The sequence below is a fragment of the Hypanus sabinus genome, chromosome 13, assembly GCF_030144855.1.
Source record: "Hypanus sabinus isolate sHypSab1 chromosome 13, sHypSab1.hap1, whole genome shotgun sequence".
In the NCBI taxonomy this organism is placed as follows: Eukaryota; Metazoa; Chordata; class Chondrichthyes; order Myliobatiformes; family Dasyatidae; genus Hypanus; species Hypanus sabinus.
In genome coordinates this window covers 27,439,057-27,583,235 of record NC_082718.1, presented here as the reverse complement: position 1 = coordinate 27,583,235, position 144,179 = coordinate 27,439,057, and the positions used below count along the sequence as shown (strand labels likewise).

Here is a 144,179-nt window from a genome sequence, read left to right as displayed (position 1 = left end):
TTTGTAAGGAGTTCATACGTCTCCCCGTTACGGCTTGGGTTTCCTTCAGGTTTTCTGGTTTCCCTGATTCTTCCACAGATATATGGTTGGGGTTAGGGTTAGTGAGTGTGGGTAAGCTATGAGACATGATGAGCTACCCCCAGCACATCTAGGACTTTGTTGGTCATTGTTCAAAAATGATGCATTTCACTGTACCTGTGAAAAATAAAGCTAATCCTTTTTTTTCTCTCTTTTGAAAATACAGCCTCCAGCCCACCTCCATTGTGTAGAAGTGCCTGCTGTAAATAATCCATAATTCAGATGCATACAAAAGGGCAGAGATCCATGATGTTGGGTAGGCCACGTACTCTGGGTCAGGTTTCAGGACTTAATCTTCAAACATTCCTTTCCTTCTGGGCTGTGTTGATGCAACAAACCCTGATGAGAATTTGATGTTTGATACCTGCTTTTGAGAGATGAATCCTATGGGTAGTGATCTAAATTTTCCCAAGATCTCATCATTGACCATCTTTGTCACAGAGCAGTGTTGTATACCAGGGGCAGCTTTCTGGAGAACCTTTGCCTTTGCAGATGCCAAGAGTAAGTCTCATTTTCACATGTGCTTTCGAGATGGAATCAACGCTTGTGGCTCTACCGCCAAAGGTATCCATATACAAATGCTGTTTGCACACTGCAGCTTAAAGAAGGAAGTCGGAGTGACTTTCATTTGGGAGTGGAGGCAATGCAAAGTCAAAGTACAACTTACTATCAAAGTATATATGTATATGTTACCATGTACTACCCTGAAATTCTTTTTCTTGCAGGCATTTACAGGAACATAAAGAAATACATTAGAATTTATGAAAAAGCTATATTTCAACAAAGACTGACAAACAACTGTAAGGCCCTGGGAAAGGTTTCACTAAAAACATAAAGGTTTTTCTGTAGAAGCAGTGTTTGGGTTATGGTTAGAGATAACGGGTGAGCTGGGTCCTTTGTTCAGCAGGAGATGAAGGGGGAAGATGCTGGAGAGAACCGGTCATAGGTGGGGGACTGGGATTCGATGGAGAAAGATGCCGCAGTCACCTGAGGATCGGTGAATAAGACTTTTGGAAGAGTTGAGCTCCAACTTGTGCACATTTGACTGTTTATTTATAATGGGCCCTTTTTGTTTTTTCTTTTTCTTTACTAACCCTTTAGTTAAGATTCATAAACATAATTCCTTTAATCGTATGCAGTGTGCTGCCTGTTATTTCTGGGCACTGAGTTGTAACAGGGTAGCAAATTACACGGCATCCAGACAAACCGGGGTTTGGGGTGGCAGAGCTGTCTCAGTCCCATGGGTTTCGCAGGACCGGAGTGTGCATTCCCTAGGCTTGCGCAGCTAAGGAAACCAGCGGGGTTTCACAACCAGCATGCAAAAGAAGACAAAAATAAATTCTGAGACATGGGTTATAACGAGACCTTGAGAGTGTGCCTGTAAAACCATTCAGAGATGTGGTCAGTGAAGTTATCCACACCAGTCCAGGACTGGTGGTTGAAGGGTAATATCTACTCCTGAACTTGGTGGTGTGGGACCCAAGGCTTCTAGTTCCTCCAGCCTGATGGTAGAAATGAGAAGAGAGCATGGCCTGAATGGTCATGGTACTTGATGATGGATGCTGCTTTCTTGGGGCAGCGCTCCATGTAAATGTGCTCAATGGTGGGAAGGCTTTTCCTGTGATGAACTGGGCTTTGTCCACCATGCTCTGTACATTTTTCTGTTCCAAAGCAGGTTGTGATGCCATCAGCCACGATAACCTCCAGTGTGCATCTGTGGAAGTTTGCTGAAGTTGTCAATGCAGGCTTAACAGTTTCCCACTTGTCCTATAGAATAGCTTCACTTCTGCAGAAATCACATGATAGATTTTCTATTCTTAATTTTCTTATCTATTATGAACTTATTGAGTATGCTCACAACAAAATGAATCTCAGGGTTGTATATGCTGACATGTATGTACTTTGATAATAAATTTACTTTGAACTTTGAACATTGGAAGCAAACTGCAGCACTTCAGTAAGGAGGGTTGAGAAATGCATTGGGATGGTAACGGCATTTTACTCAGCCCCTGTCAGCACCAAGACTGGATCTGTCATGTACTGGCTGGCTGGTTAGAATCACAGGCTGCATACCATTGTGAAGCAGACACAAGACTGAGACAAATTTCCAATGGTGACCAATTATGAGCAGGATGCTACACAATCTCTCAATTGACGTTAAGTCAATAAAGGCCATGGGTTGTGGTTGATGAGTCTATGCACAATGTTGATCCTTGTTGATTCAAGATGACACTGGTGAAATATGGCAATGGTTAGCAGGCAGCTTACAAAACTTCTAAATATATTTCTTCTGGACTATTCTCACTGCAATCTGCTACCCCTTTAAGTTATGCACTTTTTTATGTCCTAATGAACTAGCACGCATACCATCTTATAAGTGGATTTGGCGGACTTAACCCTCAAGAATGCATGTGCACCACCTTTAAACAAATGAAGATACATCGCCAAGGCAAGAAGAGAGTGAAAAGGGGAGAACTCCAAGACAGACTAAAACGTTGATGTATGAAACTTCCTCTACTCAGTATCTTGCTAACAAATGTACAGTTGCTGGAGAACAAGACTGAGGACCTAATGGCAAGATTACTGTATGGGAGGTGAAATGATGGATTGCTGTGTTCTGTGTATCACAGAAATGTGGCTGACCTCAGATATGGCAGATACAGTACTTCAGTAAGACTTACAGGTTTCTCGATATATCGGATGGACCGGCTGTTTCAGAGATGGCAAAAGGTGGGGGGTGGGGGGGAGTCTGTGTTTCATGATAAATTGCTTATGGTGCTTGAACATTGCGGTTTTGTTGTGCTCTTGTTTCCCCAACTGTAACTGATTAAGTGCCGACCATTCTACTTACCAAGAGCATTCCCCTCAGTGATCCTGACCGCAGTTTACACACTACCAAAGACCAACGTTAAGCAGACACTTGAGGTACTGAGTGTCAGGATTAGCAAACAAGAAAACAGCCTATCCCAACACCTTTGAAATCGTTGTCAGAGACTCCAATTAGGCTTGTTTGAAGAAATCTCTGCCCAATTATCTTCAACGTGTCATCTGCAGCACAAGGTGTGCCCTAACACTGTTGACCACCATTATACTACGATTAGGAATGTCTACTGTTCGATCCGTAGACCGCATTTCAGGAAATCTGAAAGCTGTCCTTCTTCGACCTACATACAGGCAGAGACCAAAGAATAAGACTCCAGAAGTAAGGACAAGAAAGAGAGGCAGAGTAGCAGCTATGGAGTTGCTTTGAGTCAATAGACTGGACTGTGTTCAAGGGCTCATCAGAGGATCTGAGCGAATATGCTACAGTTGTCATGGACTTCATAAAAAAGTTGCAGACAAGTGCGTCCCCATAAAATAATTCAGTCTTCCCCGAACAGAAGCCCTGGATGAACCATGAGATTCACAATGTACTGAGGCCAGATCAGTGACATTCAGGTCTAGTGTACAAAAAGTCCATGTATGACCACCTCACATGCAAAGTGGCAACTTCGGACTCAACTTGAATCACTCAAGGATGCTCAAAAGCTGTGCCGAAGCTTGAATGTTATCACCTCCTGGGAAGTGAAACCAAGCGGCATAGCTGACAACAAGTTGCGCTCCCAAATGAGCTCAATGCCTTTTATACTTGCTTTGACCATCAAAACATGGAGGCATCTTCAGAACTCCTGCATCTCCTGATGACACGGTGATTTCAGTCCCTGAGAGCATCCTTCAGGAGGGTAAACCCATGGAAAGCATCTGGCCTAGATGGGGTACCTAGCTGAGTACTAAAGAGCTGAGCTGATCAACTGGCTGGTGTGTTCACTGATATCTTTAACGTCTCACTTTGGTAGTCTGACGTACCCATCTGCATCAAGCAGGCTTCAATTGTACTGGTGGCTAAGAATGAAATAACCCGCCTCTATGACTATCGTCCAGTAGCACTTACTTCCACTGTGATGAAGTGTTCTGAGAGGTTGGTGATGAAATGTATCAACTCCTGCCTGAGAAGCAACTTGGATCCACTTCAGTTTGCCCACTGTCACACAGTAGATGCCATTTTCACTGGGACTTCTCTCAACCTTGGAACACCCGGAGAGTGAAGCTGCATCCATCAGGATGCTCTTTATCGACTACAGCTCAGCATTCAACACCATCATCCCCTCAAAACTAATCAATCAGCTTCAAGACCTTGGACTCAATACCTCCTTGTGTGATTGTACCCTCAATTTCCTCACTTGCAGACCACAGTCAATTCAGATTGGCAACAATATCTCCTCCACAATCACTATCTTCACAGGTGCACCACAAGGCTGTGTGCTTAGTCTCCAACTCTACTCACTTTATACTTATGACTGTGAGGCTAAGTACAGCTCTATTGCCAATTTTAAGTTTGCTGATGGCACCACTGTCATTGGCCAAATCAAAGGTGGTGACAAATATATAGGAGGGAGATTAAAAATATAGCTGAGTAGTGCCATAACAACCACCTTTCACTCAATGTCAGCAAGACCAAGGAGCAGGTTATAGACTACAGGAGGAAGAATCGGAAGGTCCATAAGTCGATCCTTATTGGGGATCAAAGGTGGAGAGGGTCAGAAACATCAAATTCCTCAGTGTTATTGTTTCAGAGGATCACTTCTGGGTTCTGCACATAGATGCATTACAAGGAAAGGGTAACTATGCCACTACTTTCTTAGAAGTTTGTGAAGATTCAGCATGTCATCTAAAACTCTGAGAAGCTTCTATAGGTGAGCTGTGCAGAGTATATTGATTGGTTGCATCACAGCCTGGTATGGAAACACTAATGCCCTTGAAAGGAAATTCCTCCAAAAAGTAATGGATACAGCCCAGTCCGTCACAGGTAAACACTCCTCACCATTGAGCACATCTACATGGAGCACTGTTGCAGGAAAATTGCATCTATCAAGGACCCCCACCATTCAGGCTATGCTCTCTTCTCACTGCTGCTATCAAGGAGCTGGTACAGGAGCCTCAGGCCCCACACCACCAGGTTCGGGAACAGTTATTAACCCTCAACCATCAGGACGGAAGTACAGGAGCCTCAGGCCCCACATCACCAGGTTCAGGAACAGTTATTACCCCTCAACCATCAGGATCTTGAACCAGAGAGGATAACTTCACTCATCCCCTTACTGAAGTATTCCCACAACCTTTTAATAAATCATCTCATGTTCTTGATATTTATTCATTTACTTATTATTACTTTTTTCTTTTGTATTTGTAGTTCGTTGTCTCTTGCACATTGATGTTTGTCCTTGTTTGGTGCTCTTTCAACAATATTATTTGTTTCTCTGTATTTACTGTGAATGCTTGCAAGAATCTCAAGGTTGTATTTTGTGATGTATACGTACTTTGATAATAAATTTACTTTGAACTATTTGTGAATTGTTATGAATCAGGGAGATCTTTTAGCATTGGGAGACCACTGGCAATTACTACCTCCCTTTAATGCAGCAGAGAAGGCCCTTTGTAGTTAGCACAGCAGGATCTATTTTTTTTAACTTGGAAAATGGCCCTGACTACAGGGTCTAAACTCTTCCTGCATGCTGTGCCTCGTGACTAATGAAACTGTTCATCTGGACTGGCAGACCTGTTTATTCATTTCCATAGACACTGTCCGACTTGGTGAGTTTCTCCAGCATTTTGTGTGTTGCTCAGGCTTTCCAGCATCCGCAGAATTGCTTGGGTTAGTAACTGGTGCACCTAGGCCTGTATTAATTGGTATATAGACTTTTTTGATTTGGCTTTAATTGGGTATGACAGAGCCACTAGACCAGATAGTTTGTGGGTACATGGAGGCTGAGCTCCAACAGGAAACCAGTGATATAATCATCAAATGAGGTTTTTTAAAAAAGCACAGGGAGGCCCAGCAGCTTACTAATAACTATGGAATGTGCAGATTCTTCTGAACTGTCAGGATCACTTAAGGCATCAATGGGGCAGGGATGAATTTTACAAATGCAGAGAGGCAGTCACTGCCCATCAGAAGGAACACAAGAAAAATTCTAACGATGATTCTGCACTTGATTCCATACCACAGCGAATTCTGGTCCAACCTTTCCCTCACAACCCTGATGGTAACTCATCAAATCTGCCTCCACCAACTTGATTACGGGATTGTATACAACTCAAGTACATAAAAATATTTAAATATTTAACATCAACACTACTGGCATAACTTCAACCCAAGTATCCTAACCAGATACTAGTCTCCAGTTAATACGATTTTATCAGATAAAGATCAAATAAGAATCCAAATACTGGAAAAGTACCCCGTACATAGACACTGAGAGGCTCAAACATACATACAAGAGATTCTGCAGATGCTGGAAATCTAGAGCCTCGCACAGAAAATGAAAGATAAACTCAGCATATCAGACAGCATCTAAAGAGTTGTCATTTCAGTCTGAGATGCTTCTGAAGTGTCTGCTGAGTTCCTCCAGCATTTTGTGTGGGGCTCATAAGTAGTATTTATATTCACATGATAGATAAACACAGTGATTAATTAGAAATACCCAGAATCTGTGTTCTCATAAAGTCATTGACCTGAAAATTTAACTTTCCCTCTCTGCACTTACTGTCTGCCTGAAAATTCCAATAGCAATTTCCATTTTACTTTGGAGTGCCAGAAGCTGTAGTATTTTACTTTTGTAGTGAGACTTACTAGGTGCTTACAATTAGGAGGGATATTGATGATAAATACACTGCTGTTTTATCTGGCAGGAGTTCCACAATCCACAGGGGAGAAATTTAAAGCAACTTATTTAAATGACCAGTATACCATCTAAAAGAAAAACTCAATGGCACCAACTTGAGGGAACTGGAGAAAAGGAAAATTTTGCAGGACATTGTTATTAGCTATGTCTTTCAAATACAAGGCAAATGGCCCGCAAAGTGTGATTTTATTCAAAAAATAGAGCCTTATCAAAGATGATTTTCAAAATAGAAAAGAACTAGGGGTTCAATCCAACTATAGTTTAAGATAAAATTCTCATTTCAATGTTGAAACTGGATATTATATCTCAATTATTCCACCTACAAAAGGACTGTAGATAGAGTGGATGTGGAGAGGATATCTCCTATGGTGGGAGTTTCCAAGAATAATGGACACAGCCTCAGAATAGAGGAGCATCCTTTTAGAATGGAGGTGAGGAGGAATTTCTTTAGCCACAGAGTGGTAAGTCTTTGGAATTCTTTGCCACAGGCAGCTGTGGGGGCCAAGTCTTTATGTATATTTAAGGAAGAAGTTGATAGATTCTTGACTGGTCAGGGCATGAAGGCATATAATGGGCCAAATGGTCTTATGGTAGGAATCATTGTTAAATACAAGAAACACACAGGTCAATTATAGATTATTATTTTCCAGTTTTATTATACATTTGACTCCAGTAATCTGTACATTAGAGAAATGCCCATCAGTCTATTACCTCCTTGTCAGGTGTACTCTATACACAGTCACATTCTAGACTCCTTCTCTGCACTCACCCACACAATAATACTTGTTCCATTAAATGCTGCTACTTCCCTCCCACCGTGTCATATTGCAACATTACTGACTGTTTAAATTTACAGCCATCTGTGAACTTTTAAAACTCATGACTAATTACTAATTATTTTCCATCAAGCAGCTTACTTCTAAGTCCATTAGATACACATTCTTCTAACCTCCTGCGACTTTCTATCACCTTTCAAAATTCCTTGGCATTTCCCTCAGTAGTCCAAAGCACAAAACACATTTTACATGCTTGCTCTGACAAAGATAATACAGCAGATGTATGGTCTTCAACATAATTACAGGAATGGCTCAATCGCATATAACCAGAAGGATTGACAAATTTTGAAATCTTAAAAAAACATGTAAATATAATAAATCAAAAGTACTTTATCTTTGAAGAAAGGTTTTTCTCTCTAAATGATATTACATGGGAACATCACTTAATTAAAAAATGTAACAAAAAATTTAATGATCTACAAAAAATATTGAATTTTAATATATCTGCAGGATATATGGATGGCCAAAGGGAATGTACAACACAAAAATATTAGCAAACGCCATTTACAAGACTGAAACAAAGCTTTTGAACCAAAATCTATTACAACAAATAACCCAGTAATTTAAAAATTACTATTGGGTTATTAAGAGATTTAGTCACTTTGGAGAAAACCAACAGTAGTTCAAAGATAACTGGATTTAATAGCTGCCAAATTTTATATGGAGAGAGAAGAGTAACAAGATTGGCGAATTAATCCTGGTGCTAAACCACAGTACAAACATTGTACACATATATAAATAGAGTCTGCTTCATAAGCCGAGAACAGGCGTGTCACACCAATGTTTCTGTTCTCTTTGTCATTTGTTCCTGCTGCTGGATCACTTCAGTGCTGCCTTTTGACATGGAGTCACACTGTTCTATTGAATCCTCGCTCTCTATGCTGTTTCTTAGGCTGCTTGATTCAGAATCACTCGTGTCCATATTGGAGCCAGTCTCTGAACCACTATCTGCCATTTCCACCCCTTCAGAGAGGCAAGGCGCCTGCCCTTCCTGCTGAAGTTCTGTTGAATGTTGAGAGTCTTTCTCACACTCTTCAGCTAAATCAGAGAGCTCTTGGTGGTCTGTCGGATGAGGTGCCGACTGGTAGAGTGATATGGCATTCCGTATGCAATTCATCCACTGCTGTTTGTTATAAATGTCATTGGCCTGTAGCGTATGCGATGACTGTCCCTGTGTTGCATGTTGGAAACGGACTTTGAAGATGTTTTTGGCTGTGGATAAAAGAACATAAAATAACGATTTCAGTGATAAAGAATAAAAAGTTTAAAAAGTTACTATTTTCCATTAACTAGCATTACAATTAAAACATATCTTGAGTATACAAATTGCAATAATATTATGTCTTTTAATATTATAAGACTTTAAAGTATTTATTTTCTAAGCTGGTCGTCAAACAATATGCAGCGAATATTCATTTTGAAGTAACTGGAGGAAATTATAGGTTGGATATGAGGTAGGTGTTTTTTCTTTACTTAGAGAGTTGTGGGTGTGTGGAACACCCTGCCAGGAGTGGTGGTAGAGGCAGATATATTAGGGGCATTTAGGAAACTCCGATAGGCACGTGGTTGATAGAAAAATGGAAGGTTATGTAGAAGGGAAAGGTTAGATTGATGATAGAGTAGGTTAAAATGTTGGCGCAACATTGTGGGCTGAAAGACCTGTACTGTGCTGTAGTGTTCTATATTCTACAATAAAAGCATAGCAAGGCACCTTGGAGTTACAAATCAGACATTTACTTAGCCTCTCCATTCAATAGTAAGCCTTAGCTTACCTTTGTCAGAATTGCTGAAAGCTCCTCTGAAGGAGCCACCCATTTTGGTATCGCCATCTTGTAGATCTTCCAGCAGAAGATCTTTAACAGGCATCGGCTGACGGTATACTTGGTAACACTGACGGTCATTGCGAGATACTGGGCGAGTCAGTACTAAGACTTCTTGGAATAGGAAGACGTATAGTTTCTGGAATGGTGAAAAGTTGTTAAATTATTTTTCATTTAATAACTCATAAATCAGTATCTACAAAATATATAATAACCTATGGGCAATGACATTTCAGTATTGTTTAAGCTATAGTTGGGCTTAAGTATAACAAAATTATGTAATGGTAAGATGAAACTAAACATACCGTCCCCCGATTGTTTCGCAACTCCCCATGGCAAAGAAGGGCTTTGCTGCCTTCAATTCGTGGATCCTTCTGCCTTTCATCCAGGTAATCCAGCTTGTCAATGTAGTACTGACAATCAGACTCTCCTTTCTTCACATTGATGTCTGATAGAACTGCTTGAATGATGGCAATCTGGAAAATCAAAACCTAACTATCAGCAAGCGCAATTAACTGTACACCAATACTTACAAAATAAAACTGGCAGTGTTCAATAAAAGATCGAAAAAGCACAATCTAAAGAAATCGTAATAATTAAAATACAAATTGGAAACAAAATAGACACCTCATTTACTTTGGTGAATACCACTAATATTGTTTCACTATCACATCAGGAACACGGAAAACATGCAGATACACCAGAAGAACAAAGAGGAGAGTGAGTGATGTTTCATAAGTGCAAGGCAAATCCTTGGCTCACATGACTATTGAATTAGGTGGCCAACGTATTCTTTAGGCATGGAGTCAAGTTGTATTTGAATCTGCTTCCTACATATCAGATATTCCTATTTGACAATAGATTGAACAAAGACAGATGTAGGAGCAATAGTCTAGATGATTTCCTTATTCTGTAATTCATATAGAAAATGTATGGTCAGACTTGTAGAAAAAACTAAACCCCACATAACTGAAACTTACCGCATGCTCCAAATTCTTCTGGTCTGAGTGTCCACCAGGTGTATGCCGCAGTATCTCCTTCAACAGCAGGGGGTACTTAACTAAACGGCTGCGAGGAATATCCAGGAAACTCCAAAGGTCCAGCTTCCTGCTGAAGGGCGACTCGAGGCAGCGTTGAAGGAAATCCTGCACTCTCTTGTCTTGCTTCTTTTGATCCAAGAGGGCCTTTGCTGCCAGCTGGTTACTGCAGTATTCTTTGTATTCATCAAGCCTGGGCAACTGGATACAAAGAACACATGCTTGAGAATAAAGAAAAGTGGTGGACCCTGAAGTCATTTTATATCAATTACTGTGTTACTTCATACTAACAGAACAGAACAAATTAAATACTTAGATGCCATCAGCTATTTAACAGAGTTGAAAAACCAGCCTTATTCCTCATGTGATAAGAGAATCTGCAGATGCTGGAAATCCAAGCAAAACAGACAAACAGCTATAGAAAAGAGCAAACAGTCGATATTTTGGGCTGAGAACCCTTCTTTTCCATAGATTCTGCCTGGCCTGCTGAGTTCATCCAGTATTTTGTGTGTTGCTATTGCTTCTCACGTAATGATTTTAAAACAACTTACCCAATTTACAAGGATGTGACCAATTTCTTCTACTGTCCCATCTTGCTTTGTAACTTTAGCCAGCTTGGTTAGCAACTCTGGATGAAAAGAAACACATTATAATTTAGTTGCCAGCAGCATGCAGTACAACCAACACTTCAGAAATAGAATATACTTTCAAAGATGATTTTGATAAACATCAAATGTTACCATAGCTCTGGACCATTAAATTGGATCAATTCATCACAAAACCTTCTGAATAATTTAGATTGTTAAGAAATTTTGTTTTTAGTTATGGGTAATAGCCTCACGTTGCTCATCAATATTGTTAATTTGACTTGAATTATCTTGCATTTGGAAACGAAAAGTGACACAATAATACAACCAACATTCCCTATTGATAAATCTTCAAAACATATTCACCTTCATGCAGGGGGATATAAGAATCAAGAGCTCCAAAGATCTGGGTTAGTTCTCCTTCTGTCATGATGGATAACTTCAACATAGGATCATGATACGCCTATGCAAAAGAGACAAGTACATTAAATATTTACTTAACTCAAGTTTTATATGGCAATAACATTTTTAATACTTAAATTAGCACCAAGCATCTGACCAGACCCTGTCATAATGTAAACTGTATTAATACACAGCTAAATTCTACTGTATATATATTGTATCATTCCTGCATCAAGAAGTTAAATGATTGATTTTTTATTTGCATTAAAAAAAATCAAAATGACCTACCATTATTTCATTTAGAGTATTTATACAACTGAAAGCTTTTCCTAAATCGATTTGTATCTAAACAAGGATTTTTATGCTTCAACTTTATACTGACCTTCCTTGCTAATTTTAGGTCTTCAATTAGATCTTGCTCGCCACGAAAAAGCTCAAATATAGCCTGAGAAACAAAAATAAAATGACATCAACGACATATACTTGACATAAAACAACTGTGCAAAGGCTAGTATGTTTTCGTGGCTGACTTCAACTAATTCCTTTTTGAGTGTTTTAAATCTGGCTAAAGTTGAACCAGATATAGGAGAAAAGAAAAGGTAAAGTATATAATGTTCTCCACGTAACTGAAGCAGCTTGTCAAAATTAACAAGCACTCTTTGCAGATTAATGCAGAATTAACATACCGAAACATTTCAATTTGGTGTTATGTCTAAACAGAATAAGTTAACTGCCCTGAGAAAAGCAAACATATTTGTGGACCTTGGATCAAAAAGCAGCAGAGGAAAGCCAAATTAAACAAAAGACTGACCCAAGAATGGCTGAATACAGTCTACAAAATTCTCAGAATAATTCCATCATTATGGAAATAACTTGAGAGGCTGAATGTAGCAGTTTCAACATTCTTGAAATGAAAACAATTTATCTACTTAAGCTACCTTCCTTCAAGACTTCCAGCTAATTAGAGGTATCCAAATTCTTATTTTCTTACAAGGGTAAAATTCAAACAATGTGCAAGGAACTTTATTTTATGTCCTCATACCTCTTGTCGTTTAATTTCCTTTGAAGAGAAATTCTGCTTTGTGTTCACGTCTAGAGTCTCCACCCACAACTTGCTGTTACGCCTCTTAGGTGGGGTCGGTGCTGAGGCTTTGCTACACACCCTTTGAGGGCAACCTGGAGATTTGTTATCACTACGGAAAGTGATGGATCTCTGCAGATGGAGAAACAGGACTCATTAGCAGTCTGAAATTGCATACAAGAGTAAAGCAACTAATCTAGTCATGTTTGAAGACAGCTTATATACTAGTCTGAACTCAAATCGCAATATCCTTAAAATAAGGAACTGCCTTTGTGGAATGATTGATTTCAAAATGGTCTGACTGGTTTCACCACTGCTGTAGGGCGAATCAGCATTAAAGGAGGGAAATTTAAAAATCCGGCTGAGTGGTGCCACAACAACCTCTTGCTCAATATCAGCACGACCACAGAGCTGATTATTGATCAGGAGGAAGAATCTGGAGGCCCATGAGCCAGAATTCCTTGGTGTTATCATTTCAGAGGACTTGTCCTGGACCCAGCACGCAAGTGCAATAATGAAGAAAGCATGACAGCGCCGCTAGTTTGTGAAGATTTGGCATAACATTTAAAAATTTGACAAAATCCAATAGATGTGTGGTGGGCAAAATACTAACTGGCTGTATTGCAGCCTGGTATGGAAACACCAAGCCCTTGAACAGAAAAATCCAACAAAAAATGGTGGATACAGCCCAGTCCATCACAGTTAAAGCCCTCCTCAACATCGAGCACGCCTACACAGAGCATTGTCACAGGAAAGTAACACTGATCATCAGGGACACCCACCACCTGGCTCAGATATAGTTATTACTCTTCATTCAGGCTCTTGAACCAGAGGGAATAATTTCACTCAATTTCACTTGCTCCATTGCTGAAATGTTCCCATAACGTCTGGATTCACTTTCATGGACTCTTTATCTCCTGTTTTCAATATTTATCACTAATTTATTTATTATTATTACCTCTTGTTTTTGCATTTGTAAAGTCAGTTTCTTTTGCACACTGGGTGTATGCCCAGATGGTGTGGACTTTCATTGATTATATTATGTTTATTGGATTTATTGAGCATACCCACAAGAAAACGAACCTCAGGGTTGTATATGGTGACACATATGTACTTTGATAACAAATTCACTTTGAACTTCGGTGTCAGCAACATCCTGGACAGCTGAATGCCCTGAAATCTGCTACTGATATTTGGGTGGATAAGTTTAGTTTTTGCATCAAAACTAAACAATTTACATCTGTGAATGTCTCAATTATAATGCAAATACTGATTTTTTTCAAAGTTGCATTGGATTTGAGATTCATTTGGATTTGCAACAAATTAGAGACTTCAGTGCTAATCACAGTAATACAATAAGCCTCTCTGGACTTGAAATCCAGTGACATGCAATTTAGTTTCAGCAGAAACTACCCACAATCTTGTGATGCATAGACATGCACAAAAGGCACAAAATGTTTGCTTTTATTCTAGAGTAAACAAGCTAAAAGACAGTGAAGTAAATTTCAGTCATGTATATCAAACAGAACAATGCAACAATTATTAATCCCCAAGTTCACTCTGACAAGTTCTCACTGTGGAGACTTTTCTCAATAGCTTGCCTCATATCTTTTCATTCATCTTGAGCAGGGTAGTGCCAAGATTGTCTGTGATAATTCCTCAAAGATTCACATCAAAGGTGCCTGTGCACAGGTGTCATCTGTGGTTAACTGACATAGATGGGATGATTAATGCAGACACTGGGCTAACCAAACATTTTGCTATCCTGCACAAAGAATTCTGAGTTACAGGAACTAATTATGCACAAAATTTAAAATGGTCTAAAAAGAAATATTACCTGTAATGTTTGTCCAAAACGTCTGACTGCTCCATTCTTGGAGGGAGATATTAAATTTGCTAGAGATGTGACTCGCGATAAAGGTCGGACCCGCTTGTTGCTTGGCTCCTGTAATTAGAAACAGATGTTTATGAACATTACTTTCTGTGGAGACAAGGAAATTTAGCAGTCAACAGCTCAAGCAATTATATCTGTTCACAAAAGACATATACAAATGATCTCAATTGTTCTAAAAACAGACTAAACCAGTAACTGGTTATTGGCCCAATTTTGCAAATTCTACTGTCCTGGGAAGAACTTACTTCCAAAACTGAATAAAATTTCTTAACCCAGGAACAATTTTCCAAAGGTCACATTTAGTATTAGCATAGACTTGATGTAATTTTTTTGTTGTAGCAGTAATATGAGGCCACTAAATTCTCACTACCCAGCAAAGCTATTTTGTAACTAATCTTGAACAGATTGATTAGATAGAGTACTAGCATTCATTTCTTGCAAATGACTTCATCTTCAGTATTTAAATGATTTATCTAAAATCAATGGTTTCTAAGGTGTTAATTATGTTGCATTAATAACTTAAATGGAGGTTAACTTGTAAACCAAATAAAAAGTTGTTTTAGTACATTTGTTTAAATATGCTGAACACTGTGGACAATCAAATGCTGAGAATCTCTTAGAATGCATGTCTCATTTAACACTGGACTAGTCACAAGAACAGCTGCTTGGACATAATATTATCAGCTGTGTTTTGTTGCAATGCCAAGGAAACTAGCTTGACTATCAGGAACAATACAGGCCTTTCTCCACTCTGCTCCTGCTTACTCTTGATACACAAGATTAAATCTTCGAAAAAGACAATTCTTTATTTAGCTTTGTTACCTTGTTTAATTTTGTTAGAACAAACTTAGCCCATGATTAACTGTCCCCCTTGGACTTGGGAGAGTTAAGTCAATGGTGTAAGCTTTTATAATTGGTTTTGTGTGATGATGGTGGCACTGCTTTTTCCAGTTTGGACATCAAGCAGTAAGAAACAATGTCAAAAATATATCTGAGGTCTGGCAACTCCGTATTTTATTTTATCACATCTTTATTTTACATGATGATTTTGAATAGAAATCAATCAAAAAATAAATACAAATGACATTCACTTTGTAGTGATTGGATTTCAATTTCAGACATGGAGGGGGCAGGAGCATGGGGTTGTGAGGGAAGATCAATCAGCCATGATTGAAAGGCAAAGCAGATTCGATGGTCCGAATGGCCTTATGGTCTAAATCAATTTATGGGATGGCCCAGGCTTTCAATGAAGTTAAAAATGCTCCTTCACTTGATTTTATGAGACAGCAGGAAAATTCATCAAGATCCTGCAGTTAACAAAGGCAAATCAGCTTTCTAGAGTCCAGTGACAATTATGGGTTTAGTTTCAACAGGGACTAAGCCGGTTGGTGGCATAAGCGCTGGACTTTGGGGCTGAAGGCCCAGAGTTTGAATCCAGCCAGCTTCCGTGCACGCTTTCCATCTGTGCTGGGTTGAGCATTGAGCTAGCAACTTGACCTTGTAAAAAAGAAATTGCCTGCTACAGAAACATCAACAGCAAAAAAGTTGTTGGCCTATGCTCTCTTGTGAGTTGAAAGGCAATTTCTCTTCTCTCTTCATCAGGGACCGTTAACCTTTCACCAAGCTACAGAAAACAGATCCAACTGCATTAACTATCAGGAATTAGTTCCTGGAATCCAAATTAAATGATCAGTCTTCATGCACGAATGGGAACAAGCTTCCTAGAAATAAGATTCAGCTAAATTGTATGTTACATGATACTCATTACATGCAAGGCCAAAATTATTTTCTTACACCTGCCTGAAGACATTCAGAAGCTAAGGTAGCTCCAATATTCAGCACAATGACAAAACAGCAACACCATGTATCAATGAGTGTTGGACACAAAAATAAATTTAGCCATGGCCAGCATTCAGCTTCCAAAGACAGAAAATTTGCTTTTGTTCTTAACTAGTTTTATATTTAATATGTAAGTAACCAGCCAGGTAAAACATGAAGAGGTAAAAGAAACTGATTGCAGATGGCAACAGAAGATCTCTCAAAGAACAGCTGACTGGTGTCAAATTAGATTGCAATATAAATCGCTTCCTATCATTTTGGCATATGGACATTTGAGAAGAGCTCTTTTCTCCAACCAGTTGCTTGAGTGTTATCCTAAAAATAAAACAAAGGCCATACAAGATACATGTAGCATTTCAGACGTCCATATTCAGCGACCCTGAGATACTGTTACAGCAATTACATTGCTTCAGAAGGTAAAGTCCTTTCATCCAGATTCTTATCCATTGTAAATTACAGTGGATTCCAGTTCATTGGCCATTGGCTATTTGGGGCAGCCATTTATTTGGGACAACTCTTAAAAGAACAAAAACTAATCAAGAAAATAACTGGGATTTCCTCTGTTTATATGGGACACTATTGTGCCTTAATTGGGACAGGAGACTGCTGCTGAAGTTTCTAACTAGCGTCAGTTATATGCACTTACATGGCTGTTAAGAGACTACAATGTGCTTAGAGAGATTGGTTTTTAAATAGTGCAGTTGAGTGTGTTTGAGTTCGAACAGCAATGATTTTTGTCATTGATAGCTGGTGAGAAATAAGCAGTAAGACAATGCTCACTGGTTTCAAGCATTCAGGCTTAGAGATGCCAGAAATGGCCAGGAGTGAAAATAGAATGATTTTACTATATCAACAAGTTAGGAGTTATAACTGTATCAGCAATCATCTTGAACGATTGGAGGATGTAAGCATCCAAAGCATTGTATGAAGGCAGTCTATTACCTGCACTACGAGTCTGCACTGATTTTGTTCATTTACAGTCAATGAAAAGAACATGGGAGAAGAATTCCTCCATTAATAACTCTAGAGCTATTGGTTCTAATTTGTTCAGTATTTTATTTAAATACAAAAATTGTTACTCAGTTAAATAGCAATTTGCCTTTTTTTATACTTTTTAACTATTTCTATGAAACTCTGGCTAATTACTACTGATTCTGATGTGTCCCAATTAACAGGAATCCACTGTATCTGTATTGCAAAGCAACACGGATATGGTGGATAAAGGGAAACAAACTGATCAGCTCAGACTATAATTTGAGGGGAGAGGAAATGGTTCATTCAGGGTGGGGGATCTGCATCAGAACGATAGGGCACCACGGTAGTGTAGTGATCATCAATGACACTATTACAGTTTTGGGCACTGAAGTTCAAAGTTCAATGCTGACATCATCGGTAAAGGAATCCATACATCCTCCCTGTGGAATGCATGGGTTTTCTCTGAGCGCTCCGGGTTTCCTCCCACAGTCCAAAGATAAACCGGTTAATAAGTTAATTGGTCATTCTAAACTTTCCCGTGATTTGAGTAGGGATAAACTGGGGGTTGCTGTGTGTCATAGCTCGAAGGGGTGGAAGGACCTATTCTGTGCTTCATCTCAATAATAAAACAGACTTCTCATTATTTTTTCAAAGGGCAAAAAATGCAAAATTATATCACAGAATATTTCATAATTTGTGTGTTCCGAGCTGAGTGCAAAGTATATATTTATTTGTGTAGTTAATGCATATTGTCTGTGGCATACTTGGTATAGTCTATGATACAAAGGAGGCACATGGCTAGAATGTATCTCATGATTTTAAATTCAAGTACATTGGTTGAAGACAATAGTTCCCTTGGGTCAGTGAAGTCCCCACCCATTAAGATAATAATGGAATCCTTACTGTTATCCTTTTATGTAGTTGGAGCCAAGGCTTCTGTGAAACAAAATGGGTCAGGAACTAATAATATCTCCCGCCCTCCCTTTTGAGGATTTTCAGGCACTGAGAGCTCATCTGCCTGCCAGAACAATAGAGTCAAGACAAAGAAATGCTCCTTCAGATGTTGTTGAGATAATGGTTTATGATCTTTTTCAGTTCCCTCTCAGTATCAGATCGCACAGTATTTTGCACAGTACTGTAGTACTGTAAATTTATGCAATGCACTGTACTGCTGAAGCTAAAATTTCATGATACACTATACGTGAGTGATGATAAACTTGATTCTGATATGGGTCCCTACTGTAGACTGAGGGTGGGAAGGGGGCAAGGAGAGGGGAATCATGGTTGGGAAAAGGGGAAGGGAGAGGGGAAAGAATGGGATGCACTCGAGAGACATTCTGTAATGATCAATAAACCAATTGTTTAGAATCAAATGATCTTGCATGCTGTTTCAGGGTTGGGTGTGTCTGCACCTGTACCACCCTCCACCCTTGGCACTGCTCTGTCAACTGTTCTACACCTCTCCTGTGGTGCTCCACCTCAGCATTCCCAACATTCTTTGCTCCCGCCACATTTACAAACTCGCTCTCCACTCCATGTTGACAAATACAGCACTGTGTGAAAGTCTGGCACCTTAGTTTTATACATGTGCCTATGAATTTTACACAGTACTGTAGTTCTGTTTATACTTCCAGTAAATAAGTGCTCACATCCATATTCTGTCCAGTAAATAGGATTCGCTTGCAGACAGACTGTTAGATTTGTTTATGTTTACTTGTCATTGTTTGTATGAAGCTTTTCATCAATTCTATTGTGTTTCTTTGTATTCACTGTGAATGTCCTAAAGAAAATGAATCTCAGGAGTTGTATATTGTGACATATGTACTTTGATAATGAAGTTACTTAGAAATTTGAGATTTGCCACAAATCATTTGACAATGATATCACCAATAGGGCAGCATAACCTAAGATAAACTTACATTGTCCAAAATTTCAACAATATTTAAAGGAAACTAACTTGCTGCCACAAGTAATCCAATTTCAACAAAATACTCCTTAGACAATGTCATCTTTGCACTTTTCCCCATGTTATTTATATAAAGCCACAGTAAGCATCCCGATCTAAACAACAGTTTGAAGATCCAATTTTGTATGGATATATGATTTTGTTTGCTGGAACAAGGAAGGTTATTTTTAAGGGTAAATGCAGAGAGCTGGTTATGGGCGTTGATGGCTCAGAATTCTTTCATTCATCGCTCATTGAAAAACTGATTGCTCATTCCTAAAACTGCAACCAATGCAGTTCTAGGAATGAGCAATGAATTTTTGGACGAAAGCACAAATTGGCATATGTAACAAACATTTAAATCCAATCAAGGGCTAATAGCTTCTGCTTACATATAACTAAATGCCGTACAGAAATCCCTTGACTTATGAAAAGTTGCATTTTGCAAAATGATTAAGTAAAATCTCATAAAGCACTTTGACTATCCTTTGACTTTGGAGGGCTTTGGTATTGTTCCTTAAAGCAAGTTAGAACTGCGAATTGAGGACATGCAACCTAAATATTCAGTGTTATCCGCGGCGGGGGGGGGGGGGGGGAGATCACAATAGACTGTTCATGAATCAAGAAATATCAGTACTCCACCTTTTACAAATGATCATTTCATTTATTCGTTGTAACACTTCCCAGTTCTTTACAGATTGATCAAGCGAAACAATTTTAGCAAGAGACTTCTTCCTCTCTGCTGGCTTTAGATTGTGCTTTACTCCTACATTCACTAAGAGTACATTCACGATGTGGATGTGGGTAGTTCCTTAAAAGTGATCACTTTTTATTTTAAAATGCTGATCACTCTAAGATTCAATCTGAATAAGTAATTGAGAAATAGACAGCAAACTAAGTCTGCAAAGAGATCTGCAAGTAAAGTTTACAACTTCAACTTCGGAAGTCCAGAAAATGAAGTCGCATCTCAAAAAATTCACGTGGGTAAATTGGAAATGTTAAGCAGCTACATTGTCAAAGTGTGGACACCCATTTTTTGATGAGCTGCATAGATTAAGGTCATTTTGTTTTTTGGAAGTGGCACAGGATAGAAGAATATTTCAAATCTATGATCTTATTTCTCTTTTCTCTTGTTATTCACTGCGACATTCTATCTTCTGTGGTTTCTGATCATCTTTCCATCCTCTCTATCATCTAACTTTGCAGCCTGCAGCCAATGGCTTACTGTTAATTTACCGATTGCCTGCTGCTGGCACACAGTATCACACAGCACCATCATCAATTTACTGGGTTTGGTGTTCAGAACATCCCTTTTATTGAATGGAGATGGACATTAATTCTGGAAACTATAAAGTGTTACAAGAGTGGCAGTAACTCTTACTGATAATTGTTTAATCCTGGCAATGGGGTGGGGGTGGGAATGCTAAATTGATATGAGGAAATTTAAAAAATAGTGAAATCATTATGTAAATGAATTTAAAATGCTTTCTTTTCATTCATGGTGGACAATCTCCCTTTGTAAATGTTAATTCCAATTTGCAACACCACCTACTGAAATTCAAATTAGCACCAATTTTAATTCAAACTGTTGACTAAAGACAAGTAACAGGAATAAGACTCACAATAGGACAGATAATTTCAAGTGTTCCCTCACCACCCACCCAAGAAGGGCTCTGCATCAAGACAAATCTGTTCCTTTGTTTCTAATGGTTTGTGAATTCTTTGCACTCACTGACATATACCATAGCATCCATTAAAATATTCTCAACTGTCAGTGGTAAAATGAAGATACCAGGCATCTCTTTGATAGTGATGTTCTAGTTTTACAAATGGCAGTTAAAGTAATGGACCAATTTTTAAAGCAAATGCACATGTACAAATAATTATGCATGTGCAATGCCAAAATTGCAACAAACATAATTCTGTAAGGGATAGAACTTTCCCCACTACTTGGGAAGACTAGAACAAGCAAAACTGCACTTGCAACAAGTGGATAAAAAATGAATTACCATTATTTGTCATATGTATACCGAAACATACAGTGGAATGCATTGTTTGAATCAAATTAATTCAGCCAGGATTGTGCAGAGCAGTCCACAAATTTCGCCATTCTTCCAGCACCAACATTACATGGGGGAAATTGAACTCCGTCCTTCCAGCTTGTACTGTAAAGTGCAGAGCTAACTGCTACGCTACACCCAAGCCACTCACCACTCTTCATCCTAATACACGGGTGCATTTCCAATTGCCTCTGCTACTGTCACTAACAGAATTTCAAAGTTCAATCTGAAGTTGAAGTATTGTTATCAATTATAAATGGATTATGAAAGTAGGTAAAATCATCTAGATAATCTGGAAAGGACAAAAAATAATATCTGCTATTCATAATTTATTGAAGAGATTAACAGCAGTTTTGTTTGTTACCTTAATCTACAAGAGAACAGGTTAAGAGGCGTGACACAAAAAAAATCAGATACCTTTTGACCTCCATGTAATTTACAAGGATAGAAGTGTTTAAACACATGAAGAACTGTAATAACACAGCTAGAATGGGTACATTCAGGAAAGAGCAAATTATTTTGCTGCACTAGTTATTAAACAAGTTATTTAGCTAATGACCTTGCAATGGTCATTATTTAGCAATGACCTTGCATTGGTCATTTTAGAGATGTTTATTGTGTACTCATACCATTTCTCCAAAATGACATCAGCAGTAACTATCACACATAAATGTAACTAAAGTGGCTGAACAGGAAGCTCCTAAAATTTAAACTGTAAACTTTGCAAAGGATATTATGGGAATTTCTAACATGTGCATCCTGTAGCAAGAAGAATCCCACCATATATTATCTTGAGTTTTTCAATAAGAATTGGAATCATCAAGTGAATTACTACTTTGCTAATTGCCAAGATGGTTAGACAAGGTCCATGGGAATAGTAGGGAAAATACCAAATCTCTCAACACTGCTTCCTAGAATAATTTATGGCTCTAGATAATACTTTGAAAATGTTTCTTCTGAACTCAAAACATCTGGGAAAATAAAAATTATTTGTTGCTGAAGCTGTAAATCAAGAACTTCAAGATACAGAACCAATGCTCTCCCATTCCATATTCTGGGAAGTGAGATTCCTAGGAGTTAAAGCCTAACTTTAGATGTTCTCACCTCAAGTCGTCACATTAACAAATTAACAAAAATTCACTCTTATTAATCTTGTCAGGTCTTGAATTCCTCATGCATTTGAAGACAATAAAAGGTATATTTAGATGCTGTCAGACTATTGATTGCCCTTTGTATAATAATCATGGGTTACTTTCTTGCAGTTCCTTCTCATTGTTTTGATAGCAAACTTGAGGGTACTGAGAAGCTGACCAAGTTTCTTTACAACACAAGAGACCACTTGGCCCATTGAGTCTATGCCAGCTCACCATTCTTGCACTATTTTTCCTTGTTACATATTCTCCCATCTCCCAACTGGCTCCACCAACCATAGGGGCAATTTACAGCGGCCAATTACCAATCTGCACAGCTTTGGACATGTGAGGAAACAGTCATAAGTATATGCAAGTTGGACACAAACAACATAAATTAGGATTTAACTCAGGATGCTGGAGCTGAGGTGCAACAGTTCTACTAGTTGTATTATTCCACTGCTTATACCTTATCTGTGCATGACCTGCATCACACATTGGAAAGACTGAATAAAGACAAGTTTCCTCCTCATAAGGTTGCAGAAGAAATTGGGTGCTATAACTGATTGAATTTCATTCAAACTTGATTATCACACTCATGACACATCAATTCTCAAACTGCCATGATGAGCTTTTCAACTCTCATACTGTCTATTTTTCTGGATTATCAGTTCATAATAATGATTGTGTTGCCAGACACACTTACAGGCTATTTTTATGTCTTGCACTTGCACAACTGCCATAAAATTTCACAACACATGTCAGTGATAATAAACCTGATTCTGATGTCACTGCATGGTTATGAAGCATGTTATTCTTCACCCACTTAAAGCAGAGATATTTTAATATCAGCTTATCACACTTCTTTCCTTGCTGAATTGCTTAAACATGGTACTATAAAATTTCCTCTGCCATTGCACCCTTTTGCCTAGTTTATACTTCTAACTGCAAGTTTGTGCAGTTAATGCCTCCATATTTAATCACTTTACACTGGAGTTTTATAGTCCACACAATTGGGGGTTCCAAAAGTCAATTACTGGCCTTTCTACTGCTGTAAATTGTTTCCAATCCTGAGCCAGTTTGTTATTCATTAACAATTACAAACAGCAGTGCTTTGTTTTAAAACAGGTTAAAGGAATGAGGGTGTTCTATGATCCATGAAGAATAGAAATAGCTTGAAATACATTGTTAACGATAATTTCTCAATTAAGGTGCAATCTTCTTTTGATGCAACTTTAGTTCATAGGTAATTTACAGGTTACTTCCAATTTCTTTAAATGGCTGCACTGATTAGAGGAGAGGCAAAGATTTCTGTTCCCATCCATAAGATAATGGACACCACTTCAGACCCCTGAAAGGCTGGAAGAGGCAGGAATATTAAGAGGTCCTTAATATTGTGCATGTGTACTGCAGAGCCACAGATAAACGACTAGTAGAGCAGTCCTTTTGGAGACAGGCGGACATAGTATAATTTATGGTACTACAGCAATAGAACAGTGCAAAACAGTGGGATTGGAAGAAAGTAAGAAAATAAGAAGAGTTCTAGTATCATTTCCCCCGTCTATTGAAACCTAATATTTTTGCTGTATGAGAATCCAGTAATGCATTAAAGAACTACGAGGACTCCCATCAAATCCTGGATGGATTAAAAAACTTTACAGCAAGACTCTTGTATGGCACTATAAATAGAACCAGCAACGTTTTTAGAGTTTAAAGTAAACATTGTCATTTAAAGTAAAATTGGATAGGTATATGGACAGGAAAGGAATGGAGGGTTATGGGCTGAGTGCGGGCCAGTGGGACTAGGTAAGTGCAAGCGTCGGCACGGACTAAAAGGGCCAATATGGCCTGTTTCCATGCTGTAATTGTTATATGGTTATAGAAAATGTCTGAGAACAAAAAAAAACACCTCAGTTTTTGTCTTATGATAACGGGAGTACCACCAAACTGAAGAATGGAACAGGAAAACAGAAGGGGCACAAAATACTGCTTCCGTGACTGTCTGTTAGCACTGAAAGAAACAATGGCTTCAATATAAACACTGAAGAGACGTTTGAACCTACACTAGCACGATCAATCTGACCAAGAGCGATCGGGTCATTTCGTAACAGTTTCTCAACAAAACACGGGAAGTTCACAGACTCCAGTGATCAAAAAGATAACGATAAAGTTTAAACGCGTATAAATTCAATTACATTTTTATACATTTAGATATCAACTGTAAAAACGCATACTTTGAACCACCAACGAACGTAATATGATTTTGTCAATTTAAAGTCGGTTACGTAAATGGCTTGACTTAAAATTAACTCCCACACCAGATTGTTACAGTCCTTTAACATCGCATTCTCCAAAGGGATGAAGGAATAAATAAAAAGGTGTAACAAATGTGTTGGTTCCTTTGAAATAAAAAGCTTTGGCTTCAAAAACGTTGGCTATTTGTTTCAGGGTAATTTGTGCGGCATAGAAGTCTTTGAACATTTTTCTTATTTGTTGGAAATCAGATGGGCACGGAATACTCTAAACTCAAAGTTACATCAGATAAACCAAAAACGCACACAAGCATTTTGCAAATCCAATTAAGATCTACACCACCTGGCAAAATAACAATGTTCCAATTGTACTGTAGTTTGAACCAACAAACCACGCCAGTTGCACCTTTATTTGGTTATGGTGTTGACCACGGTCTTTTCAAGGACTGGTAAAATACATCTGATCCTTTTGCGCAACTGCTCAAACTGTTAAGCCTCGTAACAATATCTGGTTACAGTGCGTGCAAGCAGGAACCCGGTTTCAGTCTACCTACTCTGTCTGTCCAAAATTTTAAAAGTTTTGTGAGTTTCTAAATCTTTCAGATCATTCTAGTACATAATCAATTCCACTCCACATTAAGACGAACAAATCAAACAATAATATTTCATTAAATTCCTAGAATTCTTACCTCCAATTCTTTGGCGTGGAAGACCTGTGATTGAACATCTACCACATTGATAGTCCTTTTAGTGGGCAAAAAGTTCGGAATCTCATCGTAAGCAACCATACTCAACGCCCTCTAAAACAGACTGATGTTGGAAGTGCAGAAAACGCACTCCAACCTCCTATCTGGGCTCCTTATTCTGACACTACTGACGAGTTCGCGCACAACTCCAGACAGCGGGAGGAACTAGGCTGGAGTGCAGATACGCCCACTAAAACGATCAATCATGTTCACTCTGCTGGGCGTCACACCTTCGTTACTCCACCTACCGATGTGGCACTTGGAAAGTTGGGTGATCTCTGCGGTTTGAAATCAAACTAAAAAGTAGTTCGATATGTTGCGGCAGCCTGGATTCTAGCTTTTCTTGTCCGACAATTTTTTTCCGAGAAAAATAATTAACGATCAGAACTAGCGATAAAACAATTCATTATTAGAACAAATATTAGCTCGGCTAATTAATACTAGCGAATCCTGGAAAGCGGTGTAGTCAGGAAACGTCGCCTGTTTATTTTTTTTCATAGATGCTGCCCGACTTGCTGAGTTTCTCCAACATTTAGAACCATAGAACATAACAGCACAGAAACAGGCCCTTCTTGAATGTGCCGAACCATTTTTCTGCCTAGTCCCACTGACCTGCACCTGGACCATTTCGTGTAAACTAGGCTGTGCTAGATGACATTGCAAAGCTTTCGCTAAAAGCACCTTTTTGTCCACAAGAGCTGCTTTAGATGTAGTCTACTGTCCCTGCAGGCTAAACTCAGTAGTGCGTTCCTCTAACATTCTTCAAATGAAAGCTGAACAGGAGAATTTGCACCTGAACGGTCATAAAAATCACCTATTTGTGAAACAAAGTTACTTTTGACTACTGAATTCCTTATTTGTATCTTTAGTACTACCATGATCAACAATGCTGCCTCTTCAAACTTAAAATGATTGAAAAAATTTATGGCTTTCTCTCTCTGACATTCAAATCGTCAAATCCAAGTTCTTCAAATTTCATCAACCATATAGTTTAACCAGATTACTGTAAAATGAACAATGCAAAGACTATCATGTGTAAATTTAAAAGGATGTAAACAGGAAAGAAAAAGAAAAATAACAAATCAAATAATATCTTTAATAAGATTGAGACAGGCAGGCTTAGGAAATCAAAAAGAGGGTTGTGTTTGGATTGATTCTGTTTATTTTCTGTAACAATCAACACCCCTTAACAGCGTTCCACTTTCAATAATTCTTTGTAATACTGTCAGATTCTGGTACTCCATCAATTCTAACATCTTGAGCAAGCATGAGCAATACTAATTTCTTCTTCTACTCTAACTGTACAGCAATTTCAGTCCCAAATTTTGATATTCCCATGTAAACATCCTCACTTGTATATCTTATTTAGCGCTTTGACCTGTCCGAATTGAAAATAATTTCATTCTATTACATTCATGAACCATCTCAGGACTTTTGTTGTTAATGTGAAGGTATTTTTCAGCCCAATCTTACAACACTTTCTGGACATCATAAATTTGAAGTTTTTGAAGATAAGAAATGTGGGACAAATTTAAGGTAATTTTAGTAGGAAACTCAAATTGCATCTTAAAATTTGTTTAGTTTATTCCCACTTACCCCCATCTACCCCCAACATTCACTGGGCTGTCTCCATCAATTGCCCTGAAACCCTATATTTAAATGTCCTTCTTTCATATGTGAACCTAGACAGCAAGTATTTATGTAAATTTATAGTTCAAAAAACTAGAACGTTTGTGGGACTGATATCAACTTGTGCTGGTGTCTTCAGCACACTTTAGGAGAGTTGAGAAAAGTCTGTACTGTCAACAAAAGAACATCATATTTTAGTACTTTGTAAGACTGACAGAACACTATATTGCAGTCACATAGTGAGTTCAACAACTATTCAATATGTTTCTTTTCCAGAATATTTTAAATCCAGAAAAAATTGCTGTGTTACTGTAAAATATCCTTCAAATTGGGTTATGTTAATGATGGAAAACATCCAGTGGAAAAAAAGCTACCTAGAATCTGCATTTGTTATCAAAGAGGCATGTGTGCAAAATATAAACAAAAATATTTCATTGCAAGGATCTTTGACAATGTTTGAGGGGCACTTGTTTGCAACAAATAATCGCAACTGCAGCAAGGAGAAAACTATACAGTAGTCAATGATCATACTTGACAATATTTGCAAATATGTTGCATTTGCAGCATTTTTGTATGGCTAATGGCAGATGGTCACAAATATTTTGGCAAATAGGCAACTGACAACAAACACTACTGAAATGGCATATGCCCAATAGTTAGATAATAGTGAGCACATGGTTACTACAGTAAATATCAGGAAGAATACAATTTTGATGTCTGGTCATTGTCACCCTGGATCATCTCATAAATGCTACAAATGAACTCCACATTCCCATAGTAAAGATAAAATTATCCAAGACATCCACAACCAGTGAGTCACAATCAATTAGTCACATCTGAAGAGGTGTGTGTGGAGATTGGAGTAAGGCTGATTTGGCTTAGTTGTACTGTTGTTAATATTCAGCTAATATAATGTACAATCAAAATGAGTTTTGGAGTAATCTTTCAATCTGACAAAGCTTTTGAAAATAAATGTGCTTTAAAATGTCACCTGGAGAAGTTATAGCCAGAATAAATGTAATTTAACTTAAACAAGTTTTTAAAAATGTATCAAGTAGGAAACATATTCCCTAGCTGTCATAAAAGTTCTTGTATTTGGCTACCAGAAACAGCAGCATCACAAATTGTTATATTTCTGTCCATCACAGGACAACTGCTAATTGATGATAATTTGCTTGTAGCCACAGCTTCAATATGGTGCTAAATTATATGTTTCACATTTTCTTTCTTTTAGGAGTAGAATGAACATCAGAATAAATCTAGTAAAATATTAATGCAAGAGGCAAGGCACTTCAGTAGAAGATTGCCCCTTAACTCCAATGGTAAACAGAAGGTACCTGGAGTTAGGACCAGAATTTGGGATTTTACTTTAGGCTGTGAAGTTGCATATACACTAATTGGTTCAAAAATCCTTGCATTAATATAAGGGCCAACACTGACAAGCTGAAAATTTACTTACATCTACTGCACATGGCAAGATTTTTTGCTCCTTTGAGGCTTTACAATTTTACTTACAACCACACCACCCAGTGTTAAGTTTCCGTGTTCCATAAACTGTAGAATTTTGACAGCAAGGAATCAGGTTATAATATGGAATGGCAACTATTCTGAAATATGAGTTAACATTTTAATCTTGTTGAAATAACTGTACAGAATTTGCACATTTATGATAAAAATGAAAAAAGGGCATATTTTGCTCGACTTTAAAGGGAAAATTGTCACATTTTCCAGGATGCCAGTCAATGGCCTCTGTAACTCGTCATCTTCTTTTGAAAATTGCCAGGATATAAGCAACTACAAAACTTCCTAAAGAATGGCCAAACAAGTAGTTCTCTCCTTGTCAGCACATAGCCTCTCCCCTGACGAGCCCTCTGTTGTGTCTCAACAGGCTAGTACATAGGAACTGAGACCCTGACAACCAGTGGGATTAATTCAGATGGACATCTTAATCAACATGGATGTTGGGCTGAATAGCCTGTTTCCATGCTAGTTAACTTTATGATAGCCCATTATGTAAATATTATAATACATTGAATACGTATCTTGAGGGATTTAATCATCTTTCTTTTGGAAGCACTAATGCTACTTCTAAAAATTTTAAATGTACATTTTAAAATCTTTTTGATATTGTGACACTGATGTTGCTTGCTTGTACACTGATTCAGTTACTAGTTGTCAAAAATGAAATTCAATGGAAGCCTTAGATAACCTAAAGTCTGGTGTATAAACCACTCTTACCCTCTTTTGAGATCTCTAATTTTAGCAGGGGGAAAAAAAAACGAGCTTAAAGTACATTCTCTACCAGAGGCATTGGGAAAATAATGGAAAACAGTGCAAGAGTTATTATAATAATTGCATGGAAATAAATATGAAAACACAAACATGACAGGTAACCGCATTTTTCTATGTACTTCTCAATGAGAAGGCAAACTAATGCCACCTTTAGTCAATGTTACTCCTGTGGCAGTAAACTGACAGCCACAGATACCAGCATTTTGTGTTTCTTTACCAGTGTCTGAATCTGCCCAAGGAATGGATTACAAAAAAGACACCTTCCAGTTGATTGAAAATGTGCACCCTCTTAGAAGAATCTAATAAGAAAAGACAGGTCAAGATTTCCCCAAGAGATCTCTATCCTAGAGACAGAAGATGTTCTGTCAGCACGAAGGTATGCTCACCTTCAGGCAGCCAAACTATCTTCTTCATAAGTTTGAAAAGGCTAGATCATCCCCACTGTAAAAAAAATCCTTTCAGAAATCCAAGAATAATGGTCATACCAGTGTTGCAACCCATCAGCTGTTTTTGCACAGAACCATTTAGTGCTGCCTAAAATGAATTTAAGACCAATGATGCAGATAGATGATGGGTCTGCAGGTAAATTATGTGTTGAACGTAGCATACAAACACTGGCCTTCATTAGTCCTGTAGTGAAAACAAGATCAGAGAGGTCCTGCACCAACTTTATAAAACATTGGTCAGATCTTAGTTGGTGCACTACAGCAGTTCTGTTCACCACATTATAAGAATGATATGATGCACTGGAATGTTGCCTAGAATGCAGCATTTTAATTTTGAGTGGAGACTGGAAAGGTTAGCGCTGTTTTCTTTGGAGCAGAGGAGACGAACAGGAGACATAACAAAGGAACCTAAACCAAAGAGTATTGATATGGTAGACTACATGAAAGTTTTCCTCTTGGCAGAGGTAGATAAACAGGAAGATATAATCATGTTAAGGGGGGGGGGGGGGGAGAGATAAAGAGGGAATTTGACAGGGACTTCTTTTGCCCAGGGAGTGAATGCAATAAAAGTGAACAATATTTAAAAGGTGCCCAGATGTGCACTTGAGTTACAAAGGTAATGAAGCTATGGGCTAAGTGCTGGAAGATTGGATTAGTACAGATTGTCATGGATCAACTGGGCTGTATGTTTTTTTTTGTGTGCTGCATGACTCTTAATGCCTGCTTTTTTTCATTAAGGCTCTGGCCTTATGTCCCATTCAGTTTTTGTTCACAATTCTATTTGTTATTCCTCTATCCATTCTTTGTTGTGTACCTGTAGCACAAAGCTGGCATCTTCACTTCTGGGCAAGCCTTCATTTTGAAAGTCATTTATTTTATTTTATTTAGAGATACAAAACAAAATAGGCTCTTAGAGCCGCGCTGCCCAACAAAGCCCCGTTTAATTAGAACCTAATCATGAGACAATTTAAAATGACCAATTAACTTACTAGGTCAGGGGTCAGCAACCTTTACCACTGAAAGAGCCACTTGGACCCGTTTCCCACAGAAAAGAAAACACTGGGAGCCGCAAAACCCGTTTGACATTTAAAATGAAATAACACTGCATACAACGTTTTGTTTTGCCTTTATGCTATGTATAAATAAACTATAATGTGTTGCATTTATGAAATTGATGAACTCCTGCAGAGAAAACGAAATTACATTTCTGCATGCAACAAAAACATTTTGAACTCCGAAAAAAAGACGTTGGGTTGAAGGTTACTTTTAAGTAAAATACTCAACGTCTATTTGAGTCCTTCTTGTATTTATGAAAAACGCCAAACTTAAATTTGCCGCCAGCAGCAAACCAAAAATAACGTCAGCCAGCTGTCAACCTGAAAAATAAAAGGACTATTTCACTGAACAATGAAAACATATGAATATACGTAAAATAATACGCAATTAAAATATTTATCATACTTCTTCAGGTTGACTCACACCTGACAATGCAGTCGTATTCAGTAGGGATGGATCGATGCTTAGGGGAGTGACCGGGAAGGATAATGTGTTTTTTTCCTCTCTGAACTCACAGAAGCGTTTCCCAAACGATGTTTGCATTGCGATGATTGCAGAATGTAAATACTCCGAATTTATCATGTCGTGACATTGTTTGAACTCTCTCAAATTGGGCAAGTGAGACAATGTGCCTTTCTGTAAATCTCTGGCAAGCAACGTCAACTTGCGCTCGAATGCAAAACATCCTCCAACATGTGCAGGGCTGTACGTCCTTTCCCCTGAAGAGCTGTGTTCAGCGTGTTCAGGTGCGCTGTCATGTCTACCATGAAGTGTAGCTTTTCCAGCCACTCTGGCTGTTCCAGCTCAGGAAAGTTGAGCCCTTTGCTGCCCAGGAAAGTTTTCACTTCTTCCAGACGCGCGACAAAGCGTTTCAGCACCTCCCCTCTGGACAGCCAGCGATAAAAACACGTTGTAGCGGTTGCTACACGCAGTCAGTAAACTGCAGTCAAAGATAGCTTTATTCGAACTAAACAGCCTTGCTTTTAAGCCTCCCTCAACCCGCCCCCCATGGGCGCGGATGCTGCAAAAGACACGTACTCACAAACCCCCGTAGGCTATCTCCCTTAGCCTGAACGCTGGCTAATTGTGAGCCGGTTCGGATGTGTCAGGAAGTGCGTCGCCACAACGTCTTATTTAGATTGTACAAGATCACCATAATCTTCAAATTTAGATTTACATTTCAAAAACTAACAAACTAACATAAAATACATATTAATTAAATACTGACCATGTAGCGGTGTGCTACACGCAGCGCTAAAATTACGACACGGAGTCGGTAACTGCAGTCGAAGGAAAAAAACTTTATTCGAAATCTTCAGCCTCACTTTTAAGCCTCCCTCAACCTGCCCCCCCCCCCCCCCCCATGGCGCAGAGGCTCCAAAGCTCTGTGCTCACAAACCCCCGTAGGCTATCTTATTGTGAGTCGGTTCGGATGTGCCAGGAAAAGGGTCGCCACAACCAATTATTTCCCAAAGCAACAGGGAGCCGCAGCACAGACGTAAAAGAGCCACATGTGGCTCCGGAGCCACGGGTTGCCGACCCCCGTACTAGGTGATGAGACAGGGCAGGTGACAAAAGCTTGTGTAAGGGAACACTTTGCATTCAGTAACCACAATGTCATTAGTTTCAAAGTAAATATGCAAATTGAGATTCTAAACTGGAGAAATGCAAATTTTGATTGTATCAGTAATGATCTGGCAAGTGTGGTTGGGACCAGCTGTTTTCTGGCAAATTTTAAAAAGTAAAGATAAGAAGTGTAGGGAAGCTTGATTTTCAAGAAATATTGAGGCTGTGGTTAAGAAAAAAAACGGATGTACATGGCAGGTATAGGTGAGCAGGAGGAAATGAAACTCCTCTGGAGTACAAGAAATGCAAGAGAACACTTAAACAAATGACAAACAGACATACTTTATTGATCCCGAGAGAAATTGGGTTTTGTTACAGTCACACCAACCAAGAATAGTGTAGAAATATAGCAATATAAAACCATAAATAATTAAATAATATTAAGTAAATCATTCCAAGTGGAAATAAGTCCAGGACCAGCCTATTGGCTCAGGGTGTCTGACACTCCAAGGGAGGAGTTGTAAAGTTTGATGGCCACAGGCAGGAATGACTTCCTATGATGCTCAGGATGGCATAAAAGAAGACATGAAGTTGCTCCAGCAGACAAGGTGAAGGAGAATCCCAAGAGATTCTACAGGTATGTTAAGAACAAAAAGATTGCTCGGGATAAAATTGGTCTGCTGGAAGACCAAAATGGTAATCCAGGTGCGGAGCCAAAATAGATGGCGGAGATCTTAAATGCATTCTGTATTGAGTACAGAAGATAAAATGTTACGTTGAAGTTGTATATGAAGTTAGTGAGGCCTAATTTAGAGTACTGTATGCTGTTTCAGTCACCTACGTACAGGGAAGATGTAAACAAGGTTGAAAGAGTGCAGAGAAAATTTACAAGGATATTGCCAGGTCTGAAGGACCTGAATTATTAGGCAAGATTGAATAGGTTAGGCCTTTATTCTTTAGAATGTAGATGACTGAGGGGTATAGACAGGGTGCAAACAGGCGTTTTCTACTGAGCAAACACAAGGAAATCTGCAGATGCTGGAAATTCAAACAACAACACACACAAAATGCTGGTGGAACACTGCAGGCCAGGCAGCATCTATAGGGAGAAGCGCTGTTGACGTTTCGGGCCGAGACCCTTCGTCAGCACGATGTGAGCACAATCTCAATGTTTAAGAGAAGATTAGTAGATATGTGGATAGTATAAATATGGAGGGCTATGGTCCAGGTGCAGACGGTTGAAAGCAGGCAGTTTATATCAATTTTGCGTGGACTAGATGGGTCGAGGGGCCTGTTTCTTTGCTATACCATGGCGCCCAGGAGAAAGAAAGGAAATGGGCAGCCAGTACATAGTATTGCTGTGGCCATTCCCCTCAATTATGTATACCGTTTTGGATACTGTTGAGGTGATGACCTACTGGGCACAGCCGTAGCGATTGGGTCTCTAGCACTGAGTCTGGTGCTCTGGCTCAGATGGAAAGGGGGGAAGAAAAGGAATGCTTTAGTGTTAGGGGATTCCATAGTTAAATGGGTAGACACGAGATTCTGTGTATGTGACAGAGATACCCAAATGGGATGTTGCCTCCCAGGTGCCAGAGTTAGGGACAACTCAGATCAGGTCCACAATATTCTAAAGACAAACGGTGGGCAGCCAGAAATCTTGGGTGCATATTGGTACCAAAGACACAGGTAGGAAAAGCAAGGAGGTCATGAAGAGAGAATTTAGGGAGTGAGGTAGAAAGCTGAAAAGCAGGACCTCCAGGGTAGAAATCTCTGGATTGCTACCTGTGCCATGCAGAGGTGCAGAGGGAACAGTTTCAGCTTTCTGAATAATTGAGATCTCTTATGAGGAAGGATTGACCTGTACAAAAGGGACAGTTTACACCTTAAGCCATTCAGCCAGAGACTCATTCCACCGAGATATTGTAGCGGTGTGCTACACGCAGCGCTAAAAATACGACACGGAGTCGGTAACTGCAGTCGAAGGAAAAAACTTTATTCGAAATCTTCAGCCCCACTTTTAAGCCTCCCTCAACCTGCCCCCCGTGGCGCAGAGGCTCCAAAACTCTGTGCTCGCAAACCCCCGTAGGCTATCTAATTGTGAGTCGGTTCGGATGTGCCAGGAAATGGGTCGCCACATAACCCCCCCCCCCCCCAGAACCGGCGATACACCCCCCAATGTCCACAGTCTGGCCCAGAACCTGCTTGGGAGGTCGGCCTATGCGCCGAGGTGCCGGAAACTCGGCCGGTTGCGCCAGGTCCACATGGGCCGGTTTGAGGCGGTCCACCGTGAAAACCTCCTCTTTCCTCCCAAAGTCCAGCACGAACGTGGACCCGTTGTTCCGGAGCACCATAAACGGCCCCTCGTATGGCCACTGCAGCGGTGGCCGATGCCCGCCCCTTTGTACAAACACAAACTTACAGTTCTGTAGGTCTTTGGGTACGCAGGTCGGGTGCCGCCCGTGCTGTGAAGTGGGTATGGGGGCCAGGTTACCGAGCTTCTCGCGTAGTCTGCCCAGGACTGCTGCGGGATCTTCCTCTTGCCCCCTTGGGGCTGGTAGGAACTCCCCGGGGACGACCAGGGGCGCGCCGTATACCAACTCGGCCGACGAGGCGTGCAGGTCGTCCTTGGGCGCTGTGCGGATGCCGAGTAGGACCCAGGGAAGCTTGTCTGCCCAGTTGGCTCCTCGCAGGCGGGCCATGAGGGCCGACTTCAGGTGACGGTGGAAACGCTCCACTAGCCCGTTCGACTGTGGGTGGTAGGCAGTGGTGTGGTGCAGCTGAGTCCCCAAAAGGCTGGCCATAGCTGACTACAGGCTGGAGGTGAACTGGGCGCCTCTGTCGGAGGTAATGTGGGCTGGTACACCAAAGCGAGATATCCAGGTGGTGATCAGGGCTCGGGCGCAAGATTCGGAGGTGGTGTCGGTGAGCGGGACCGCCTCTGGCCATCTTGTGAACCGGTCCACAATAGTCAGGAGGTGCCGCGCGAGACTGGCAGGGGGCCCACAATATCCACATGAATGTGGTCGAAACGCCGGTGGGCGGGATGGAACTGCTGCGGTGGGGCTTTGGTGTGCCGCTGCACCTTGGCCGTCTGGCAGTGTATGCACGTTTTGGCCCATTCACTGACCTGTTTGCGGAGTCCGTGCCAAACGAACCTGCTGGAAACCATCTGGACAACTGTGCCAAGTTATGAATGGGGTCGAAAACGCGGCGCCGCCAGGCTGTCGGGACGACGGGACGGGGCTGGCTGGTGGCGACGTCACAGAGTAGGGTCCTCTCACCTGGGCCCACGGGGAGGTCCTGGAACTGCAAACCGGAGACTGCGGTTCTGTAACTCGGAATCTCCTCATCCGCCTGCTGCGCCTCTGCCAGTGCCTCAAAGTCTACCCCTTGGGAAAGGGCATGAACGGTAGGGCGAGAGAGCGCATCCGCCACAACATTGTCCTTACCCGAGACGTGCCGGACATCCGTCGCGTATTCAGAGATGTAGGACAGGTGGCGTTGCTGGCGGGACGACCAGGGGTCGGACGCTTTCGTAAACGCAAAGGTAAGCGGTTTGTGGTCCGTGAACGTGGTGAAGGGCCGACCTTCTAGGAAGTACCTAAAATGCCGGATTGCCAGGTAGAGCGCCAACAGTTCCCGGTCGAAAGTACTGTATTTGAGCTCGGGTGGTCGCAGGTGTTTGCTGAAAAACGCCAGGGGTTGCCAGCGACCTGCGATGAGTTGCTCCAGCACCCCACCGACTGCCGTGTTTGATGCGTCCACTGTGAGGGCGGTAGGGGCGTCCATTCTGGGATGTACTAGCATTGCGGCGTTCACCAAAGCTTCCTTCGTTTGAACGAAAGCGGCGGCGGACTCCTTGTCCCAGGTAATGTCCTTGCTCGGACCCAACATCAGGGCGAACAGGGGGCGCATGATCCGGGCAGTTGAAGGGAGGAAGCGGCAGTAGAAATTGACCATACCTACGAATTCCTGAAGGCCTTTGATCGTGGTGGGTCGGGGAAAGAGGCGGACCGCATCTACCTTAGCGGGCAGAGGGGTTGCCCCGTCTTTAGTAATCCTATGGCCCAGGAAGTCAATGGTATCGAGTCTGAACTGGCATTTGGCGGGGTTGATTGTAAGACCGTAGTCACTCAGTCGGGCGCAGAGTTGACGGAGGTGGGACAGATGCTCCTGATGACTGCTGCTGGCTATGAGGATGTCATCCAAATAGATGAACGCGAAGTCCAGGTCCCGTCCCACCGCGTCCATTAACCGCTGGAACGTCTGTGCGGCATTCTTCAGGCCGAACGGCATGCGGAGGAACTCGAAAAGGCCAAACGGGGTGATGAGAGCCGTTTTGGGGACGTCGTCAGGATGCATCGGGATTTGATGGTACCCTCGGACGAGGTCTACCTTGGAGAAGATCCGTGCGCCATGCAGGTTTGCTGCAAAGTCCTGAATGTGCGGCACAGGGTAGCGGTCCGGTGTGGTAGCCTCGTTCAGCCTACGGTAGTCGCCGCACGGTCTCCAGCCCCCCGTCGCTTTGGGCACCATGTGCAGGGGGGAGGCCCATGGGCTGTCGGACCGCCGGATGATCCCCAATTCCTCCATCCTCTGGAACTCCTCCTTCGCCAGTCGGAGCTTGTCCGGGGGAAGCCGCCGAGCGCGGGCGTGGAGGGGTGGTCCCTGGGTCGGGATGTGGTGCTGTACGCCGTGCCTGGGCATGGCCGCTGTGAACTGTGGTGCCAGAACCGATGGGAAATCCGCCAGGACCCTGGTGAAGTCGTTGTCGGACAGCGTGATGGAGCCGAGGTGAGGGGCTGGCAACTGGGCTGCACCCAGGGAGAACGTCTGAAAGGTCTCGGAGTGTACCAGTCTCTTCCTGGGCAGGTCGACCAGTAGGCTGTGAGCTCGCAAAAAATCCGCACCCAGAAGCGGTTGGGCTTCGGCGGCCAGTGTGAAGTCCCACGTGAACTGGCTGGAGCCGAACTGTAGCTGCACCTGACGGGTGCCATAGGTCCTTACTGTGCTGCCATTCACGGCCCTCAGGGGGGGACCCGGTGCCCTGCTGCGGGTGTCGTAACTCATCGGAGGTAAAACGCTGATCTCAGCCCCAGTATCAACCAAAAACCGGCGTCCCGACCTTCTATCCCACACATACAGGAGGCTATCCCGATGGGCAGCTGCCATAGCCATCAGCGGCGGCTGGCCCTGGCGTTTCCCGGGAACTTGCAGGGCGGGCCACAACGGCAGGCTTCTGCGCCCCACCGCTGGTGGTAGAAGCACCAGTGTTCATTGGGCCGGGGGTTGGCGGGCTCTGCGGCCGGGCCTGGACTGGTTTGCTGCCGGGAGCGTGGCTGGGAGATCTGTGCGATGGACGCCCCGCTCACCTTTTTGGCGTTCCACAGCAAGTCCGCCCGGGCTGCCACCTTCCGGGGGTCACTGAAATCCGCGTCGGACAGCAGCAGGCTTATGTCCTCAAGCAGCTGCTCTAGGAATGCCTGCTCAAACATGAGGCAGGGTGTGTGTCCGTCGGCTAGAGACAACATCTCATTCATTAAAGCCGATGGAGGTCTGTCACCCAAGCCATCCAGGTGCAGTAAACGGGCAGCCCACTCGCGCCGTGAGAGTCCGAAAGTCCTGAGGAGCAGGGCTTTGAATTCCGTGTACTTGCCGTCTGCCGGGGGCGACTGTACGAACTCCGCGACCTGGGCCGCTGTGTCCTGGTCGAGGGAGCTCACCACGTAGTAGTAGCGGGTGTCTTCTGAGGTGATCTGGCGAACGTGGAATTGGGCTTCGGCTTGCTGGAACCATAGGTTCGGGCGCTGTGTCCAGAAACCCGGCAGTTTCAACGAAACCGCATGAACAGAGGCGGCGTCGGTCATTTCTGGTCCAAAAATCGTTTGGACTGTCGGGGTCACCAATTGTAGCGGTGTGCTACACGCAGCGCTAAAATTACGACACGGAGTCGGTAACTGCAGTCGAAGGAAAAAACTTTATTCGAAATCTTCAGCCCCACTTTTAAGCCTCCCTCAACCTGCCCCGCGTGGCGCAGAGGCTCCAAAGCTCTGTGCTCGCAAACCCCCGTAGGCTATCTAATTGTGAGTCGGTTCGGATGTGCCAGGAAATGGGTCGCCACAATATAACACTGAGCGTCATAGGAAGTCATTCCTACCTGTGGCCATCAAACTTTACAACTCCTCCCTCGGAGTGTCAGACACCCTGAGCCAATAGGCTGATCCTGGACTTACTTCCACCTGGCATAATTAACTTATTATTATTTAATTATTTGTAGTTTTATAATGCTATATTTCTTCACTATTCTTGGTTGGTGCAGCTGTAATGAAACCCAATTTCCCCTTGGGATCAATAAAGTATGTCTGTCTGTCTTAACCCCATGGGGACCAATATCCTTGCAGGCAGGTTTACTAGAGCTGTTGGAGAAGGTTTATACTAATTTGGCAGTGGTATGGAAACCAGAGTGATATGGCTGTTGGTTTACAAGCAAGGGCAGTGTGTAGTGAAATTGTCAGGATGGACAGGCATAGGATGGACAGGACAGGATAGGGCAAAAATTGCAGTCAGTGGGAAAAACTATAGTGTAAATTTTTGTAGTTCATCCATGCGATCTTTAAATGCTTGCTATTGCATATCCACCGTCAACCCTTTAAATATCATTTGCCTGTCTATCTTAGCTAATTCACGTCTCATACCTTCAAAGTTACCCTTCTTTAAGTTCAGAACCTTTGTTTCTGAATTAACTATGTCACTCTCCATCTTAATGAAGAATTCCACCATATTATGGTCCCTCTTACCCAAGGGGCCTCGCACGACAAGATTGCTAACTAACCCTTCCTCATTGCTCAATACCCAATCTAGAATGGCCTGTTCTCTAGTTGGTTCCTCGACATGTTGGTTCAGAAAACCATCCCGCATACATTGCAAGAAATCCCCTTCCTCAGCACCCTTACCAATTTGGTTCACCCAATCTATATGCAGATTGAAGTCACCCATTATAACTACTGTTCCTTTATTGCACACATTTCTAATTTCCTGTTTAATGCCATCCCCAACCTCACTACTACTGTTAGGTGGCCTGTACACAACTCCCACCAGCGTTTTCTGCCCCCTAGTGTTATGCAGCTCTATCCATATTGATTCCACATCCTCCAGGCTAATGTCCTTCCTTTCTATTGTGTTAATCTCCTCTCTAACCAGCAATGTACTCCACCTCCTTTGCTTTCTTGTCTATCCCACCCGAATATTGAATATCCCTGGATGTTGAGCTCCCATCCTTGGTCACCCTGGAGCCATGTCTCTGTGATCCCAACAATATCATATTCATTAATAACTATCTGCACATTCAATTCATCCACCTTGTTATGAATGCTCCTCGCACTGACACACAAAGCCTTCAGGCTTGTTTTTACAAAACTCTTAGCCCTTATACAATTATGTTGAAAAGTGGCTCTTTTTGCTTTTTGCCCTGGATTTGCCTGCCTGCCACTTTCACTTTTCACCTTACTACTTTTTGTTTCTACCCTCATTTTACACCCTTCTGTCTCTCTACACTTGTTCCCATCCCCCTGCCACATTAGTTTAAATCCTCCTGAACAGCAGCAGCAAACGCTCCCCCTAGGACATTGGTTCCAGTACAGCCCAGGTGCAGACCGTCCTGTTTATACCGGTCCCACCTCCCCCAGAACTGTTTCCAATGCCTCAGAAATTTGAATCCCTCCCCCTTGCACCATTTTTCAAGCCACGTATTCATCTGAAATATCCTCCTATTTCTACTCTGACTAGCACGCGGCACTGGTAGTAATCCAGAGATTATTACCTTTGTGGTCCTACTTTTTAGTTTATCTCCTAACCCTAAATTCACCTTGTAGGACCTCATTCCGTTTTTTACCTATATCGTTGGTACCTATGTGCACCACGACCACTGGCTGTTCACCCTCCCATTCCAGAATGTCCTGCAGCCGCTCAGAGACATCCTTGACCCTTGCACCAGGGAGTCAACATACCATCCTGGAGTCTCGTTTGCGGCCGCAGAAACGCCTACCTATTCCCTTTACAATTGAATCCCCTATCACTATAGCTCTCCCACTCCTTTTCCTTCCCTCCTGTGCTGTGGTGCCACCCATGGTGCAATGAACTCGGCTGCTGCTGCCTTCCCCTGATGAGACATTTCCCCCAACAGTATCATACCTGGGAGCTTAACATCCAAGGATACACATTGTATTGAAAGAGCAGGCAGGTAGGCAGAGGGAGTGGTGTGGCTCTGCTGGTAAAAAATGAAATCAAATTCTTAGAGGTGACATAGAATCCTTGTGGGTAGAGTTAAGAAACTGCAAGGGTAAAAAGACTCTGATGGGAGTTATATACAGGCCTCTGAACAATAAGGACATGGACTACAAATTACAATAAGAGATAGAAAACTCAAGCCGATGGGCAGTATTACGATAGCCATGGGATTTCAACGCAAGAGTGTTGTGTAATGAACCGGATTTGAGTAGAGAGCTCAAGGTAAAGGAACTCTTAGGAGGCAGTGATCATAACATGATTAAAATTCACCATGCAATTTGAGACGGAGAAGCTAAAGTTAGATGTATTGATATTAGAGTGGAGTAAAGGGAATTACAGAGGCATGAAAGAGAAGCTGACTAAAGGGGACACAAGCAGGGATGATGGCAAAGCAGCAATTTGGAAAGTGCAGGATAGATACATTCCAAAGAAGTATTCTAAAGGGAGACAAGACAACTGTGGCTGACAAAGGAAATCAAAACCAACCTAAAATTTTTAAAAGATTGGCAAGCTTTTAAAACAGCCATAAGGGGGAAAAAGATTAAATTTGAAGGTAAGCTAGCCGGAACATCAAAGAGGATATCAGAAGTTTTTTCAGATATATAAAGAGTAAAAGAGAGGTGAGAGTGGATATTAGACAGCTGGAAGATGACTCTGCATAGGTAGTAAATGAGTGGACAAAGAAATGGTGGACAAACTTAATAAGTATTTTGCATTATCCTTCAGCTTGAAAAACATGAGCAGTATGCCAGAAATTTGAGTGATAGGAGGCAGAAGTGAGTGCAGTTGCTTTTACTAGGGAGAAGGTGCTTGGTAAACTGAATGGTCTGAAGGTAGATAAGTCACCTGGAGCAGATGGACTGTATACACCCCAGGGTTCTGAAGGAGGTAGCTGAAGAGATTGTGGCAGCATTAGTAATGATCTTTCAAGAATCAACAGATTCTGGCATGGCTCTGGAGGATTGGAAAATTGCAAATGCCATTCCACTCTTCAAGAATGAGTGAGGCAGAAGAAGGAAAATTACAGTTCAGTTAGCCTGATCTCAGTGGTTGGGAAGCTGTTGGAGTTGATCGTTAAAGATGAAGGTTTTGTGGTATTTGGAAGCACTTGATAAAATAGGACAAAGTCAGCATGTTTTCCTTAAAGTGCATATCTTTTCTGACAAATCTGTTGGAATCCTTTGAGGAAATAACAAGCTGGAGAAACAGAGAATGTTGCGTTCTTGGATTTTCAGAAGGCCTTTGACAAGGTACCGCACATGAGGCTGCTTAATATGATAAGCACCCATGGTATTACAGGAAAGATACTAGCATGGATACAGCATTGGTTGGTTGGTGTTCCGCAGGGGTCAGTGTTAGGACTGCTTTTTTTTTGTGTTGCATGTCAATAATTTGGAAGATGGAACTGATGGCTTTGCCTCCAAGTTTGCGGACAATGGGAAGATAGGTGGAAGGCAGGTAGTGTTAAGGAAGAAGAGAGGCTGCAGAAGGACATAGATAGATTAGGAGAATGGGTAAAGAGCAGCAGATGAAATAGTGTTGGGAAGTATATGGTCATGCACTTTGGTAGAAGGATTAAAAGCATTGACAATTTTCTAAATGGGGGAAAAATTCAAAAAATCCGAGATGCAAAGGGACTTGAGAGTCTTTGTGCAAGGTTTCCTAAATGTTTATTTACAGGTTGACTTGGTGGTGAGGTAGGCAAATGTAATGTTAGCTTCCAATTTAAGAGGACTAGAATATAAAGGCAAGGATGTAATACTGAGGATTTATAAGGCACAAGTGAGGAGGCCTCACTTGGATTATTGTGCGCAGTTTTGGGCCCCTTTTAAGAAAGAATGTGGGACATTGGAGAAGATTCAGAGAAGTTTCACAAAAATTATTCCTTGAATGAAAGGGTTTTCATTTGAGCAGCGATTGATAGCTCTGGGCCTCTATGCACTGGAATTTAGAAGAATGCGTGGGGATCTCATTGCAACCCATCAAATGTTGCAAAGTCTAGATAAAGAGAGTGTGGAGAGGATGTTTCCTGTGGTAGGGGATGCTAGTACTATAGGGCACACCCTCAGAATAGAGGGACATCCATTTAGAATAGAGATGAGGAGGAATTTCTTTAGCCAGAGGATGGTGAATCTATGGAATTAGTTGCCACAGATGGCTATGGAAACCAGGTCATTGGATGTGTTTAAGGTGAAGATTGATAGATTCTTGATTAATCACAGTGTGAAAGGTTGCATGGATAAGGCAGGAGAACGTGCTCGAGAGGCAAATGGATCAGCTATGATGAAATGATGGAGAAGACTTGATGGGCCAAATGGCCTAATTCTTCTCCTGTGTCTTATGTGTTATGCCTATGTTGTGTTGCCCAGTGAGCTAGCCCCATCCGTTCACATTTGGACCTCTAAAGCCCTCCTATCTATGTACTTATGTAGATGGCTTTTAAATGTTGATGATGTGGCCACCCTAACCACTATTTCTGGTACTCATTCCAAATACACAGCCCTCTTTATGTGCAGAAGCTGCCTCTGTTGCCCCTTTTTAAACTCTCACTTCTGATCTTAAAACCGCTTGTTTTTACGATTCCCTCCCTAGGAAAGACTATTTGCTTTTACCCTGACTTTGCCCCACATACCTCTATCAGGTCAGCCCTCAATTTCCTACATTTCAGGGAATAAATTCCTCATCTTCACAACTTTTCCTTGTAACTTAAGCCCTGAGTTCAGACAACATCCTGGTAAATCTTTTATGTCCACATGGCGACGCTTGCAAGCTGCCCAGCACAATTCTCACTGATTTGATTTGACACAAACAATGCATTTCACTGTATGTTTCAATGTTTTGATGTATGAGAGAAATAAAACTAATCTTTAAATAACTTAAATTCCATTTTGGTCTCTAATAGTGTTTGCATTGCATCATTGTTACAGGAATTTCTAGTGCTATTCCTTCATTCAGGCATAAAAGTTTACAATTTCTGTTAATCAGGTAAAATATAAAATTTTAAAGATTGTCTATACTGTACTTTCACCAAACACCAGTTTATTATAGATTTCCTTTTCAATTACAGTACTGAATTCCTTTAAACAAAGAGGAAGGATGGAAGTCTGAGTCATAGAGCCCTTTGGATGTGGTAATTTACAGCGCTATGTAGTGGCGAATTATATATGGGCTTTAACTAAATGGGAAGTTGATATGAGTTAGTCACTGAAGATATACAGTGCCTTGTAAAAGTACTCAACCCTCTAGCCCTTTGTTCACTTAAATGAGTATTACAACCAGGGATTTTGATCTATATAACTCAATTTTTATTTGTGGATCACGTGCTCTTTTTTCACAGTAAGAGCCCAACAAACAGGGAAAATTGCAAAGCATGAAAAAGTAAAATTGAAAAACTGAAATGAGAGCAGTTCAAAAGTATTCATCCCTTTTGCTCAGTACTTAGTTGAACCACCCCTCACAGATATTACACAATGTGATGGAGCAAGATTTTCCCATTCCCCCTTGCAAAATTGCTCAAGTTGTGCAAGGTTAAGGTCAGGACTCTGACTAGGCCACTCAAAGGCATCAATTTTCTTTTATTTTAAGCCACTCCATGGTTGCTCTGGCAATGTGGTTTGTGTCGTTGTTCTGGTGTAAGATGAACTTCCTCCCAAGTTTAAGCTTTCTGGCAGAGGATAGCAAGTTTTTATCTAGGATCCCTCTGTATTTAGCAGCATTCATCTTCTCATCAATCCTGACCAGATTTCCAGACCCTGTTGCTGAAAAGCATCCCCACAACATGATGCTACCTCACAATACTCCAAGTGAGGCCTCAACATTATATCCTTGCTTTTATATTCTTGTCTTCTTAAAATTAATGCTAACATTTCATTTGCCTTCATCACCACAGACTCAACCTGTAAATTAACCTTTAGGGAATCCTGCATAAGGACTCCCGAGTTCTTTTGTGCCTCAGATTTTGTATTTTCTCTATAATTAGAAAACAGTTTACCCTTCCATTTCTTCCACCAAAGTGCATGAGCATACACTTCCCATCACTTTATTCCACCTGCCACTTCTTTGCCCACTCTTCTAATCTGTCTAAATCCTTCTGTAGCCTGTCTACTTCCTCAAAACTATCTACCCTTTCACGTATCTTCACATAATCTAAAACCTTTGCAACAAAGCCATCAATTTCATCAACCAAATCGTTGATATATAAAGTAAAAAGAGTTGGTCCACACTCAGACCATTGTGGAACACCACTAGTCACAGGTATCCAACCAGGAAAGGCTACCTTTATTCCCACACTTTGGCACCTGCCAACCAGCTACTTCTTTATTCAAGCTAAAATATTTCCTGTAATACCATAGGCTTGTAGCTGGTTAAAGTCTCATATGTGGCACCTTGTCAAAGGCCTTCTGAAAATCCAAGTACACAACATCAACCGATTCTCCTTTGTCTATCCTGCTTATTATTTCTTCAAAGAATTCCTAACGATTTGTCAGGCAAGATTTTCCCTTGAGGAAACCATGCTGTCTGTGGCCTATTTTATCATGTGCCCAGAGACCTCATCCTTTTTTTGTGTGACTTTCTCTGGAATTCCAGCATCTGCAATGTACACCAACCATTTCCAGCACGAATCACTGAGAATTTTTGATTTTTTTTCTTCCTTCAACGCAGTTGCTGATGCCAAATGTATCACATAAATTGAGCTATGTTATCAGTTATTTAGCTCTGCACAGATTAAGAATCAAACCTACATTTGCATTCTTGGTATGTAGGCAAAACATCTTTTGTTTCCATTTCCACTACTTGCCATATGGTGGTAGTCTATTTCCTCAAACTGCTGCTTTCAGTGTCACTATGGTATTCATTCGGCAATTCCAAGCTTCGCTCCAGGATAGTAAGCTAATTCAGGAAATTGTGTAACATGGTGGAGAAGTATGAGGCGGAGTTGCAGAGTTACTCTTAATAATGAGTGTCACAGACAAGGAGGTACTTTCCAAAGTAACACATAAAATGCTGGAGGAACTCAGCAGGCCAAGCAGCATTTATGGAAAGGAAAAACTAGCTGGCATTTTTGAGCTGAAGTGCTTCATCAGGACTTTGGTACTTTCCAAGTAACCTTGCAGTTTATTGCAATAAATTGTGCAAGATTGGTGTAAAATATCTGCAGCATATACAGTGGCAAGTGTACAGTGGTAAGAATAGAGACCATGGCAACAAACAAGCAAAATATATCCTGGAATATAGTTAGAAGGTTTTTGACCTCTTCAACCATGATGATCAGATAGCATTATCTGCAGCTACAAATCAGGAAAATCAAAACTAGAAAGAGCTTGATAAATCAGAATTTGGTTATAAAATGTGTTGCACACAAAATATAAAGAATTCAGATCTTGTAGCAAAATCTGTCACAATTATTTAAAAAAATACAACATTTAGAAATAAAATCATAGGTTTCCAGAGTACAGATTAAATTCTCAAATATAAAAGGTTTTGGGATGAAAGTTTCACTCCAAAGCCTTGAACATGAAATAAAGCACTGGGCATTCCTTTTCAGTATTAAAATTTGGGGGTATCAGTGCTGTCTTTGGTTGATACTGAAACCCCACCTTCTCTCTCAAGTGGTTATTAAAGGAACTAAGCACAATTTTGAGGAAGACATGTTTGCAGGTGAGACTATGGGGATAGCGGAGGAGGAATGATATGTCCCAGTCAATACCGGACTAAACCAAACAATGCTTAGACCATAAGGCATAGAAGCAGAATTAGACCATTCATCCCATCGAGTCTGCACCGCCATTCCATCATGGCTGATCCAGATCCCACTCAACCCCATACACCTGCCTTTTTGGCGTATTCCTTGATGCTCTGACTGATCAGGAAACAAACAACTTCTGCCTTAAATCTACCCATGGACTTGGTCTCAACTGCAATCTGTGTTAGAACATTCCACAGATTCATTACTCTCTGGCTAAAATATTCCTCCTTAACGCTGTTCTAAAAGTTCGCCCCTCAATTTTGAGGCTGTGTCCTCTAGTTTTGGATGCCCCCACCACAGAAAACATCCTTTCCACATCCACCCTATCTAGTACTTTCAACATCCGGTAGGTTTCAATGAGATCCCCATGCATTCTTCTAAATTCCAGAGAGTACAGGCCCAAAACTGCCAAATGCTCCTCATATGTTAATCCCTTCATTCCCAGAATCATCCTTGTGAAGCTCCTGTGGACTCTCTCCAATGACAACATATCCTTTCTGAGATATGGGTTTAAAACAGATTATCTGGTTACTATCACCTTGCAAAATGACAATTATTCTACAAAATGACTCCAAAAAGTGTTCCAGATATTCGAGTTTAAGGTCACAAAGGGAGTAAGTAAATGGCATAGTTTTTTCTAGCCAACTCCAGGAGACTTAGGGTTTAGTAATCCCAAAAAGAAATAACAAAAGGTAATAATAGTGATAAAAACTCACAAACCAAATTCTGTAAAACACTAATATAGGTGTTTACATGCATACATGTGTGAAATGAAACCAGGACATGATACAAGTAACTTCCTCTTTACGCTTTCCCATCCCCATCCAAATCCTTGGTGGACTGACCAAGTATGGATAATAGTTATTTGTGATACTTGTAATGCAATTCACCTAGACATGCCAGACAAACTCCTTCAACATATAATAATTGTCAAATGCATTACTAATCCAAACTCAAAAAAAAAGAGCCCTTTCAGAAAGTGAAAGACAATTTAATTGGTTATAATACTACTAAATTTTGAACTCTAAGATTATTTTAAATTATTTTTTAAGAAATTATAGTCTGAAAATGTGAATAAATCACATTTCTAAGCAAGAATAATGGATAAATGGAGGATTAAAGTAATCAACTGAAGAGGAATTCTTAAAATAACACTCTAAGGCAGAAAGAGACGAGTAGAGATTTTTGTCCTGCTGAAGGGTTTCAGTCCGAAACGTCGACTACTTTTTTCCATAGATGCTGCCCGGCCTGCTGAGTTCCTCCAGCATTTTGTAAATGTTGCTTGGATTTCCACCATCTGCAGATTTTCTCATTTGTGATTTAGTCTGTATATTAAGTTTCTGTAGTTGACTGATACAAATTTTGTAAAACAAAAATAATCAAAAATTGACATTTATAAAAACAAATTAAATTGCACTTGATTAATTTTAAATAAACCAATGAGAATATGAATAATTCATTTGGTACAAATGCAAAGTGAAAAAGAAAACAGAGGCTGAATTTATTGTGCATTTCATGCCTTTACAGGACACCTCACTGATGTTGACAAAGTATGATCATTTCAAGTTGGAAACATGGCAATTTACATAAACCAAAACTCCAACAACATGACAATGATCAGGTAATTTGTTTTCAGGTAATATGTTAATTAAATAATAAACATTGATCAAAACATCAGAGAGGATTCACATGTTCTTAACATAGAACAGTTCAGCACAGGAAGAGACTAACCCCAACCGCCCGCACATGGTTAATATCCCTCCATTCCCTTTCTGATGTATCTATTTGAATGCCTTTTAATCACCTCTAAATGTCTTTTTTTGCTTAAAATGGAGTCATGGAATATGTTACATCCATCTGAGAGCACATAGAGCTTCAATTTAACAGGCCACATGAAAGGAAGCTGCTTAGTTGCTCCAATGCTCATGCTAAATGCTGTCAATGTCTGTAAGTTACACTTGTCACAGCGCAGTAGCAGTGTTGGCTATCTGTGTTTATCATGAAGCAGCTCCTGCCCAATTTCAAGCATATCTTGGTAGTGAGGGCATCTGCATTTTCTTTTTTTTTCCTGTTTGCTATTTCCCTTATTTTGCAGCTGGCCGTAGCTCTTTGAATGTCTGGTGGTAGTATGCAGAAGACAAAGGCCCCTTAAGAACTTCTCAACTTACCACAGCAAAATTTACAATCAATATTCCTGAGAAAAAAATGTTAGTCAACATACATCACTTACAACATCCAGCAAGTTCCTTCTCAGAAAGCAAACATGGTTAATGAAAGTCATAACTGCCTCTCATGCATCAGAATAATGTTTGATCTCTTGTGGAAAAAGTGTTCATGATTACATTAGCATCTTTATGGACAAATACCACCAATTCTGTATCCATAACATCCTCTAAACTGCACTGGCAAACCACTAACAACACCCCTGCCTAGGCCAATGTCTAAATCAAAGGAATACAAATCAAAGGATCTAAATCAAGGGAATACACGTAATCAAAGCAGGATCAAGTAATTTGAGCAATTATACTTATTTTGTCATTGTGGGTGGCATTGTAGCATGTGGGCATCATGGTGGTATAGCAGTTAGCATAACACTTTACAGCACCAGCTGTAAGATTGGGACTTAATTCTTACCACTGTCTGTAAGGAGTTTGTAGATTAGATTAATTAGATTCAACTTTATTGTCATTGTGCCGAGTACAGATACAAAGCCAATGAAATGCAGTTAGCATCTAACTAGAAATGTAAAGAACAGTGTTATTTACAAAATAACTGTGAATAAAGGTAAGTGCTACAGCACACAAAAATTAAAGTACTGAGACAGTACAATATGGGTGCAATGCTGCTTAGCGCTGTGATGTGAGGTTCAGCAGGGTCACAACCTCAGAGAAGAAGCTCTTCCTGTGTCTGCTGGTGCGGGAGCAGAGGATGGGAGGAGAGTAAAAAGTCCATGGTTAGGGTGAGATGCATCCTTGATAATGTTTTTCGTCCTGCCCAGGCAGTGTTTATGGTAGATGTTCTCAATGGTGGGCAATTGGGTGCCAATAATCTGCTGGGCAGTTTTCACCACATGCTGGAGTGCTTTGCGGTCTGATACGGGACAATTGCCGTACCACACTGAGATGCAGTTGGTGAGTATGCTCTCAATGGTACAGCAGTAAAAGTCTGTACATTCTCTTCATAACAGTGTGGGTTTCCTCTGGGTGTTCTGGTTTCTTCTCACATTCCAAAGACATATGAGTTAAAGTTAGTAAATTGTGAGCACGTTTTGCTGGTGCTGGAAGCATGGCGACATTTGCAGGCTGCCGTAGCACATTATCAGACTGTGTTGGTTGTTGACGCAAACAATGTGCCATCAAAACACACATGTGACAAATAGAGCTAATCTCTTTGATCTCTTTAAAACTTAATAAGATCATGACTTATCTTTTACTCAGCTCAATCAGTTTTGACAGGCTGGTTTCAATGCTTTCATGCACAATACCAGACTCCAGAGGTCAGCACTCTATCCAGAGCTTTGCATGAGCAGACTTGCAAGATTACAAAACCTTCATAAAAGAAAAAGTAACATACTCATTTAACTTGTGGCCATACCCAGCATCTAAGCAGTACCATCAGGTAAGGCAAAAAGAATCATTACTACACAAAGTCATTCACCAAATGCAGAATTATGCAGCTTTGCTAACAATCATCTAGCTATCTTGGCAGAGTCTCAGGATCCCACTTAATATTTTTCAGCCACATCAGAGCTTGAGTGGAAACAAGACATTCTTTAATTCAATGAATTGTCATTGACAAGAGGATGAATGATCACGTAGTGGGTAACAGTGCCAAGACTACAATAAAATCAGAATCAGGTTTATTACCACTGGCATGTGATGTGAAATTTGTTAACTTAGCAGCAGCAGTGCAATATGTAATCTAGCAGAGAGAAATAAATAAAACAATATTTTATAAATAAACAAGTAAATCAATTACATATATTGAATAGATTTAAAAGAATGTGCAAAAACAGAAATACTATATATTAAAAAAGCGAGGTAGTGCCCAAAGCTTCAATGTCCATTTAGGAATTGGATGGCAGAGGGGAAGAAGTTGTTCCTAAATCGCTGAGTGTGTGTCTTCAGGCTTCTGTATCTCCTACCTGATGGTAACAGTGAGAAAAGGGCATGCCCTGGGTGCTGGAGGTTTTTAACAATGGACGCAGCCTTCCTCAGACACCGCTCCCTAAAGATGTCCTGGGTACTTTGTAGGCTAGTGCCCAAGATGGAGCTGACTAAATTTACAACTTTCTGCAGCTTCTTTCGGTCCTGTGCATTAGCACCCCACCCCCCAATATCAGACAGAGATGCATCCTGTCAGAATGTTCTCCACGTACAACTATAGAAGTTTTTGATTGTATTTGTTGACATGCCAAATCTCTTCAAACTCCAAGAGTACAATAGTTTTCATGGGTAACAGTGCCAAGAGTACAATGGTTTTCAAACATGAGTATCAAGATGTATCATCTTTACAAACATATTTAACAAGATAATTGAGTTTTTTCAGATGAACATTTAAAATGCTTGTTTTTAGTTTTATTGAGTTCTGCTAAATTGCAACATGAACTAAAAAAGCAAGCACAAAAAGACTGGATTAAACAAAAAAAAATCTGTGCAAAATGTTTCACACTCCTTTTGCTGTAACTGTGCCTTTCCTTTACTCTCCAGGATGCAAGTATGGTTATCAATGCAGACAGGATGTTTGATCCTGCTGTGTGTTGTACAGATGTCAGTGGTTGAGATTAGTGACATAGCAACTGGCAGCTGCACTACAGTTTGATACCACTAAAATTCATCCTCAAAAAAAACCCAATCAAAATCAGTTGTCTACAACAGAACAGGGAATGGTCCTGACCTAAATATAATGTTGATTTTCTTTCCCCTTTCAATTGAATGTCCTACAATTTCATTACTGATTTCAATAAAAAAACAAACCTGGGCTTATAGTGATTATAGTTTGCTACCTTGGATTTGTTATTAAAAGAGATGCCTCATGGAGTCCTCACAAAGAGACAAGCATCTTCCTGATTGGGTTGGTATACTAATGAGTTTTAAAGCAGTGTGCACTCTAATTCATAGAGATAATCTCTGCCTTCACACTGAGAACAAGATGACAGAATGGACTAAAGCAACACTACGACTGACCAGCCGATATTCATGTAAAATACAAGATTCTATAAGGACATAAAAAAGATTTTCAGTTGGGAGATTTCCCCTCATGTAGAAATAGAGGGCATAGTTGCAGACTGAGCCTGCAAGGAGAGAGGAAATGCGAGTTCTCCTTCAGAGGGCTATAAATCTTGCTAAGTGGCAGAGCAGGCTCAAAGGGTCATATGGCTTGCTGCAGCTCCTATTTACCATTATCTTTTGCAACTCAAGAACAAATGAAACAGAAGTAGGCCATCCAGATCCTTGAATCTGCTTTGACTTTCAGAAACATCATGGCAGATTCAGTCTTGGCCTCAATAACTTTCTTACTCTCTTACCATAGTTCTAAAGTCTGAATATATTTTAAAAATTGGGTTTATTGTCATATGCACAAATACATGAATGCACAGTTGCAATGACAAATGTACTTGCATCAGTATCACAGGCACAGTCATACAAGCAGTATTCATAAGAAAGACATAAGTTATACAGTTTTTTCAAGAAAGAATACAATTAGAATTTTAAAAATAGTCCATTTTAGTACAAAGTGACCACAGAGTTGTTAAACTATAGTGAGTAGGGTTGTGGAAGTTGGTTTAAGAACCAAATAGTTGAAGGAAAGCAGCTGTTCTGGAACTTGGTGGTGTGGGACTTCAGACATCCATATCTTCTGCTTGAAGGTAACTGTGAGAAGATGGCATGGCCCAGACGGTGGGGATCTTTGATAAATGATATTGTCTCCTTGAGGCCAGGCCTCCTCTAGATACTACTGATGGTAGAGATGGATGTGCTCGTGATGTATTGGGCAGAGTCTAATACTCTGCCTCCTCAGCTCTTTGGCATAGACAATTCTAAAGAGTCACAAGGCTCAAGGAAGTAATTCCTACTCATCCTATTCTGAAGTGAGTAACCTCACACTAAACTATGCCTTCCATGCCAAATAACCTAATCAGTATTTGCATCTGGTTGATTCAATAGGATCACGTGCCATTTTTCTAAACTTTAATGACTTTAAGCTGAGCTTCTCAAACTCTCCTCCATGACCTGGATCAACATGTTGATGACAGGTGGAGACTTGTATGCTCTAATGATCTATTTTTATATTATTTACAGAATCTAATGAAGAATTCTACCCACAGGATTGTGGAGGCTTGGCAATTGGGGGGGGGGGGAGGGGTGCGGTTAAGAGAAAACAGATATGTTTTTGAAAATTCACAGTATTAAGGACCATGGGAAATGAGGTCTGAATCACATTGCTCCCGTTTTGGAATTATAGAATCAGACTCATTTAGCACAGAAAAAGACCCTTTGGCCCATCAATTACATGCTAACTATAAGGTACTAGTTTATATTATTTATAAGTACTAGGTTTGTGACCTTCTATGTCTTGGTAATTCAAATGCAATTCTCCTTCAAAACTTAAATGTTCCATTCAAAGACAAGCATGGGTAAACCTTTTCAGCACTCTTTTTATGTCATTCCAGTTCCAATATTAAGAAAAAGGAGCTGGCCATTTAGCCCTTTCAGTCTCCTTTGCCATTCATCAAGATAATGGCTGATCTTCCCAAACACGATATTCCTTTACTATCCCTATATCCATTGATTCCCTAAATATACAGAAATCTGTTGATTTTTATTTTGGATGAAACTAATGACTGAGTCCTCTGTGATATAGAGTTCTAAAGAGTCATCATTCTGTGTGAAGAAATTTCTCCTTGTTGCAGTTTTAAATGGCCTACTCCTTATTCTAAGACTGACTCTGTTCCAAACATCATGATATTTAGCCCTGTAAGGATTTTGTAGTTTCAATTAGATCTCATGTTCTGACTTTGAGAGAATGAAGACCTGGTCTGGATGAAGAATCTGAACCCAAAACATTAACTGTTAAAGACCTTTAAAGAATAACTTTTTTTTGTCACATATACATACAGTGAAACACGTGATTTGTGTCAATGACCAACACTGTTTGAGGAACTTGTGGGGGCAGTCAGCAAGTGTTGTTATGCTTTTGGCACCAATATAGCATGTTCGTCTTTGGAATGTGGAAAGAAACTAGAGCACCCTGAAGGAAATCCACACTTCATGGGGAGAATGCACAAATTTCTTACGGATAGCGGTGAGAATTGAAACATGATCACTGACACTGTAAAATGTTAAGCTAACCGCTATGCTACCATGCGGCCAGCATAGATCCCTCCACAGATGATGCTTGCCCCACTGAGCTCCTCCAACAGTTTGAGGAAACTAGGAGGAAAAAAAAACAATCACTTTTTATACCTTTACCATGTTCCCTTTTTACAAGTATATCCCTTTCCAAGAAACAGTATCACAGGATTCCAGGTACAGTCTACCAAAGTCTATAGAAGTGCATTAAATCAATGCCATATATATTTTTTTACATACATGATATATTTCATGATATATGCTGTTTCCTTTTGCTCATCCAGTTTTCTATCAATGCTGCTGCAGTCCTTTTTAATTCCATGGTATTCTATCTATTATAGCTCATAACAACCCCTTTAGAGAAACCTCTTTCACAAAACACAAATAAAATGAGACTGGGTCATATTCAGATCAGAACATAAAGAATATACATGATTCCCATTTTAGAATCCTTGCCAACTTCATTCTTTCTAAAGCTAAATATTTGAAATAGAATACTTTCATGTAATAAGAATAAAAAATTCAGACTACTGTTGAGAGTTTGCTGCGTTAATGGTCCAGACAAATTTTCTTAGGGAGCCACAGAGCTTTTCTTACTTTTGGTTTTGGGAGGTTATTAAAGGATTATTGGTTTTGTGTAGTATATTTTTTGTTAGCCACTCTGTATTCAAAGTCACAAGCAACCTTCAAAGAATTACAGATTTCTTAATACTATGCAAGAAAATATATATAGAACAAAACACTGATGGTAGCAGTGCTGTTGACAAGGAACATTAGTAAGCCTTTAACAAGGTCTCACATGAAAGGCATAAAGGCAAATTGAATCCAAACTTGGCTCATAATGGTGGATAAAACATGTAGGTGGGGTATTTCTTCTGTGATTGAAAGCTTGAGATCAATGATGAGATACTTGATGTTTGTCATATACACTAATTATTTCAATATGAATGTTGGAGGAATGTTCGGGAAAATTTTCCAAGAACATGAACATTCATGGTGCTGATTACAAGTCATACAGCAGGCAGTTTGACTCCCACTTACCTACTGACAATCTAGTATTTAGCTACACTAATAGTAGCTGAGGGGCATGTGTATAGTTCATTGAAATGGCAAGCAGGTTGAGAAAGGGGACCTCAAGTTTTAAAAACAGTGCCAGAGAGCATATGAACAAGGAAATTACTTCTTAAAAGCAGAGGAAGTCATGAATGAGGGGGCATAGAATGAACATATTGAAACATAAAAGAATACCAGTTGAGACCTGATTCAGGCATAATTTTTTCTTCTGGCACCAAACACACTATATAGCTTCATTTGAGTATGATAACAAGCAACATTGTGTCTTCAGAATAATATGTGGTGAATTTTAGCATAATTGTTAATGTAAATACTTCACAGAATGCACTCCTATAAGTTTTTGTGTAAGTAATATTTAATAATGTATTAAGCTTGGAAACTGACCAAATGACAAAGCCTGGGATATACATTATATAGAATTACATGAAGAGTGGTGGATGAAAATCTTCAGAATTAAAATAGTTTACTATTTTGTTATATGGGAAGCAATAATATCAATTAAAGTTCAGATGTTGGTTATGAAATATATTACTTATCCAACTTTTTCCAAAGTATTGAATACAATCTCTTGGAATTGCATAAACTCTTAATAAAGCATCTCAACCCCAAACATCAACTGTTTCAGAGACACTGCAACCTTGAAACAAATGTTGAAACTAGTTCATTAATTACAAAGAACATATTTAGTGCTGCCTAGTGTCATGTGATGAAGGAGAAAAGAATTGTGATGTAAATCACAATAATAACATTGTAATAGCAGAAGAGGTGATCAATACCACTATCTGGTGGGCAATCTAATCAATCCCATCCTTGTTAGACTCAGTTACAAACGTTCAATTTCAAAAGCAGAAACTGTGTTTGATAAAGATATTTATTATGCAAGTTTTGTATTTTTGAATAGTTGGTAATATAACACAACCGTCCATCCATTAATTGATCAGTGAGATTAAAATCTATTGTTTTAACAATGGTCAAACGAGGCTCAGGCTCCATTTAACCAGAGACAAATTGGCAATTAAATCTTGTTTTGAATGTTAGAAATTCAGATTCCAAAAGCGTTTTTCAGATCTATTATTCGTGTGTGTGTGGGGGGGGAGGGGTGTTGAAATCAGTTGAATCAATTAAAACAAACAAGATAAACCAGTACAGACAATGAAGGGCAGAACATTGTTGGGTAAGCACTATGATAAGGCACTCAATAATTAGGTACATAGACTGTAAGAAATGCTGAAGTGGGGTGAAAAATGTTAAGACTCGTTTTGCTTTTCTAAATATAATTAAGTAGGAATGGCAAGTTTAAGTAGAGGTGATAAAAAAATTGATGTTAGTAGGGGGATGTGGGCTACTAGGGTGTTTATATGCTTGCAGTATTCAGGGATATAACAACCTCAATTCTCCATTGCAATGACTGATGTATTTCTGCTTCCTTGCCTGATCATCCATCTATACAATAGTCACAGTTACCAGTGAAGCAAATTTGAAAAATACACGCCCCCAAGAAAAATTATCTGCTGAGCCAAGGTAGAGCTGTGCCTCTTCTCTCCTGGATGGACACACTTATGCATGGAGTTGAGGCAAATCTGAAACTCACATCCAAAGAATTATGTTTCAGGTCCAGGCAATGACCTTCATTTGTTCTTCTGGAAGTAATCTGTGGACCAGCTATTCCCTCCTACATGAATAAAATTTTAAAAAACTTAAAGAAGTACCCAGCAAGGCCAAGTAAAGACAAACACAAAGTGCACTTCTTTAGTCCTGATGAAGCATTTCAAAGCAAAACGTTGACTGCTTCTTTCAACGGATGCTGCCCGACCTGCTGAGTTCATCCAGCTTTTTTGTAAGGCCAATTAAAGGCCCTCTTCCTCTCTTCTGGGCAGATATTGCAACCAGTTCATGGCATTGAGACAAACTTTTAACATCAGTGCTTTTGCTTTATTCATGAAAACATTTTCTTCATTACATATCAGATAGTTATTACAACACAGAATGGGCTCATTCAAACTATTAAGCCTACCCAGATCCAAGTAGAGTATTAACCTAGATAGTTACAATTCAGCTTTAGAATCATCCAGGACAACAGCACAGAAACATACCCCTCTGCCCATCAAGTCTGTAGTAAACTGTTATTCCGCCTAGTGACTAGTCCCATCGACCCACACCTGGAGCATAACCCTCCATACCCCTCTCGTCCATGTACTTATCAAAACTCTTGTATGTTGCAATCAAACCCACATCCACCTGTTCCACACTCCTTAGCGAAGTTGCCCCTCAGACTCCCAGATAACCAGACTTCAGCAGTTGGAAAGATGATGGAGACTATTATTAAGGATGAGGCTTCAGGGTATTTGGAGGCACATAATAAAATGGGTCAAAGTCAGCATGGTTTTCTAAAGGGAAAATCTTGCCTGACAAATCTGTTCTAATTATTTGAGGAAATAACAGGCAAGATGGACAAAGGAGAGTCAGTATATGTTATTTATTTGGATTTTTAGAAGGCTTTTGCCACACATGAGGCTGCTTAACAAGATAAGAGCCCTTGGTATTACAGTAAAGGAACTAGCATGGATAGAAAATTGGCTGATTGGCAAGAGGTAAAAGGTGGGAATAATGGGAGCCTTTTTTAGTTGGCTGCCAGTGACTGGTGGTGTGCCGCAGGAGTCAGTGTTGGGATCGCTTCTTTTCACGTTGACTTGGATTAAGGAAGTGATAGCTTTTTGGCCAGGATTGCAGACAATATAAATATAGGTGGAGGGGCAGGTAGTATTGAGGAAAGAGGGTGTCCGCAGAAGGACTTAGATAGATTGGGGTAATGGGCAAAGAAGTGGCAGATGGAATATACTGTAAGGAAGTGTATGGTCATGCACATTGGCAAAATGAATAAAGGTGTATACTATTTTCCAAATGGGGAGAAAGTTCAAAAATCAGAGGTGCAAGGGGACTTGGGAGTCCTTGTGAAGGATTCCCTAAAGGTTAACTTACAGGTTGAGTTGGTGGTAAGGAAGGCATATGCAATGTTAGTATAAAGTTTGCAGACAATATGAAGATGGGTGGAGAGACAAATGGAATACAGGGTTGGGAAGTGTATGGTCATGCACTGTGGTAAAAGAAATAAAAGGGTAGACTATTTTCTAAATGGAGAGAAAATTCAAAAATCTGAGACGCAAAGGGACTTGGGAGTCTTTGTGCAAGATTCCCTAAAGGTTAACTTGCAGGTTGAGTTGGTGGAGAGGGAGGCAAATGTGATGTTAGCATATGGGTCTGTATTCACTAGAATTCAGAAGAATGAGGGGTGACCTAATTGAAACCTATCGAATTTTGAAAGGCCTTGATATAGTGGATGTGGAGAGGATGTTTCCTATGGTGGGAGAGTCTAGGACCAGAAGACACAGCTTCAGAATAGAACAGAGATGAGGAGGAATTTCCTTAGCCAGAGAGTTGGGAGTCTGTGGAATTTCATGTCACAGGCAGTTGTGGCAGTGAAGTCTTTACGTATATTTAAGGCTGAGATTGATGGATTTTTGATTAGTAGGTCAAGGAGGGGTACAGAGAGAAGGCAGGAGACTGGGGCTGAGAGGAAAAATGGATCAGACACGATGAAATGGCAGAGCAGACTCGATGGGCCAAATGGCCGAATTCTATGCCTATAACCTTATGGTCTTATGGCCTGTCCATGCAGTCCAGCAAGCACATTTATAACTAGCAATCAAGGGATTTAGGGATGGTGCTGGAAAAAAGGTGCTGAGTTAGATCATACTCTACTATAATAAATGGAAGAACAGACATGAAGGGCTGTACATGATTGCTCCTATTTCTTAAGTTACATGGAATGTGATGGTAATATGTGCAAAACACGAGAACTTGAGATGATTTGTCACAAACGTGTGTAATTCATGTTCCAGGACAGTGTAGTCATTTGTCTGAAGTGTTAATGCTGCTGAATGTGTAGCAATTCTCTTCCTGCAAATGATCAATTACTTTAATGAGCAGAAATGAGTAGTTAATCAGCAGAAAATTGGAAGTTAGTTTGAATTTCTTCAGTGTTTGGGTTAGTGAGTTTCTTTGGAATTTGGAAAATCAAGGGTAGTTTGAATAAAGGACACAGTAGCTGATTCTTTACATAAACTTGATAAACTTTTTTGCTTTTCTTTAATTACAAATTACTTATGGCAACCAAAAGGATCTAAGGACACCTAACTCACAACTAATTTTCCTTTATTTGCAGTGGCTCAACAAGTACTCAAGAAGGACTGAAAAGTACAGCAGCATTTGCAAGCAATGCCCATAGATGGAGATAAGCTTCACCCATGTGAACATTTTTTATTATGCAATTGTAAAAATATCTGTTCTTCACAATGCAGCAAATCAAACATTTACATTATTTGCACCTTTATCGACAGGCTCCTTTCCTCCAACTTAAAAATTCTTATCCTCGTCTTTAACTGTTTTCAGAACCTTGTTGCCCTCCCCCAGCCTCTACTGTTGTAACTTTAGCTAACCATGCATCCTACTGCACCAGACATTACTTACAGCTCAGCCCTATTTCCTCTCTGCGATCCACCCAGCCTTTAGTAGCTGATAGCTCAATTGCTGACCCATCACATGCTGGAACCCTCAACGTTCTGTATTTTCATCTCTTTTAACAGCATCGCCAATTGTTTTTTGTGCATCATTAAAGATTAATGTCAATTTATCTCTATATAAAACACCAGAATGTTTAAACTTGCTGTTTAAAACATCAGTGTCTCCTCAGCGAGACATTGTTGACAGGTTTATTCATGAGGGAACAATCCTGTCACAATCTAAAATATAATAAAAGTACTATTCTATAATTCAGAGTGGAAAAATGTTTGGTTGGCATTTTGTAACACAGTGAGTTTAAAGCTGAGCTCAATATGGAGGATAAGCTCAGAAAGCTCAACATAAAGAGCTGCTCAACCCAATATGCTGTCAGACTGCTGAGTTCCTCCAGCACTTCATGTATTGCTCTAGATTCCAGCATCTCCTGTCTCTTACGGCCCCAAACTCTGAAAGGAGTTAAGTTTAAAAATAGTTTTGAATATTGGGGAATCATTTAAATATTGAAAATTCCAAGTTGTCTTTGTTCTGTTGCCCGAGGGAATACAAAACTGGTCTCAATGCTGTGCTGTTAGCAAGTGCTTAAAAGTCGTTTGTAACATAACTACATTAGATCAATGGTAAGTTTCTGCATTGTATTGTCCAATTAAAAGCTGTGTGATATTGGGAACTATTTTGCTCTGCATTATTATTTAGAGGTTCTTACTGTCAAGTAACAGTGTTGGTGAATTGTCGAATGCTCTTCAGGTTAGCAATTAACAAATGGTTTCTTAGAATAGATACATGTCCCTACCTTAGAAATTACTAGGATTACCCTTAGCCTTCTATTTTTCTAAGCTCCATGTACCTATCCAAAAGTCTCTTAAAAGACCCTAGCGTATCTGCCTCCACCACTGTTGCTGGCAGCCCAATCCACGCACTCACCACTCTCTGAGTGATGCACCATCAATAACTCACACTGAGACATAAGGCGAGATATTGGCTTTTATTGACTGGAAGAAGGAACCAGGAGTGAGTGTCCATCATACTATGACCTGGAGACTGAGGCCGAGCGTCAGGCCTCAGATCGCCTTTATACAGGGGCCTGTGGGAGGAGCCACAGGAACAGTCAGCAGGGGGCGTGTCCAGACAGGCACATAGTTCACCACACTGAGTAAAAAACTTACCCCTGACATCTCCTCTGTACCTACTCCTGAGCACGTTAAACCTGTGTCCTCTTGTAACAGCCATGTCAGCCTTGGGAAAAAGCCTCTGACTATCCACATGATCAATGCCTCTCATCATCTTATACACCTCTATCAGGACACCTGTCACCCTCCATCGCTCTAAGGAGAGAAAACTGAGTTTACTCAACTTGTTTTCATAAGGCATGCTCTCCAATCCAGGCACCATCCTTATAAATCTCCTCTGCACCTTTTTTATGGTTTCCACATCCTTCCTGTAGTGAGGCAACCAGAACTGAGCACAGTACTCCAAGTGGGATCTGACCAGGGTCCTATATAGCTGCAACATTACCTCTCGGCTCCTAAATTCAATCCCACAATTGATGAAGGCCAATGTACCGTATGCCTTCTTAGCACAGAGTCAACTTGTGCAGCTGCTTTGAGTGTCCTGTGGACTCAGACCCCAAGATCCCTCTGATCCTCCACACTGCCAAGAGTCTTACCATTAATACTATATTCTGTCATCATATTTGACCTACCAAAATGAACCACCTCACACTTAGCTATATTGAACTCCATCTGCCATTTCTCAGCCCAGTTTTCCATCCTATCAACGTCCCACTGTAACCTCTGACAGCCCTCCACACTATCCACAACACCCCCAACGTTTGTGACATCAGCAAACTTACTAACCCATCACTCCACTTCCTCCAGTTTAGGAACAGTTGTTACCCCTCAATCATCAACCGGGGGGGGGGGGGGGAATAACTTCATTTACCCCATCACTGAAGTGTTCCCACAACCTCTGGACTCACTTTGAAGGACTCTTCAGTTCATGTGATCAATATATATTGCTTATTTATTATTAATTTTTCTTTCTTTTTGTATTTGCAGTTTGTTGTCTTTTGCATACTGGTTGTCTGCCTTGTTGGTGTGGTCCTTATGGTACTTTGATGATAAATTTACTTTGAACTTTGACCGCTGCCTTATAAAACCTCAGCATAATATCCTTGCTCTTATACTGTACTCTCGTCCTTTTGAAATGAATGCTAACATTGCATTTGCCTTCCTTCTCACTGACTCAATCTGTAAGCTAATCTTTGGGGAATTCTGCATGAGTACTCCCAAGTCCCTTTGCACCCTTGACTTCTGAATTTTCTCCCCATTGAGAAAAGTCTTTCCTTTTATTCCTTCTACCAAAGTGCATGGCCATACACTTCCCCACACTATATTCCACCTACCACTTTTTTGCCCACTCTCCTAATCTGTCTAAATCTTTCTGCAGGCTCTCTGTTTCATCAACATTACCTGACCCTCTACCTATCATTGTATCATCCACAAACTGGGCTACAAAGCCATCAAATTCGCCATCCAAATCAATGATATATAATGTGAAAAGAAGCAGGCCTCTACAGAACAACACTGAGTCACCGGCAGCCAATCAGAAACGCCCCCCTTTATTCCCACTCTTAGTCTCCGGACAGTTAGCCAGTCTTCTATCCACTTAAAATCTCAGTGTGACTTGCATCACTGAGAGGAGGAATATATGCGAGGAAAAGGGAAACAAGAAAATAAGAATACCCAATAAGCTTTCAGAAAAAAATTGATTAGGCAAACCTTTCAAAATAAAACTATTGTCAGGTAGCACCATGATGAGGAAACTGGAGTTCTCCGGAGAGGTGAAACGTGAGCAGCAAATTACATGTTATCACGCAACTGAAAGTACCAGACATACTGAAGAAAGATGACCTTGTAACCTCAACACATGTACATGTTGACAGAAATTTAAAACTTGTTAGATATACAAATCTCTAATTTTATAAAGTCTCCTTTGTTTACTTGGCTCCCACAAGTGAAACCTTTCTTTAGCATGATCTATTATTAGGAGTGTACTCCTATATAAGAGGCATCTCAAGTGTTTTGTCACCTGGGTAAGGTATTTGACAGGTTTGTGCTGTACATAGTTCACTGATGGTGTCACTGTATGGTTCATTAGCTAAAAATAATGCTTTCAATGGTACCAGCCTTACATTTCTGAATTATAAACAGTGCTATTATAGATAAGCAGTCAGAGTAGTAGGGAACATTTCAATATACCATTACATCCTAATGCACAAAACTTCAAATTGTTTATTCCATATTTTCCAAGACATTAATGCAGTACAGATTTATCCCAGTACACAAAATGGCACTCTGTTAAAGCAGTTACAATCTGGACACTGCCTTGTAAGGCAAATGAATTTGGTAGGATGCAGATGTCAACATATGTGCATTATGCATTTAAAAAATAAGTGGTAAAATCACACAAGCATGAAAATAAACCCATTACTTGACATGGAGTTTTAACTAATTAATAAACTTGTTAGTTCATAAGGAAGTTTAAAGATCTTTTTTGTGAAAATTTTGCCAATCTTTTATATACTACAAAACAGAGTCTGTCACAATGGTCACCTCTATCTATGTCTTTGGTAGGTCGTATTAATGTTGTTAAAATGTATGTTCTCCCTGAATTTTTATATTTATTTCAATCAATTCCAATTTTTATTCCTAAATCTTTTTTTGATTCCTTAGACTCTATTATTTTGTCACATCTGTGGAAGAATAAGCATTCTAGAATTAATAGAATTTATCTCCAAAAATCTAAAAAAAGAGGGTGGCATGGCCTTACTTAACTTTCGTTAATATTATTGGGTAGCCAATATATGTTGTGCTACCTTTTGGTCTTTTTCCATGGCCAACCTGAGTGCCCTAATTGGGTGGCAATGGAGTTGAGTTCCACTAAAGATTTATCTATTTCTGCACTTCTTGGCTCTGTACTCCCTAGTAGTTTGTCCAGATTAATTGTTAATCCTCTTGTTAGACACACTTTGCGAATATGGGCTCAGTTTAGAAAATGTTATGGTTTCTATGGTTTTTCCTTTTCTAGTCCTATCTTACATAATCACCCTTTTTTTCCTACTATGTATGATTCAACATTCCATGATTGGTATAGGAAGGGCATTATACATTTTGAAGATCTTTTTATTGATAATCGCTTTGCATCTTTTCAACAGCTCTCTGCTGTTCAATCTGCCTAATGCTAATTTTTTTAGATATCTCCAAATTAGACTCTTTATTAATCCTTTAATTCCTAACTTCCCTGAAATGCCTGAGAAAAATGTTATGGATTTCTTTCTTTCTATTAATGCACTGGGTAAAGGGTTAATATCATTCATTCGTGATAAATTAGCACTCTTAAGGCATGCCCCTGTGGATAAAATTAGAATGGCTTGGGAGCAAGATTTAAATATCTCTTTATCTGATGAGACTTGGGACTCGATTCTCAAATCGGTTAATTCAACCTCTCTTTGTGCTCGCCATTGCCTTTTACAGTTTAAGATTGTTCATAGAGCCCATATGTCTAAATGTAAATTATCTCGATTTTACCCTAATATTAGTCCTCTTTGTGATAAATGCAAAAGGGGCGAGGCCTCTCTTATTCATATGTACTGGTTCTGTTCTAGCTTGGAGAAATTTTGGAAAGATGTCTTCATAACTTTATCTTATATTCTGAATCACCACTTAGAACCTAACCCTTTAATTGCTTTGTTTGGTTTTTTGGGTGAGACAGATTTACATTTGAGTTCGACTAAGTGTCGAATATTATCTTTTGGTTCTCTCCTGGCTAGACGTTTAATCCTCCTTAGATGGAGAGATGTTGCCCTGCCCACACATGCTCAATGGCTTAATGATATTATGTCCTGCTTAGACCTTGAAAAAATTCATTATTCAGTTCTTAATTCGGATATAAAGTTCCATAAGGTCTGGGGACCTTTTATTGAATACTTTCATAACCTTCCTCCTAACTAAGGTTTTTTTCTCGGTCCCTTGCTTTCAGCTCTTTTTTTTTGGTAGTAGGCATTATTATCTTCTGTTTTTAAGTGTATTTACAGTTTTGGGGTTTGAATGTCCTGATTTATATTCTCTATATTGTGTTGTGGTTGGTCTGGAGTTTTTTTGTTGTTGCAGGGCTTGGGGAGGATACTAATTTTACATGTCTTCAATTTGGGTGTTTTCTCAACTATCTTTTTTGTATTATATTATTATTGTATGTTTATTTTTGCACTGTATTAATGTTCTTCATTTTGATTTGTTTTTTTTTCTATCTGTAGCGATGTAGAAAATGCATAAAAAAACTAATCTGTTAGTGTGAGAGACTTTTTAAAAATCAGATCTCTCAATTTACACTTATTTCTAAAAACAAAAAAAACCCAGGATATTATTGACTTTATATAAGAACTAAGAAATAGGAGCAGGAGTAGGCCATCAGGCCCATCAAGCCTGCTCTGCCATCTATTAAGATAATGGCTGATCTGGCCATGGACTCATCTCCACTTACCTGCCTTTTCCCTATAACCCTCAATTCCCCTACTATGCAAAAATCTATCAAATATATTTACTGAGGTAGACTCCACAGCTTCATTGGGCAGAGAATCCCACAGATTCACCACTCTCTGGGAAAAGCAGTACCCCCTCATCTCCGTCCTACATCTACTCCCCCGAATCTTGAGGCAATGTCCTCTAGTTCTAGTCTCACCTACCAGTGGAAACAACTTTCCTGCCTCTATCTTATCTATCCCTTTCATAATTTTATATGCTTCTGTAAGATTTCCTCTCATTCTTCTGAATTCCAGCAAATATAGTCCCAGGCAATTCAATCTCTCCTCATAGTCTAACCCCCTCATCTCTGGAATCAACCTGGTGAACCTTCTTTGCACAACCTCCAAAGCAAGTATATCCTTCCTCAAGTACTTATTAGTATTTATTGCTTTTCTCCAGCAGCCATTGAAAAGGTGGTGAGCAGCTATCCTCTTCAACTACTGCTGTCCACTCTTTTAATGGTTTTGGGCAGAGAGTTTAAGAATTTATACCCAATGATGATGAAGGAACAGAGATACATTTCCAAGTAAGGGCACTCCTCCAAATTGAAAGCACTAATGCAAGTGTGGTGCTCCCAAACATCTGATGCATTATCTTGAAATTTTGTTTCATCAATAAAATTTTCTTTCTGCAATTGGCAGATTAGGTGCATCTCGCAAAGGATTTGAATTCTGCATTTAAAACTATTTTCAAGATTCTTTGTTAGCAGTTAACAAAACACTTTACGCTTTCGTTATGACTGCGTGGAATTCCTCTGGATGCTCTGGTCTCTTCCCACTTTCCAAAGACACACCGTTTGGATTCGTGAGTTGTGTGAACATGGTATGATGGCGCTGGTGGTGTAGTAATATTGTGAGCTACTCAGCACAATCCCTGCTGAATTAATGTCACAAATGACACATTTCACTTATGTTTTGATATACATGTGACAAATAGAGCTGATCTGAATCTTACTATTCATGCAACACAAAGAGGGGAAATTAAGGTTAGCAGTTTATATAGACCATACATGTTTGATGGGGGACAGCAATGATTCCCAATTATAATTTCCCAAGTTCAGTAGAAAATCAAGTGAAGATATTGAACTGTAGTGCTCTTTTGCCAAGCTGGTAAGGTTCTCCTTGATCACTTGCTTGTATCAATTAGCACACGTACAGAATGCCAGGAGCAGTTTTCTGTTCAAAGCTGTATCTGGTACCCAACACAAGTACAGAAAATGAACAGGAAAGGGGGATGCAATATCAATTTGTTGAAAATTAGTTTATGGATCAGTTGGTAGGGATATTGTTAGAAAAGATTGAACTACTGATTGTATGAAGTGTAAACTACATATTGTAGAGGTCAAAGTATTTCTATCAGAACACAATGGCAGCAGGACACCTGACCCATCATTCAGTCTGATCTGCACCAAGTTTCAGTGCTAGTTCCACAGTATTCTAAGTTTCCTAATTTCAAAATTTTAGCTATTTCTTCTTTAAATGCTTCTGCAATCCTCTGGGATCAGAAATTCCAGGGATTCATTTCCATCTTCAAGAAGTAGTTCCTTTGCAAATCAGTATTAAAATGTCTATCCTTTTATCAGGCAGCTGTGTTGTTTAAATTCCATTTGTTAAGATTTTGCCTGCTTTCTCAACCTGTCTGGCTCTTTGCAGCATGCCCTTCCACCAGCTTCTATGTTTTCACTAAATCTGGTTGTCAACTCTCTGCTCTTTCCTTAAGTCAATACTATAGTAGTAAGCTGTGGGCCAAGAAATAAGTTTTAGGCACCCCACTAGTTATTTCCTTCCAGCCTGAAAAATACCCATTTATTCAATTTTTCTCCTTTATGTTTAAATAAAATCTTCAGTCCATATCCTGGTGCATGTTTTCAACTCGAAACTTCTCTGTACCTAGTGGGAAGGAATGTCTCAAAATAAATATTCCTTTTTGTTTAGTGAACTTGCTGCTCCTAAACGTAAGCCAAGTGATCTGGTTTTCAAATCAATATGACAAAAACCTGTTACTACAACTATGCTCAACACTTAAACATTAGTCAAAATACTTTCATTACATCAATGTGTCCAAATAATCAAGCAATTGCTTCATCTAGATGTGCTGGCTTATTTCACAAGGAAGATTTGCAACTAGAAAGCAGACTATTCTTTGAGGTTCCTCAGATTACTTTCCATTATTTGTGTTAATTTTGTTCCTATTTTCTCCAATTTTTCCATTCATTAGTTAACTAGTAAAATACTAGACTGATCCAAAACCTGTGTATACTGACAATGGACCATCGAGTCTTAGGTTTCATTTTGATTTCCTCATCACTATTTACAGGACAGCTTGGAAATATCAGATGCAAAAGTATTTAATTCTTTTTTTTGGTAATATCAGATCTATATGCCTAATTTATACCTCCTTCAGACAAACCTATTATAATTCATGCACTTTAATCGAACCGAATAATCCTTTTGCCAGTTAATCTTCCCTGCCTTCCATTTAAGTCCTTATATTCTCCCCCCTTCCCAACTTTTCAATTTTAAAAGTAGTTCCAGTCAAAGCTCAAACTAGAACATTAACCCTGTTATACCCCCTCATAGGTGTTATCTAACTCAAGTATTTTCAGTATTTTCTATTTTACTTTAAGGTAGCCATGGAAAAGAACTCTAATTTGACAATTCTTGGCCAGTTCCTCAGATTTCATGACTGATTCAATTCACTCTGGTTTTGAGGAGACTGATGAGGCCTATGCAGGAACCACCGGCTTTTTCCATAAATGGGGCAGAGGCAGGTGGATGATTGGTGAGGCGTCACACTGCTTCTACTGTGTGTCGGGCTTCCTTCTAAATAGCTTTGAGGCTCTCTGAATTCTCCTTCCCAACTTTAAACAATCATGAACTAAAGATTCACAAGACTCTGAGAGAATGTTGCATTTTTAATCCCTCAGGGGCTTCAAACATATACTTGATTACTTTCTTCTGTCTACCTTGTAATTTTTTTCCCCCATGGTGAGCTTAGATAAGAGTACAATTCTGAAGTTATGCATGTGGTATGAGACAGCATGACCGGCTCAATAGTGTCAACTGGCTGCAAATAGGACAGGGATATTATTTATTTTATTTAGAGATACTGTGTGGAATAGGCCCTTCCAATGCTTCGAGCTGCGCCACCCAGCAGCCCCCGACAACCCTCATCTCTCTGATTTAACCCTAACGTAATCATGGTACAATTTACAAAGACCAATTAACCTACTGACCAATATGTCTATAGACTGTAGGAGAAAACTGGAGTACCTGGAGTAAACCCATGCATTCCATGGGGAGAAGGTACAAACTCAATACAGAGGATGCCAGGATTGAACTACGACACCCCAAGTTGAAACAGTGTTGTGCTAACCCTTACGCTACTGTGGTACCTGTAGCCTAGGAGAAGACAGTGGCTTTCAGTGAATTTGGAGGATTTGGTGTTATAGAGAAGTCATTGCAGTTCCTTGCAATGCCAACTGTAGGTAGTTCAGGCCTCAGAAGCATGTAGATCATCAGGGATCATTGCTGCTCAGTAGACCATGCGTTTTGTGACAGGTCTGAGGTCTTGATCTTCAAATACAGTCTCATTTGATCAACACTCTGGTATATTGAAGGCGGCAATGATAAATTTCATCATTGATGTTTACCTTCTCTGAGAGGTGGCTTTCAAAAGTTAAAAACAGGTTCTTGGCTTTAGGAGTTCTATGCAAACTTTTATCATTAGAAGGTGGTATTGTACCCTGGGGAATGGGGCTGCTGCTGTGGGAAAACTATTAGCGGAGGATCTTACTACCTACTACCACCCAACTTCCTACTTCATCCCCCAGCCCGCCTGCCCACCCACTTTCCTCTTCACCTGGTCTCATCTATAACATGTTAGCTTGTATTCTTATAAAGTGGTATCATTCTTAGTAATTAAAGTTCATCTTCCAAATACAAATTCCCACTAGTAGGGGAATAAAGTGGTTGCTAATATTTCTGCTATTTTAATAAAGAACAATTAAGTTTTGTGTCATATTACTAACTGAAGGATACCTCAGTTAGCTCAGAGAAAAAAAGCATTGAATAAAAGATGAACAACAATTTCTCTAATACAAGTTTGATTTAAGTACATTTTATATGGCAGAAGTTAAAGCCTTTTCAGTTCATGAAATAATTGAATACTACAACTCAGAAGGATATCATTTGGCCTTCTTTGCTGTGCCAGCTTTTTGAAAAGTGACAAGTTAATGTTCCCGACCCTCAGCCCCCAAGTAAAATTTATAAAGCACACGATATCCAGGATTAATATTAGCCAAGAATTCACTATTCATTTTACTCTTCCCAATGAAGGGTCTTGGCCTGAAGCACAGACTGTTTATTCCCCTCCATAGATGCTGCCTGACTTGCTGAGTTCTCCAGCATTTTGTGTGCATGATACCCTCAAAATCTTCAGTATCTGCAGCATCTCTTGTGCTCATCATTCTTCCCAAGATCTTTTGTAACTACTGAAACTGACATTGTTTTCAAAGCACAGGATGACTGATACTCCTGAGATTGAAGGATCTGCTCCCACCCACCAAGAAAACCCAAAATATCTTTAAATCTGATTCTCTTCCACATCACCATCTCATTCAAATCTTCAGCTCCTTTGCAGACACAGAATTAATATGCCAGTGACAATGTGGTGACTTATAGTTTAAATCCTCATTCATGTATAAATATTGAAAATAAGTATGATCAGAGAGAGATGCTTCATCATGACTTAATTTGATATCTACAGTTGGATATTCTCAGGAAATGTTAAGGAGATGAAATTTAGCTAATATTCTTTCCCTAACCCACAATTCTGCCGTGCCTTTACAATGACAAGTTGCGTCAAATCAGCTAATTCAGCAGAAAACAGATCAATGCTATTTTATGCATCTGATTTCAGCTACATGGGTGGGTGGATTGAATAGGAGGATTTAGGCTCTCAGCACTTGACCATTCGACACATTACCAGGTAAAGCTAAAGCAGGCCACAACCAATACTCATTCCCAAGACTGCAATATGAACAAACAATTGGGAAAGATATCTATCTAGCATGACTCATCACTGAAGTTTAAGAAATAGCTATACAAAGGGCAAAATTCTTACTGTAAGACAAAATATTTTCTTAAGGAATATGGTTCATGTTTGTATATCAATCATGTATACAAATGGCTTGACCAATTTTTGAAAACTTTCATGATATTCATGTATAACAATCAAGGCACAATAACCAGTCACCCATGACTAATTTTCACAACTCCAAGACTGTAAAAATGTACAGTATTATAGCAATCAAATGCAACAGGCAATCTCCATTTTATTGGGTTCTGAAGCATGCAATTATACCTTAATATCAAGGCTACAAAGACTGATGACATCATCATCTTTCGCTCTTCGTTTCCTTTTCTTCTAGGAGAGAAGAAACAGTAGACTTAGCAAGTTTATAAATAAATACATTCGAAACCAGAGTGGTTTAATGTACAAAAATTCTTCAAAGAATCTCAAAGGATAAGTAGCACAATTACATAATTCCAATCAGATAATGACACATTGTCCAGTTACTCTGATATCCAGTCTTGCATTTGTATGCACATATGAAACACAAATCAAAATGCTCCATACTGACAATATACAGCAATCATAATATGTCAGTTGAATTTTTTCGGTTAATATTCAAAAAATGCTCTAGTATAAATGGATTAGTTGAGAAGAGAGCATCTCTCATTTATTTAACTCAATATGACATGTTTTGTTGACCAGTGAAGATGAATTTAGAATCCAACCATACAGCGGAAGTACTAGAAGGACAATATTGGGGGAATGCAACCTCTGGGAACATTCTGAAAGTAGGCAAAGACTCAATGGCCTCTTTTTAGTCATGATAAAATAATGTCTCATTAGTGCCTTCAAGGTCAAAAAGAGAGTTCAGAACTACTATCGTCATTGATGGGCAAAACTCGTGAAACGAATTCAATAGAACATTCATTGCTGAAATGAAGGGACCAATTCTAACCTTAGAGGGTAGCAAATATGTGTGGATGCCATTGTCTTTTTGGTCACAAATCTGATATCCATAAGCAATGAAGAGGCCAATTTTAAACTCACAGGGAAGCAAATACGTGTGGGTGGCTTTACATTTATTGGTCATAAATCTGATATCTATTATTGGCAAAAATCCCAGCTTGTTTTGGTAAACAACCATGCAAAGATTTAAGAAAATCTCAGCCAGACTTGCTTGCTATTACTTGCATTTTTAATCCGCCCAACAGAGCAAAGTGTTTTTTTTAAAAATTGCCACCTATATTCATCATCCTCTACTAAAATCACTCAAAATTTTCAGATTAAGGCTCTAGGATTTGACAGTGACTTGACTTGATTTGAAAGTAACTTGACCTAAAGTTTTAAAAGTTATAATCTATATCAATCATGTCAAGATTATATATCTCTAAGGATTTTATGTATTAAAATAAGTACATCACCACTGAAATGCAGTCTACATTCCCAATCGACAGCAGGCTTACCAGTTCACTTTGGCATCTTGCATCTCCAACAGCTTTTACCTGCACCTTCAAATCACAAAATACTTCTTCCCCTCTCAAACTGTGACCTTTCCCAGTCTGAAACCATTCACACATTCTCTGCATTTCCAGCACCAATCTACTATTTGTCCTTTTACACCTCTGGGTGGTCTTTCTTCCTCAACAGCTGTTTTCACATTCCCATCCCCCTACCTCACCCCCAACTTCATACCTCCTCCCCTCAAGTCTACTCAATTTCTTCACCTTGAAGTGTTGACAAATATGTTTCACTTTAGGAAAGGCATCACCCGCAGCAATAAAGCTGAAATATAAATTTGTTTTGTCTTTTTTTGGTCCAAAGCTGATAGTTGATAAAGGAAGGTGATTATCTATTTATTTACTGATTGATTGAGATACAGCACAGAATCAGCCCTTTGAACCTTGCTGCCCAGCAATCCTCTGATTTAATGTAAAATGGAAGACCCAGAGGAAACCCACACAGTCATAGGGAGAATGTATGAACTCCTTACAGGCAGTGTTCAGAATTAAACCTGGTTCACCTGTAATGTAAAGCATTCTGCTAACCACTGTGCTACCGTGCCAACCTATTTATTTCTCCAGTTATAAAAATACCATCTTGTGAGCTATTTTCATTTTCCATCTCTTACCCTGAACTATCCAGTTTTGTCCAAGCACATACAGCATGACCTTTCATAACAACACACACAAAATGCTGGAGGAACTCAGCAGGCCAGGCAGCATCTATAGAATAGTACAGTTTACATTTTGGGCTGAAACCCTTTGGCAGGACTGGAGAAAAAGAAGCTGAGGAATCTTTCTTCCATAGATGCTGCCTGGCCTGCTGAGTTACTCCAGCATTTTGTGTGCGTTGCTTAGATTTCCAGCAACTGCAGATTTTCTCTTGTTTGTGATTGGAGACCCTTCATAACATTGGTTTGCATTAAATCTTCTGTGACCATCAGGGAAGAGGTGCACAAAATAAATTCTCCAGTTCCTAAACTCTACATTTCTCTAAACTTACAAGTCTGCACATAAGTAGTAAGCTGCTCACATGGATTTGGTTTTCAAAGACTCCATTAGAAACAACCACCTTGTGATTTTGATGCTATTTGTTTCATTATACTCTGAGCACCTGCTTGATCTATATTTTTAGGAAAACAGAATTATAATCTGCAAATTTCTCCTCATTTTATCTGAATTTTGTGCATGAATAAGAAAGTTTAATAAATACAATTTATAAAATAATTTGACCATAAAGCAATAAACAAATACTAAAGTCAATTTTGGAATCAATCCTGTAAGGAAGCAGGAAATAAAGATATTTTATTTAAGGAAGGCTTCAAATAGAAGTTCTTGGCAAATCTCAGCACTTTACTGGGCAAAAACAGCAGGCAGGAACAACTGGTCAGCAACCTGAAATAATAAAAAAGGTGCCAGGTTAAAGACAAATTGATGTTCTCTTTCTGAGGGTGTTGAGATGTGTTTCCTTTGGAACAGAGGAAACTGAGGGGAGATTTAATTGGATGCTCATATAATACAGGTCAATAACCGAAGGTGCATTGATTTAAAGTGATTGCGAAAGAATGATGATGTGGGTTATTATTACACTTTCACAGAGGGCAATGATCCTGAAACTTGCTGCTTGAAGCTCTCAAAGAAATCACTGCACTTCTTTTAAAAAGTACTTTGTTGTATTTAATCTTCAAAAAATACGAAGAGCTGTAAAAGAGATTAGTCTAGATAATTCTTCAACTAAAAGTAACATGATGTGCCAAATAGCCTCCTCCTGTGCTATCAATTCCTATGATACACAACTGTGAAGGGGCCAAGGGGGAAATGGGGCTGCCACGATGGTGTAGCAGTTCGTGTGACACTATTACCTCTCGGGGCATTGGAGCTTGGAGTGCAATTCTGGCATCATCTGTAAGGAGTTTGTACACCCTCCCTGTGGAATGCATGGGTTTTCTCAGGATGCTCTGGTTTTCTCCCACATTCCAAAGGTTAGTAGGCTAATTGTTCATAGTAAATTGTCTCATGATTGGGCTTGTGGTAAATCGGGGCTTGCCGGCTGGAGTGGCTCAAAGGATGGAAGGGCCTATTCCACGATTTATTTCAATTAATCAATAAATAATTTTGAAAATGGATTCCTTCCTTATTTGATTGTGAATGACAAGATATTAAAAGTCACACACAGAGTGGTTAAAAATTCAGAGGTATTCCTTTTAAACATTCAGATTTTTCCCTACACTTACTGTAATTCACAGCTAGTACAGTTTCACTAATTACAAGTCCTCCATAAATTTATAGTGTTTGATAGAGATTTGTTTATTTGAAATAATAGCACTATTGACATTTTATATTATACAAAACAAATTTTGTACAAAATGTGGTTATACACAAGGTGACAGCTTCAAAGTACACATTAGATAGGTGTCAAAGTATTTGCTCAACTAGAGGAAAACAATACACTTTCATCCAGGAATTTAGTGCCTCCAGAATATCTTAGGGACAAAGTCTGAATCTTTAGTATCTTAATATGTGAGATGCATCTGGGTAGACCCTCTCTGAAGAATATGAAAGCTTCATTTAGCATTCACCCAGTGCAACAGCTCAAAAAGCGCACTGGAAAGAGATTCAGCTAAATCAACATATGGTATCAGCATATCAGAAAAGTGTAAACAGACTCCTCAGTCACTTCCCCTGATGTAAATGAAGGAATGAATTAAGTAGCTGACGCCTATTTGCTGCCATAAAGCGACTGACAAATAACCACACTCGTCTGACATGTCCATGTTTATCTATTATCATGGTGCATTTAAAATACTATGCTGCATAGTTGTTAGAAGTGCTAACAGCTCTTGTTCAACAAATAAGGATTTTCCTCCATCATAAAATCATATAGCACAAAAGAACACTTGGAATAAAGTGGTGGAGGGAAGGGAAGTAGTCCATTTTCCTCCAGAGGGAGCGGATACTGCCTGCCCTACTGAGGTCCTCCAGCATTTTGCACATGTTACTCTCGATTTTCAGCATCTGTAGAATCTCATGTTCAAAGACACTTGGTCAATCTTTCATGCCAGCTCAGTGCAGACCATCTAACTAGTACCCTTACCTTTTCTCTCGAGCTACACGCATTTCTATTTTTTTTAGATATTTATCAGATTACCAGATCAGATTCTTCAATCAGTTGTAATACTAATGATAATATGCCACGTTTTAAAAAAAAATCACAATTATAGATTTTATAACCATATAACAATTTCAGCATGGAAACAGGCCATCTTGGCCCTTCTAGTCTGTGCCAAACGCTAACTCTCACCTAGTCCCACTGGCCCGCATCCAGCCCATAACCCTCCATTCCTTTCCTGTCCATATACCTATCCAATTTTACTTTAAATGACAATACCGAACCTGCCTCTATCACTTCTACTGGAAGCTCGTTCCACACAGCTGCCACTCTCTGAGTAAAGAAATCCCCCCTCGTGTTACTCTTAAACTTTTGCCCCCTAACTCTCAACTCATGTCCTCTTGTTTGAATCTCCCCTACACTCAATGGAAAAAGCCTATCCACGTCAACTCTATCTATCCCCCTCATAATTTTAAATAGCTCTATCAAGTCCCCCCTCAACCTTCTACGCTCCAAAGAGTGTATTCCTAAATGCTTGGGGCAAAGCATCACCCTCTGGTTAAAGAAATTCCTCCTCATCTTAATTCTAAATGGGCATCCCTCTATTCTAGGCCTTTCAACATTCGAGTGTACTGCAGAAGCATGCTCTTTAGCCTGTCTAGTCTGTGACAAGCTATTAATCTGCCCTGTCCCATCAACCTGCACCTGGACCATAGCCCTCTGTATTCCTCCCAGCCATGTACCTATCCACACCCTCACCACCCTCTGAGTGCCGAGTGAAGATGTTCCCTCTCATGTTTCCTTTAAATATTTCAGCTTTCACCCTTAACCCATGACCCACCCAACCTGAATAGCCAGAGGGTGATGCATTGCCACAGGCAGCTTCATGGAAAGGTTACAGGGAGAAGGCAGATGAATAGGGTTGAGTGGGAAATGGATCAGCCATGATAAGGTGGTGGAGCAGACTTGTTGGGCCAGGTGGGCATGGTGCTGCTCCCATGTCTTATGGTCTATAACATCTCATTAGTAATAAATTGCAGTAGAACTCCAAAGAGAGACAAGCTTCATCACACTGAAACCTCCTTGAACTAATTGGACTATTTATTTTTAACACTGGAATGCTCTCAAACTCAAAACATTAGGGTCATTTTTACATAGATTTCAATATGAAACAATAAGCAAAGGAAGTGATATGACATTATTCAAAGCATACTGAGAAACAAACCCTATCATATGGAATGACAATCAGTTCTAATCAGTTTCATCTAATCATTAAATCATGGGGAAAGCAACAAGTAGTTTGAATAGCTTTTTTATTAAATTAAAATAAAATCATTCACAATTCTTTGAAACTTCTTGGTGTTTGTTGTGAATCAACCATATTCCAAAATTTCCAATTAACTTGCACTTATTCCATAGATAAAATCTAAGGCCCTTGTCTCCTTAGCTGTTTATTTAAAAACAAATTTAGCACAATTATGAAATGTTGAACTTCAAAACACTTTGAAGTTCAGCATTCCTCACTTAAAGATTTATTTATTCTCTTAGCAAACTGTATAGCTAAAATCAAACAGGTAAGCTAAATATTACCAACATTTCATACTTTAAAATAGTACATAGGACTTCAAACAGGTACTTCATTTTAACTGGGAATAAACATTTAGAGAGCAGGAAATCGCATTATAACTAGTAGCTTTCTGTATACCAAGTATGTCATGAACAAAGTGTGAACTTAATGCATGCAGGTTGCTCCTGCATCTGATTTCTCAGTAGTTCTTATATTAATAGCCTCTTTATGCTTATATGTTGTTTTTTTAATGCTGTATTGGATCTGGAATAACAACCATTTTGTTCTTCTTTACGCTGCCCAAATCTCACTGGTATTTCAGAGGAAGGTATTTGCCCATGTTAAGTGCTTCAAACTGACAGTTTGGGAAGTTCAGGATGATGTACTGAGGGATTTGGCTCCACCCAGTGGAGTTGTTTCAATATTAGCTTAATTTTCCCATTGACATGCTAAGCTAAATGGCCTGTGGTTTCCTGCGCTGTTCAAGTTCAAGTTTCATTGTCATTCAACCATAAATGAATACAGCCAAATGAAGTAGCATTACTCTGGTGTCTGGGGCCAAAATGCAAAACATAATACCTACAGATACACTGCACAAGGCACATATAAGATAGCAACCTATACAAGTTAACAAGCACATAGAAGGTAGCAGTAAAATACAGTCACACACAAAAATATATATAGTCCAAGACCTTGAGTCCATGAATACTGCGGCAGTCTGCAGCCAACACCATATAGTTTGTCTTCTGCTGAGCAAACACTGGGAAGCAGCACCGACTCCTGCTTGGATGGTGAGCCACACTGCTGACTTTGATGCCTCTCTCCTGAGCGTTTGTAAACAGGTGACACAGTGGCTTGAAACCTAGTGCACACTATGACTGAGACCATGTAGCTCCCTCGCCATATGCCAATAAATCGGTGAATCGGACTTGCAGGATTCCATATTAATAGTATCCAACAGGGTCTTGCAATGACAAGAAAAACGACTAAGACTATCACTCGTTGTTAAGACTACTTTGCACACCGACTCATCCAATGCCTCTCTGTTGCAGGTAGCAGTGCAATCCAGTTCTTAAGACCCTAGGATGAAGCCCTCCAGAAAGAACTGCCAGCCTGCAGATCTAACAATCACAACCACAGTGGTTTTAATTTTCCTTAATTTCTGAGTCCCTTACTATTCTTTAAAACATTTTTTCTCAAGAATGTTACTTGTGCCTTCTCTAATGAAGGCAGATGCAAAATGTGATGTTTAATTTGTCTGCCATCTCTTTATTATTAATTTCACAGCGTCATTTTCTATAGGACCAAAAGTCACTTGTTGTCTCTTTTTAAAACTATAATTTTGGCTAGCTTCATCTCATATTTGAAATGTTCTTATTAATCTTTAAGCCATTTTTTTTCTAATACTCTGCCAATCATCAGACCTTTCACATGATTTTGGCAATTTCATGCTTTTCCTTCAATTTTTTAAAATACTACCTCAATACAGCTCTATCTTTGATATCTCTTTTCCCTTTTTAAGGTTCTTTTGAAGACCCTGACCTGGAGTTACATGCTGACTTTGGTTCTGAGGGCGAGGGCGAGGGACTGTGGTATGTTGAATTACTGGGTGAACAAGTTATCTTTGGGGTATTGCAAGTCTGTGTCTTTATTGATGATTTGCTTCATGCTTGGGAGTGCTTGGTGGGGGGGGTGCTGATGTATGCTGGTGGGTGTGGGGGGGTCATTGTTTTGCTGCTGCAGCTTATGCGTTGGGAGAGCTGGAGGGGCTTTGGGGTTCTAACATTTAACTGTCATTCATTCTTTGAGGCACACCTCTGTTTTCATGGACATTTGCGAAGAAGAATTTCAGGATATATATTGTATACATTTCTCTGACATTAAACGTATCTATTGAACTATTTTTATTTTTTTTGTTAATGCTAGATGGTGGGCTCTCCCCTTGTAGAAACATAGAAAATCGGTGCAGGAGTAGGCCATTTGGCCCTTCAAGCCTGCACCGCCATTCAGTATGATCGTGGCTAATCATCCCACTCATAACCCTGTACCTGCTTTCTCTCCATACCCCTTGATCCCTTTAGCCACAAGGGCCATATCTAACTTGTAATTTTTCTGGAATGTATATTTTCATGAAGCAATGTTGCAGCTCTACAAAACCTTAGCTAGTCCACACTTGGAGTACTGAGTTTAGTTCTGATTGCCTATTATAGGAAGGATGTTGAAACTTTAGGGAGGGTGCAGAGATTTACCAGGATGCTCCTCAGGGTGTAGAAGCACATCTTGCTTTCTGTCCAGGTGGGCTCCAACTTGATTGCATGAATATCGATTTCTCCTTTCAGTTGAAAAAAATTCCTCTCCCTTCCCTCTTTTTCTATTCCCCACTCTGGCCTCTTACCTCTTCTCGCCAGCCTATCACCTCTCCCTGATCCCCCTCCTTCCCTTTTTCCTATCATCACCTTTGCTCTCCCATTAGATTCTTTCCTCTCCAGCTCTTTATCTTTTCTACCTACTTGGCTTCATTTATCACTTTCTAGCTATCCTCCTCTCCCCCTTCCCAGAATTTTTCCACCTTCCTTTCCAGTCTTGAGAGTGGTATAGTAGATGCACGAAACACGTTGACAGAAGTGTGGTAAAGAGACATTTAAGAGACTCTGAGACGTTCTTTCATCCATGTGCCTATGTGGGAGGAAAGGGTTAGTTGATAATGGAGTAGGTTAAAGGGTGGGCATAACATCAAGGGCTGAAGAACCTTTACTGTGCTGTACAGTTCTATGTTTGAAAGATCTGGTACATCTGCCAATGCACATCCCTTAATATGCCCATTCACTTCAGCTAACTGCACTATTTTAAATATTGACTTAGACCTATTTTCTTTCCTTCAGACTGAATGTAAAATTTTAACATATTACGATCCTGGCTATACAAGGGTGCCTTCACAATATGATAATTAATTAATTCATTCATCCTATTTCATTGCATACTGCTAAAACGTATATTTGCAACCCAGTAAAGAATCACAAAAGTAGTTTAGTTTACTTTGATGCTGGACTAGTTTACATTGGATGTTGAGGGAGCTCCCCATCTGTTAAAGTGCAAGACTGGGATCATTCCTCTTTGATAGCCATTTTGGAACATATACAAAATATTGAAAATAGTGAAGCTAGTTTTATTAAGCTTGCATTAAAAGTGACAGCATTCTTCAGGTAAGCCTAGCTTAAATAGCATTGTAGAGACAAATATAACCACATTTGAAACCTATTAAATTTAATACTAAACTTCAGCAATCTGAATTTTTAAAAACTAGGAAGAGTCAAGATGCATCATAAATGCCTATTGAAATACTTAGTGCAACAGAAAATACTCACCAGAGTAAAATCCCATGGTCCAGGAGTCAGAAAAGTGAAGGAGCTTCCACGTCGGAGAGAAGGCCTATAAAACAGAGTTCGTGGTTATTTAGCAATTCAGCAATGACACAGTTGTAGATCCAAATGCTATTTCATTTTGTAGCTGCAAAATAAACTGCTTTCATTCAGACCACCTTACCTCCTTCACATTTTGTGGCTAAACAAATTTGTACAAACCTTACTTTCACGTCAGTTAATGAAATCAAGATTTTTGACGTCTTCAGTCTTTCCAGTTGTAAGTACTATAATAATTATTACAATTAAACATGATATTTGCTGGCATTGAAATGATAAGGCCAATAAAAACCATATCCATCATTTATAGAATAATGGCACATTTACATACAAGGCTACGGTGACGGAAATAGTAATTTAACAAAAGCAGATTAACAATGTCTATTTATAAGTAGTGTGTTTCTGGATTCAAGACCAATATCACGATCAAATTTATTCCATATATCTGTGTAAGTTGAACACCAATAGCATTCATCTTCCTTCAAAAAACTGCTCCGAACATTTCATGCAAATTATTTCTTTCATTTGACACCAAAGGCAATAATTTTGAAATTATATCATTGTCAGTAAAGAAACCTATAGAATTAACTTTATTGACCATCCAGTCAATAAAGTTAGCTTGCAGTGAAGTTAAAATTATACTTATGTTAATCACTCAATATTTTCCAGATTTCCAGTTTTTCTGTAAAAATATTTTTTGTTACATAAATACATCACGTGTTCTATACCATTTAAAACTACTAAAATGGGAATGTTATACAACACACTTGCAGACTCATATTTCACACATCACTTTGATACCAGCTGCTCACAAATGTCAGTGTACTCTAACTCACTTTGAAGAATTCTGCTGGTAGAAGGATGCAGTGGCACTTGAACATTAACTCACTCCAAGAATGCAGTGCAATGCTTCACTCAGATATGGGGAAAAAAACAATTAAAAACTTGGCCAGAAAAGCAACTAGCTTATTAGTAATAATTCATAATGAGTTCAAAGGTATACCTGCTTCTTTGTTTAAACAGAAACTATCACCACTGAGCACTGAGTGATCTTGGAATTTAACCAATATAAAGTAATGCAAAACAAAACATTGACCGCAAGGTCTGAAAAGTACAAACACCAGAAATCCTGAATAATTTTTTAAAAATCAGGTTTACTAAAGTATAATAAATTCATTGTTGGTGAGCATTGTGTCTTATCTTAATGTGTTATTTGCTGACTGACAAAATTTCAAAGAGGATAGATCCTAATTCAAAAATAACAAAAGCCTTGGCCACAGACATAAAACTTGTTGGGGAAAGAGCTTTCACCACAAAATCTAGACCTGAAATAGGCCAGAATTTTAACCATTTTCAAGACAGGAGACCAATTTTCCCAAACAGAATTAAAAAGAGGTTATCGTGCTATCCACTATAGGGAACACAATTACCTGGGTCTTCCTCAACTCCCAGTAGCCAAAGAATTGCTTCCCAAATTACATATTGGATGCCATTTGCCCAGAGACATAGAATCTTCACCACACAACAATACTAGGACAAGTGCAGGGAATGGCACCAGCCACTATATACAGCCTTAGTCGATCCCATTAATACCCTTGACTCCTTCAATTGCGAGGAACTCCAGCCTCCTCAAATTTGGCTTCCCATAGAAATCAACAATTGATTCACAATGATGTGTAAGCTGTGAATAAGATAAGTCTACAACAGAAACATTCTCAATGAAGACAGGTGTCATTTGCTTCAAGACTTTTCTCAATCTTTCTTTTTGCAACATTGCAGGTCACCTTCAACAAGCATCTTGCAAACAAACAGTCATTCTTCCGATATGATGAGAAGCTGCTAGAGCAACCTAAAGCAACTACCCTCCTCAAACTTCAGAAGTTGAAGTATACACATATTTGTGAATACTCAAGGAGTTGAGCTCCAAATCATTGTTAATACTTTCACTGAAGTACAAGAGTGGATGGGTATTACAATGAATATACACAAAAGTAAATCCATTATAATGCATTTTCCTAAATTATCCCTATATTCCTTAATTGCTTGAACAGTGCAAATTTGAACAATTTGGCTATTGTCAAATCTGTACAAAATTCTGAAACTAATTATTATCTAAATTATTTATAAATTATTATAACTAAAAAATTATAATCATTTCAGTTACCAGGCTCAGGACAGCTTCTATCCTGTTGTTATCAAACTCTTGAACAGACCTCTTGTGTGATAAGATGGACTCTTGACCTTGCAATCTTGCACTCTATTATTTACCTGCACTGCACTTTTTCAATAGCTTTTACACTTTATTTTGGTTTGTGATTGTTTTACCTTATTCTAGCTCCATGTACTGTGTAATGATTTGATCTATGTCAACAGTAAGGAAGACAAGTTTTTCACTGCATCTTGGTACACGAGACAATAAACCAAAAACCAATACTGTGCTGCAGCTACTTCTCTGACAACTCAGTGATGCAGATGATTAGATCCTACGAATTTATTTAGCTTTCAGTCTCACTAACTACACTGGCATTTTTATTCCATTATGACTTCTTTCCTTCACTTCCTCATCCTTGCTAGACCCTTGGTTCTCTTATATTTCAGGCGGCTTTTTCCCCCAACTCCCATAATTCAGGCAAGAATTCAGTTTCTTTGCTATTGCCTCACTTGTCCATTATAAATTCTTCCATCTCTCTTGATTTGGTACCACATTTACAAAAAGTGCAGCAACAAAGTGTTTCCTTATTTAGTATTAGACAACAAACAGGGACTCCCTGTTGATACCTTACCGTTACAAGTGATGGCAAAGTAGTGCTGGCTGTTATGTGGTGGCCAGTGTATCACCTTGGACCATATTATAATTCATTTTTAAAAAATCTTCTGCCCAAGAACAAACTTCAAAATTTCATCAGTTGGCGACAAATTTCTTCAGCTATGCTTCAAAACACTCAACCAACTAGAACATGATTATGTGGAGGGTAGTGAAAAGGAGAGAGAGAGCGAGCTTGGGTTGTTATGACCAGCAATAAATACATGCAATGACCACCATTTTCTTTCTCTGTAGTTTCTCTTCTCTGCTAGACACAAATGAGGCAAAGCATGCCCACTGATCCTAACTTGCATTGAGTATCAGAAACAACTTTAATATCAATGACATATACAAGTATATGTAATGCCCTGGTTAAGATTTCTACTGCTATGCTGTGAGATATTTTATTTTAGCAGGTTTCTGTTTCTGTAAAAGCAGCGTGTCCTACTGGTGAAGAGTGTTCTGGTTTTGGCTAAAGATAAGGAGCCATGTTATCCAACTTAGGAATGTTGCATCAGCCAATCAGGAGTGGGATGGCATGGAACGTTCTTAACAGCTGGGTGGGGAGAGTATTCTGAAGGACAGTAGTCTGGTTTGAGGTCTTTTGGGTGGGAGGTGAGGAGAGAAAAGCACCAGGGAAGATGCCAAAGGAGAGACCCTTTTGCAAGAAGTGCTTTGCGAGGCAGAGGATTCTAAGAAGGGAAGTTCTACCTGCGATTGGTGAGGAGAATTCAGCTCCCCGAGTAAAGCTACTTTCAGCTACTACAGAAATGAGCAATGTTTATATGCACATTTAGACTGATTTAACTGCAATGGGCCCTTTTATCTTTCTGTTTCTTTCTCTGTTAGCTATTTGACGAAGTTGACAATTAGTAAATATACTTCCATTATAATTTTAAATAGGTTTATGATCTGTCATTTATGGGCTATTGATAACTACATGGGCACAAGCGGGGGTTTTGCTAGATGAAGTGAAACCCACCTAGCAAAATTCTCACTCAGGGTGGGGGGGTATCTCGGTTGATGCTAGCTAGTGTTGCCACCAAGCGTAACAAGTCCAATAGGAAACCTGACTCACCTGTAGGACGTACTAAACAGAAGGAAGCTGCTCAAAGGGGTCTTTTGACTAGGGAAGTGACAGGTATTTTCTGTTACAACTACGGAGAAGATGGACATTTCAAACTGGAGTGTGAAGAACAAGAAAACCTTTGGAAAGTAATCCAATGGTTGCTTAAACAGAAAAGGGAGTCAGGCAAATTCAGAGGGACCCAGTAAGGGAATGGGCTGGTGTATCAGAGAGAACACATTCCAATCAATGCATTAAGGGAAACACTAAAGTGAAAAATCCTATTCTTGAAGGCTTAGTGGAACCAAGCTTGAATGTATCCATATGGACTGTGGGTATTTATGCTAGAACTGTATTTGACACAGGTTCTGAAGTTGCTCTACTCTACAGATCCTTTTGCAACTGATATTTGATTTACCATTGACACCACTCAGTGCCCTAGAAATTTGGGGCCGTGGTACTGATGATTACTTGTCATTGCAACTGGAGTTTTTGGAAACAGATGCTGGAATAGCTGAGACCCTAGATACATTAATGTTGGTCTGTCCGGATCCAGTTGAAAAACGGGAAGCTTCCTTCACTGTGGGAACAAATACTCCCATTGTGAGAAGGCTTGTGGGGCATATGAGAGAAACAGAGAGAATTTTTTGAAAACCTTGTCTATTCACCCAGTGTTTGGAGAGGCTTTTGAGAAGGTGCAAGCTTTTCCTAAGCAGGATGACAAGCATAAACAAGGAACTGTGTGGTACACCCAGTCCAATCCCATCATGTTATGTCCGGGGGAGGTAGCTAGAGTGATGAGAAACCCCAAATTCTCTGGAATGCCCTTTGCTAAGGTCCTCCTCGTGTACGCGCTGGAGGATCACTAAGAGTCATGCTTACTTGCTGGTGGGCTGGTGAGATCTGAACTGCAGAAACTTCCGACTATCAATGCAACAGGATGACACTGATTGCCAGGAATACCTTGGAGAGAGAGGTTACCCTCAGATGTGGGGTGCCAATGACATATCTTTTCCCTGTGAGGAAAATGCCTAGTTTTCTGGTGAGAAAACCAGGAGAGAGATAGCCTCCTGGATCGGGAATGTTAACAGCAAAGTCATTCAACTTTGGTGACTCTGTGGTACCCGAGAAATGGAAAGGAGACTAACTAAGAAGATGTTGAAGCTCAAAAGGTGCTTTTTCTACAGATGAGTTTGATGTGGGTTGCTCCAAGAATACTCACCACACTGGAGGACAGGGGTGAAGATATGGCGATTAGCAGAGGTGGAAGATGTTCAGCAGCACCTGGTGAAATCATCAGAAGCTGGAATTATCATTGAGTCGGCGAGGAAGAAGAATGGGAAGGTATGAAAGTGTTTTGGTTATTGGACACTGAACAGTCATAGTCTCAGACCAATATTCTGTTGCACAGATTGAGGATGTCCCGGCCTGCCTGAAGGGAGTAAAATGGTTCAGTGTGTTGGATCTAAGGAGTGGGTATTATCACGTGGCCATGAGTGAAGCTGATAAAGAGAAGGCAGCATTCATATCTCCACTTGGATTCTTCCAGTTTGAAAGAATGCCCCAGGGCATATCAGGAGCACAGGCTACTTTTCAACGCATCATGGAGAAGACTGTTGGGGACATGAACTTGATCGAGGTACTGGTGTACTTAGATGAGGTATTGGTGTACTGGAAGAGCATGTGATGAGGCTACTGAAGGTGCGAGACCACCTGAAAGCTGAAGGATCAAAACTGTCACTGGACAAGTGCCAATTCTGTAAGACACCAGTCAACTATGTTGGACAGTCTCACAGGATACGAGCGGATACAGATCTATCCGAGAGAGGTGGTGACCACCTAGCTAAGGCCCAAGAATGGGAGTGCCCTATATGCATTCCTTGGATTCTGTGGAAACTACCAGAGAATTGTGAAGTACTGCTCCAGCGTAAGCCACCCTTTGAATCAGCTTCTGTGTGGTTACCTGTCCTTGGGGAAGAAAGGGAGGAGAGTGAAGGAGAGGAAAAGGTGAAGGTTTACCTTAGCCCTTCAGAGCCTTTCAGGGACAGATGGGATGCAAAATGTGAAACTGCTGAAAGAGTTGCTAACTAAAGCACCTTTGCTGGCCTTTACAAATCCCCAGTTGCCATATGTACTGCATACAGACGCCAGCCGCGAGAGCTTAGGCAGTGTTCTATATCAGGACCATGGTGAAGGGTTGAGTCCTGTTGATTTCATCAGCCAGCATCAGTCACCATCCAAATTAAACTACCCTACATACAAATTGGAGTTCTTGATGTTGAAATGGTGGATAAGTTAAGTGACTATTTATACGGTGCCAAATTCAAAGTGAGGATTGACAACAATCCACTGACATATCTTGACCTTAGCGAAGCTGGATGCCACAGGTCATCGCTGGTTGGTGCAGATGCCTGCTTATGATTTCAGCCTTAAATATCAGCCAGGGAGCCAGAACACTGATGCAGATGTGTTGGCCTGACATTCGCAAGAGCTGCCAGAAATGGATGGAGAGTGGAGGGTGTTCCTGTCTCCGGTGTTAAAACAATGTTCTAGTTTTCCACACTGGGGAAATCAGAGGCAAGGCTATAACATGGTAGTGCTGTGGATCATTTGGGAGCTTCCAGTCATGCCATTGCACAAGCATGATGCAGCTTAACCGCTCAGGTTAGGAAGCAGTTGTCTGCCTTGAGTCCTGCGGAATTAGCAGCAGCCCAATGAGATGACCCTTATATAGATGCCATTTGGTCATCTGTTGGCAAAGGGGATATGGCCCAAGCTGAGAAGATAAAACACCCCACCATATCCCTACTGATGAGGGAATGGGACAAACTGAAGTTGAGGAACAAAGTTTCATTAAAAAAAAAATCACATCTCCTCCAGACCAACTTTGGTGTTTCCAGATGGCTTTGCCCGCGAAGTACCGGAGGACTGTAATAAAATCACTTCACGATGACTCAAATCATTTGGGGTTTGACAAGACCTATGGATTCGTTCAAGACCGAATGAAGCTTGACAATGAAGAGTACTGCAAGTTGTGCACTTCCCCACCAAGGATCAGAGAGCATCCACAGTTGCCAAAGTGTTATAGGAGAAGTGTTTTGTTCATTATGGCCTCCTGAGAGGGATACACAGTAACCAGGGAAGGGATTTTGAGTGTCAGCTCACACGGAAGTAATTAGGCATGCTTGGAATCTAGAAGTCGAGTACCATGCCCAATCACCCTCATGGTGATCCTCGGCATGAAAAGTTCAACCGGATATTGCTAAACATGCTTGGAACTCTGGATGCCAACAAAAAGAACAAGTGGAGCCAGCATATTGGGCATTTGGTACACTGCTATAACTGTACACAGAATGAAGTTACTGGCTTCTTGTCATACTATTTGATGTTCAGGCATGAAGTAAGATTACCTGTAGATCTTGGTTTTAGAACCAGCGGTGAAGACTTGCCGCAGAAGACATTTCAAGTATGTATCGGACTGAGTAAAGAACTGCTAAGGCTTATGAGCTAGCAGCAGTTTCTGCTACCAGGCAAAACAAAGGAAATGAGGAGATATGATCAAAAGATTAGGTTCTCTCAACTGATGCCTGGAGACAGAGTTTTAATAAGAAATTTGTGCCTACTAGGGAAGCATAAATTGGTTGACAACTGAGTGTCAATGGCTTATATTATGGAGAGCCAGATGCCTCCATAATTTGCCAGTTTTCCATGCAAAGCCAGAGGATGGGAATGGTCCAGTCAAGATTCTCTATCAGAATCACCTTCTACCCCTATGGCAGGGAGCACGTGTTGATCCAGAGCCTGACATGGAGCCTACAAGAGTGTGATTACAGTGGAAAGGCCTGAAGAGGGACCAACCACTGAATACTGTACAGACTCAGAGGGTGAAGAAGTGGGAGTGTGGTATGCTTTAACTTATGTAAAGACCCTGAGAACTGATGGAGATTTCTGAATCTCGCAGCCCTGACTCAGATGTACAGTAACAGGAAATACCACCAGTGGACAGGCAGACGTGATAATGGACAGTAAGGGGAAACTGGGCTCCAATATAACTGGGGGGATGAAGTTGAGTTTAGTCATGTGGCCGGGGGACCTAAGCAGTATGAAGGTACAAGTGAAAGACGGGGAGGTATTCCCAAGTAAACAGGAACAGTCACAAGTGCCTGAGGCTGAGAAAACTGATGATGAGCTAAGAAGGTCTCAGAGAGTCAGGAAACCTCTAGATAGGCTGGTACATGATGTACCAGGGAAACAGAGTATTGCGTCCATCCCAATAGTGAGATATGTTACTGCCAATTGCAAATGAATTGGAGGTCCTGAAATCATGAACTTCATTTGAATTGAGTTATTAATAATGGTTTAATAAGTTTCAAAGTCATGAGGACGTGACTATTTTTTGGTAAGGTGGGGGGGGGGGGGGGGTGAAGGATGCAATTCCCTGGTTAAGATTTACTGATATGCTGTGAGGCATTTTATTTTAGCAGTTTACTGTAAAAGCAATGTGTCTTGCTAGTAAGTGTTTCGGTTTTCGTTAAAAATAAGGAGCCATGTTATCCAACTTAGGAATGTTGTGTCAGCCAATCAGCAGTAGGTTAGCATGGAACATTCTTGAGAGCTGAGTGGGAAGAGTTTTCTGAAAGGCAGTAGTCTGGTTTGGAGTCTTTTGGTGGGAGCTATGAAGGGAAGATGCCTGGAGGATCCTATCCAAAGGGGAGACCCTATTGCAAGGAGTGCTTTGTGAGGCGGAGCATTCCAAAAAGGGAAGTTCCACCTGTGGTTGGTGAGAGGAATTTAGCTCCCAGCTACTGCAGAAATCAGCTCAATGTTTACGTGCACATTTAGACTAGTTTAACTGTAATGGTCCCTTTTGTCTTTCCTTTTCTTTATCAGTTAACTGTTCGATAAAGCTGAAAACTGGTAAATATACTTTCTTTATAATCTTATGCTGGTGTACGATCTGTTACCTCTGGGCTACCAATAAATTTGTATGTACAGTATTTACACAGCATTCACTCAGATCGAGGTTCCTATAATAGGATCATCCTGATGTTCCTTTTTGGTTAAACCCCAAATCATACAGACCCTAGACATGTATTGCTTATGAAAGGCGGCCCTTTTTGTAACTGCATTGATATGTTGGGTCCAGATAGATCCTCTGATATTGACACACAGAAAATTGAAATTATTCACCCTTTCCACTTCTGATCCCTCTTTGAAGACTGGCGTGTGTTCCCTCATCTTAACCTTTTCGAAATCCTCGAACAATTCTTTGGTTTTACTGACGTTGAGTGAAAGGTTGTTGCTGCAATGCTACTCAGCTTGCTGATAAATTTTGTTCCTGTATCATTTCTCATCAGCATCGGAAATTCTGCCAACCATAGTCGAGCTGTCAGCAAACTTATAGATGATATTTGAGCTGTGTCTAGCCACGCAGTCATGGGTAAAGAGACAGTAGAGCAGTGGGCTAAGCACATATCCTTGAGCTGCACCAGTATCGATTATCAGTGAGGTGAAGATGTTAATTCCAATTGGCTCAGACTGGTCTTCCAATGAGGAAGTCGAGGATCCAGTTGCAGAGGGAGGTACAGAGACTTAGGTTTTGGAGCATTTTGATCAGACCTGCAGGAACGATTGTGTTGAATGCTGAACTGTAATCAATAAACAGCAGCCTGGCAAAAGTATTAATATTGTCCTAGTGATCCAAGGACGCATGAATAGCCAATGAGATTGCATTCATTGTAGGCTTACTGTGGCAACAGATAAGCTGCAGTGAGTCCAGTCATTGCTAAAACAGGAGCTGATTCTATCCTTAACCAACCTATCAAAGCACTTCATCACCATGTAGAAGTGATTGCTACTGGATGATAATTGTTAAGGCTGTTCACACTTCTCTTCTTGGGCATTGGGATAATTACACTCATTCAAGGCCTCTTATCTTATTTTATGCTCGTTATTTATTGCTATTTATCTATATCTGCATTTGCAGTTTGTTATCCATTGTTTACAGTTACTGTTCCACAGATTTGCTAAGAATGCCCGCAGAAAAAGAATCTCAGGGTTGTATGTGTGGACATGTATTTACTCTGATAATAAATTTTACTTTGAACTTTGCCATGATCGTTGCCCTTTTAAAGCAGGTGGGAACTGCCGATTGTAGCAATGACAGAAAGTTTCTTTGAACACAGCTACCAATTTGCTGGCACAGGTTTTCAGAGCCTTACTAGGTACACCATCAGCACCTACTGACTTGCAGGGTTTACCCTCTTGCAAGATGTTGTGACGTCAGTCTCCAAGTTAGATCATAAGGTCACTGGGTGCTGCAGAGATCCTCATAGCTGCAGATTTATTTTCCCTTTCAAGCCGTGCATAAAAGGTGCTGAGCTCACCTGAGAGTGAGGCATCACGGCCATTCATGATGTTAGGTTTCTCTTTGCAGGAAGTAAAGGCCAGCAAATCCTGCCAGAGTTGATGTGCAATCCGATTCTGACTCTAAACTCAATCATCCTGAGCAGCTGCATCACTGCCTGACACAGAAATTGCATCATCTTGGATTGCAAGATCCTACAGTGGATAGTGAGGTTAGCTGAGAAGATCAGCGGGGTCTCTCTTCCTGCTATTACGGACATTTACACTACACGCTGCATTCTGACTCTAAACTCAATTGAAATTGTTCTTTTGCTCGAGATAGTCCTCCATAAGTCGTACCTGACCTTCTTGTATAGTTCTGGATCACTAAACTTGAATGCCACAGATCAAGCCCTTTGCAGACTATGAATCTCCTGGTTCATCCACATCTTTTGATTTGAGTACGTATAGTACATTTAGATGAGATACTTTCAAGGTAACTTCAATCACCTCTCCAGAGTTTCATGGTACCTACTGAAGTGTTTTGAGAGGCTCGTCATGAGGCACATCAAGACCCTGCTGCCCCCTGCAACATGTCTCTGAATGTGAACAAAACAAAAGAGATAGTTGGTGACTTCAGGAGGGCACAATATTCACTCCCCACTGAACATCAATGGCTCCTTGGTAGAGATTGTTAAGAGCACCAAATTTCTTGGTGAGCATCTGGCGGAGAATCTCACCTGGTTCCTCAACACCAGCTCCATAGCAAAGAAAGCCCAGCAGTGTCTCTACTTTCTGCGAGGGGTGAGGAAAGTCCATCTCCCACCCCCCATCCTCATCACATTCTACAGAGGTTATATTGAGAGCATCCTGAGCAGCTGCATCACTGCCTGATACAGAAATTGCATCATCTTGGATTGCAAGATCCTACAGTGGATAGTGAGGTCAGCTGAGAAGATCATCGGGGTCTTTCTTCCCGCTATTACGGACATTTACACTACACGCTGCACCCGCAAGGCAAACAGCATTATGAAGGACCCCACACACCCCCTCATACAAACTCTTCTCCCTCCTGCCATCTGGGAAAAGGCACCGGAGCATTCGGGCTCTCATGACCAGACTATGTAACAGTTTCTTCCCCCAAGCTATCAGACTCCTCAATACCCAGAGACTGGACTGACACCAACTTACTGCCCTCTACTGTGCCTATTGTCTTGTCTATTACTTATTGTAATGCCTGCACTGTTTTGTGCACTTTATGCAGTCCTGGGTAGGTCTGTAGTCTAGTTTAGTTTTTTTTTTCTGTGTTGTTTTCACGTAGTTCAGTGCGGTTTTTGTACTGTTTCATGGAGCACCATGGTCCTGAAAAACGTTGTCTCGTTTTTACTGCGTACTGTATCAGCAGATATGGTCGAAATGACAATAAAAAGTGACTTGACTTGATAACTTGAGACTTTTTTTTTTAAACACACTAACCTTGGGTAGACAACTCAATTCTTTTTTAAGATTATTTTCATAAAGAACTACAAAAATGCAGGCGGAAAAAATGTCAGAAATAAAAGTTTTGAGATGGGCTTGGATAGGCTAACAGGTGTTCAACCCAGTAAAACTGCCTCTCACATTTACGAAATTTCATAATTTTCCATGCTAAGAAAGTGGCACTTTTATCTAAAAAGTCTGAAATCAGTGAACAACAGAATCTTTGACCTCTTTGCCTCAGAATGACACTCACCCAGGTCTTCTTGTTTGTTTTGGCAACCGAGCAATTGGAATGAGGAAAAAGCTTAAAGAAACTGAGAAGGGAGGGTCAGAAGAATCTAACGTGTCAACAATAGCTCTTCATTATTGTAGGACCCAGAGGGATTTATTAGCTATATTAGCTAGCCAAAATTCAAAATATTGTTCTTCATACCTTTAATGTTTGAAATGGAATTGTTAAAACAAACTGGGCTATTGGGCCTTTAAACCTTTCTCTAATCAATAAGATCATTGATCATCTGTTATCCTGTCTACTTCATTGGATTTCTTAGCTTCGAAATTACTTGACACCTGTTCAATCAGCACTAAAAGAATATGTGAAAGTCACATATAAACAAAATCCATCAAAAGGTAAAAAGTCCAGATGAGTACCAAATACCCTGAGTAAGAGCAGCAGGCTGCTTTAATTTTATTAGTACAGTTAGTTTCAGATAGGAAATCATTGGATAACCATCTTGATAATGGTTGCCCCTCTTAATCTCCTAAAGGCAGCATATAGTTCCAGACACAAACTACCCTCAAGCACTTTACCTTTCAATAAAATCACAATTCCAGTTCCACATACTAATACAAAAACCACACCTGTGCCCATATTCCCATGTGCAAAAGAGATGATGGGAATATGATTATGCACGTAGCATGCAAGATTTTATGGGGCACATTAATGTGAAACTAAAGCTCAGCATCCCCACAAAACACTTACAAGCTTTATTTACATCCTATGGGACAGTGGTCCTTCAGCTAAGTGTACATTAGAAGGTTCAATTCAATTCTGGAGAATTAAGCACAATAGCAGATTTGACAACTGCAATGCTGCAAAGACGGATGCTGTTTTATTTGAGGTCTTACCTTCTGAGGGATCAGTGTAAGAGATTTTTTAAGAAGATCTGAAAAAATTCCAAGGGGTTATCGTGAAGAAAAGTGGTATGGCCTGAGCTATTTTTATCTCTTAATTTACTTCACACATGCACAATGTGATCATAATCACATTGGTACTTACAGAAACTTTGCATATTCATATTATCTTTCTGACATTAGAAAGATGATTGTATTTCAAAAGTACTTAAGTGACAACTGAAAGATTTGAAAGTTGCTTTATAAATATGAAGTCTAACAGCAGAAGGTTCAAGAACACCCATTTCTTATCAACCATTCAGTTCTTCAACCAATTAGCAACATTATGATCACTTTGCACAAAAATGGACTGCGTTTTCTCATGGACTTCTTAAAGTTGTGCATCACAATAAACTTGATTTTGATTTATTTCTTCAAGAGTAGCTTTCTGAAAGCAATGGCATAATCTTACTGAGACTGCTATTACAAAAACACACTTCTCTTCTGCTTAGATGAAGAATAATTGATATGGTTTTCTTCAACTTAAACCAGGGGTGTCAAACTCATTTTAGGTCACGGGCCGGATTGGGCAAAATGCAGCTTCATGTGGGCCGGATCAGTCGGGCATGTGCGAACGCAGCTTTCATTGCCTCTGTTTTTTCAGCCTGTTCTCATGTGTCTCAGTCTCTGCTATAACTACAAAGTGTTTCACTTAACAAATTCCGTTTCTTATGAAGAAGACTGCTGAGCAAGCATTATTTTTATGAATTTACAATCATAGGCTTCATATCGCCGGGCCATTAATAATTAAAATAATAGATCTATCTAAAATGATCTCGCAGGCCGGATATAATTGTACGCCGGGCTGGATATGGCCCGCGGGCCTTGAGTTTGACACCTATGACTTAAACAATACATAGGCTCCAAAATGGCATTGAGAGTAGAGAGCACCTTTGAGACCATAAGACATAGGAGCAGAATCAGGCCATTCGGCCTATCGAGTCTCCACTATTCCATCGTGGCTGATTTATTATTCCTCTCAACTCTATTCTCCTGCCTTCTCACCATAACCTTTGACACTCCAACTAATCAAGAACCTATCAACCTCTGCTTTTAATACTCTCAATGACTTGGCTTACACAACTGTCCATGGCAATGAATTCCCCAGATTCAACACCCTCTGGCTAAAAAAATTCCTCCTCATCTCTGTTCTAAATGGACATTCCTCTATTCTGAAGCTGTGCCCTCTGATTTTAGACTTTTCCACTATCAGAAACACCCTCTCCACATCCACTCTAATCCTTTTAATATTTGATAGGTTTGTATGAGATTCTTCCTCATTCCTCTAAGCTCCAGCGAGTGCAGGAACAGAAACAAACATTCCGCACATGTCAACATTTTCGTTATTTTTTATAACTGATTTTTACTGAAGGAATGACACAATACAGAATACGTAATGCATTACATTTTCCTCCATTTTGCTTTCATTCAGAATCATTCTCATGAACTTTCTCTGGACCCTCTCCAATGCCAGCATATCTTTTCTTAGAAAAGGGGCCTAAAACTGCTCTCAATACGTCAAGTGTGGTCTGACCAATGCCTTAGAAAGCCTCAGCATCACATCCTTGTTCTTGTATTCTAGTCCTCTCGAAGTGAATGTTAACATTGTACTTGCCTTCCTTACCACTGACTCAACCTGTAAGTTAGCCTGCAAACATGAGGAAATCTGCAGATGCTGGAAATTCAAACAACACACACAAAACGCTGGTAGAACACAGCAGGCTAGGCAGCATCTATAGGGAGAAACGCTGTCGACGTTTCGGGCCGAGACCCTTCGTCAGGACTAACTGAAAGGAAAGATAGTAAGAGATTTGAAAGTAGTAGGGGGGGGGGGAAGGGGAAAATGCTAAATGATAGAAGAATGGAGGGGGTGGGATGAAGTTAAGAGCTGGAAAGGTGATTGGCGAAAGTGATACAGAGCTGAAGGGAAAGGATCATGGGACGGGAGGCCTCAGGAGAAAGAAAGGGGTGGGGGGGGAAGCACCAGAGGGAGATGGAGAACAGGCAAACAACTAAATATGTCAGGGATAGGGTAAGAAGGGGAGATGGGGCCTTAACAGAAGTTAGAGAAGTCAATGTTCATGCCATCAGGTTGGAGGAACAACACCTTATAAACCGGCTGGGTAGCCTCCAACTTGCCGACACTGTCTTCCACCTACTTCTTTGCCCATTCTACCAATGCGTCCAAACCTCTATCCATGCTAGAGCCTTTACTGTAATACCATGGGCACTTGTCTTGTTAAGCAGCATCATGTGAAGCACCTTGTCAAAGGCCTTCTGGAAATCCAAGTAAATATCAACTGACTCTCATTTGTCTATCCGGTGTATTATTTACTCAAAGGATTCCAACAGATTTGTCAGGCAAGACTTTCCCTCAAGGTAACCATGTTGATTTTGGCGTAGTTTATCATGTAACTCCAAATTCAAGTTGTCCAATATCCACGCTGGGCTCTCTTTTACTTTTCATACATCTGAAAAAAAACTTTTAGTATCCTCTTTGATATTATTGACTTTCTTACCTTCATATTTCATCTTTTCCTTCCCTATGCCATTTTTTTTGTTGCCTTCTGTTGGCGTTTAAAAGCTTCTCAGTCCTCTAACTTACTACTAATTTTTGCTATACTATATTTAAATTAGCTTCTACTCAAGGCAGCATGTCTGTTTTCATTCTACATACATAAATAAATGCTGCTGGGGGCCTTCCATTGCTCAGACCCTTGAATAATTAATGTTTTTTTAAAAACAATTTAAATACAACTGAACAAATACATTTTATGAGTGTTTTAGAGGGTCATCCATCACAAACGCATAATTTTGATGTAAGCAACATGGCCACTGTTATTTGTCTTAGCAACTGCTGTGTATGACAAGATGATCAGCCGTTTACAAGAATGTTTTTGATCCACCTTATTTAATCATACACTCAGTGAGTAATGTTTGCTGTTGCTCAGCAGCAAAAGAAGAGCATAAACTATTGAGAAATAGTATTGCACAATTGCCAGGGCTCAGATGGGGATTTCATAAATTTCCAGTTAGGAGCATCTTGCCTTCCTACACATATTGAACACAAAACTTCAGCAAACTAAAATATTGTTTCCGTAATCACTGATTTTTTGCATAATAGAAGTTGAAGTAGTCATGCTGGGAATTGGTCAAAAAAGTGGGTTTGAGCAAGGGAGGAAGGGTAGAAAGTGAAGTGGAGCAACCATCAAATCATTTGTTGTCATAACATTTAAAAGAGTGGCTAAGTGTTCACATGCTTTCTTCCATATTAATTCCTCAATAGAGCTGATCCAGAGGGGATTATCATGAAGTTTTGTTACATCACCTAATCTACATATAGTTTATTGGTCAAAGTGTATTCTGGGACACCTGCAGTTGTATGATAATGTTAAGTTGTTCATTCAAGTGGTTCTAACAGGAGAAATGTCAATCCAAATACCCGTCAGGATGCAGTTTATTGAATACGGCTCCTACGATCCCGATCGTAAAGCTCCAAAACCTGGACCTCTGAACCTCCCTCTGCAACTGGAACCTCGACTTCTTAACCAGAAGACCACAATCTGAGCGGATTGCAAGTACTATCTCCATCTCACTGACAATCAACATCTCCCACCCCTTTCTCAATCTCTCCGTCTCCATCTTTGGAAACAGCTTATCTACTGATATCTTTTATAAACCCACTGACTCTCACAGCTACCTGAACTATACCTCTTACGACCCTGTTACTTGTAAAAATGCCAGCCCCTTCTCAATTCCTTTGTTCCTGTCACATCTGCTCGTAGGATGAGACTTTTCATTCCAGAATGAAGATGTCCTCCTCCTTCGAAGGGGCTTCCCTTCCCCCACCAATGTTGCCCTCCAACTGCATCTCTTCCACTTTGTGTACATCTGCCCTCACCCCATCCTCAGGCTATCCCACCAGGGATAGGGTTCCTCTTGTCCTCACCTACCACCCCATCAGCATCTGTGTCCACCACATAATTCTCCATAAATTCCACCATATCCAACTGGATACCACCGCCAAACACATCCTTCCCTTCTCCACCACATTGTTTCCCACAGAGATTGCTCTTTCCATGACTCCTTTGTCTATAAATCCCTCCCCACTAATCTCACACCTGGCACTTACCCTTGCAAATGGAAAAAGTGCTACACCTACCCTTACTACTCCTCCTCCCTCACTACAATTCAGGGCCCCAAATAGTCCTTCCAGGTGAGGTGACACTTCACCTCTGAGTCTGTTGGGGTCATTTACTTTAGCCAGTGCTCCTGGTATATATCAGTGAGGCCCAACGTAGATTGGGAGACCACTTTGCCAAGCACCTACACTCCATCAGTGATAACAAAGAATAGGATAAAAGCAGCTAGAGAAAAGATTCTAACTCAGAAAATCAAGAGTGGAATTAGTTTCGGTGGAGCTGCCAAACAGCTCAAAGCAGTGGTGGGAGGTGTTTATTGGGCCTAAACCTTCAGTAGGAAATGAAAAGGGCACTTCACATGGACTTCACGGTAATCATTGGGGACTTTAATTCATATACAGGTTAGGCAAACTAAATGAGCAATGATAGAATAGAAGACTAATTATTTCCTTATTAGTTTCTCACCATGTTGATCTATTAAAAAATCCTCTTAACCCTATGATTTTTAATTCTGCAATTAAGTAGATTAATAATCTGGACACTAGATGGACTTTTTGAACGAGTGAGTACAATAACATAGAATCTTATTTAAACAATCTTGTATCAGAATATGAAATCAGAACAAAAAGGTGTGACAGTTGAAGAATTAAAGAATTAAAAAGGGTATTTCTTTGATAAGAACTCCTAAATGAAAGCAGTTGATCAAAAGGAAGTGGCTTACAACATTGCTAAAAACTTGAAGATGGGGGAGGAAAAATAAAAAAGGACCATAAAAATGGTAAGGAAAGGGAACAGAAATCTAGCAACAGGCAGGTCAAAAATGTTTCTACAGAAATGCAAAACTGAAAAGATCAACAAATATAACATGGGCAATATTAAGTTAAGTATATATTAAGTTAAATACATATTAAGAAATCAAGAATTGATTTACAAATATCTTGTGTCTGTCTTAACTGAAGATGACACACGAAAATTGCTGCAACAAAGTGGAGAATAGCTCTAGAGCAAAATGAGGAATTGAAATAAATTAACATTCACTTAAAGAGAGTTTTGACTTATGGGACTGACAGCAAATAAAATCCTTGACCCCATGAACTGAATCCCAAAATTTTCTAAGAGATGGCAGTCATCTTCTAGAATTCCAGATTCCAAGACAGCAAATGCAATTCCATTGTTTGAGGAGGAAAGTGGAATCAAAGACCAGTTCAAGGAAAAGACAGAATCTGAGAGTGCAGATGGTCTTAATGTGACAAAGAGAAAATAATAGAATTAGTCATATTAGGCAGCATATGTAAAAAGTTCAAGAAAATTAACATTTTGTGTTAATGACCATTTGTCAACTTCTTCGTTCTGTAGATGCTGCCCAATCTACAAAGTATTTCTAGTATTTGTTTTTTGTTATTTAAAATGTCAGAATCTACTACTAAAGAGTCAACACAATCCTCAAAATAATAACAATCAGAATCAACATGGGCTTATTTCAAGGAAATGGAAATTCACCAATCAGTTCAGAGTTTTAAGACTAACTGGATAGGGCAGATGTTACATACTTTGCACTTCAAAAGGCATTGGATAAGATTTTAGTGAGAAAAGTATAGCACAAGGGAAAGTGAACTGACAGACTGAAGATCAGTTAAGTTAGAAACCCAAGTACATTGGGAAGCTGTGGGTAATAGCTATAGGGTTTGAATGTCTTGATTAATGATTTCGATCAAGTGTACTTATTATTGATGTTAACAAGCAGAGGATGATGCAAAAGCTTTAAGGTGGCATGGAAAGTTAAGTGAATGGATAAAGACAGAATACAGTACAGTAAACTGGGAGACCATCAACATTGTAAAGTACACAGCAAAGCCATTTATTTTTAAATATGGAAGATTGAAAGGTGTTAGTAATTGGAATTTGAATCAGTATATCATTGTCATACATACTGAGCTACAGTGAAGATCTTGCCTTGTATAACACACTAATGAAGGGTCTTGGCCCGAAACGTCGGCTGTTTATTCCCCTCCATAGATGCTGCCTGACCTGCTGAGTTCCTCCAGCATTTTGCGTGTTGCTCACGATTTCTAGTGTCTGCATTCTTTTGAGTCTAAGAGCCATCTTGCACCCTGTTCACACAGAATCAGAATCAGGTTTATCACTGAAATACAATTTGATGTGAATTATTTTGCTGGCAGCAGTACAGTACAAGAAAAATTACAAGTTACGATAAATAAATAAACAGCGGGAAAGCAAAATAGTGAGGTAGTTCATGGACCATTCAGATACTTGATAGCGGAGGGGAAGAAGCTGCTCTTAAGAAGTTGTATGTGGGAATTCAAACCTGCTTTAAAATAGGTAGGAACACTTCTACTCCTGGTATGTCTACACTCAGGATTGCCTAGATCTCATTTAAATTTCAGTAAATTGACAAGACCACATAAAACTTGCATTACTGAAAACCTTTGTGCTGCCAGCAGATTTTTTCCCCATTGTAAATATTCAGTTTTGGAATATGGGCATCATTGGCAGAGCCAACATTCATTACCCATCCTAAATCGTCTGAAAAACAGGATTGAGAGCCACCTTCTGAAACCAAAATCTTCTGGTGAAAGCAGATCTCTAGTACCATTGGGCAAAGAGATCCAGTTATGTTAAAGAGGCCAACAATATGTTGGCAAGAACAGCAAACAACTTTGATTTTGGTGTTCCAATGTACTTTCAGCCATTATCCTTCTTGGAAGTACAGGTTTGGGAAGGACTTTTGGAGTAGCCTGAGTAGGATACAGCTAGTGTAGTTGTATGAAAAGAAGCAACTCTTCTCCTTATTTTAGGTTTCCAGTATCTGCAGTTCTTTTATTCTTACTTTAATTTTAATGTAACATTCTGATAAAAGGATTTGTTTTCTTAAAACTAGGCCAACATTTCACCTTGCTCCTTCTAATATTGCCACAGTACCAGAGTTTATGTCACAATCAGAGACAGATCCATAAAAGGGAATAGGGGTGTTGTCAATAAACAATAAAGATAGGAATGAAATTAGCCCAGCTATATCATAAAACTATACTATACAAGTACCCATCTGATTAAGAAGTGATTGAGGAAAGAAATAATATGGAAGAAATAACGGAAGTGAATAATTGCACCTGTATTCTTCCATAATACAGGATATGATGTCACTCATCAGTGCTTGCAATTGTTACACATCCCTGATTGTCCCTGGTCGGAGGAGGTGTTTACACCAAACATATTAGGTGAGGGGAGTTGGTGGAGTTTGGGATCATCAAGTGAGCATGGCAGATTTTTGTCCCTTAAGGACAGTGAACCAAATGGATTTTTATAGTAGTTCATTAGTTTTGTGATTATCATTAGTGAGACTGGCCATTTTTGAAATTCCATATTTAAATACTTGAATTTAAATTCTGACATTTAATGTATCAGCACTTTGGCTATTGGTCTTGTAACTTAAAGTTAACATTACTGTACCCTGCAGACTGGTAGCAAGTTATTTCATGTTTTGTCAGAATATTGTACTCAAATGATAACCAAGGCCAGGTCGTTGAGTGTATTTAAGGCAGAGATTGATAGGTTCTTGATTGTACATCAAAGGTTACAGGGAGAAGGCTGAGGAGGGGAGAAAAGGATCAGCATTGATTGAATGGTGGAGCAGACTCAATGGACCAAATGGCCTAATTCTGCTCCTATGTCTTATGGTCTAACTAATGGAATTACTACTGCTAGCAATATTGCCTATCCTGGACAAATTGTGAACACTGCTCATTTGGTAGGATCCCCATCTGCACATCGCTCAATATTTAGAACCAAACAAAAACCCATTACAAATTGAAAAGATCAACTAGCTTCTGCTTCATAGCCAGATTGCAGTAACACAGTCAGCTACCTTCAGTAATAGAGTTTATTTGAATTTTGATATTTAATAATCAGCAGATGTTGCGTATTCAGATTTCCAGCAGTTACCACAAATGTTTACCATGCAAGGTAACACTCACGGCAGTGTGTATAATACATGAATATGAGGACTGTGTAGCTAACAGAGTTGGAATATATAGTCATAAACTCAAAAGATTCAGCAGATGCTAGAAATTCAGAGTAACACACAAAATGCTGGAGGAACTTTGGAGGGGAATAAATTGTCAACATTTTGGGTCAAAACCCTTCAGAACTAGCTAACCGTCCAGCAATTTTGCAATGCATGGTTAGGTGGTTTCAGGCTGACAAAGCTGATAAGCTGTTATAACCATGGTGCCAGAGGGATCAGTCTGGGACTTCAACAATTTATCATCTACAGCATAACATTTACTCAGATGAAGGAACAGAGTACAGTATATTTTATCAGTAGGGAACCAAGTTGTCGATCAATTCTCAATCTATGCCAATAAAATTACTCCCAAACCCATGTGTTCTAATTTTGTTTAATTGTGTGGTATCTTTTGGAGGCCTTCTGAGAGTCCAAATAAATATGCACTGACCTTATCTGTTCTGCTAGTTATAAATTCAAAGAAACTAACATGCTTGTTCATCTCTGCCTATATGGTTATTATCTTCTGTGCCCTGTTGCCATTTCTTTAATAACAGACTTGAACATTTTCTCACTACAGTCTATGGTACCCCTTTTCTTGTCTCTTCATATCCTAACATTCAGGGTGACATCTGGTACTTTCCAGCTTGTGGCTCTATTGTGGAATCAAAAGAAGTTTGGAAGATCCAGAGAGATCTTGTACATGCAACACAAAGTCAGCATGTAGGAACACACAATAAATTTTTGTCTTGATTCCAATGGGAATGGAGTTTAAGATAAATTCTCCTACATCTATAAAGACCACTGATGAAACTATACTTAGAGGATTATGTACAATTTTAGTCTTGATTCTATACAATTTAAGGGGCAACATAATTTCACGAAGACAAAACTCATGTCTAATGAAGAAAGGATGAGCAAGCTGGGCTTTTCTCTTCTGAGCAAAGGAGGATGAGAAGTAACTTGATATGAGTGCACAAGATGATTGAGAAGGTTTTCAGCACCTTTTCTCAAGGGCAGCAGTAGCTAAAAGGGAGGTGTTATAAGTTTAAGGTGATTGAAGCATAAGGGGGCATATCAGAGGCAAGTTTTTTAAAAAAAAGAACGCATGGAACGCAAATGCCAATGGTGATGCAAGATGCCAACACACTAGGAGTGGAGGGCTATGTAGAAAGAAAAGGTTAGATTGATCTCTGAGTAGGTTATAAGATTAGCATTATATCATTGGCCAAAGGGCCTGTACTGTTCTGTAGTGTTCTATGTTCTGTAGTTCAGATAAGGTTCACTAGAATCCTTGGGATGAGGCGATTATCATGAGAAATTGAAGAAGCTGAATACATTGGCAAGACTATCTTATGTAATGATGGTATGTCATATTCAGCTCTCTCCAAATGCCCAGAGGATGCTTCACCTCGTGGGAGGAAGGGAATGGATATCAGACTGAGGGACATAGCTTCAGAATAAGGGAAGCCAATTCATGTAATACGAAGATGTGGAGGAATTGTAAAATTTCAGAATTCCCTGCATCAGAACACTCTGGAAATTATATCAAATTTATTCAAAGTCAAGATTGACAGATTAAGGATTCCCCACAATTAAAAAAAATCCTCTCAGTATCCCCAACGGCAAGCTAAAAACTCCTGTATGGAATAGTATTTTAATCAATCAAGACTTACAGATTACACTTACTGAAGGCCAGAAGGGAGAAAGTAAGTAATCTTTAATCATAATAATTTACAGATACAGCGCAGAATAGGCTCTTCTGACCCTTTGAGCCGCACCACCCAGCAACCCACTGATTTTACCTGAGCCTAATCATGGGACAATTTACAATGACTAATTTGCCCACTAACTGGTACATCTAACTGTGGGAGAAACTGGAGCGCCAGGAGGAAACTCAAACACACACTGGAAAGAACTTGCTTACAGAGGGCACTGGAATTGAACCCCAAACTCTGATGGTCTGAGCTGTAATAGCATCACACTAATCACAACACTACCATGGTGCTCTGATTCAGCAGACCTAATCCCCACCACCTAACCAGGACTGAACTGTAGTACAGTTGTTTTGCTTCCACAGTTAGCCAAGGGTTGGTCACATCATCAAATGTGCTGGAATAGTTTGGTATGAGAGTAGAATAATTAGGTGATGCCTAATAACAGCAAAAACCATTTTTAAAAGCTTGTACTACCATAAACCTCTAAGCCAAATTACTTGAATTGCAAGCATGTCTCTTAAATCATAATGAAGAAGTTATTTGCAAACTGGGGAGTCTTGAAGAGGATATTAACAACACTCCATCAACAATATCCTGTGTATATCTTGCAACTTTAACTAAAGTTGAAATGTCTGGTTAAATGAAAACTAGCACCAAGGGACTAGTATGAAAAATATTAAGAGACAGGTGTTAAATTAACAGTTCTTGATGTAAGAGTAGCTTTGTTAACTACTTCAGTAAATGACAATAAAACAGGATTTGCACAGTAACAAACAATACTGGTTAAAAGAAATATTTAATTATTTGCTCATTTTCAATTTTGCAAGACTGCTCATCTCTACCAGTTTTATCTAGAAAACCAAAGATCTGCATTTGTTAGCTGCAAAAGTCAACATTGCCTGTAGGACAGTCACCTATTAACTCCCACTTCAACAATAATTCAAAAATGTAACCTGCTAAAATCTCATTAATTTTAACAGTTAACAGAAAAAACAGCCAGGTTAACTCTCAAGCTTGACTGTGTACTGTGGTTCTGCCATGACATCTCAGAGCCAATTCTGCACTCTGGTGGACATTTCATTAGTTACAATTTGTATCATCAAATTAATCTGAAGCCTGGCAGGTTATTCCTCAATTGGAATGAAGGGTTGTTTGCAGAAAAATTCTATAAAGTGAAAATTAGTAAAATAATGTTTTTAAATTTATCAAATCTTAAGGTTGGTTAAGGAAACATACAGAATGCATCTTAATCATCAAATGAAGCAAAAGATTGTGAGGAATCTTGACAGAGTACAATTTCTTGTGAGAAAGTCTAGAACAAAGGGTCAGTGTATCAAATAAAACACCAAGCATTTAAAATGGCTAAGGTTAAATTTTCTGTAGAAGGGTCACGATTCTTCTCAACTCTCTTGTTCAAAAAGGGAGCGAAAGTAGAGTCTTATTTGCGATAGATTTTTGATAAAATGGGAGAGAATTCTTATAGTGAGTAGGAGGGAATTCACAGTTAAGATGGTGTTTGGATCAGTCATCATCTCAATGGCAGGATAAACTTGTAGGGCCCAAGTGGCTCTGACATTAACTGTTGAGATGGTGATAGGCAGGTGAGACAAAGGTACATATGATGTTTGGATTATTGTGGTGCTGATGAAGCCTGCAACAATATTGGAGAGGGTTCTTCCTGGGTGACTGATAATTGAGGTTTAAGGCAGTCACCTGGACTGCTCATTGTCTTCATGTTAAATTATGTATAAGAAAGCACGCCAATTTCAATTATGCACTCCATGTTGGGATGGTCATATTTGAAAGCAACTGTCATTTTCTCACAGTAACATAAACATGGGGAGCTCAAATGGTGGTTCTGGTATGCTAGTGCAGTCTCGCTCCTCCAGAGACCTCTGTTGTTCAAGTTCCAATGTTATCTCATTTTTGAGCTCTTTTCTATACATCTGCAGGTGCTGGAAATCCAAGCAAACCACAGAAAATGCTGGAGGAACTCAGTAGGCCAGGCAGCATCTATGGAAAATAGTAAATAGGGGCCATTTCAGGCCAAGACCCTTCACCAGGACCTATCATTTTGGCCAATTTGACCTGTGGCTCAACTCCTCTTTTGTTCCACTGCACCATAGCTCTGAAGTCCTAACACAGGTCAAGTACCCGATCTGAAATGCTTGAGGCCAGAAGGTTTCCGATTTTTTTTCAGTTTTAGAATATATAATGAGATAGCTTGAGACTGCCATCATTTCTTACTCTCAGTTTATCTATTACTGGTAAGCAGTCTTTGTCTTACACTTGTTCATCACACGTATGTACTTAACAATAAAAAAAATTACACACCATTAATACAATCAAAGTAAAATGCATGCTCAGTAACAAAAGCAGCATCAGGATAACACCTGAATCAGCTGTTGAACCCAACAAATAATGGCAAACTTTCAGTTTTGATTGAGGTTGCAAGTACACTGTATTTGTATTATACTTTTTTATGCAAGGTATAAAAATAAATTACATCGTAGACTTGTTCTGGTGTTAAGATTTTCATCAGCAGACCATAAAACATTGGAGCAGAATTAGGTCATTCAGCCCATCAAGTCTGCTCCACTATTTGATTATGGTTGATCCATTTCCCTCTCAACCCCATTTTTCTGCCTTCTCCCCAAAATCTTCTGTGCTCTGACTTAACAAGAATCTATCAACCTCCACCTTAAAAACACTCAATGACCTGGCCTCCAATGCTGCCTATGGCAATTAAATTCCAGACTCACCAACCTCTGGCTAAAGATAGTCCTCATCTCCATTGTAAATGGTTGTCCCTCTATTTTGAGGTTGTGCCCTCTGGTCATATTCTCCCACTATGGGAAACATCCTCTCCAAATCCAATCTAATCTAAGCATTTCATCATTCAATAGGTTTCAATGAGGGTCCCCCCCCCCTCATTCCTCTATATTCCTGCGAGTACAGGACCAGAGCCAAACACTCCTCATATGATAAGCCTTTAACTCCTGGAATTAATTTCATGAACTTCCTTTCAACCCTCTCGAATGTCAGCATATCCTTTCTTAAATAAGGAGCTGAAAACAACTCACAATACTCCAAGTGAGGCCTCACCAGCACCTTATAAAGCCTCAGCATTACATCCTTATTTTTATATTAAAGTCCTCTTGAAGTGACTGCTAACATTGCATTTGCCTTCCTCACCATTGACTCAACCTACAAGGACTACATAAGGTCCTACACAAGGACTCCCAAGTCCCTTTGCACCTCAGATTTTTGAATTTTCTCCCCATTTAGAAAATAGTCTAAACTTATATTCTATCAAAGTGCATGGCCTTAGGTTTCCCGACATTATATTCTATCTGCCACTTCTTTACCCATTCTCCTAATCTGCCTCAGTCCTTCTGCGGTCTCCCTGCTTCCTCAACATGACCAAACCCAACTTTGTATCATCCGTAAACTTGACAACAAAACCGTCAATTCTGTCATCCAAATCATTGACATATAAAGTAAAAAAGCAGTTCCAGCACCGATGCCTGAGGAGCACCACTAGTCACTGGCAGCCAATCAGAAAAGGCTTCCTTTATTTCCACTCTTTGCCTCCTACCATTTGGCGCATGCTTCATTCATGCTAGTATATTACCTGTAATACTCTTATCTTGCTAAGCAGCCTCATGTGTAACACTTAATCAAAGCCCTTTTGAAAATCTAAGTATACAACATCCACCGATTCTTTGTCTATCATGCTTGTTATTTCCTCAAAGAATAGCAACAGATTTGTCAGACAAGATTTTCACTTAAGGAAATTATGCTGACTTTGGCCTATTTTATCATGTTCCTCCAGGTACCCAAAAACCTCATCTTTAATAATTGACTCCAATGCCTTCCCAGCTGCTGAGGTCAGACTAAATAGCCTATAATTTCTGTTTCTCTGCCTCTGTCCCTTCTTGAAGAGTGGGGTGACATTTGCAATTTTCCAGTCCTCCAGAACATTGCCAGAATCAATTGATTCTTGAAAGATCATCACTAAGGCCCCCACAATCTCTTCAGCTACCTCTTTCAGAACCCTGGGGTGTTGTCCATCTGGTCCAGGTGACTTATCTACCTTCAGCTCTTTCAGCTTCCCAGGTACCTTTTCCCGAGTAATAGCAAGCTTACTCACTTCTGCCCCGACACACTCGAATTTCTAGCATTCTGCTAGTGTCTTCCACGGTAAAGATTGATGCAAAATACTTAATCAATTCACCTTCTACTTCCTTGCATCCCTCCCCCATTACTACTTCTCCAGCATGATTTAGCAGTGGTCCAATATCTACTCTTGACTCTCTTACTCTTTATAAATCTGAAAAAAACTTGTTGTATCCTTATATTATTAGCTAGCTTATTCCATCTTTTTGTTCCTTCATTTAAACTAGCTTAATTACATAGAAGAAAGCTCAAGTTCATCTAATAGGCTAAAACTGCTTATTTTGTTATATCGCTAGTTTTAGTTTCATTAGTTATTAACAACTTCATGATTGGTTGTTTTGCTAGTTGCCCAATAATGAATCGAATATATTTCTTGAACTTTGGAGCCTTATTGGATTGAATTGAAGGCATGTCATACAGGATTAATTTCCCTCTTCACAGCCCCCCCCACCCCCGTGCATGGTCTTCATGCGGTGTTAGCTGCTACAGGTTCTTTTACATTAAACTCAAATCTAGTTCACTACACAACAATTAATCCAGAATAATTGATCCCATAGTGCACTCAACCTCAAATGTTTTATCTGACAGATAAAATGCTTTAGATCTTTTAAAAAAATTTAATATCGTGCCTTTTCTTAAATTTCTGCAACCAGCCTGCTGAATATGCACAACTACCTTCAATTTTTAGTTCATTGTGGATAGATCTTTGCTTGTTTCATGACCAGTACATGTTTAAGAGGCATATGTTCACTTCAATACTTACAAATTCATTCTTTCAATAAATGATTGAGATCTTCATTTTTTTCCTTTGTGTAGGGTACTTCTGTTTTTCATTTACTTCTGTTCATACATATGTGAGGTCACTTCTCAGAAAAGTCTGTGATGTCTGGGAACCTACTCAATGCCTTGTGGAATTTTCCATTTGTGATGTCATATCAGTTCTCAAAAATAATTTTGGAATTTCAGATAAGGGGTACTCAACCTGTATTCTAAAGTTCTATCCATACATCTTGAATATATTCAGGACTCTGGACTTCATAAAACTGTGGTTAAAGAATTTCAGAGAATCACCACAGTCTGGAAGAAATTCTTAAGAGTTTTAAATGTCTGCCCCCTTTTGGTTGTACCTATTCAACCAAAGTTGTATTCAAGACTCTCACTGTAATCTTCTTACAGAAACATCTGCATGATGCTCAGCTAGGGCACATCATCAGTAATGTTACCTGGGGTCATCAGGTGTTTCGGGTCTTTCAACATCATACACCCTCGCCCAGGCAATCCGACTGGGATTGATCAGATCCCGGCCTGTGCCCTAGCAGTAACCCATGGTTCTGCCTCTTTATCCATAGCCATCTTAACACTTTCTCTGCTGCATCTGTGATGGTAGAGATGACTCTTCCTTCTCTCTCCCGTGATTCCAAGTGCAGTGTATACTTTGCAGAGCGACTGGCCCGCAAAGCCACCACACCTGACCTCCACGGGCCAACACTTTGTCTCCAGCCTCTTTTTTGGCAGTTCTTCAGATCTTCATACTTGGCTCTTTTCCACTTGTAGGCCTCCTCCATGCATTCTTCCCATGGCACAGTAAGCTCAAGTATAAGAATGTGCTTCGATGAGTCAGACCACAACACAATGTTGGGCCGCAAAGTAGTCTCTGTGATGTGGGGAGGAAACTGCAGCTGTTTTCCCAGGTATGCTTTTAGCTTCCAGTCCTGTGCAGTGAAGAGCAACCAGGTTGCTTTCTGGTGTTGTGCTGGTCTTTCCCTCTCTTTGACAAAGCAGATGGTTTTCTTGACTAGACTGATTTTCCAGCAGACGTTAAGGGTGCTGCAGATTGTCTCAGCAATTGTCCAGAGGACCTGGTCATGCCGCCACCAATGATGACCATCGGCAAGAGCTCTGGGGCAGCAGCTCAAAATATGCTCCAGTGTACCGGTCTTCTCACAGAGGGGGCAAGCTGGTCGTTCTGCAAGGCCCTAGCAGTGTAGGTTGGATGGGCTAGGAAGGACGTCATAAACAGCCTAGATAAGGAACTTGATGCGGTATTGATCCACCTTCTAGAGATCGTTCTACTTGATCTTTTGCTCAATCACCTGCTCCCATTTGGTCCAGGCTCCTTGCTGTTTCATTGCCACTGCTCTGCTGGTCCTCTCCTCCTCCACAGCTGCCCTTACTTCAATTCTGGACCAGTTCTCACTGCTCTTTCCCTTGTACTTTGTCAAAATGAGGGACTTCAAGGCTTCCAAGTCCAACTCCTTCCTTGGCAACTGCCCCCACCAGCACTTTGTGGCGCAGTCGCAGCTCAGCTTCTCCACTGCAGCTTCTACTCTCTACTTTCTTCCAGTTCTCACTGCCACTTTTGCTCTGGCAACCTTTGGATCTGAAGATTCCCGGTACTGCAGTACCTCTCTTGCTTGTAAAACCTTGAACTCCTCCTCGATGGATTTCAGGGGGACCCTCAGTTTGTAGTTATTCCCATACAGAGTGATGCTGCTGATGTTCCTTGGTAAACCCAGCCATCTTTGCAGGAACCGGCTGATTACCCTCTCTAATTCAGCAACAGTGGAAATTGGAAACTCATAGAGAAGCAGTGGCCAGAGGATTCTTGGTAGTATACCGTGCTGGTAAATCCATGCCCTAAACCGCCCTGGAAGGCCAGTCCTGCCAACCTCTTGCAACCATTGTTCAAACTCCCCACAGGTGTTTCTTATTGCCGCATTATTTAAATGGTGCATCAAACATCTTCCCAAGACTTTTAACAGGGTTCTATGTGATGGTAGGAATTGGAATATCCTCACAGTAATTGAAGTATCTCCATCATGCCCCCTTTGGATCTTATGCTTCAACAAAATCACCCCTCAATTCAAGCTCAAGGAATATACGTCAGCTGTTGCACCCTTTCATGCCAAGGAAGATAAAACACTGCAAATGGGTGGCATTACAGTGGATAAGTGGAGACTTCCTGTGGAGCTACTAAATAATTCTTCATAAAAAAACAATAATTTGTGATTCACCTATTCACAAAACACTATAATACAGCAACATAAACAAAATGTTGGAGGAACTCAACAGGTCAGGCTGCATCTATGGAAATGAATAAACAATTGACATTTCAGGCCGACACCCTGTTACACAGCTAGGAAGCTATAGATTTTGCACTTGTGGTAGTTTACAAGCAACTCAAAGCATTTCAATTCATAACAACAATTTCTGAAAGTAAATTTAACAACATTGTAACTACAACAAAACTCAATCTTCTATACAACTGTTCGGAAATCCCAATGGTTCAACATCTGTATTACCAGGTGAAGTTTGCCATGCTTGCCCTTTAACTTACAGTAGTTGCAGTTATTGTACTGCCCATCAAAACCCTAGGGATCCTGTTCCCTCATTCCCTTTGAAATTAATGGTTTACTGGAAAATTCATTGTAATACTGTGCAAATTCAAAAAAAGTGAATGTAAAGCATAGTGGGATCAACAGGAACAAGATCAAAAAATGCAGTTTGCTAGTTCAGCAGCATTAAACTTCCACAGATGCTGGTTTATTGGAGTTTTACTGCATCATGAATAATACAGACTCCCTACTTGAAAAATTCAATTGGTTAATTTCTTCCCTTACAGGTCAACGGTATCACATTAAGGCCACTATACATGCAGTGAAGCTTCTTAAGCAAGGATCAAAATTATACTTTGAAATGGATAGTGATGATCCAAAGCTTGAAGTTTCAAGAGTAGCCAAACATAAACTGTGTGAAAAACAATAAATACCCTTTTGAATCAAGCTAAGGATTGAAAAAAAAAACACTCGCTTTGGTCATTCTTGGTGTTCATTGAGAACACAACTATAAAACAAAGCATAATGAACCATGATTAATTGCCCCAAAGATGCTGAAATAGCAGTAGAGTTTAAGTATCTCAGCAACTAGTTTTAACAATACTCAACTATTAATTTATAAACTTAACTTCTCTAATAAAATTGTATGATGAGCTTAAAAAAGCAAACTGAACTAAAACCTTAATTTATAATCTCAGTTATGAGTTAAGGATAAGTAAATGACCATAGTACAAAGTCTTGGGAACAGCAGAGGGGAATGGGTAGCGATAAAGAAAAAGAGAAGGGAAACTAAGAATACAATTCAGCATCATTATTGAAGTGCTATTACATGCCACTTGAGCATCAAATGACGTGCATCTTCTATATTTCAATGCTGAAAATAAAAGTTCGCAGAAGGAAGATCTTTATGTGGACTTTATAACATGGCTGTGAGCATATGCAACTTGGATATTGTAATTCAGATGTTTTTTTGAGATTTCTGTGTCTAAATTGTGCTTTTCATTCTGGATATTACTCAAATCACAGCAGGCCTCTGGGAGAAATTCTAACCACTTTAATCGACGTATACACTTGAAGCTCTACAAATAAGTTATTGAATATGTAAAACAAATGACAGGATCAAATGATTTGGTGGAGCCAATTTATCACTTTTTTTCTGTGAACTGCACCTGTTTCGGGTTGAGGCGGGCATCTCCCCTTACAAGGGGAATTCAGGCCAGAGTAATTTCCTTCCCAGTTTACATAACCTAGATACTGGAGGCAGGTTCAGTATTGAGTTGGTTACTTGAGCTGTGAGGCAAGGTTTTATTAGCTGCATGATAACTGACGGGAAAGTCAGTTATCAGGCCCACCTAATTTTTGACAACCTTCCTACAACCGTAAAGCAACTCTACAGACTGAGTGGGAAATCCCAGAACCAAGATCACCAAACCTTGGCGGCTGCACTGGAATATGCAGACGATACTCAGGTTTATACAAGCTCAGATGCTGAACATCAAGCCATTATTGCCTTACTTACTGAATAATACAAAGTCAGAACTTAGACTCAAAGATAAAGGTCAGCTGCTGTATAACACTAGATTCTGACAATAAAAGGTCATGGTGAAACCCTGGAAAATGTGAATCATTTCCCATGTTTTGGAGGCAACTTCATAGCAATGACAGACATAAAAATTACCATCACCCTCATGATGTACCAGCAGCAATAATCCATGCCTTGCTGAAACCTGCATTACCTATAGCACAGACTTCAAGACACTTGAAAAATACTATCGCTGTCTCTGCAAAATCCTTCAAACTCACAGGTAGCAAACCACTATCAGTCTTAGGGCATAATTGCATACAATCGGCTCCATTATCCATATTGTTTGAATAATCAGTGACACACTCTCAAAACACATTGAAATCTGTCATTGAAAGAGATCATCATCTATCAGAAGAAAAGATTGCAGACTCTGCTCAATGCCTGAGTAAAAGGCAGCATCTCTAGTTACTCTTGGCAACACCTGAACCACAATTGTTCAAAGTGGAAGAAAGAGCATTACTGATGGTATAAAGTAGGCATGCAAGTAGGGAGGAAGTTACTAAAACTTCAAAAGGGATAGGGACAAGCATAGTAAATGGGCAAGAACAAGGCAGATGTAACATTGCAGGGAAAATGTGAAGTTGTACAGTTTGGTGCACAAACAGAAAACTAGCATTGTTCCCTTAAAAAAATAACAAAAGATTGAGTAATATTGATTTTCAAAGTTGACTAGCTATATTGAAAATAAGCCTTTGAAGGCCAACATGCAAGTGCATCAGATGAATGGAAAAGTAACTGAGTTTTGAGAAGAATTAGATGGAAGATTAATAATATGGGGCATTGTTAAGAATGCAAGTAGATATTGTGCGAAGACTGGTCTCCTCTCCTGAAAAGGGGACACATTTGATCTAGAGGGAACACAATGAATATGAATGAATATTTTTTTTTCAGGGATGCTGGACTTGCGCCACACGAAGAGAAACTGACTGAGTCCATGTTAGCATAAAATCACACAAGTTTTGTAGGCTGCCAGTAACACGTTGCCGTATTTCACCAGCACCATATTGTAAAAGGGCACAGAAATCGGTCATATGGCCCAATCCATTCATGCCAAACAATATGTCTCTCTGGGCAAATCCCATTTGCCTATATTCAATGCCGCTCTTCACCCTATCTATCCGAGTTACCACTTTCAAGGATCTGTGTACCTCATCCTATCTGTTCTGCACTTACAGGGCCCTACCATTTACTGTACAAGGCCTGCCTTTGTTTAACTTACCAAAATGAAACATCTCACACTTGACATAGTTAAATTTCACCTGCCATTCCTTAGCCTACTCCCCAGTTCACCCAGATCTTGTGATAAAAATTTTCACTATCCACTAAAACACAAATTTTGATGACATATACAAATCTACTAACCATTGCCATCCAATTTGTTAACATACTGTAGATCAGTTGAGTTTATGATAAATAAAAGTCTATTGTCATATGCACACAGGTACAATGAAAGTCTTGCAGCATCACAGGCACACATCATCATATGAGGAACAATCACATGAAAAGTAAATTATACACATTTTTTTTAAAACAGGAAGGAACAAAATTAGAATGAAAAAAGTCAAATTGGAAAGTAATCTCATTAAATTATTTTTAAAAACACAATCCTATACACTAAATCCAAGGAGGATATTTCCTCTGTCTAATAAATCTAAAAAGAGGGAACAAACTTAGAAGATGGAATACCATTCAGGACTGAGATGAGGAGAAATTTCTTCATTCAGAGGATGGTAAATACTTGAAATTCTTAGTGAACAATGACAGCTCATGCTCTGAGTTCACTTAATACAGAGGTATTTTACTGGTATTAAGGGACATATGAATAGGGCAGAGAAATGGCTGTTAGGTAGAAGATCAATCATGATCTTGGTGGAAGACAAAATAGGCTTGAAGGGCCAAACAGCCTGCTCCTACTTTGAATGCCTCTTCCACTAGGCAGAAGATGAAACCTGAAGGCATTTACCACCAGCCTCAGTGACAGCTTCTATCACAACTGAACTATTGAATGGTTCCCCATTATGATTAGAATTGTGATCTCACAATTTCGCTCATTATGATTTTGCACCTTGGTTATCTGCACTGCACTTTCCTGAAGCTGTTACACTTTATTCTGCTATTGTTTCAACTTGTCTTCCTCAAGTGCTGTATAATGAATTGATCTGTATGAACAGTATAGAGCAGACAAGCTTTTCACTGTACCTTGGTACATGTGACAACAATAAACCTATTTCAATACAAGGGGGAAAAAAGTTTCCTTTGAAGAACAGTTTAACTGTGTTGTAGCGGTGTGCTACAAGCAGCGCTAAAATTGCGACACGGAGTCGGTAACTGCAGTCGAAGGAAAAACTTTATTCGAAAACTTCAGCCTCACTTTTAAGCCTCTGTCAACCGGCCCCCCATGGCGAAGAGGCTCCAAAGCTCTGTGCTCGCAAACCCCCGTAGGCTATCTAATTGTGAGTCGGTTCGGATACGCTAGGAAATGAGGCGCTACATAACCCCCCCCCCAGAACCGGCGATACACCCCCCAATGTCCACAGCCTGGGCCAGAACCTGCTTGGGAGGTCGGCCTCTGCGCCGAGGCGCCGGAAACTCGGCCGGTTGCGCCAGGTCCACATGGGCCGGCTTGAGGCGGTCCACCGTGAAAACCTCCTCCTTCCCCCCAACGTCCAGCACGAACGTGGACCCGTTGTTCCGGAGCACCGTAAACGGCCCCTCGTATGGCCGCTGCAGCGGTGGCCGATGCCCGCCCCTTCGTACAAACACAAACTTACAGTTCCGTAGGTCTTTGGGTATGCAGGTTGGGTGCCGCCCATGCTGTGAAGTGGGTATGGGGGCCAGGTTACCGAGCTTCTCGCGAAGTCTGCCCAGGACTGCAGCGGGTTCTTCCTCTTGCCCCCTCGGGGCTGGTAGGAACTCCCCGGGGACGGCCAGGGGCGCGCCGTATACCAACTCGGCCGACGAGGCGTGCAGGTCGTCCTTGGGCGCTGTGCGGATGCCGAGAAGGACCCAGGGAAGCTCGTCCGCCCAGTTGGCTCCCCGCAGGCGGGCCATGAGGGCCGACTTCAGGTGACGGTGGAAACGCTCCACTAGCCCGTTCGACTGTGGGTGGTAGGCAGTGGTGTGGTGCAGCTGAGTCCCCAAAAGGCTGGCCATAGCTGACCACAAGCTGGAGGTGAACTGGGCGCCTCTGTCGGAGGTAATGTGGGCTGGTACACCAAAGCGGGATATCCAGGTGGCGAGCAGGGCTCGGGCGCAAGATTCGGAGGTGGTGTCGGTGAGCGGGACCGCCTCTGGCCATCTTGTGAACCGGTCCACGATAGTCAGGAGGTAACGCGCTCCGCGCGACACTGGCAGGGGGCCCACGATATCCACATGAATGTGGTCGAAACGCCGGTGGGCGGGATGGAACTGCTGCGGTGGGGCTTTGGTGTGCCGCTGAACCTTGGCCGTCTGGCAGTGCATGCACGTTCTGGCCCATTCACTGACCTGTTTGCGGAGACCGTGCCAAACGAACCTGCTGGAAACCAGCCGGACAGTTGTCCGGATGGAGGGATGCGCCAAGTTATGAATGGAGTCGAAAACACGTCGCCGCCAGGCTGCGGGGACGACCGGACGGGGCTGGCCGGTGGCGACGTCACAGAGTAGGGTCCTCTCACCTGGGCCCACGGGGAAGTCCTGGAGCTGCAAACCAGAGACTGCAGTCCTGTAACTCGGAATCTCCTCATCTACCTGCTGTGCCTCAAAGTCTACCCCTTGGGAAAGGGCATGAACGGTAGGGCGAGAGAGCGCATCCGCCACGACATTGTCCTTACCCGAGACGTGCCGGACATCCGTTGTGTATTCAGAGATGTAGGACAGGTGGCGTTGCTGGCGGGATGACCAGGGGTCGGATGCTTTCGTAAACGCAAAGGTAAGCGGTTTGTGGTCCGTGAACGCGGTGAAGGGCCGACCTTCTAGGAAGTACCTGAAATGCCGGATTGCCAGGTAGAGCGCCAACAGTTCCCGGTCAAAAGCACTGTACTTGAGCTCGGGTGGCCGCAGGTGTTTGCTGAAAAACGCCAGGGGTTGCCAGCGACCCGCGATGAGCTGCTCCAGCACCCCACCGACTGCCGTGTTTGATGCGTCCACTGTGAGGGCGGTAGGGGTGTCCATTCTGGGATGTACTAGCATTGCGGCGTCAGCCAAAGCTTCCTTCGTTTGAACGAAAGCGGCGGCGGACTCCTCGTCCCAGGTAATGTTCTTGCTCGGACCCGACATCAGGGCGAACAGGGGGCGCATGATCCGGGCAGCTGAAGGAAGGAAGCGGCGGTAGAAATTGACCATACCTACGAATTCCTGAAGGCCTTTGATCGTGGTGGGTCGGGGGAAGTGGCGGACCGCATCTACCTTAGCGGGCAGAGGGGTTGCCCCGTCTTTAGTAATCCTGTGGCCCAGGAAGTCAATGGTATCAAGTCCGAACTGGCATTTGGCAGGGTTGATTGTAAGACCGTACTCACTCAGTCGGGCGCAGAGTTGACGGAGGTGGGACAGATGCTCCTGACGACTGCCGCTGGCTATGAGGATGTCATCCAAATAGATGAACGCGAAGTCCAGGTCCCGTCCCACCGCGTCCATTAACCGCTGGAACGTCTGTGCGGCATTCTTCAGGCCGAACGGCATGCGGAGGAACTCGAAGAGGCCAAACGGGGTGATGAGAGCCGTTTTGGGGACGTCGTCAGGATGCATCGGGATTTGATGGTACCCTCGGACAAGGTCGACCTTGGAGAAGATCCGGGCGCCGTGCAGGTTTGCCGCAAAGTCCTGAATGTGCGGCACAGGGTAGCAGTCCGGTGTGGTAGCCTCGTTCAGCCTGCGGTAGTCGCCGCACGGTCTCCAGCCCCCCCGTCGCTTTGGGCACCATGTGCAGGGGGGAAGCCCAGGGGCTGTCGGACCGCCGGATGATCCCCAATTCCTCCATTCTCTGGAACTCCTCCTTCGCCAGTCGGAGCTTGTCCGGGGGAAGCCGCCGAGCACGGGCATGGAGGGGTGGTCCCTGTGTCGGGATGTGGTGCTGTACGCCGTGCCTGGGCATGGCTGCTGTGAACTGCGGTGCCAGAACCGATGGGAACTCCGCCAGGACCCTGGTGAAATCGTTGTCGGACAGCGTGATGGAGCCGAGGTGAGGGGCTGGCAACTGGGCCGCGTCCAGGGAGAACGTCTGAAAGGTCTCGGCGTGTACCAGTCTCTTCCTGGGCAGGTCAACCAGCAGGCTGTGAGCTCGCAAAAAATCCGCACCCAGAAGCGGTTGGGCTACGGCGGCCAGTGTGAAGTCCCACGTGAACTGGCTGGGGCCGAACAGCAGCTGCACCTGACGGGTGCCATAGGTCCTTACTGTGCTGCCATTCACGGCCCTCAGGGGGGGACCCGGTGCCCTGCTGCGGGTGTCGTAACTCGTCGGAGGTAAAACGCTGATCTCAGCCCCAGTATCGACCAAAAACCGGCGTACCGACCTTCTATCCCACACATACAGGAGGCTATCCCGATGGCCAGCCGCCGTAGCCATCAGCGGCGGCTGGCCCTGGCGTTTCCCGGGAACTTGCAGGGCGGGCGGCAACGGCGGGCTTCTGCGCCCCACCGCTGGTGGTAGAAGCACCAGTGGTCATTGGGCCGGGGGTTAGTGGGCTCTGCGGCCGGGCCTGGACTGGTTTGCTGCCGGGAGCGTGGCTGGGAGATCTGTGCGATGGACGCCCCGCTCACCTTTTTGGCGTTCCACAGCAAGTCCGCCCGGGCTGCCACCTTCCGGGGGTCACTGAAATCCGCGTCGGACAGCAGCAGGCGTATGTCCTCGGGCAGCTGCTCCAGGAATGCCTGCTCAAACATGAGGCCTGTGTGTCCCTCGGCCAGAGACAACATCTCATTCATTAAAGCCGATGGAGGTCTGTCGCCCAAGCCATCCAGGTGCAGTAAACGGGCAGCCCGCTCGCGCCGTGAGAGTCCGAAAGTCCTGAGGAGCAGGGCTTTGAATTCCGTGTACTTGCCGTCTGCCGGGGGCGACTGTACGAACTCCGCGACCTGGGCAGCTGTGTCCTGGTCGAGGGAGCCCACCACGTAGTAGTAGCGGGTGTCTTCTGAGGTGATCCGGCGAACGTGGAATTGGGCTTCGGCTTGCTGGAACCATAGGTCCGGGCGCTGTGTCCAGAAACCCGGCAGTTTCAACGAAACCGCATGAACAGAGGCGGCGTCGGTCATTTCTGGTCCAAAAATCGTTTGGACCGTCGGGGTCACCAATTGTAGCGGTGTGCTACAAGCAGCGCTAAAATTGCGACACGGAGTCGGTAACTGCAGTCGAAGGAAAAACTTTATTCGAAAACTTCAGCCTCACTTTTAAGCCTCTGTCAACCGGCCCCCCATGGCGAAGAGGCTCCAAAGCTCTGTGCTCGCAAACCCCCGTAGGCTATCTAATTGTGAGTCGGTTCGGATACGCTAGGAAATGAGGCGCTACAGTGTACAACCTCACTTGTGAGGCCAATATGCAATGGTTGTTTCCTGAGTAATCTTAGTAGTTTTTCACTGGATTATATCAGGAACTGAAGAATTCATTAAATTTAATCACAATATTGGCTCATCAGTATTCACTATGTAATCCAACTTTATTTGATGAAGAGACAGTGTAGTTAAAAAAAATCTTAAGAATGAATGACAGAGAACAAAGAATCCCGAATTCCCCAGCCCTCCGCCCACGCACAAGCAGCAGCAAGCAACATCAAACCCTCCCCCACTCCAAATTATTTTTGCAGAAAGCATCAGAACTCCCAACCACTCACCATGCAAGCAACAGCAAAGTCCCAAAGAGAGACCATTCTATAGTCCATCAAAAACTACTGTTCATACCATCAGTTTGGCATCCCTCAGACTCTCTCCCTCTCTCACTAACAGAGGGAGAAAAACATCACTCTTTCCACAGTGGGAGAAAACCAGAGCACCCAGAGGAAACCCATGCAGTCATGGGGAAAACATACAAACTTCTTTTGAAGTTTGCAGTTTCCATGGTGGAAATTGAACCTGGGCCACTGTACTAACCACTACGCTACCAAGCCAATGTTCAAAATAGAAATAAATAATAATCTGAGAATTTAGAAAGATTTGGGCTTTGTGATGGAGATTTACATGTCAAAAAGCAATGAACATTATTATAGACCAAGATTTAACTGTATATAGTGTATATTTTCACAATTCAGGCCACCTGAGTCAATCTACTTCAGGACACTTTTGGTAAGATGTTAGATGCTGCTATGATTAGCTGAAAAAAAATTGGGCAGTGGGCAAAGAAAAGTAGTTAAGAAGGTATAAACAAGACAAACTACCATTTAACTGAGTAACGAACTATGTATTTAAATGAAATAAAGAATACATTAGAACACTACTGTGAAAATTGCAGTCAGGCAAAGATTAAAGACAAAGTCCAGGCAAGTATAGCCCAGGACAGTTGTAGTCAACTGCTGGAGTTAGGCTGGGGTGACTACAGTAATGTGTACTCAATCCAGATGAGTGAGGCCTCTGTACTGAGACTTTTCCAGAAAGGTCTTCCTAAAGCATAATCTCTCTTTATGCAATACAGGTGCCAGAGAGAGATAAGAAAAGAAGAATGGAAGGATGTGAAACATACCCAATAACTAAGGCACAATTGTCTTTAAAAATATCATCAGCTGTCCACTTGAAGTTTTGACAAACTCTAATATTTCTATTGTGAATGACAATTGATCCTGCAAGCAAGGAATCCAACAAAAACTGTACAATCTACCAAATGACTAACATCCATAATTGATAATCTAGATCTGAATAAAAATAGCAAGTTTTCTGTCCTGGCTTCAGACAGTGTGGGTGACAGGGTCCATGTAGCTCTCCTTGTGCACAAGTAAAATAAAAAGAATGTTTGAGTCATAAGAGAGATTGTGCTTTGGGCCCAATTATTGTAGTTAACTTATTTTATTATTGGCAATGGTACTACCAATACTGCTGCAGTACTATAAAACTGCATATTAGTTCTTGAAAGTTATTGATGGAGGCATTCATTCAGTATATGCTGCCATTTATGGGGTGTCCAGGGAGTGGTAACGCATCTGGTGAAGGGGCTTGTCATATCCATTCTGCTAGCTCACTCACCTATGGTCCCCACCGGAAGTTTCACCTGTGGCTCCAAATAGCTGTTTGCACGTGGGAGTGGCCACATCCTGGTACATCACTTTGACAGGCAGGCAAACTATGTGATGGTAATCAGCAGGCCTCATACTCCAGTGAAATAGGGACATTCCTGTTCTAACACGGGAAGTCAGCTCTCGTGGACTGGCGGATGAGTCAAGAATGCAGTTCTGCAATGCTTTGTGGAGAGCGAAGGTCATGATAAGGCACATAAGTCATGGTTATCCAGTTCAACAATGGGAAGACCCCAATTTGTGACAACTATTTGTACAACTGGACCCAAACTTTAAAGGTCAAAAATGTGGAACTATCTCAATGCACTGGCTTCCACTTTATAAGCTCTCCCACACAGGTTTCACTGTCATTGTTGAATATAATAGATAACCAACATGCTGCCACGTTCTTTTGATTGGCTGTAAATGAACAAAATTAGTGCGGACACCTAGTATAGATAATGGACTGCCTTCATACAATGCTTTTTATGATTGCATCCTCCAAATCTTCATTTTCATTGAAACGTTCAAGATAACTGGTGATATCTTCAAATTCTTTATAGTTTCTACCTTGTTGAAAGTATGAAATCGTTTTATTTTTACTTCCGGCCCTTTCTTGCATTTCCAAACCTGAATGATTGAAACCGCAGTGAGCAAAACAATTCTAAATTGTTTTACTGCTTATTTCTCGCCAACTATCAGTGACAAAAATAACTGCTTTTTGAACAGAAACACACACAACTGTTTGGCAGCAGTCTCCTGTTCCAATTAAGCAGCATAGCAAACGAAGGGAATCCTGGCTATTTTCTCGATTAGTTTTTGTTCTTTAAGAGTTGTCTCAAATAAACAGCTGCCCTGATTAACCGATGGATCAATTAACCGGATTTCACTGTAGTGAGAAAAACCAACAGACCAATCAGCATTATTTTGAATTCCCAAACCAAACTTCCTTGCAAAAGTTAAATGTTATACATTTAACCTATCTTCACGTGACTTACTGAATAAGCCATTGAAAGATTCCTCCATTTCCTGCCCTTGTAATTTCAGTACACATCAACAAGTTTAGATGTAAACCACATTTGACAGAAAACTACATTCCTTGAAAACTGTCATCACATTGCAATAATTCTGTAAATATTGTGTGTTAGCCCTGATTAAAATGAAGGCTGCATCTGCTCCTTTGACTATTGGGTAATTCACATGGAGGATAAACTCTGGCCATGCCAAAGAAAACATTGCCACATACATCTTGACAAAACACTGATCTAGAAAATCCTATTCCAAACATGTTGAAACTGCATAGCAGTTAGTGCAATGCTACTGCGGCTTAGGGCCCAAGGCTGGAGTTCAATTCTGGCATCCTCCATAAGGAGTCTGTACATCCTCCCGGTGGAATGTGTGGGTTTCCCCTCGGGTGCTCCGGTTTCCTCTCACAGTCCAAAGACGTACTGCATATATTAACTGGCTATTGTAAACAGTCCCACGATTAGGTTAAGGTTAAATCGGGGCTGTCAGGGCTTGCTCAGGCAGTGGCTTGAAGGGCAACAAGGGCTGACTCCACACTGTATCGCTAAACAAAGAAGTTGCTGTGTGTCAATTCAACTAAACCCAGGAGTTATGATTATTCTGCTATGTAAAATTCACCATTGAGTTCACTGTCCTGAGAAAGTCTTACAGATTGTATATTCTCAAAGGAATAAATCACAATAGCTAGACAATTGACCACAGCTACAGTATAACAAGTTTAAATGATTCAGATTTCTATAGCTCCAATCTGCTTTTAACTTACCTTAACACATCATAAAGCTTTTTTGCCTCATTTCATATATTGGATGCAACTTCAAAGTGCTTTTGTTGGTGCCATTTCCTACAGACAAATAGCCAAATTTCCCAGTTCAAAGGGAATCCAAGTAATTTGAGAATATATTTCAAATTTTAGTACTCTAACTTATGGTGGTATTTACAAGAATCATAAAGTCAACAAATTATTTTTAGCTACATGACAGCAATTCTGTTTATTTTTGTGTCATTCTCTTGGGATCAAGGATTGCATGTGAAGTACTTCATTGGCTGGAAAGTACTCCGGAAACCCCAAGGTCACAGAAGATGCAACAAAAAACATCAGTCAAATGATAGCTTTCAGACAAGTGCAATTACTATTTAAAAGAATTGCAGCATGCCATATCTTACAAGTCATTGTACTTGGAGAAATTAGAATACCTGCTGATCATCAAAGGAACTATTATCCAGTTTAACTTGTGGCAGGGAAAAAAACATTGCAATTTTCTTGCATGAAGTTTTGGTGAGGTAACAAATTTATTTTTAATGTCCATAATGAATAAGGAACGAGTAGCTCCAAAAAAAAACAACTTGCCACGACATATCTCATGGCTCATTTCAACAGACCAAAAATTGGCATGCAAAACAAAGTTTTCACTGTACAAATTTACCAAGCACTTGCCAGATTACTTCAACAGCTGATAGAGATCACAAAACTCTCCACATCTACTTAATTGTTACAACACCAAAGACTGTTAGAATGACCACTGTCCAGCCTGCACCATTACCTCCATCAACCTGCCTTTAAGACAGGGGTTCTCAACATTTATTACACCATGGACCGCTACCATTAACTAAGGGGTCTGTGGACTCCAGGTTGTGACCCTCTGCATTATTGTAAGTGTTGCCACAACAGGATTAATGTTAAAGCTTTCAAGGACCTCAAAGCCAATTTTTTCCAAAGATCATTTCACAAACCACTTGCCAATTTCCTCCTACACATGTCTATAGTTTCTGGACTACAATCAAGTCTATCATAATTGGTATCTATAATACTTTTGTTATTATAATACTATTTAATACTTTTCTGTAGTCTGCTAGTTCCATTTCTTCATGTTGGTGAAGTTGACATATAATGATGTCAACTTCTCCAACAGGAAGAAATGGAATTAGCAGACTCCAGAAAAGTATTCAATTGAAGGAGGGCAAATTATCTATATACTACTAAAATTCTCATGCTGTTTGTCACCTCCAATTAGTCCAAACGGTACATGACACCAGCACTTTTTTTTTGGACTAAATCGACTTAAAATGCACTAACTTACAGAATGCCTGCAAAGTTCAGGGTTATATATTCGTATAAAATTGCTCACTCGTCAATCAACAGGTCCCACTTTCCACAACCCGAGCCGATTCCAAGCTTTAATGGAAACTGCGACGCAACACCAAAACGCACGTGCACGGCCAGCCTCAGCAGCGACACCAACTGCAGCAAAAGGGCAGGGCTATCATGTCCATTTAGGAGAGCACCAACCACATCATCAAGAAAAATCAACATCCTGGAGGCTTTGGTGTTACTGTTTCATATCTTCTATCAAGCAGGAAGGTAAAAAAAATATGGACAGCCTAATTATGCCATGTGGAAAGAGAAGGGGGACATTATGGTCAAGAGATGACGTTGGGAAGCAGCAAGAAGAAAGAACAAGAATCGGATGAGGCCAGGGCTGCACAACTCCAGGATCAAAGAGTCAGGACAAAAAAGATGAGAGAAGAGGAGACAGAGGAGGAGAGAACAAGAATCGGATCATGCCAGGGCCACAAGCCTCCAGGATCAGAGAGAAAGAACAAATGGTAGAAGAGACGAAGGATGAAAGGGCTGCATGTCTCCAGAATGATAAAAACTGTCAGAGAAGGAGGAGAGAGGAAGTGACAGAGGAGGAAAGGAAAGATCAACATGAAAATATGCAACAACGTGTAATTATGTAATTATTGCGAGAGTTGCTGAAGATAACAATGGCTACTTTCGACGACAATACCTCGACAGAGAAAGAGCAAGGCAAAATGCATGACTTGCACGGCGTAACATTTCTGCTGATGTTGGTACGATGACCAGAGTATACACTCACTGTTGTGCCTTTATATTCACTGGAGAAACCGCAAATTTCTGCTGAAAGGCCAGGATAGGTAATTTGCAGCCTCTACCTAATGAACTCCTCAATTTATACAGCAATGATGAACCTATTGTAAACGAGTTCAGGAAGAACATCAGATAATACAATTGCCTCTTCCAAATGACATCCTTTGATGCTAAAGAAGTCCTTCCAACTAGGAATGGATGGAATCCTTCTGTGATTATTCAAAGCCAAATCCATCATTTCATCAGACATTTAATGCCAGACCCTAACCAGCAAGTTTGATTCTTTCAAATTTACTTCATGGATCCTCTAGACAGCGTAGAATTGAGAATGGGGATATTCCGGAATGATGAAATTCAATGCGAGATTGTTGAATTATTGGAAAACCTACTATGACAACAAAACCCATATTTTTGATTTATCTGATTTTTGATTTATTTGATTTTATTTGATCATATTTTCATCCCTTTGATTTGCAAAAGAACAAATTCGAGGCATACCAGAGGTATTGTCATTGATCCTGACCGGAGACCGGCATTTAAACATGAGAGAAGATTGAATGCACTAATTGCCAATGAAGTCACTGCCATTATACTGAGCAGCACTGGACCTGAAGCTAGATCACAGCACACTGTGTTGAAAGAACAAGGAGATGATTTGCAAATAATTTAAGTCCCATCACTGATATGCAGCTTTCATTATGTACTTTTCTTTCCACTTGGAGACGATGGCTGGCATCATCAACTCCGAATGATGAAAAACAAGAAACTGACGGCAATGCGTTGTTAGGCGTATCATATAATGAACCGTGAGAATGAGTTTTATAACCTTGTCAGAAGAGGACGTCTATTCCAACAATATTTGGGCGATATGGCTGCTAAGATTGAAGGCGAGAGGCTGAGCTACATTCGAATGAATCAAGCAACCTTGAGATCAACAACGTATAGAGGCCTGACTGATGCACTGAATGATGATGATTTCAAAAACATTGGAAGGTGCATCATCCTCTCCTCAACATTTGTCGGTGGACGATGGAATGATGTCAGGATGCCATGATGTATATATGGAAGTATGGTAATGCTACATTGTTCATTACAATGACATGCAATTCAAACTGGCCCGAAATCTGACAGCATCTTTTTTTTGCATCAGCAACCAAACAATCGGCTGGATTTAATCGCGAGAGTGTTTGACTTGAAGAGAAAGTTGTTTATGAAGTACCTCACTGGAACAGGTGGTCTCTTTGGTAGATGTATCACTTACATTGTAAGTGTCGAATACCAAAAGTGGGGTTTGCCTCATTTGTACTGTCTGCTGTGGCTCGATGAGGCATCCAAGTCGAGACCACAAGGTTATGATAGATTAGCATAAGCAGAAATACCAGACCCAAAAGAATTGGTATTGAAGCACATGATACATGGTCCGTATCGCACCACTAAATCACCATGTTGGCAAAATGGTACATGCAGTAAGAGGTAGCCAAAGCCATTTATTGAGCATACAAGGTGTGGGGATGATTCATAGGAGGTGCATAGGAGATGGTCTGTGGAGATGTGAGGATTCGTAGGTTATCAAGTAGAATGACAAAGTCGAACTATAACTTCTGAATGGGTGGTCCCCTATAATGCCCAACTATTGAAGCTGTTCAATTGTCATCTAAATGTAGAAATATGCTCATCTGTCAAGTCCATCAAATACGTGATCAAGTATACCATGAAGGGGAGAGATCGGGCATTTTTTGGAGTGAATACAGAAGAAGAAATCACAGTATTTGACAGGCAGATACATCAGACCCTCTGAAACTGTTGGATCAATACTTGGATTTCCAATTCACGAGGGAACCAGCCGTTGTTCACCTTCAAGTGCACCTTCCCCAACAGCATCAAGTATTCTTTCATTAGCAAATTTGCTGATGACACAATTCTGGGTGGCAGTGTGAAATGTCAGGAGGATGTTATGAGAATGCAGAGACTTGCTGGGAGTTTCACCATGGCGACGTAGACATCTGCCTTTTAGGCGCTCTTCATTTTTTAAGCTATAATCACCCTTTAATCAAATCTTTTCGTACTTAACTACATGGGTTGATATTTACGATTTATTTCTTTTTTAAAATAATACCTGATTTAATTTTTTCAAACTTAAAATGTCTGTACCTAAGAAATCGTCTAAAGACCCTATATCTCTCGATGCAATCTCCAGTCTTCTGGATACTAAACTTGCAAGTCTGGAAAACAAACTTACTGCGAAAATGTCTGAGCTTGAAGAAGTCGTTAGATCATTTGATACCAAGCTTCAATCGCTGGCAGCAGATATTGAACGGCATGAAGAAAAGTTTGCGGCTCTTGACAAGATAATTTGTGAAAAAATACGTACAATTGAAACTTTGGAGGAGAAGGTACGATCGACCGCTAAAATAGTGGAGCAGAATAAGTTTAAAATCACCGATCTTGAAAACCGATCTCGCAGACAGAACTTGCGTATTATTGGATTTCCCGAAAATGTTGAGTCTGGTGACCTAACTGAATATTTCTCTAACTTATTGTGGGAAATTTTTGGCGAGGACGCTTTGCGGGTTAAACCTACTATTGACCGTGCCCACAGAGTTTCGAGATTTTCGGCTGCGAAAGACAAGCCACGAGCTGTGATTGTCCGTCTCCATTATCCTCGGGAGAAAGAGCTTTTAATTCGACTAGCTCGTCAGAAAGGTATGATTTCTCACAAAAACAACAAGTTTCGTATTGTTGAGGATTATTCATTCGAGGTGATGAGGGCGAGAATTGCTTTTAAACCGGTGATGGCAGAGATTCATTCGATTGGACTTAAACAAGCTTTAAGATATCCAGCGAATATCAGAATTACGTTGAGTGATGACAGTCAGCGCTTCTTTAATACTCCAGAAGAAACGAAGAAATTCGTTGAAGAATATCGGTCTTCTAGTACAAGTTGAACTATGTGTTATGTTGAAGAATTTTTGGAGAGAAGACGCCATTCCGCTTTTAGGCTTTAACTTATGAAGCTGCGGTATAGCTTTTTACTTTGGTCTGTAGACCTGGTTTTTTTTTATTATCATGATTTACAGATGCTCTTTTAATTTTACTATAATGTTTTTTTAATTAAGTTTTTTTTCCCTCTGGATTAGATATACACGTTAAGATTTTGTAATAATGATTTATTTTTTAAGATGTCGTTTCTTTTTCCCATAAGACTTTGCTTTCCGTAAGCGTTTATTTGCCTGTATTTGAGAATGGGACGAATGTCTTGAATTTTTGGACCTTTTTTTATATATATATATTGTAGTGGTTATTGAATCCTTTTTTAATCTTATTTTGATGACCTTTTTTTTAAAAAAAAGATTGGCGAATTTACATTTATATTCTGTAATATGGTCCTTTCAAAATGTCGTTTCTTCTTCCCATAAGTCTCTGTTTTTGAAACGTCATTTTCTTATATTTGAATATGGAATCTTTTTTTAAAAGACATATTACACTATTTTAAATTTCAATGGTTATCCTTTTTTTATTAATGATTTTTTGCTTTTTTATATTTTTTTTCATTTTGATTGATATATATTCTTTCTTTTTACAACCCTGTATTTATATCTGGGTGTTATATAGTTTCTCTTTTCTTTCTTTTCATGAAGTTGCCATCTTGAAAATGGGGGTAATATTAGTATTAGTTTGTGCGCCTGCCGCTTGGCTTTTTTTCGAGGGGTTGGGGGAGGGGGGAGGGATCTTTTTTCACGCTTTTGCTTTTTATTTTTTTGCTTTTAGTTTATGGGCTGACTTTAAATTATTAATATTGTTGAGGTGTCATGTTCTCCGGTTGCTCCTGAATCATTTTTCCTTCTTCCTGAATTATGGGTTATGTGTCTTTTTAACCTTTTATGATATACACAACTAATATTGGCATGATGGATAAGCCTATTAACTTTATCTCTTGGAATACTAATGGTTTAAATCATCCGATTAAACGTAAAAAAATATTTAAAGTATTCCATAGACTAAACAATAACATTATTTTTGCACAGGAGACCCATATTAGGAGGGAGGATAATCAACGTTTTTTTAGGTTCTGGAAGGGTCAACAATTTCACTCAAATTGTACCGCCAAAATTAGGGGTGTGTCTATTTTTATAGACCCCTCAATTTCGTTTACACATCATGAAATTATTTCTGATCCACAGGGCAGATTTTTGTTGATAACTGGTTCACTTTTTAATCGAAAAGTGGTTCTAGTTAATATTTATGCTCCAAACTTTGACTGCCCTGAATTTTTTAAACGTTTATTTACTTCCCTTCCTAATCTAATTGAATATATGTTGATAATGGGTGGAGATTTCAATTGTTGTCTGAGTCCTTTGATGGATAGATCTAAACCTATCCAAATTCTTCGGAATAGATCAGCCTTACTTATTAATTCTTTTATGGTTGATTCGGGAATTACTGAAATATGGCGGTTTTTGAACCCTAAAGATAAAGAATTTTCATTTTTTTCTCATGTATATCACAGTTATTCTAGAATTGATTATTTCCTTATTGATCATTGTTTATTAACGTATGTTACTGATTGTAAATATGATTCTATTACTATTTCGGATCATGCACCTTTGAAGTTATCTATCAAGATTTCGGACTTTTCCAATAATACTACTTAACGCTACTTTGCTTCAAGACCCAGAATTTATCACCTACATAAAACAGCAAATTGACTTGTTTTTCTCAACAAACTATACTGAAGAGATTGACAGAGGAATACTTTGGGACTCTTTTAAGGCTTTTATCCGTGGACAAATTATCTCATATTCCGTTGGTAAAAGAAAACAAAGATATTTAGATATTGCTTTATTAGTGGATAAAATTAAAGAAATTGATAGGATTTATTCCGTGACTCCTACCAAAGAACTTTATAAGAAGAGAGTTGAGCTTCAAATGGAGCATAGCTTATTATCTTCTTCAATTGAGAATCAATTAATTAGGACCAGGGCTCAATTTTATATCCATAGTGATCGAACTGGTAAACTGTTAGCTAATCAATTAAAAGCTATTTCGACTAAGCGACAAATTATTAAAATTCGTAAACAAGACGGTAATCTAACTACTGATCATAAAGAAATCAATAACACTTTTCAAGATTTTTATAAATCATTATATCAATCAGAATTTGATGGCGATCTGTCCATGATGGATAATTTTTTTAACAATTTGAATATTCCCAAACTGACAGATGAAGATCGTAGCTTGTTCGATGCTCCTATCTCTATGGCCGAAATAGGAGAGGCTATCTCATCAATGAATTCAGGGAAAGCTCCTGATCCTGATGGTTATATTATAGGATTTTTAAAAACTTTTTCTTCTTTGCTTTCCCCTTAGTTATGTGAAATCTTTAATGATGCATTTGCTAAGAAGAGATTACCTCAATCTTTTTATGAAGCTACTATCTCTCTAATTCTTAAAAAAGATAAGGATCCTACTTTATGTGCATCTTATTGCCCTATATCACTATTAAATGTAGACTCTAAGATTCTTACAAAAATTTTAGCCATTAGGTTAGAAAAGGTACCATCACAGATTATTTCAGAAGACCAAACTGGTTTTATTAGGAATCGGTATTCCTTTTTTAATGTTAGAAAATTGATTAATATAATTTATATTTCATCACCCATAATCCCAGAATGTGTTATTTCATTAGATGCTGAAAAAGCTTTTGATAGAGTTGAATGGACATACTTATTTAACGCTTTGAGATATTTTAATTTTAGTCCTAATTTTATATCATGGATCAAACTAATATATTATAAACCTGTTGCTTATGTTCTTACAAATAATTACAGATCCTCTTTTTTTCAATTATCTCGTGGTATGAGACAAGGATGTCCCTTAAGTCCTTTATTATTTAATATCGCATTAGAACCTTTAGCCATTGCTATTCGTGAATCTCCTAATATTTTTGGTATTACCCGTAATGAGAAGTTATACAAGTTATCATTTTATGCTGATGACTTGTTGTTATATATTTCTGATCCTGACAGGTCTATTCCCGCTATTTTATCCTTGTTGGCTCAATTTGGTAGTTTTTCTGATTATAAACTAAATTTGGATAAGAGTGATTTATTCCCTTTAAACGCTCAAACTTTATTGAATGATAGGATACCATTTAAAGTTGTTACTGATAATTTTATCTATTTAGGTATAAAAATTACCAAGAAATATAAAGATTTATTTAGACTGAATTTTTTACCTATGCTCCATCAAATTCAACAACTTGCTACAAGATGGTCTCCCCTATCCTTATCATTAGTTGGTCGGATTAATGCTATTAAAATGATGATCTTATCGAAATTTTTATATTTATTTCAAGCTTTACCAATTTTTATTCCTAAATCTTTTTTTGATAACATTGATTCAAAAATTTCCTCATTTGTGTGGCAAAATAAAAACCCCAGGTTAAGTAAAAGGCAATTACAAAAATCTAAAAAAGATGGTGGTTTAGCTTTACCTAACTTTAGATTTGGATTCACCATTGTGCCCACAGTGGGTAAATTTAGAATGCAATGAGGCACAGGAATATTCCCTATTCTCCGTTCTTGGTTCTTCTCTTCCTGCTGATTTAGTTAAATTTAATAAACATATCTAATCCTGTTGTCAAACATACATTACGAATTTGGTTTCAATTTCGTAAGTTTTTTACTCTGAAAAACTTTGTTCTTGATAGCCCTATTTTACTTAATTTTTTTTTCAAACCTTCTTTGACAGATCAAGCTTTTAGCATATGGAAAAGGAAAGGTATAAAACGTTTTTGTGATTTTTTTTTGAAGGTAGTTTGATGCCTTTCGACCAACTTTCCAACAATTTTAAGTTACCTAAATCTAATTTTTTTAGATATTTACAAATCAGAAATTTTTTACATAAAGTTCTACCATCTTTCCCCAATTCAACTTCAATGGATTTCTCAGATTTGATTTTTACCTTAAATCCTTGTCAGAAGGGATTAGTGGCTTTTATTTATAATATGATTATGAAGATACAACCAGAAATATCAGGTAGAATTAAACAAGAATGGGAAAAAGAACTTCAATATAATATATCAACAGAAAAATGGGAAAAAATTTTACAAATGGTTAATTCTTCTTCTATATGTGCTAAACATGCTTTAATACAATTTAAAATTGTACATAGAGCTCATATGTCTAAAGATAAGCTTGCTCGATTCTATTCTCATATTAACCCTCAATGTGACAGATGTCATTCAGATGTGGCTTCATTGACCCACATGTTTTGGTCATGTCCCACTTTACATAACTATTGGAAGGACATATTTGCTACCATTTCCTCAATTTGGAATATCAATTTACAACCTCATTTTATTACTGCAATTTTTGGTATACCAAATGAGGATGGTAATCAGTTTTCCCCTTCAATTAGATGAATGATTGCTTTTGTAACATTAATGGCCAGAAGGTCTATATTACAAAATTGGAAAGAAGTAAATCCTCCTACCACGTTTCAGTAGTTCTCTCAAACTATTTCTTATCTGAGCTTGGAAAAAATCAGAAGCACTATTTTTGACTCATCAATTAAATTTGAAGAAACTTGGGGACCGTTCATTCGACATTTTCATATGAATTAATTTGGCCTCTTCCAGACCTTCTCTCTGCTTATTCTTGTTCAGGTATGGAGTTCCGGAGTTTTTGACACTATCATATACATATAAACTGTTATTATTGCCCATGTTAGTTTAGTTTAGTGTTTTTTTTTCTCTCAATATATATTTTTTCTTGTATTTTTAATTTTTTTTTCTTTTGATGATTATTTTTATTTTTTCATATATAATTATTATAGGCTTGATTGATTAATGTACTATTTTTTTGTTGATATTTAATAGGATATTGTTATCTTATTATTAATGCAATTTCAAGTCTATTGCACTTATAACCTATTCATTATTATGTTATGTTTTTTTAATATATGAAACTCAATAAAAAGATTGAAAAAGAAAGAGAATGCAGAGACTTGGACAGGTTGGGTGAGTGGGCAAATGTATGGCAGATGCAGTTTAATGTGGATAAATGTGAGGTTATCCACTTTGATGGCAAGAACAGGAAGGCAGATTACTATCTAAATGGAGTCAAGTTAGGAAAAGGGGAAGTACAACGAGATCTAGGTGTTCTTGTACATCAGTCAATGAAAGCAAGCATGCAGTGAAGAAAGCTAATGGCATGCTGGCCTTAATAACAAGAGGAATTGAGTATAGGAGTAAAGAGTTCCTTCTGCAGCTGTACAGGGCCCTGGTGAGACCCCACCTGGAGTACTGTGTGCAGTTTTGGTCTCCAAATTTGAGGAAGGACATTCTTGCTATTGGGGGAGTGCAGCCTAGGTTCACAAGGTTAATTCCCGGAATGGTGGGACTGTCATATGTTGAAAGATTGGAGCGACTGGGCTTGTATACACTGGAATTTAGAAGGATGACAGGGGATCTGATTGAAACATATAAGATTATTAAGGGATTGGACATGCTGGAGGCAGGAAGCATGTTCCCGCTGATGGGTGAGTCCAGAACTAGAGGCCACAGTTTAAGAATAAGGGGTAGGCCATTTAGAACAGAGATGCGGAAAAACTTTTTCACCCAGAGAGTGGTGGATATGCGGAATGCTCTGCCCCAGAAGGCAGTGGAGGCCAAGTCTCTGGATGCATTCAAGAGAGAGTTAGATGGAGCTCTTATAGATAGCGGGATCAAGGGATATGGGGAGAGGGTAGGAACGGGGTACTGATTGTGTATGATCAGCCATGATCACAGTGAATGGCGATGCTGGCTAGAAGGGCTGAATGGCTTACTCCTGCACCTACTTTCTATTGAGATAATGCTGCTGTGCAACTGAATAATGATATGGCAAGGACCATTTTAACAGAATTCATGGATCTTTGCGCTTGTGATCCATTTGCAAGAACCCTGTACTATGCGGATATTCCCAGATTCTACACTTGGGCCAATAAGAGATGGGAAGAAGGAGAATGGGGAAAAAGAGTGGAGGAGTACCGTACTCAAGGATTTTTGAAGCAAATGTTCTGGGTCGAGTGTATACTGTTTCTCCATGAAGTAGTGACCTCTACTATTTGAGACTTCTTCATCACATAAAGGGACCAGTATCTTTCGCATCATTGAAAACACATGATGGAAATATCTTTGCATTATTCAAAGACGTCTGCAGAGAGAGAGGATTGTTGCAAGCTGACGATTATTGGCAGCAAACTATGGAAAAGCAGAGAGAACAAGAATGCCCAGAGCAATGAGAGATTTGTTTGTCATCTTGCTAACAAACACAGAAATCAACAATCCACAGCAATTATGGAACCAGTTCAAGAATGCAATGTCTGAAGATTTCTTACAAGTGGAGAGAACTATCAATGATCCTAATATCATGATCGATAAGAGGCATTATGGACAAGCTCTTCCGTATTTCCAAAAAAAAACTTGAGAACTTGGGCAAAACACTTTAAGAATATAACTTGCTAACACCAAAAAATGGTACAATTACTCAAAGTGCTGGCAATCTGGAATTATTGTGTGAACTGCAATACAACAGAGACAAACAGTAGGAATTTGTTTCACAGAAGGAGCCCCTATTGAATAATGAGCAAAGAGAAGTATATGAATATGTGTGCTTCTGCTTGGAAAGGAATCTCTCTTCAATGATTTTCATTGATGCACCAGGAGGAACGGGCAAGACATTCATCAACTTGATCCTCACTAAAGTTAGGGGAGTTGGAGGTGTTGCTATTGCTGCAGTATCATCAGGTATTACGGCAACATTGATGCCTGGTGGTAGGGCAGCACATTCAAGATTCAAAATACCCCTCAAAGTCAATGAAGATGCCCTTTGTAACATCAATAAAAACACCAATACTGCAAATTTACTCCAAAATGCGAGGCTTATTGTCTGGGATGAGTGCCCCATGATTAGGAGGGAGAGCTTTGAAGCTGTGGACAGGACTCTTCGTGATGTATGCGGCAAGAATGAGGCCTTCGAGGTATTTTAACCATTTGCTGTGGTGACTTCTGTCAGCTTCTAGCAGATGTGAAATGCGGAAATCATGCATAAAAAAATCCCACTTGAGGAGAAGCTTCATCAAATTTCAATTGAAGAGAAACATGATTGAGTGAGGGAGAAGCATGATATTCTGAGTTCTTATTGAATGTTGGAGAAGACAAGATTGAGAAAATGAAAACGATGAAATCGAATTATCTGAAGATATAATTCCGCCAGCAAAAACTATGGAAGAATGCATTGATTTCATCTACCCGACATTCAACAATCCTGCAGAACTGTTCTTAAGGAACTCTATCTTGGTTCCTCTCAATGAAATGATGCGAAAAATAAACTTTGCATGCATTTGGAATCATGAAAGAATACTGTTCCTACAATGCTGTAAGTGAAGGAGCTAACACCACTCATTTTCCAACAGAATTCCTTGATTCGGTCGAACTCTCTGGATTGCCACCACAAAAACTGAAATTGAAGAGGGGATCTCCATTAATTTCAATGTGGAATTTGGATCCACCAAGGCTTTGCAATGGAAAGCGAATGATGGTGGAAGAACTGCAGGACAATCTCATCGTAGCAAAGATAAACATTGGTGCGTTCAAAAATGACATTGTCATGATACCAAGAATTACTCTCAATTTATTAGAAGGGGAAGATGTCCCTCTTCAGTGGAGCCAGTTCCCGATACAGTCATGCTTTGCTATGACTATACAGAAGGTGCAAGGCCAAACCATGGAGAATGTGTTGATTTAGCTGGAGAAACCGGTATTCCAGCATGGTCAGCTGTGTGCGGCTTTAAGCCGGGGAAAAAGAAATGAAAATGTTAAGAGTATTCCTGAAATGTGGTAGATCAAACAGAAATGTCATCAAAAGTGCCCTTTGTTAAACGAGGAGGAGCTATATTTGTCTTGCTATGTGCCTTTCTTCTTTCATAAACTGAGTTTTTCTTCTTTAATTTCTAAAGCACATCACATCAGACTGCACTACCCTTCTCTCAAAGGGTGTCCCAACGGGTCACCCGGTTGTCTAGTGGATGCTACTAGGCAGGAACTTAGGAGTGTGAATTGGAAACAGATGTACTCTGGGAAATGCACAACAGAAATGTGGAGGTTGCTTAGGGAGTACTTGCATGAACTTTTAAATAGGTTAGTTCCATTGAAGCAGGAAAAGGACTGAGGTTGAAGGAACCATGGTCAACAACAGATGTGTAACATCTACTCAAAGGAAGAAAAGCACACTTAAGGTTTAGGGAGCAAGGATCAGACAGGGCTGTGAAGAGTTATAAGGTGGCCATGAAGAAACTTAAGACTAATGAGAGCAAGCAGAAGACACAAGGTGGCCTTGGCAAGTAGGATTAAGGAAAACCTCAAAGCATTCTACATGTACATGAAGAACACGAGGATGATGAGAATGAGGGAAGGACCAATCAGGGATAAAAGAGGAAACATGTACAGTACCTGGAGATGGAGGAGATAGGCAAGGGCCTTAATGAATGTTTTGTTTCACCAGTGAGAGGGACCATAAAGGATGTGGGAAGAGCCTAGAACAGTCTATTATGCTGGAACATGTCAATGTGTAGAAAGATGATGTACTGATGGAAAATTCTTATTTAGTTCAACTGCCATCTCCTTCTCTGTTATTATTTCTCTGGACTCATTTTCCAGTTTGTTTTTGAAATACATCAATCCTGTAACTTCCTCATTTTCCCCAGAAACTCACAACATTGCTGCTCTGCCATCATCTCTGAGAAATTATACAGTATACAGAACTAAAAGGGCTAAAATCTAACTGAATTATTGGCAGCATGACAAGTCATGCTGTGAGAATAACGTATGAACAAAGAAGAGTTTGCTGCATGAGAAAGCTGCTCTGTGTATCCTTATCAGAGTACGTATGTGATAACGAATGTTCAGTAGCAGCCCCAGACAGTACTCTGTGCTCACCTGATTTGCAGAGTTTCCCAAGCTCTGTGAGCGGGGCTCCATAGTTCAACTGAGCTATGCAAGCTGGCTAATAAACAATATGTACTTTTAAGTAAACTGTTTGAAAATCATTTCCTGGGTCTGAACCCAAGGTCCTCTGGTAGAGAGTCAAATCAACATTTACTTTGGCCAACTTCTCCACCATACCACTGTAATTTCCTTTACTCCAGTGAAACACTATGACATCAGACCTACTTTTTTCCAAATGAATTTCAAGTTGAACATAATCACATTGTGATCACTGCCCCCAATGATTCTTTTACCTTAAGCTCCCTAATTGCCTCTAGTTCATTACATAACACCCAATCCAGTGCAGTTGAACCCCTAGCAGGCTCAATGACAAACTGCTCTAAAAAGACATCTTGTAGACATTCAACAAACTCAGTCTCTTGAAAACCATTACCAACCTGATTTTCCCAATCGACCTGCGTGTTAAAATCTCCCTTGACTATCATAACATTGCCCTTTTGACGTTTCTTTTCTATTTCCCATTGTAATCTGTGGTCCACTTCCCAGCTACTGTTGGGAGGCCTGCATATAACTGTTGTCAGGGTCCTTTTACCCTTGTAGTTCGGGGCTTAACATCCAAGGATACACATTACATCAAAAGGACAGGCAGGTAGGCAGAGGGGATAGGGTGACTCTGTTCGTAAAAAATGAAATCAAATCCTTTTATAGAGGTGATATCGATGTCACTCTACACCTTGTGCGTAAAGAAATTGCAAGCATAAAATGACCTTGGGAGTTATATCCTTCTGAATAGTAGCCAGGATGTAGGCTACAAATTACAATGGGAGATAGAAAAGGCACACAGGAAGGACAATGTTGTAATAATCATGGGAGATTTCATGAGTAGAATGGGAAAATCAGGTTGGTGCTGGATCCCAAGAGAGGGACTTTGTAGAATGTCAACAACATGGCCTTCTAGAGCAGCTTATGATTGAGCCCACTGGGGGATGGCAATTCTGGATTGGTTGTTACGTAATGACCCAGATTTGTTTAGGGAGCTAAAGGTAAAGGAACCCTGCTGTGGTAGTGATCAGAATAAGATAGAATTCACTCTGCAGTTTGAAAAGAGACTAAAATTGGATGTATTAGTATCACAGTGAAATTAGAGAAGGCACTAGCAGGGATGACAGAAGAACAGCAATGGCCAATGTTTCTGGGGGAAATTTGAAAGGCACAGGAAAGATGCATCCCAAAGATGAACAATCATTCTAAAGGGAGGATGAGGCAACTGTGGCAGACAAGGGAAGTCAAGGACAGCATAAAAGCAAAAGGGAGAACATATAATAGAGCAAATATTAGTGGGAAGTTAGAGGGTCTTTTAGTGGGAAGCTTTTAAAAACCAATAGAAGGCAAATAAAAAAAGCCATGAAGAGAGAAAAGATGAACTATGAAGGTAAGTTAGTCAATAATACAAGAGGTTGTTTTTTCAGCTATATAAAATGTAAAAGAGAGGAAAATAACACTGGAGAGATTGTAATGGGGGCAAAGAAATGTTGAACGAATTTAAGTATTTTGAGTCAGTCTTTACTGAGGAAGGCACTAGCTGTATGGCAGAAATGTGAGTGTATCAGAGGCAGAAGTGAGCGTTGTTGTTATTAACGAGGAGAAGGTGCTTGGGAAGCTGAAAAGTCTGAAGGTAGATAAGTCACCTGGACCAGGTGGATTACACCCCAGGCTTCTGAAAGAGGTAGCTGAAGAGATTGTGGAGGTAATAGTAATGATCTTCTAAGAATCATTATATTCTGGCATAGTTCTGGAGGACTGAGAAAAAGCAAACATCACTTCACTCTTCAAGAAAGGAGGAAAATTATAGGCTAGTTCACCTGACTTCAGTGATTGGAAAGATGTACGAGTTGATTGTTAAGGATGAGGTTTCAAGGTACTTGGAAGCACATGATAAAATAAGCCACCTTCAGCAAGGTTTTCTCAAAGGGAAATCTTGCCTGACAAATCCGTTGAAATTCTTTGAGGAAATAAACAGACAAGATAGACAAAGACGAGTCAGTGGATTTTTTTTTGGATTGTCAGAAGGCCGTTGACAAGGCACTACATGAGGCTGCTTAACAAAATAATGTCCAAAGTATTACAGGAAAGGTACTAACATGGAAAGAAGATCGGTTGACTGGCAGGAGGCAAAGAGTGTGAATAAAGGGGGCCTTTTTCAGTTGTCTGCCGGTGACTGATGGTGTGCCACAGGAGTTAGTGTTGGGACCGCTTCTTTTAATGTTATATGTCAATACTTTAGATGAAAGAATTGATGATTTTGTGGGCAGGTTTGCAGACAATACAAAGATCGGTGGAGGGGTAGGCGGTGTTGAGGAAGTAGGGTGTCTGCAGAAGGACAAATAGATTGAGGGAATGGTCAAAGTGGCAGATGGAATATAAATTAGGGAAGTGCACGATCAAGCACTTTGGTATGAGGATAAAGACAGACTATTTTCCAAGTGGGTAGGGAGTTCGAAAATCAGAGGTGCAAAGGGACTTGGGAGTCCTCATGCAGGATTCCCTGAAGGTTAACTTGTAGGTTGAGTCAGTGGCAGGAAAGGCAAATGCAATGTTATCATTCACTTTGAGAGGACTAGAATACAAAAGCAAGGATGTAATGCTGAGGCTTTATAAGGCATTGATTACACCATACTTGGGAGTATTGTGAGCCGTTTTGGTCCCCTTTTCTAAGAAACAATGTGCCGGCACTGGAGACAGTACAGAGGAAGTTCATGAGAAGATTCCTAGGAATGAAAGGGTTAATGAGGAGCATCTGATGGCTCAGGACCTGTACTCGCTGGAGTTTAGAAGAATGAGAGGATTGAGAAGGATACTAAGTCAACCATGATGGAATGGCAGAATAGACTTGATGGGCTGAATGGCTTGATTCTGCTCCCATGTCTTTTTGGTCTATTTGGTCAGGGAATTGAGATCAAGAGCTGTGAGGTAATGTTGGAGATCTATAATACTCCAGAGGGGATATAATTTCAAGGTGATTGAAGGAAATACTGGGGTGGGGGGGAGAAGAGTGGGATCACATCGGAGACGAATACAATAGAGAAATTTAAGAGACTCACGAGCCTCTTAATAAATTGACAAAAGAAAAATTGAGCTCTGTGGGAGGGAAGGGTTAGTTTGACCTTGGAGTAGGTTAGCAGGTTAGTAAGTTTGGCACAGCATTATTGGCAGAAGGGCTTGCACTGTACTGTACAAGTTCCAGTTTGATGAGTATGGGGGATTATTGAGGAGCTAGTTCACTGCAAATGCAATGCAGTGTAACAAATACGTGAAAGGACCTCCAAATATTCTCAGCAGGATGAAGATAGCTTTAGTGTCATCCTCTGACAGAGGGGTTCAGCAGGAAATGGAGGACCCAAATACGATGGCAATTGGGGAGAGGACAACAGGGTAAGCAATTCACCGACAACCACAACTTGAATGAGTTTTTCAGTGTTGTAGAAACCATCTGTCACCCAATACCACACAGCTGAAAGCATTCCAATGAAATCGGCTCATGGCAAGACCCTGGTAAATTCGGATCATTTCCAACATTTGGGAACCAGCTTTTATGGTGGCAGACATCAACATGCCAGCACTTCCTTTGGTCTCCGGCCCACAATTACTCTAAGTGGAGAAGCATTCAGGATGGGATGGAGTCCCTGGAAACACGCGAGGCCTCGAATAGACAGAGGAAATGAATGCATCACTTCACAAACTACACAGCAGTTCCCATCTGATATCTTCTGCCTGTGGTCCCAAAGAATCCACCTTAGGACCCACAAAACCAGAATAAAGCTACTTAATCCTCAATCCTGACTAAATGGCAAAGATAAACCGCACAAAGTTATCATTTCTGGCGCTTATGTACAAGTGAAATTCCGACCAAAGTAACAACACGTTTGATTTTAGATTTTGACTTTCAAACGCTGACAATTTCAAATAACTAAGCAAACAATCTGCTGGAGGAACTCAGCGGGTCGCGCAGAATCTACGGCGGGGAAAGGAATTAGCGATGTTGTTTCATTAGGGGTTTAAATGGGCAACACTTCGCCAAGAGGTGATGTTATTGGTGGAGTGAAGGAGGGTCAGGCGAAGGGGAGATGAACACAGCGGGGAGGAAGAGGGCAAACAAGAAAAGCAGTGGGGGGATCCATAGTGGTAGGTGGGATGGAGGAAGGGGGAGAGTGAGGCGCTGTCGGGGGAGGGGGAATGCGGATTAGGGGCGGAGTACGATGCAGCCACCCGCCCAGCCCTTCTTAAAGTTTCCGCTCCCGCGACTCACCGGCGGAGGCTGTCGTCTGCCGTCTCCGGCGTGCTGGAGGGAGCCGAGGAGTTCCTCTTCAGCTGCGACCTCCTGTTCTCCCGTGCCGCCAAATCGGCCTGGCTCATCGCTGCGGAGAAATGGTGCGGGCCGGCGGCGGCGGCGACGACGATCCCCTGGACCGGAAGGTCGGGCTGCGCCTTCCAACCGCCCCTCCGTTTGAAACTGGCGCCGGCCAGACGCACCAATCAACGCGCGGCCGGTTGCTAGGAGACGCTCGCCTGCTCCTCCACCGAAATGAACCGAAAGTAAGCGCCTGAGACGTTCCGCAAAGTAAACAGTTTTCATTGCATTATCGGGGCTCGTTTATAAGCGTGCGGCGGAAATGAACAGTTTTGCTGCAATACAGACTTTATGCTCTGTGTTTTCCTCTCATAATCCTAAAGATTTGCTGCTTGTTCATTCGACCACTTCACCGTCCTCCGTGACAAAAAGCATCACGATAGAATTGACGGACATGTGTGAGAAAGAATACGCTTGTGGTTAAGTTTGTTCCGTTGGAGCCAGCGTGGATTTAAGTTTGCTGAAATTGGAGAAGATTCAAAGGCGCTTCACGAAAATGATTCCAGGATTGAAAGGCTAGTCTTATGAAGAGCGTTTGATGGCTCTGGGTCTGTATTCACTGGAATTCAGAAGAATGAGGGGTGACTTCGTTGCAACCTATCAATGCCTTGATCGAGTGGATATGGAGAGGATGTTTCCTTTGATAGGAGAGTCTAAGATTGGAGGACACAGTCTCAGAATAGAGGGGTGTCCTTTTAAAACGGAGATTAGGAGGAATTCTTTTAGCCAGAGTAATGAATCTGTGGAATTGTTTGCAGCTGTGGAGGCCAAGTCTGTATGTATATTTATGGCAGAAGTTGATAAATTCTTGATTGGTCAGAACATGAAGGGATACGGGGAGAAGGCAGCAGATTGGAGCTAAGAGGTAAAATGGATCGGCCGCGGTGAAATGATGGAGCAGACTTGATAGGCCAAGTGGCCAAATTCTCCTTCTATGTCTTATTATTATACTGTTAACAAGCGTGTCAATAATTACACTTTTTAAAATGAAACATTTAGCGTATTGTTTGTTGCTCCAGATTTCAGCATCTAGTCTCACGTGTCTCCACTTTTTAGAGAGATTTGGGCCAATTGCGGCTCGCTTGGATAGACATTTTGCTTGGCATTGATGAATTGGGCTGAAGAGTCTGTTTCCTTGTTGTATAACTCTCTGGCTCTAGTTGCAGGGGTACAGGGAAATAAGGGGACTAATGGGATTTGTTTGCTTGGAGCCAGCAAGGATTTGAAGGCTGGATGACCTCTTGTAAGATAGCAGGAATGAAGCTCTGCACTGTTGGTGGTAATGTCTTTCAGATGACTACATATCTCAGGCCTCTTTAAAATAAAAAATACAAGAGATTGTGCAGATACCAGAAAACTTGAGCAACACATACAAAATGTTAGTCTTGGCCCAAAAAGCTGACTATTTATTCATTTCTATAGATGCTGCCTGACCTGCTGAATTCTTCCAGCATTTCGTGTGTGTTACTTAAGAGATTCTGCAAATGATGGAAATCTTATTGTTAACAATGATCAGGATTATTTTTCATTTCATGTTTCAGCATTGTAACAACCATTCTAATATAGTACTGCACTAATTTTACAATATCACTTATGGTCTGAAATCTATGCTTTAATCAGCCATTTTTCAGCTATACAGACAGGCCTCCAAATGTCATTGCAATTTTGTTTTGTGTCTTTTGATTGATCTAAAATCTATATTTTTCATTATCAATTCTCTGATCCTATCCACATCAATACACAGGTGGTCTGTGGTATAGGGTCGGAGTGAGGGGTGGGATTTGTGACCCCTAGAGAATGAGCCATGTTGTGTTTTTCCATGACATGGGAAGCTGTATTATCTACACTGTCATAAGAAATCTCACCTGGTACCTCAACACCACCTCTTTTGTCAAGAAAGCGCAGCAAAGTCTCCATTTCCTGAGGACACTTCGTGAGGCCAGTGTACCCCTTCACCCACCCTTCCCCCCCCCCCCCCATTCTAACCAATTTTTACAGGAGCACCATGGAAAGCATCCTGACCAGCTGCTCACCCGCATCACTGTCTGCTGATATTTCATCTGCAAGTTGGGAAATATATAAAAAATTGCCACACCATCGCAGTGTTGTAGCAATTGGTACCAGATGCACATAAAACTGACAAGAAAGAACTGTTAGTAAAAGTGAAGAAAAAACACAAAGCATCAAACAGTACTGCACAGTTAGGGCTCTTTAGCCCATGATGTTGTGCTGACCTATATGAACCTTCTCTGTGATCAATCTAAATTCTCTCTGCTGCATAGCTTTCCATTTTTTCTACAACTGTGTGCCTATCCAAGGGTCTCTTAAATGTCACTAGTGTATCAACCTCAACCACCATCGCCAGCAGCAACCCACCACTCTGTTTAAAAAAAAATAAAACTTCCATTTGACATCTCCCTAAACTTTCCTTCTCTTGGCTTAAAATGACGTATTAGCCATTTCTGTCCTGGGTAAAAGGCACTGGCTGAACACTCTTTCTGTCTCTTATTATACCTCTGTCAAGTCACTTCTCATCCTCCGCTCCAAAGAAAAATGCCGCAGCTCACTCAACCTATTCTCCTAAGGCATGGTCTTTAATCCAGGCAGCATCTTGGTAAATCTTTTCTGCATCCTCTGTTAAGTTTCCACATCCTTCGATAATGAGGCAACCAGAATTCAATACAATACTCCAAAATGTTGTCAAACGAGTTTTATAGAGCTGCAATGTTATCTCGTAACTCTTGAACTCAATCTCTGACTAATGGAAGCCAACATACCATTTGCCTTCTTAACTAACTGCCTATCAATTTGAATGGCAACTAAGGAAACTATGAACTTGGACCACTAGATCCCTCTGTTTCTGCACACTGCTAAGAATTCTGCTATTAACAATCTTCAAGTTCGACCTTCTAAAGTATAACTTTACTCTTCTTTGAATTGAACTTTTATCTGCCACATTTAGCCCAGGTCTGCATGCTGACTATGTCCCATGCTGACTTTATCCTGCAACAAATTTCTACACTATCCACAACACCAGTACCCTTCGTGTCATCCCAATCTCTTCATCCAAGCCATTTTTCTTTTCTTTTTCAATATTTTTATCAATTACTTGCATAGACAAACACAAAATACATTATGATATTATGGAAACAGAAACAAGGTTGCAATACCCCATATCTATGTATAGTAAGTTGACCATAATATTGAAAAGGTATGTTTTATTCTAATCTAAAGCAAAATCAAAACTCCATAACAAAAAAAAAAGAAAAAGAGAAAGAAAAACAGCTGTTTGTTTAAAAGAAAAGAAACAAAAATCTTGGACATATAGTCGTAAATTCAAACATATAGTAGCTATCATCATTGCTGAACAAGTCTTTATTGTCACCAAACAATTAATACTAGAGTGTGCAATCATCACAGCCTTATTTGATTCTGCGCTAAGATTGTGAAAGTAGTTCCTAAAAGGTCCTTATAATGTGAAAAAATCTTGTCTAGGTAAAGAAACAGAACACCTAATCTTCTCTAGATTTAAACATGATATGACATAACATCAATCAACCAATGGGCATGAGTAGGCAGAATGGCATCTTTCCATTTAAACAAGAAAACTCTTTTGGCTAAAAGAGAAATAAAAGCCAAAATATGCAAATCATTCAGCTTAAGAGTAAAATAATTTCTTCCAACAATGCCAAACAAGGCAGTCAGAGGGTTGGGTTTAAAGCTCCGAGAATGATTGAAATACTTCTTTCCAAAATGTATCAAGCTGAGGGCAGGATCAAAACATATGAATTAGAGAGGCCTCTTTCACATTACACCTATTACAGTATGGAGAAAAATCTGAGTAAAAATGAGAGAACTTATCTTTGGTCATATAGGCTCTATGAACCACTTTAAATTGTAAAAGAGAGTTGACGCATACATAATAAAGAGGTGTGAACAAGTTTAAAAGTTTAATTCCAAGTATCTTCATCAATTGAAATCTGTAGTTCTTGTTCCCAGAGATTTTTAATTTTGTCTAACTGAATGTTTCACATTGCCAACAATATAATATAATAATTAGAAATAGATCCATTATGAAAAGGTTTCAGAGTAAAAATTGTATCAATTAAATTCTTATCTGGACACTTAGGAAATGTATGAAATTGAGAATGCAAAAAGTCTCTAATTT

At 40.2% G+C, this 144,179-nt stretch overlaps 2 protein-coding genes across 2 annotated transcripts; both read right to left on the bottom strand.

The window, feature by feature from the left end:
* Positions 1–7,434: 7,434 nt before the first annotated feature.
* On the bottom strand, positions 7,435–25,556 carry LOC132403731 (neuroepithelial cell-transforming gene 1 protein-like). Its single transcript, XM_059987364.1, has 10 exons — positions 25,348–25,556; positions 14,401–14,508; positions 12,525–12,695; positions 11,865–11,927; positions 11,447–11,543; positions 11,045–11,121; positions 10,437–10,694; positions 9,762–9,932; positions 9,409–9,595; positions 7,435–8,848 (listed from the first exon to the last, which is right to left on the bottom strand). The coding sequence occupies exons 1-10, from the start codon at positions 25,444–25,446 to the stop codon at positions 8,409–8,411; spliced, it is 1,671 nt and encodes a 556-aa protein (XP_059843347.1). The 5' UTR covers positions 25,447–25,556; the 3' UTR covers positions 7,435–8,408.
* A 30,802-nt stretch (positions 25,557–56,358) lies between these two features.
* LOC132404310 (neuroepithelial cell-transforming gene 1 protein-like) lies at positions 56,359–141,050 on the bottom strand. The gene is made up of 4 exons (XM_059988483.1): positions 139,910–141,050; positions 79,628–79,691; positions 70,376–70,438; positions 56,359–56,526 (listed from the first exon to the last, which is right to left on the bottom strand). Exons 1-4 carry the CDS (start codon positions 140,014–140,016, stop codon positions 56,359–56,361), a joined length of 402 nt encoding a protein of 133 aa, XP_059844466.1. The 5' UTR covers positions 140,017–141,050.
* Positions 141,051–144,179: the final 3,129 nt, after the last annotated feature.

Excerpts from the sequence above, each read along its gene's own strand:
- LOC132403731 (XM_059987364.1), bottom strand. The coding sequence starts at position 25,446 with ATGGTTGCTTACGATGAGATTCCGAACTTTTTGCCCACTAAAAGGACT. Across the intron at positions 11,544-11,864 it reads ACCTAAAATTAGCAAGGAAG|GCGTATCATGATCCTATGTT; the intron begins GTCAGTATAAAG and ends TCTTTTGCATAG. Across the intron at positions 9,596-9,761 it reads TGCGAAACAATCGGGGGACG|AAACTATACGTCTTCCTATT; the intron begins GTATGTTTAGTT and ends TCACCATTCCAG.
- LOC132404310 (XM_059988483.1), bottom strand. The coding sequence starts at position 140,016 with ATGAGCCAGGCCGATTTGGCGGCACGGGAGAACAGGAGGTCGCAGCTG. Across the intron at positions 70,439-79,627 it reads GACCATGGGATTTTACTCTG|AAGAAAAGGAAACGAAGAGC; the intron begins GTGAGTATTTTC and ends CTTCTCTCCTAG. Across the intron at positions 56,527-70,375 it reads TTTGTAGCCTTGATATTAAG|GAGGGAATAGCTGGTCCACA; the intron begins GTATAATTGCAT and ends TTATTCATGTAG.